General features: G+C 41.4%; 1 protein-coding gene and 2 long non-coding RNA genes across 5 annotated transcripts; 1 reads left to right on the forward strand and 2 right to left on the reverse strand.

The window, feature by feature from the left end:
• The first annotated feature begins 8,272 nt into the window (after window positions 1-8,272).
• LOC131507809 (uncharacterized) lies at window positions 8,273-73,438 on the forward strand. The gene is made up of 2 exons (XR_009259720.1): window positions 8,273-9,869; window positions 68,369-73,438. It is a non-coding gene; the product is annotated as an uncharacterized LOC131507809 (long non-coding RNA).
• On the reverse strand, window positions 26,530-44,116 carry LOC131507810 (uncharacterized). 3 transcript variants are annotated; one of them, XR_009259723.1, is made up of 3 exons: window positions 44,073-44,116; window positions 41,732-41,936; window positions 26,530-27,127 (listed from the first exon to the last, which is right to left on the reverse strand). It is a non-coding gene; the product is annotated as an uncharacterized LOC131507810 (long non-coding RNA). The 3 variants fall into 3 exon arrangements; XR_009259721.1 differs by lacking the exon at window positions 26,530-27,127 and adding an exon at window positions 34,159-34,369; XR_009259722.1 differs by lacking the exon at window positions 26,530-27,127 and adding an exon at window positions 41,492-41,569.
• A 44,653-nt stretch (window positions 73,439-118,091) lies between the features above and the next one.
• On the reverse strand, window positions 118,092-118,735 carry LOC131507811 (low molecular weight phosphotyrosine protein phosphatase). The gene has a single exon (XM_058723075.1). It carries the CDS (start codon window positions 118,706-118,708, stop codon window positions 118,232-118,234), a length of 477 nt encoding a protein of 158 aa, XP_058579058.1. The 5' UTR covers window positions 118,709-118,735; the 3' UTR covers window positions 118,092-118,231.
• Window positions 118,736-144,179: the final 25,444 nt, after the last annotated feature.

Below are 144,179 nucleotides of genomic sequence, written 5' to 3' on the forward strand. Positions count from 1 at the left end.
CATAGGGAGGATGAGTCAGAGGTGATGCCTTGTAGACAGCTCTGAGTTTGGCCACATACTTCCCTCTCCGTGGACATACCCCATAATGGACCCATTCTGCAGAACCAAGAATGGAATCCCCTTCTCTTTTCAATGCATTGCAACTGGGCTGTGTTTTCCTGGGGCAGGACTGCCTGTCCCTCTTTCCCTAGAAATCGAGATTGCCTCCACTCTATGGACCTGGCTCATTCACCAGGGTTCAAAGGGCTCGATACCATTATTACTCTCATCCCCAGGTTTTCTCATCGATTTCCTGATCAATTCTTTCCACAAATATTCCCTTAGTGCTTACTTTGCTTCAGACATTGTGCTGCAGAATATGAAATGGATTAAGATGACTTTCTGTGTTCCAGAAGCTCACAAACAATCCAATCTAAGGGTTCCACGTGGTTCTCTTTCCCAAAGCCGTCCCTGTCTACAGACCTCATGGTGAACCTTCTGCTCCTTCTCCCACCATTTGTGGTGTGGTAGACCAGGAAGAGATCACAGCTGAGGCAGAAGATGTAGGCTCTCTTCTGCTCCTTGCTGGTGACCTTGGGCAAGTCACAGCCTCTCTGAGCTATTTATGCTTCTGTAAAATGAGATCAACAATAGGGATATGAGATAAGATTCAGTGAGAATTTGCCATGAGCCAGACACTATTCTAAGTGTTTTACTTAGGAAAAGCATTAACAACTTTAGGAGGGAAATGTTACTTGTGTCGTCATTTTGCAGATGAGACAACTGAGGCACAGAGAAGTTCACTAATTTACGAGGTCCCAAAACTAATTATTTCCGGAACATGAGTCAAGTGCAGGCTCTCTGGTTCTGGAGCCCAGGTTCTTAGCCACTGGAGTGTCCTGACTCCTTACGTTGTCCATCATCAGAGTTGGCCTTAGAGGGTGTGTGAACAGAGGCTTGACACTCTGTGAAGCACTGAACAAATGAGTGCGGGATGATGATGAAGATGAAGAAGAAGGAGAAGAAGGAGGAGGAGGAGGAGGAGGAGGAGGAGGAGGAGGAAGAAGAAGAAGAAGAAGAAGAAGAAGAAGAAGAAGAAGAAGAAGAAGAAGAAGAAGAAGAAGAAAACAGATGTCATCTTTGATAAAGGAGTGAAATTTCTCATAGGGTCTTATCTATCCATAGATGGAGGGAGGGATGGAGGGAGGGAGAGAAGGGAGAAAAAGAAAACAGGAGAGAGGGAGAGAGAGAATTATATACGGTGTTGAATTGCTATATTGTATACCTGAAACTGATATTGCACTGGATGTTAACTAGAATTTAAATAAAATCTTTAGGGGCACTTGGGTGCCTCAGGTGGTTAAGCGTCCAACTTCGGCTCAGGTCATGATCTCATGGTTTGTAAGTTCGAGCCCTGCATCTGGCTCTGTGCTGACAGCTCAGAGCCTACAGTCTGCTTCCGATTCTGTGTCTCCTCTCTCTCTGCCTCTCCCCCACTCGTTCCCTCTCTCTCTCTCTCTCCTTCAAAAATAAATATATATTAAAAAAATTAAATAACAACTTTAAAAAAGGTGAGGAAATGGAGGCTCAGAGAGGTGCTGTGCCTTGCCCAAGGTCAGTCAGCTACAGAGCTTGGGTTTCGCCCAAGGGCTGTCTGATTCTGAAGCCAGTGCCCTTTGTACATGTCTCCGCTCCAGGGTAGACAAAAGGCAGCAATTCTGGTCTTCAGGTGAAATCCAGTCACCTCTCCTGTCCCCGCCTTCATTTATCAACAATTTGTGCAGCAATTTCTGTACTCATGGACAATTCAACAAGAACGATTCCACCATTCCTGCCTTCAGGGAGCCGTAGCTTTAAACTATTATAGAATCTTATGTCCTGTGAGAAAGGAGACTTTCCTAAGAAGTCCTTACTTCCCGTGAGAAGGAGGAAGCTGGTGGCCAAAGGAGAGACTTCTCCCCTCTTTGTCTCACTCTCCTGTTTGCTGGAATCTGGATTGAAGCATGGCTTCCAGTGCCAAAATGGACTTCATTTGGACAACCTAAAGGTCAGTTTAGCAAAGCCAGACCAGCTGTCTCCTTTTGACTTCAAGGTCAAAGAATAGGTAAGTTAAAAACAATGTTACTCCCAGTCTCTTTGTTGCTTAAACAGATTGACTTTTTCTCCTATTATGTCCTGGGCTGGTTCTAAGACATCACACATGACAAATCAGAACCAGTTAGGATGATGTGGGTGAAGTTAACAGTGGTGGGAAAAAATGCGCATAAAGTGGTACAAGAGAGAGCAAAATAAAAGGCAGATTTTTTTTTTGTTTTATTTATTTATTTTTCCCAAGGGAGACATGGACAGATCTAAACTCAGGTAAACATGTCCAGGGAAAACTTAGGTCTGAAAGCCTTAGGTCTTCCTTACAGGAAGACGGTATGTATTTCACCCATGTTGTGCAAGGCAGTGAGTTAGACCCTGTCACTGCATCATCCCATTTAATCCTCCTGGCAACTCTAAAATGAATATATTTTTTTTTCAACGTTTTTTATTTATTTTTGGGACAGAGAGAGACAGAGCATGAACGGGGGAGGGACAGAGAGAGAGGGAGACACAGAATCGGAAACAGGCTCCAGGCTCCGAGCCATCAGCCCAGAGCCTGACGCGGGGCTCGAACTCACGGACCGCGAGATCGTGACCTGGCTGAAGTCGGACGCTTAACCGACTGTGCCACCCAGGCGCCCCTAAAATGAATATATTATTATAAAATAGGGATGGGGACTATTATTATTTTTTAAATGTTTATTTATTTTGAGAGAGAGGGAGAGTGAACAGGGGAGGGTCAGAGAGAGAGGGAGACAGAGGATCTCACGTAGGCTCTGCACCGTCAGCTTCACGCGGGGTTCGAGCCCATGAACCATGAGATCATAACGTGAGCTGAAATCAAGAGTCAGACACTTAACCGATTGAGCCACCCAGGCGCCCTAGGATGGGGATTACTTGAGAGGATGTAAGTACCACACCAAGTCTGTTGCCTGTTCAATTATTACTGCTGCTTAAATCCATTTGACAGACAAGGAAGCTAAGCCTGGGAGAGATTCAGCAACCTGCCTGTAGAATTATGAGGCTAAGGAGTGGCAGACAGGGCAGGGGTCTGACACAGACCCATGTGGCCCCAGTGATCACTCAAGGCTCTTCCTACAGTGCGTGGTGCTATTAAGCTGCACTTGTCTGAAGGAAAGACAAAAAAAAAGACTTTTCATTTATTAATTTTTCTATAAAGTCCTACAGTTCTGGTTCCCCTGGGCCAGCCCTATTCCTGGCCTGTGTTTTTCTTTTCTCCTCTAATCATCTAGTCTCGGGAAGAAGCCACCGTATAGTTTCTTTCGTAGCCCCCATCTCAGCTCCGATCTTAAAGGAAACATGCAAGAAAGCAGAAGACCCTGTCACCGTCACCATCACCATCAACAGTGCCATCTGTTACAGGTCTCTCTCAAGCCCCAAGCAAAGCAAATCCTCCTCTCCAGTGTGACTCCTACCCCATCAGCTGCCCCTCCCATGAGTCAGTCTGGCTCTGACAGTCTCAAAAGAACTATAAATTTAAGTCCAATCCTTCAAGGTCAAGGAGCACCATAGTTCTTTAAGCCAGACCCTTGTGGTTGGCACACGCCTCCTCCTTCAGCCAAGGCGAACTCCATGCCTCTGTGGGTTTTTCCTTTTTAGCTAATTGCTCCCTCTTTGGTCCCACCCTGAGAGGATCGTCAGTCATGGGGACCCTCCTGGATCAGAGGTCAGGTCACAGATGATCCAGGGCTGAGATCTTGGGTGAATTCTAGGTTTTGCAAAAGAATTAGAGACTGGGGAAGCCAAGTCCTGAATCAAGTGCAGCTTATTAGTAGGACCAGCAAAAGCAGGGACCCCCTTAGTGCTGGTTCATCACAGGCCACTGGGCCTGTGGCTTTACAGGCAGGTTATAATTAGTAGACAGCTCATCCTGGAGGAAAGCAGAGAATGAGCCTCATAACCGGTCCTCCTGCCTCTGGTTTGGCATCCCTCCAGCCTGCCCCATTGTCATGTCACTCCCATGCTTAGGATCTTTAATGACTTCCCTTTAACCTCTGTTTAACAAGAGGAAGAATGTTTTTACGGTTTAAATGGAAATACACACACACACACACACACACACACACACACACAGAGTCTTTCCCCCTCTGCCTCCCTACTTCACCTGCCCCACTTCTCCTGGTCTCTGCTCTCACCTCTTCTGATTTGCCAGGCTGAGCTAGGCTCCTGCTCTGTACATTTGTTACACTTCTTGGGCATCCTTCTAGCCCAGCCCTCACTGCACTTCCTGGAACTCTGCTTTTCTATTTAATCATCTATCTTCTCAACATTGCAATAAGCTTTTCAAGGGACAAGACCCTGTTTGTACAAACCATGTAGTAGGTGTTAGAAATGATGGGTGACATAGCAGGATGACTGTGAAACTTACCTGGCTCTCTTTTTATGTCACTGTGGCTTCATTGGACTTGAAGGAAAAATATCTCTTTCTGTGTTATTGAAAATCTGAATCTTCTTTACCCTTAATGAAGGAAATTAATGGACTTGCTGGGGCTTCTGGGATAAAAAAAAAAAAAAAAGTCAGCCTACCCCGCCCCAAACTCAGTCCCATGATTTCTTTTTTAGGTGATAGAAATGGACATCAGAGAGAGGATACAAGGATCCTTATAGAGACAGAACTGCCAGGCCTTGAAGTGTGGATGGAGAAGGAAGCAGGACAGAGAACAAGGAGATGACTCGGGTTTCTGGTCTGCTTGATGATGCATTCCGGAAAAACCAGCAATTTCAGGAGCAGGGACAAGTTTGGGAGGAGTATAAATGGTTGGAGATGATAAACGTGATTTTAAGCACGTTGAGTTTGGACTGCTTATGGAACATGTTAAGTGGCCATCTGAAAGACAGGCTTGGCTCGGAGAAAAGACCAGATTAGGGAGAGGGATGAGTAGGAAAGGTTAACATATTAGAAGTAAAAATAATAAGGGTTCCTTCACTAAGGAGGAGAAGAGAAAAAAAGAAATAGCAAGAAGGGAGGAGAAAAGATGATTCTCTAAAAGCTCCCAACCATATAAATATTCTGGAGAATGTCACATGTATTTCTCCTACCGAGTGTCTTGACTTGGGTACATATGTGGTAGTCCAAGTGCCAGGAGCTATGATTTGTGCTGGGAGAGTACCTCTCCACTCTCAAGGAGCTCAAAACTTACGCGAGGCATGTGATTGGGTCTCCCACAGATGGGTCTTCCCCACAGCCAGCGAAAGTCTCATATCCAAGGTGAGCTAGAGGCCACCAGAGGGGTGTTTCCTTCTATGGGCTTGGAATGCCACCATTGCAAGCTCACAGTTTTTGAATAAGCTGTTTGCCTTTTCTTTTTAGGAAGCCACATGATATGGTGGAAAGAAGGCGGGCTTTGGAGGCAAGGAGTAGAATACGCTACCTAATAGTGATAGGCCCTGGACTGATAACTTGTAATCTCTAAGCTTTGCTTCTCTGTTGATTAAACAAGAACAAGAAGGCTAACGTTGGGGACCCTGAGGGTAACCTGCAATAAAGGGAAATTCTTGATATTAAATATGTAGTGTTCCTTGACAAGAATAATGGGAAGACACTGATGGTGGTAATGATGAAGGTGATGATGGGAGCAGACAGACAGTGCTACTATTTTGTGCCAAGGCGGTCTAAGCCATTTACAAATATCCTGTTGATCTCCTTAACAACCCTATGAGGTATAACTATTATTATTATTTATTTTCTTTTGACAAGTAAGAAAGTTGAGACAGAAGAGTCCTCAGGCTTGAAGATGTGATGATTCTGGATGGGCAACACTGGAACTAGCCCTCAACACCTCTCTGAGAACAACCAGCACTAGGGGATGTGGGATTCAGGGGGTCGGAAAGCACTCACTGTCCAATGGCAAGGAGCCTGGAAACAGAGAAAATGGTGTGGGGTGTTGAAGTATGTGGACGCTGTTGGGAAGAAGTGAGGGGTCAAATGTCACTACTCAATATTTTGTCAAAGACTGCACAGACACCAAATGGGTCATGCGTTCATTCAGCCATTCAGTGTCTTTTTATTGAACATAACTCTGTGGCAGACCAGGAGCTGGGCTCAAGGGCGCCCCCTTCCCCCCAGCTTCCAGAAGCTTCTGGTTGATTCCAGGAATGGCAGAGTGATGAGCAGGCAGAAATCTTTAAGAGAGTTCCTTTTCTCTCCATCTGCCCTATAATAGATGCATAGGTAGATTTTTTTTGATGGATGTCCAACATCCATTTTCTTTCTTTTGATCTTATCTTTTGGGAATTACTCCTTAGCCATGTGGTGTGACACTCATAGGGCTGGCTTTTTAAAAAAAAAAATTAATGTTTATTTATTTTTGAGACAGAGACAGAGTGTGAGAGGGGGAGGAGCAGAGAGAGGGGGAGGAGCAGAGAGAGAGGGAGGCACAGCATCCCGAAGCAGGCTCCAGGCTCTAGGCTCTGAGCTGTCAGCACAGCTGATGTAGGGCTCAAACTCACAAACCACGAGATCAGGACCTGAGCTGAAGTCGGAGGCTCAACCCACTGAGCCACCCAGGTGCCCCACAGTGGGTTGGCTTCTGATGCAAACCAGAGTGGCCAGGCAACTCTCTCTAGAATTTGCTTTCGAATGGAGGGACATGGTAGCGAGAAATGTCTGAACCTGCTTCATCTAGAGTCCCGCACTCTGAAGAGACTTTCCTTTGGTTCCTGGAACTTTAAGACCCTGGTGCTGCCCAGCTTCCTTTCTTCATTGTGTATTTACTCATATCATATCTATATATATATAGACATATACATCACACACACACACACACACACACACACACACACACACACACTTTCCCCCCTTGTATTGGCCAATTGCTTTCTGTTGCTTGCAACCAAAGACGTTTAACTAATACATACCCTTTTCTAGCATCTTTCTGCCTTGTTTTTCCTACCTGTAAAATAAGAATGGTAACACTTGCTACTTATCCTCGGGAGGTTGTATAGATTAAAGGTGTATGTCAATAAAATGCTTTTAGATGCTTGGATGAAAGTTGCTGTTGAACTACAAAGTCTCCTACTCAACTTTAGCTGCACTTCCAAAGAGGGACTTTCTTTATATACCATAAAACAGCTTTTATCCCGAGAGGATGTGTCCCTCATTTTACTGTCTCTGTCAACAGTTCAAGGATTGCTCCCTACTTGCTGTGTTTCCAAAGCGACCATTGGAGATGAAAGCCCAGCTTTATTTAGCGTGAGAGGTGGCTGTATGCTACAGGGAGGAAATGTGTTCATTGTTGCTATTATGAATTATTTAGTGATAAGGAAGGAAGGTGGCTCCAATTTTCAGGCTGTCACTTTGTTGGCTCTTTAGGATTAATATTCACATTCTTACAAGTTTAAAAAAAATGTAAAAACCCCACCAATTTTAGGACAGAAAGAGCTGCATCATCTTAGAGCATCTCACAATTGTGAAAATATGGACGATGATAAAAAAACCAGAATATCTTAGAGATTCTAAGATATTTTACGATTTTCAAAACACTTATACTTTCCCTTGGACTCATCTAGATTCTGGAGTATCTGGCATATGACAAACACACATAAGACTTCGGAGTTATTCGTTGCAAGTGAACAATTTTTATAATATGCCAACATGACAGTTGTTTATACTCAGAGAAAATTTGGAAATGCAGAAGGGTAGAAGGATAAAGCAAAATGTATCAATATTTCAGTGGGTTTACTGCCCTAAAGCAACCAGTCTTTAAATTTTCATGTGTCCTATTTTCCTTTTTTGTCACAATTATTTTGTAATTATTTCATATTAGTTGATACAATTTTGTATTCTGTGGCTTTCCCCCCTTTTCTATTACATTGTGACTCTATCAGTTATCTACTGCTATCCCAAGACTCAGCAGATTAAAATAAGACCCATTTATGACTGCTAATGAGTCCAGGGGTTTGCCGGAAGGTTCTTCCGTTCTGGTCTCCTCTGGGCTTGCTCATGGGTCTGCCATCAGGTGATAGTGGCAGGGTAATCTAACTTCTTTGGGGGTTCACAGCTACTCTACATTTGGTCTGTTATCCTCTAGGAGGCCATTTGGGGCTTGGATGTGTGGTGGTAGTAAGATTCTGAGAGAGAGAGAGAGAGAGAGAGAGAGAGAGAGAGAGGAAACGTGACAGTGCAGTGCTGCTATTAGCAGTTACTGCTAATATACAATCACAAGGGCTGTAGGGATAGCCCGCATGCCTCCATGGGATCCCTCCTCATCTGCAATGGTCAGAGATGGGGGGGGTGGTGAAGAACTGTCTAGAGTTTGCAGTCAGTCCCCCAGAATAACAGAAGCACACTTCTATATCACTTCATAGACTTTTTAATGACTTTATAGTGTTACCTTGAGTGGCACCATCACAGACAATTTAAACATTTCCATAGTTTAAGACATTTTGGATTCTCCATTTTGTTTTCTGGGATACAACACACAGTTTTGTGGGGAGAAAACCTTTCTATTTGAGCTTACTAATAAAATCTTAGTATAGAATCACAGAAATTAAAAGTTTATAAAAATTTTGAGGGGAGCCTGAGTGGCTCAGTCAGTTGAGTGTCCACCTCTCGATTTTGGTTCGGGTCATGATCCCAGCATTGTGGGATCGAGCCCCACCTTGAGCTCCATGCTGAGTGTGGAGCCTGCTCGGGGTTCTCTCTCTCTCCCTCTACCCCTCTCCCCCGGACTTGTACGCTCTCTCTCTGACATAAAAAAAATAAATAAGGGGCACCTGGGTGGCTCAGTCAGTTGAGCGTCCGACTTTGGCTCAGGTCATGATCTCACGGCTCATGAGTTCGAGCCCCGCATTGGGCTCTGAGCCTGGAGCCTGCTTCACATTTTGGGTCTCTCTCCCTCTCTGCCCCTCTCCTGCTCATGCTCTCTCTCTCTCTCTCTGTCTCTCAAAAATAAAAATAAACATTAAAAAATTTTTAAAAGTTTATAAATATTTTTGTTTTTCCTTCATTATGTCAAAGCATTTTGTGAGGTGCTCACGCCCATTTCAGCCCAGGTCAGTGGTACAAGTGTGCTCATTTCACTGCCCGGCAATACTGAATACTTAAAAAAAAAATCTCTGCTGAAACAAAATAAGGAAACTCTCCACCCCCAGCATTTCGTTGATATAATTGGCATTCATTTAATTGCTAGTAAAGGAAGAGAGGGAGAGACCTAGAGAGAGAGAGAAATAGAGATGTTTATATACTCACCCAAGTCTAGGAAACGCCCTGTCATGTTCCTATCTTCATTATTCACAGTGAGCACGCTCTGGCGATTCCCACAGGAAAGTAACATGTGCAATTTTCTTGTGGCGTCAGAGTGTTTTCCCGATTACTTGGATCACAGAACACACTCCTTTTTTTTGCATCGCATCAAGTTTTGCGTGGCATCAGCGCCTGGGAACTACCGTTTTGAGGGGTACATTCCTGGGGAAGTGTTGTCTTGATAAACTGCGGTAGTTTTTCTTCCTGGGGGGGGGATTTCAGAGACCACGGAAAGGCGGAGCTTCTGGTGGCTCCTGCAAACACACTCGACTCCATGAAAGAGGAACGAAACCCGTCAACGAAGATGTACTACTTCTCTTTCATCCAGCCTGTTCACTTTGCAGTGAGAACCTCAAGAGCTCTCCCAGGCTTCGTTTTAAGGGATGCATTCTTTGCTGCGAATAGCAGGCTGGCGATTCTCTCCTCTCCTCTTCGCGGCTCTACAGCCGGAGGTAGCTGACGGTGGTGCAGAGTCGAGGGGGCTGGCCGTGTGCTGGGACTTTGCTGCTGCAGGCGTGCTCTGCGGATGAACAGCTTGGTAAGGACGCAGGGTCTCGGGCCCCACTCGGCCCTCCTGAGTCAGAGCCTGTGTTTGAATTAGGTGTCCCAGGGATTGTGTGCAAACGAGAGAGCTAGATGCACTGAACCAGGAGGCACCCGGCTAATATAAAGAGACTCGGCCTCAGCCCAATTTACAGGGCAGTGACTGTATTGTGTGAGGTCCCTCACTCTAATCAGAGCATGACACAGGCACTGCATTCAGGAATCGTACGCATTTGCAACACAGGGTCATTTCTTTTTTTTAAAAAATTTTTTTTCCAACGTGTTTTATTTATTTTTGGGACAGAGAGAGACAGAGCATGAACGGGGGAGGGGCAGAGAGAGAGGGAGACAGAATCGGAAACAGGCTCCAGGCTCCGAGCCATCAGCCCAGAGCCTGACGCGGGGCTCGAACTCACTGACCGCGAGATCGTGACCTGGCTGAAGTCGGACGCTTAACCGACTGCGCCACCCAGGCGCCCCCACAGGGTCATTTCTTAACAGCTTCTGGGCTATTAGCCTGAGGATGGCAGGAGGTGGAAGCCGGTCAGGGTTATAAACTACCAACCAATGGCTTTAAATGGAATTCTCTTCCAGCGTCCTACCCAGAAGTAGTTAAAAGCACGGGTCAGAAGGAGACTTCCTTGTTCTGCCAGTAACTAGCTGTGTGACTTTGGACAAGTTACTACAACTTTCTGTGCCATAATTTACCATCCGTAAAGGGAGAATGAGGATAATTCCTGCTTCTTAGACCCAGGGTTGGCTGCAAAATTTGTAAGACCTAGCACTAATTGAAAATGTTGGGCCCCTTGTTCAAAAGTTATTGAGGATTTCAAGATGGCCCCTCTGGGCACAGGGACCTAGGCAATATGAGGCTGTCCTTCCTCAAGTTGTTAGCATAATTGCTGTGCCTAGGACATGGTAAGAATTCAGGGAATTCCAGTATTAATAAGGCTTTGAGAAACATACATTACTTATCTTATTTTATAAAGGAAAGGACTGAGACTCTGGAAAGTAAAACAACTTACCCAACAAGGTCAGACAGCCCGGTGGCTGAGCCAAGTTTCACCCTAGGTCTGCTTCCAGTGTGAATGGGGACGAATCCTTGGCAGGTGAGTAGGAAAGAACCTGTCCTTGCCCCGCCAGAGGGGAAGAGCGCCTGGGGTCCAGGAATCCACCCGCTGCCCTTCAGTGTCGAGAGGACAGCAGAGAGTTGCAGATCTTCCCTCTTTGGCAACTGGGGACAATTACTAAGTCAAAGGCAGGACTGAGAGCCTTTGATTCAACGTGGGCTGTTTATGAGATCCCAGCTGGACTTTAGCTTATGTTGATCAGAAACTGAAGGCTGAGCACCGTTTCTCTGACTCCATCCTAAGTGGAGAACCGTGTTCTTTCCCCCCGCCCCACCCATCAGGCGGGAATCTTTCCTTTCTTTGGGCTGCGATGTTTCCTGGCCTCCAAAAAGTGAAGAATAATCTGAAAAACTCTCTTCAGAAAACTGGCTGATTAGCCTGGTCAAGAAATAATTGCACGTCCAACCAGAAGCCCTAGAGAAGGCCATTTACAGTAAGACCACACGCAGGGCATGTCTAGCACAATTCCTTCTCACGTGGAGGGAGTGCACTCAACAAACACACCTCGATCCTTCGCTCTGGTCCCAAAAATGTGATAGGCAATTTCCATATGAGCTCTTTTAATTCTCCTGATAGGACTGAGGGGCAGGCACAACTATTCCCACTTTGCAGATGAGGAAACAGAGGTTAGAGAGTATGGGCACATGCCTTAGTCCCACAGGCTAGAAAGGGGGGAAGCCCAGTTTGCATGTGGGTATCTCTGGCCAGACCAAACCATACGATACCGTTCCATACCACACGTAAACTTTTAAGCACTGTGCAGTGAGCTTTTACAATTGGGATGGTTAATTTTATGTGTCCTCTTGACTGGACTATGGAGCCCAGTTTGATCAAACGTTGGTCTCGATGTTTCTGGGAGGGTGGATTGAATGCCACAAAACAAGACTTGTTATTTCTTCTGGAGAGTCCATTTTTCTGCACACTGTTAGTTCTGGAACTATTCTACAGCTGGAGACTGACCAGGGCTGGTTGCTGCTGTGGTAAAGGCTCTTGCTTGTGGGAGGTAGCTAGTGGTCCCTGCCTCCTTCTGTGGCTCCTAACTTCTCTCAAGGTCTCTGGTGTGGCAGACTCATAAATAAGTCATCTGGCAAAGGGGAACTGTGGTTTGCAGAGTCCTAGTCCTCACTTTCCCAAGAGGAGAATATAAAAGGGTCTGTTTGGAGCCTAGAAACAATGGCATAAACACAAGCAGATCCAGCCTTCTGATCTCTAGGAGGCACTTTTTCATAGGGGAGGTTAAGAGTTCTGGCCTTAAAATAATCCAAAGTTGCCAGGGTTCAAATCTTGACTTTTCCAGCTACTTCAAGATCTTTGACTTTGAGTAAGACCTTTAAACTCTCTGCTTCACTCCCCCCCTCTATGTAATGGGAATAATCATGATATCCAGTAGAAGGATACTGTGATAATAACTGTAAGATAAACATCCTCACTTTCTCCATAAAATCTTTGTTCAAGTGTCCTCTTCTCAGTGGGGACTTTCCTGATCACTATTTCAAATCGCACCCCCCCCCCCTCCTTTTACCCCTGGACTCACCACTCATTATTCCCCTCACATGATTTATCTTTCTCTAACTTCTATCTTCAAACTTAACGATGAATGTTTTTGTTTATTGTCTATCTCCCTAATTGGAATACGAGCTCCATGAGAGCTCAACATATTTTTAATGTTTTTTTATTTTTCGAGAGGCAGAGCATGAGCAGGGGAGGGGCAGAGACAGAGGGAGACACAGAATCTGAAGCGGGTTCCAGGCTCCGAGCTGTTAGCACAGAGCCCCAGGAGGGGCTCATACTCATGAACTGTGATTTCATGACCTGAACCAAAGTTGAACCCTTAACCAACTGAGCCACATAGGCACTTCAAGAGCTGAACATTTGTTCCGACTTGTTGTCTAGTACACAATTGCTATTCAGTAAATATTTATTGCATGAATGAAAAACCTTGTGTAGCAAATAGCATGCGTGAAGATATGTTAGCAACCACTAATAAGATGAAAATGAGTTTATTAGTGTTTTGGCCTTCCATAAACACACTGCCACACCTGGACCAAACTCGGTTCCATATAATGAGATGTTAACCCACTTTGAAAGTTTCTCAAGAGAACTAACTGAACAAATCCCAGGACCTCACTAATAGCTTGAGAATTTTAGTTTTGGGACATGTATTAGGACATCTCTCAAAACTGGCCAGTGGGTTTTTACTCCACGGATGTGACTGAGGTGAAACATCCTTCTTGGCCCACTTCTACTTTTAGTTATGATATAAAAAGAACCAGAACCAGAGCTTCCATGCCTGGAGCATGCCAGAAAGACACTAGGAATATGCTAACAATTCCAGAGGAAACTTCTCCATTTGCCTTCTCACAACGGTCAGGTAGCAGATTAAAATCTTAGCATTCCAGAGAGAAATTGAAGTAGCTTATTATGTGGTACGTTGAAGAAAAATGCTACCAACTGACAGTTCTGCCTACCTTGATGAACAAAAGTGATTTTTTATTAGCTTAAAGAGGAAACCAACCACTTCCCTACCTTGTATCGAGTGTGTGTATTTATTCTCTTGGTGTGGCCAGTATGGTACATGTAGGCTAGATGGTCAAGGTTAAATACACCCTGGTAGTAGGGAACATATTGGCATTCCCTAGTGCCAACCACCTGGGTTGGCTCTCTAGTGAGGAACTAAGAAAGGGGTGGGTGGCTTGCATGGACAGTGGGTTGGCTCTTGTTTTTCATTCTTAACTTGAAGCACTTGAAGCATCCAGGTAACTATGAGGTCGCTCTCAAGTAATGGGAGTTGAAGACAGGCTTTGTCACCTGGGGGCAGGTGGATGCTACTAGTAAATTGGTAGCTCATGCTGATTGAACACCCACTGTATGCCCGACACCCTGGTCAGTGAGTGGTGTCATCCACTTTCACAGCAACTCCCAAAGATCAGTAGGTGCTACATTCATCCTGATTTTGCAGATTAGAACATGGAGGCTCAGAAGAATTAAATGACTTTCCCAAGCTCACACATCTAGTAAGTAGATGTAATGGGATTTGAATCTTGTGATTTTTACCCCCAAACCATACTCTTAGCAGTTTCTAAACAACCCAGAGTCTGTCTGCCTGTCTGTCTGTCTGTACTTATTTATTTTTTATTTTAGGGACAGAGAGTGTGCACTAGTGACTAGTGGGGGGAGGGGCAGAGGGAGAGAAAGAGAGAGAGAGAGAATCCCAAGCAGGCTCTACACTCAGCGAGGAGCCCGACACAGGGCTCAATCCCATGACCCTGGGATCATGACCTGAGCAGAAATCAAGAGTCAGACACTTAGCTGACTGAGCCACCCAACTGGAGTATTTAGAATCTGTATCTTGCTGATGCTAGCTTTTTTTGGTAAAGGCTTTCAAAAGGAACACTGGAGTCCTGCCTCACATGTACAAACAGAGGAAATGGGTCCTTGGTCCTTCCCTGAGTCACAGCATGAAAGGAGAACAATACCCCTTGAAGTTGGTGCAGAGATGACAGGGTAACTGGTGATCTCTTCCTGAAGGAAGCAACCCATGGGAAAGTTACTTAAATTCTCAGTTCCCCTCTTTTCTCATCAGTGAAACATAATAATAGTACCCAACTCATGGGGATGTTGCAACACCTAAGTGAGATAATACATGTAAATAACTTAGCACAATGCCTAGATTTTGGTAAGTCCTTACTAAACTCTTACATGTTACCAGGGAAGTGAGGGGCATCTTCTTTTGCATAAGTTACTTCCCTTTCAGTGAGGCTTCAATCTTTAAGATGTCAAAAACATCTTAGACAACCTCCTACAATCACATTTCCCAAGATGTGTTTGTTCCTTATATTCTGGGGCCAAATGCTCAGCTTGGAACAAATTCTAGGATTCACTGTGTTTTGGAAATACATTTTATTTTATTTTATTTTATTTTATTTTGTTTTGTTTTGTTTTGTTTTGTTTTGTTTTATTTTATTTTATTTCATTTCATTTCATTTTTTATATTAAATATAATTTATTGTCAAATTTGTTTCCATACAACACCCAGTGCTCATCCCAATAGGTGCCCTCCTCAAGGTCCATCACCCACTCTCTTCCTTTTTGAAAATTAGATGCTCTGAGAGTTTTGCAATAAAAACTGTGTTAAACTTGGTTTCACACAGCATCTTCTGAATGCCTTTTTAAAATAAATAACTAAAAAGTATTAAGACTATTTTTTAGAGCAGTTTCAGGTTCACGGCACAATTAAGAAGGAGGCACAGAAATCTCTTATATAGCCCTGTATCACACGTGCATAACCTCCCCCATAATCAACAGCCCCTGTTAGAGTAGTGCATTTGTTATAGATGATGGATCTACATTAACACATTATAAATACCCTAAGTCCATTAGTTTACCTTTGGGTTCACTCTAGGTGTTGTATATTCTATGGGTGTGGAATAAATGTGTAATGACATGTATCCACCATTATAGTATAATAGCGGAGTATTTTTGCTCTTCTAAAAATCCTCTGTGCTCTACTATTCCTCCCTCTTCCCCACGCCCCTCCCCTACAATCACTGGAAACCAATGATTTTTTTTTTTTTTTTACTGTCTCCATAGTTTGCCTTTGTCAGAATGTCATATAGTGGAAATCATACAGTCTGTAGGGTGTTCAAATTGGCTTCTTTCCCTTAATAGCTTATTTATTTTTAGTGCTGAATAGCATTCCACTGTCTGGATGTACCAGAGTTTATTTATCCATTTGCCTACTGAAGGACATCCTGGTTCTTCCACATTTTGGTCATTATGACATCTGAGCGCAGGTTTTTGTTTGGACCTAAGTTTTCAACCCCTTTGGGTAAATACCAAGAACTGTCATTGCTTATGTCATTGTCTCATAAGAGTATGTTTTGTTTTATAAGAAAATACCAAACTCTGTTCCAAACTGACTCTTCCATCTTGCATTTCCAACAGCAACGAATGATATTTCCTGTTGTTCCACATCCTCACCAGCATTTGGTATTGTCACTGTTTGGGATTTTGGCTATATCTCATTGTTGTTTTAATTTTCACTTCCCTGGTGACATATGATGTGAATCATTTTTTCATATGCTTATTTGCCATCTGTATATCTTTTTTAATGGGGTGTCTAAGGTCTTTGTTCCATTTTCAGTTGGGTTGTTTGTTTTCTCATTGTTGAGTTTATGAGTTCTTGGTATATTTTGGATAATGGTCCTTTATCAGATGTGTCTTTTCCAAGTATTTTCTCCCACTCTGCAGCTTGTCTTCTCATCCTTTCGATATTGTCTTTCCCAGAGCAGAATTTTTCAATTATAATGAGGTTCAGCTTACGATGATTTCTTTCATGGATTATGCATTTGGTGTTGTATCTACAAAGGTCTCACCACACCCAATGTCATCTAGATTTTCTTCTATGTTGCCTTCTAGGAGTTTTAGAGTTTTGTGTTTTACATTTAGGTCTATGATCCATCTTGAGTTAATTATTGTGAAAGGTGTAAGATCTGTGGTTAATTTTATTTTTTACATGTGGTTGTCTTGGTATTCTAGCACCATTGTTGAAAATCCGATCTCTGTTTCACTGTATTGAATTCACTCTTTTGTCAAAAATCCATAGACTATATTTAGAGGGTCTATTTCTGGGCTTTCAAGTTTGTCCTATTGATCTATTATCATGCTGTCTGGATTACTATAGTTTTATATTAACTCCTCAAGTTCTGTGGTATTAGTCCCCCAACTTTGTTCTTCTGCTTCAATACTGTATCAGCTATTCTGAAGCTTTTCCTTCTCCATATAACTTAATTTTTTTTTTAACATTTTTATTTATTTTTGAGAGACAGAGACAGAGCATGAGTGTGGGAGGGGCAGAGAGAGAGGGAGACACAGAATCTGAAGCAGGCTCCAGGCTCCGAGCTGTCAGCACAGAGCCTGACGTGGGGCTTGAACCCACAAACTGTGAGACCATGACCTGAGCTGATGTTGGACACTCAATCTACTGAGCCACCCAGGCGCCCCCTCCCCCCATATAACTGTAGAATCAGTTTATTGATACCCACAAAATAACTTGCTGGAATTATAATTTCCAAATGCTTTTGATATAGAAGTTATTTTTTTCACTTAGTAGTTATGACACTCTTTGGAATACACTTTGGAAATGGCATTGTGTATAATTTTCTCACTCTTTGTGCATCTCATGTAATTTCCCAATTCTTTGTCTATGACCGTCTTCTGTTAATTTTCAAGTTTCTTGCTCATACTGTATATGACTCTTAATATCCACCATAGCACTGGACACATAATAAGTACTTAGCAAAACAAACATTGCTCAACCAATTCACTGGGTTCTGTATTCTATCTCACGGAAAGAGCCCTCAGCTCAGCCTTGTATGAAATGAGCTCACCTTCAGGCAAGCAATGTGATGTTATGAAGGCAACAGTGGATCAAAAATCTCTGTGGGTTACTTTCCTTGTATAACTTGGTGTCTCAAGTTAAAGAGCACCTGCATTATTTTCTACATTCTTTATAATAATGAATTAGGGGCATTAAAGTTGGTTACGTTTCATGATATAAATATGGCAAAATAGAAAGGAGAGGATATAACCTTGTTGAAATAAAAGAAGACTAACCATATGAGAAAAACAAAGGCTGTTTATTCAGAGCCTGCTATAGAATGGGAATCAGCCCATTGAGTTTGGCAGAGTCAAAAGCAGGCAAAGTGAAAAGCTTTAGTGTAGAAAACAGAGAAGGCTTCAGGTATGTCCTGATTGGAGGGTGTTGGTCGGCATGGGGAAACTGTAGAGGGGTAACTAGAAGTGGAATATCCTATGTGATTGGTTGGGGTACATATTTGACTTTTTCTGGTTGATCCTAAATTGGAAACAGGTGCAAAGATTACTTAATCTGTGAGTTATTTATCAAATACTGGCCACTTGGGGTTGATTGTTAATAGTTTGGCTTCCTAGAGTATTACTAGAGATAGTAGTCTGACTTCCTATAAGTGTGACTTACAGCAGGCTGCCCTCCTGGGCTGGTCACTGTAGATAAGAATTTAGTTTCCTGGGCTAGTCATGGCAGGTTTGGGGTCAGAGTTCTGTTTTTATGTATGGTCTGGCTATTGTCTGTTTATATATTTAGTCTTTTATCCTCATTAACTACTTGTGTAAAATTCTCAATTCAACTGCACTCAAAAGTTTTCCAAGTCAAGAGAGTATGCCCAGAATTATGATTTGTGTTTTTAATAAAGATAACAACAGATGGAACTATAGATATTTCCAGATTTATTTTCTGGTGGTTCATAAGTATTAGAAATCACTTGTGAGATGATAGCATTTTCTTTTCTTGTTTGTTTATTTTTTTAAAGTTTATTCTGAGAGAGAGAAAGAGAGAGAGAGAGAGAGAGAGAGAATCCTAAGCAGGCTCCAAAATGTCAGCTCAGAGCCCAATGCAGGACTTGATCTAATGAGCTATGACGTCATGACCTGAGCTGAAATCAAGAGTCAGATACTTGAGGCACCTGGGTGGCTCAGTTGGTTCAGCATCTGACTTTAGCTCAGGTCATGATCTCACAGTTGGTGAGTTTGAGCCCTGAGTCGGGGTCTGTGCTGACAGCTCAGAGCCTGGAGTCTGCTTTGGATTCTGTGTCTCCCTGTCTCTCTGCCCTTCTCCCACTCACACTCTATTTCTCTCACGCTCAAAAATAAATAAACATTTAAAAACATCTTTAAAAAAAAAAAGAAGAGTTGGACACTTAACTGACTGAGCCACCCATGTGCCCCAGCATTTTCTGGAAAAGGCATCGTTTAAACACTTATGAGTTGTGAGTTTCCAAATATGTAAAGAACATTTTGATGTCTGTGGTCTCAGAATTCTTTAGCACTCTCTATCACTCCTGTGGGAACTGGAGGCATGGTCACAGAGATTTAATTCCTTGTGCTGATTTTTCTCAGGATATCAGTTAAGATTGGATGAGGCTTGGTATAACATTTCTCAGAAATTTGGGAATAATTCTCAGGATCTCTGCTTGTTTTATTTTATTATTTTTTAATAAGAAAATAAAGAACTTCCTGTCCAGGGGTCCACGCACTCTAGCTTGCGCTAAGAAGGCTTTATACAGACTGAGCTAAGAAGCTTTTTTTATTTTTTCCCCCATTTTTAAGTGGTCATTAAAAAAACAAAAACAAACAAGAGTATGTGATAGGGACTGTCAGTGATTTGCAGAGTCTTAAATATTTACTCTCTGGGGGTACCTGGGTGGCTCAGTCAGTTAAGCTTTGGAGTCTTGATTTTGGTTCAGGGTATGATCTCAGGGTTCGTGAGTTCGAGCCCTGCATGGGTCTCTGGGCTGACAGCTTCAAGCCTGATTGGGATTCTCTCTTTCTCCCTCTCTGTTCCTTTCCCAGTATTGCAAATTCTCTCTCTCTCTCTCTCAAAATAAATAAAGACACTTAAAAAAACATTTAAAATATTTACTCTCTGGTCTTTTAGAGAAAATATTTGCCAACTCCTATCTTGGTTGATTAATAGAGAGCCTTCGTTGGAGTTTTGAAGTAGGGCCCTCTTCATTTTCAGTGCAGTGAGTGTGGTGAGGTTGGGGGTACTAATGGACATGTCCATACAGTGGCTGAAGAGGAAACACCAGTCTTACTTGTCAGGCTGGACAAGGACGGAGCAATTGGAGGTATTCTCAGAGGATCTGACATCAGCTGGCTCTCAGGAACTGTTGACTGTGTCTTATGTTTTAAACCATGTACCTCCTCCCATGTGACTGCTGCCGGGGCTGGCCCTGCAGCTTTTTCAGGTCTAGCCCTTGCCATGGCTGGAGAGGAGTCAGGATTTTTAAGGTTTCAAGGGAACCTCATCCCAGAGCCCACTGCTTCTGAATAAAACTTAAAACCTGCTTTCCCTTACCTTTTCCATTTCTGCTTGGTTCAGGGCACAGAAAAAAAAAAAAAGCTGAATTGCCTTTCAGAGAAAATGATACAGTGCAGTCATCAGACATGTGGGGACCATGTATAATAACATCCTCAAAAATGCTTCCAGCATTACAGTAAGTGAACAGGCTGGGCACAAATGTAGATAAACAGCATAGTCTTACCTGTTTAAAATAAACAACAGACAAACAACCAAATATGCATCAAAACAAGGCATCAGGAAGGAAATACTCCAAAGTTCATGGTGACTGCCACAAGGAATGGGATTTCTGTTACATTTTATTTTCTAAGTTTTCCTATACTTGCAAATTTTCCCACCAAAAACATTGCTGGTTTTAAAATCAGATTTATAAAAAAAAAACTGCCCCAACACTACTTTGGTGTATCCCAGTCAGAAGAAAACATACACGTTTATTCTCAAATGTCTTCCTGGGAGGAGATGAAAAGTGGATCCATAAAGATGTAATTTGAATCAAATTGTCATAGTTACAAAAAACTGGCAGAAAATGAAAAAAAAAGATATTAGGGATCTTTGAATTATCCTGGTAACCACTTCCATTTTAATTTTACTTTATAGGCAAAGGCCTTTTTCCTTGCTTTAAATATTTTAATGTCGGAGCTACTAAGAATTATAGTTGGCCTAATCCTTAATATATTTAATTTTCCAAACATGGAACTTCAAGTAGAAATAAAAGCCCTGAATGTATTTGAAACTCGCTGATGCCTTCCTTTTTTTCATAGGACAAATCCATTGCTTCTCGTATTTATTTTTATTGCATCTATAAATTGATTTGGAACAATAAAACCCAGAAGCCTGAAAATCAGGAAGGAAAGGAGACTTGGTCACAAGTTGTTGATAAGTCTTTGAAATACATATTTATTTTGAGCCACAAGAGTGCTGTGCATCAGCGTCCTTTTCTCCTTAATGATGGAGAGCAGTGGCTTCTCCAGTAGGCGGCCAATGAGTTGGCAATATGGCAGCCCTGCACCTTCTCAGGGCATTGCCACCACTTTATGTCCACAGTTGTTGTTTTTTGTTGTAGTTTACTCCTCTTTCCTCCTTGGGTCGTGTTTAGAAGTGGGAACAATCAAGACATATCATTCTCCATTTACTATCCTCAGTCTTATCTTTGGCTTCTCTCCACCACAGATGCTATACCCCTGACCTTTACCCGTCCACTCACTGGCCTATTGTACTCATTAGATTGTAAGCTTTTGGAGTGCAGGTACCATGCCTTATTCTTCTTTGTATTCTGAGCAGACGCCACGGAGCCTAGAATGTAGGTGCTGATATCTTTTCTTAAATGAATGAGTAGAGTGAAACCAAACCAAGTAATAAGACAGAGCACTTACTCCATTTCGAGCACAGTTTTAAATGCTTTGCCTATATTAATTCATGTAGCCCTCATAAAATATAATCTGATAGTTCTATTCTTATTCTACTTACATGTAAATGAGATGGAAATAAAGTCGTGATTATAGACCTTCTTTCTTTAGAGCAGAGGCTGTTGAAAGCTGTATTTCTCCCAGTACCTCCCTTCTAGATACACTGATGAGAATGGAGGAAATGATCCCGTGGCATGACCCTCACCTCAGCCCTGGATGAGGGAGGATTTGGGCACAGTCATGAGTCTAAATGGAGATCTTCTGTGTGCTCACTTTACCTAAACTACTCCTCATTTTTCAGCCTGTTAGTGTCTAAGGATGCCTGGTATCCATCCTGAGCCTTGTCAGTCAAACCAGGCTGGCCCCCCATATACCTTGTGAGCAGACCCATACAAACAGGCTGCTGGAGTTTGGGCTGTCTTTGGGCATTTGTCTTGAGTGCTATGGCTTCTCCATCCCAATCTGTCTCCCTCCTCTCTTCTAACCTCTAGCTGGCTGCCCTCTGGCCCTCTTGCTTTTGTTTTCAGCCCCAACAGTGGGCCCTTGGCTTCCCAGGCTGAACCTCACTGCGTGCAGCCAGCACTCGCCCATCCTGGGCTCTTCTGTTCCCGGCAGCTTCTGGCAAATGTCCTGCCTGACCAAATTCCAACTTGAGTCCCAACCCCCAGAGCTGGCCTGGTCTCTAAGGCAGGGATGGAATTCCCCCAGAGCTTTCCACATGACTAAACAGATAAATTGTGTGATGGGTTATCCGTGACTAGTTCCAGAGCGGGAATGGGAGAGGGGGCTCTAAAGCTTTCATGAGCAGATATGGGCTCATCACCCCATCCTAACCTGTAAGTGCTCTTGATGTTTCCCCCAAATTCTCATTCTTCCTGTCTCAGGGCCTTTGTGCACCCCACTGCCACTTTCCAGAAGACTTCTCATCCCCACCTCACCCCCCAACTCTACTCTGACTCATCTTTGGGCTTTCGTTTTAATGTCCCTTCCTTTGGGGAGCCTTCACTGCTTACCTCGCTCCACTCCTGTCCTGGATCGCATAGGTGCTTTTCTTTTTTCTCCTTTGTCATCTACGGCATCTCCATCTCCATCATCATCATCATCATCATCATCATCATCATCATAGCTTATGTTCACGGGGCTTCACCTAGGCACTCCTTGAAGAATTTTACAAGAGCTAACTCAGTTGATCTTCCTCCACAACCCTGACGCAGACACCGTTTTGATCTCTGTTTTACGGAGGAGGACTCTGCCTCAGAGAAGTTAAATAACTTGTCTGTGGCCATACGGGTAAGTAGGTGAGGTCAGGTTTTGAACCCATGTTGTCTGGCTCTGGAGACACTTGGTGCAGCAACTCTCAACCGCCTCTCGTGTGTGGCATTTGTCATACTACCTGGCGTTCCACCATCGCCCCTCTGTTTTATTCACAGTTGCATCCTAGCATGTAGTACGAATCCTGATAAAAATTAAGCTCGATAAATACTTTTTTGGTGGAATGAATGCCTGAATTCTGGTTTATAGATATTTTACGTCTCACAAATTCAAATGAAACAATCCTGATTCTTGATTTGGTGACATCAGTAGACAAGGCCAGCCACGCAAGTGGTGTAGCATCTTTGGATTCCTTAATGGCTTCTGTATTAATCAGTCTCATTCAGTAGGAACAATGTGAGCTCAAGGGAAATTGTTGTCTGTCCCAGCTCCCCCGCATTTTCCATAGTAGGAGACCAGGGCCAGAGTGTTTAAGTGACTCGTCCACGGTCACACATGAAGCCAGCGGCAAACAGGATGCCAGGTCTCCTGGTTTCCAGTCCTGTGTCCTTTCTCTGTGCCTGGTCAAACAGAAATTACTGTCACATGAGGGTGTACAGTTAAAACAAACATCAAGGCTGCAACCAATTTGATTACGACTCCAAACAACGTGAAGGGGCATGTGGCTCCAGGGCTCCTGGGGACTATGACCGGCTCAGAGTAAACACAGGACTTCTGATAGGGAGGCATGCTTGGCCCAGAAAGGACCCAGACTCTGCAAAGTTCTAAGAGTGTTCTAAGAGTTTATTTCGTGGCCTTTTTTTTTTTTCTGTGTGACCTTGGGTACATTGCTTTGCTTCTCTGGTCTCTAGTCTCCTTGGTGGTTTGACAGGGTATATGGACTGAATGTTTGTGCACCTCCACTCCCACCCAAATTCACATGTTGAAGCCTTGATCCAGAATGTGATGATACTTACAGGTGGGCTTTTGAGAGGTGATTGGGTTTAGGTGAGGTCTTGAGGGTGGAGCCCCTCCCTGTGGGAGGACACAGGGAGAGGGTCGGAAGCAAGCTCTCAGCAGGAACCGACTGCCTGCACCTTGATCTTGGACTTCCAGCCTGCAGAGCTGTGAGAAATAAATGTCTGTTACTTAAGCACCAGTGTTTATGGTATTTTGGTACAGCAGCCCAAGCTGATTCAGACACAGACTTTTATGAGCTTGACCTTGAGGGCTCCTTCTGGCTCTGCAATTCTCATGTTCCTTCTCCAGTTCTCCCGTTAGTGCTGTGCCCATTCCTGCCACTCTGCTGTCCCCCAAGCCATTCCTCCTCACTGGGTATGTTTTCTCCAACCCTTTGCCATTAATCAGAGTCTTTTGCTAACCTAGAGACTGAACATAAGTCTCAGCCCATGGGCGTGGAGGAAAAGCAAATGCCTTTGGGTCAAGTACAGATACTTCTCTTCATTTCTTTGTGCCTTAAGCAGTTGCTTGTTTAACTTCTCTATGCGTCTATCTGCAAAGTGGGGTTGTTGTCACTCTCACGTGGAATTAAACATGGAAAATTCCCAGGAAGATTGAGGATCAGAAGCATTTTTCTTTTCCTTTTTTCTTTTTAATGTTTTACTTATTTTTAAGACAGAGAGAGACAGAGCATGAGTGGAGATGGGGCAGAGAGAGAGGGAGACACAGCATCTGAAGCAGGCTCCAGGCTCTGAGCTGTCAGCACAGAGCCTGACACAGGCTTCGAACTCACAAACTGTGAGATCATGACCTGAGCCGAAGTCGGACGCTCAACTGACTGAGCCACCCGGGCGCCCCAGAATTTTTCTATTAAAGGCAAAACGGTAAATAATTCGGGCTTATAGTGTATATACAGTCTCTCAGCTTTGCCATTGTAGGGCAACAATGGCCATGCATGATATGTAAATAAATGGGTATGGCTGTATTCCAATAAAACTTTATTTATAAAAATAAGTGGCAGACTGGATTTGCACCCCACTCCCACCTGCGGCACTAAGCCTTGTGGTCCCTTGTAATAGATTATGATTCTCACTACTTTTTTATTTAAACAAACTTCAGGCTGTTCTGTTCTGCCTCTGTCTTTCTGTGAGGACCCTCCTTCCCTCCCTGCCTCACCCTTCCTTTCCTAGATAGTGGGTATTCTGAAGTCACTGTTTTCCTTGGCTTCTCTTCACCCAGAGCTCCAAACACAAGTCCTAGTAGATATGCTATAAGTGTTTGTTGCAATGAAATGACAAAGAGTCCCCCATCATTCCAGGCCAGGAGTCCAGTGTCTGAGGGCCCCCAGTGCAGTGGCGTGGGCCTGGCGCCATTGGAGAAGAAAGCCTTTCTGAGGTTTGAGGGGGGGCCTGCAGACTGGGCGGGGCACTGCTTTATAAAGAGGTGCTGTGCTTTGACATTAGTGAAAAGCCCCAGCTGGCACACTGGGGAGCTGGCCAGAGGCGGGAGCTGGCGTGTGGGTCTGCTGCGCAGGCTTCCTGGCCCGCCAGCGCGGCTCGGGCTCTGCCCATAGGGGGGCTGTTGTTCCTTGTCCATTGTGTGGCGGGCAGGGGGTTTGGGGCTACGGGCAGGGTTGGGAGCAGCCCCTCATCTCACAGAGCTCAGCTCAGTGAAAACAGAAAGATAAAGAGCCAGGAGAGGAGGAAGAAAGAGCCCACCGTGCTAATGTGCCAGCTCGGAAATTGAAGTGACCCACCCGGCGAGGTGAGCGTTCTTGGAGCAAGGATGACATTTGCCGCAAGTTGCTCTGGGCTTGGAATGGGAAATGGGCTTTTAGATATTGGTAATTGGAATGCACAGAAATTCAGGAACCCATCTGGCAGTTATTCTGCTAATCTCAGGATCCTGGCCAGGGGCCAGGCGGGAACAAAATCGTGTTCTCTTCTCTTAATCCCCAATGCGGTTCCCACTGGACTCGGCAGGCTCCCAGCCCTGGAGATTTCTCAGGGCTCCTCTTCCGGGCTCAACTGCTCAAAGAAACCCCTAGAAATGCCATTACATGATCTCAGAGCCTCAGACATGGCTAGACACCAGGAGGGGCCAGGAATGTGTGTGGAGGGATGGGAGACCCAGGTTCTCAGAATCATCTTGGCTTGAGTTGAATCATGACTCTATGAAGGCAAGGTAAAGGACTATGTCCCCCTTCGGTTGAGAAATGATCTGTCATTTCTCCAGCTTCCAGGATTCGCTTTTGAAATCTGTCACTCACAGACTCTGTTATACGAGCACACTACTTAATGTTCTGTGCCTCAGTGTCTTTATGTGGAAAGGGAACAATATTGTGCCTCTTCAAGGTGTTATGAGCATCCAATGAGCAAATGAGTACACACACACATACACACATACACACACACACGCACTAGAAGAGGACTTGCCCGTAGTGCACATTTGTATGGGTTTATGACTTTGGCCATTATTTCCTTACACAAAAACGGGGATAATGGCATCCACTTTCAGTTTCGTTGTAAGGATGTGATGAAATCGTGAATGTCAAACCCTCTTACCTGGGCCTGGTGCATTGTAGGTCTTCAGTGAATTCTGGTAATTTTGTGGGTCCCTTCATGACAGATTTGTGTGGCCATGAGGCTAATTGTCAAGAGTCCTGACAATTAGCCCTCTCTGGCTAATTGTCCCTCTCTGGCCTTAGATGTCCTTCCTCTAAGATCAGGACATCAGCGTGGGTTCTTTCTTTCTGCTTGGATGTTTTGACTTCCCAGAAGGTCAGGGAAACTTACCATGGATGACTGTCTTGTAGAGATTTGCCTTTTGCACTAGCTTGACTTTAAATAGTTGGGGTCCCAGGCCGGATATTCCAGTGTGTGAACACTAGTGAAACACGGTGAGGCAGCGGGCCCCTGTATAACCCACCAACCTTTCTTCCAAAGAAGGAGAATCAGGCTTCCTCAACCTTTAGTGGCCCCAAACCCACCATCATCATCACCATTGTCATCATAGAGATAGTCGACATTTATTAAATACTTTACACATGTTAATTCGTGCGACCCTCACAGGCACCCCATGAGGTGGATTATTATCCCCATGTTGCAGATGAGGAAACCAGACATAGAGAAAGTAACTTGGTGGGGGTGCGGGGTGATCACACACCTGCTCAGTGGAATGGGCTTTGATCACAATGGTTAGAATTCCAAGGTTACCTCTTCGCCATAGGCCCTCCCTGGCAGGCCAGTAAATCATCTGGCCACAGGCTGTAGGACATGCAGTGAAGAAGTGGGGCGGTCCAGGGGGTAGGCACCCTGGATTTGTCTGGGATCCATCTCACACCTGCTGGAGGCCAAGGACAGATGGTACATTTTCCTGGGTCACAGTGGCCCCAGCCTGGTTGGAGTTTGGTGGGTCAAGAAAGAGCACTGTCTGCAGGAGGCCTGGGAGAGGGGGAAGAGGAACTTAGTGCTGAAAGGGCACACCCAATTGTCACCAGTCTCCTTGCTGACATTCTCATGTAGGTCATGACATGTGTTGGTCAGGGTATAGGATGGTACTTGAGTATGAAGAGACCTCTTGTTTCCAGGTAGATACCTTGAGGCACCTTGAGTTCAAGAAGACATTGGACAGAGAATCAGAGACCCCATAGAGCTTTCACATTGCTTAGCTCTGTGTTCTAAGAAAAACTACATTTTAACATGACATGAGCCTTTGGGGGCTTTGGCTACTCATCCCCGTTGGATAGGTCCAAGGTTAACCTCTCTGGGCTCTCTGGAGAAGACAAGCAGAAGTATGTTCATGTGATGTCCAGAGAATACCCAGAATGTGGTCCCCTGCTTATATGTGTCCTCTAGACCCCTTAGAAGCACAATCATGTCTTCAGGTGTCTCTGAGCACCTAACTTTTTGCTCAATACAGAGTTCCCATTTTACAGGTGAGGAAGCTGAGGCCCAGTCATTAGTCAATTGGTCATGAGCACACAGGCTGTGGCACAGCTGTGATTTGAACCCTGGTATTTCTGGTCTCAAATTTCTGCTCCTTCCTCCTGGCTTATAGTGGAAAGTCTCTACCCCCTAGTTTAATACACAAGGCGTTTCATGTCTTGGCCTGTCACTCCTGCTCACTCATGCCACTGTGCAGCCACAAGAGGTTCTTGCTGTTCTGATGGTCTCTGTCCCTTATGCATTCCTGCCTTGCCTGGGCTGTGCGGCTGCCAGGATTTCCCTTCACAATTTTCTACTCATCTGTTGACACTCAGCTCATGTGTCACTGTCACAGGGAAGGTTTTAAATTATTTTTCATGGACTAGTGAACAGCTTCTAGTCTGTTCTTCCTGGATCCATTCACGCTGATCCAATCTTTTCTTCACATTTCTGCCCCAAAGAACTTTCTAGAATATCCATCTGATCCTACAGCAACCTGGCTCATCACCCTTTACCAGCTCCCTTTTGGTCTTGAGATGCCTTGCATAAAAGGCTAGCCCTGGCCCTTGCCTGCCCCTCTCTTGAATCCCACCCCACCAGCCCCTCCTACCCCCCCCCCCCACCATGCTAACCTTTCAATTCTCTAGCAGCAACTCTCTCTCTCTCTCTCTCTCACCTCCTTCCTTTCTGTCTCAGCCAGCTCGGGTACTGCAACAAAATGTCACAGACCAGGTGGCTTAAACAACAGAGATTGATCTTCTTTCAGTTCTGGAGGCTGGAAGTCTAAGATCAGGGTATCAGCATGGTTGGATGCTGGTGAGAGTCCTCTTCCTGGCTGTCAGATGGCCACCTTCTGACTGTGTCCTCACATGGTAGCAAGAGAAAGAGAGCTCTGGTCTCTTCCTCTTCTTATGCAGATCACGGAGGCCCCATACTCATGACCTCATCCAACTCTAATTACATCCCAAAGGTCCACCTGCAAATACCACCACGTTGGGGGTTAGGGCTTCAATATATGCATTTGGGGAGGATATAAGCATGCCATCTGTAGCACCTTCTCACATGCATCTCCTTCTTTAAAAAAAATTTTAATGTTTTTATTTATTTTTGAAGGAGAGAGAGAGAGAGAGCCTGAGCCGGGGAGGAGCAGAGAGAGAGGGAGACACAGAATCCGAAGCAGGCTCCAGGCTGCAAGCTGTCAGCACAGAGCCCAACGCGGAGCTCAAACTCATGAACTGTGAGATCATGACCTGAGCCGAAGTCAGATGCTCAACCAACTGAGCCACCCAGGAGCCACTCACATGCATTTCCTTCTTTCTGGAATCCTTTCTACCTCTATCTGCACTGACAAACGTCTCCTCATTCTTGTAGTCTCAGTTTAACCATCTCTTCCCCAGGGAGACCTCCGTGTCTTGTAAACCCCTGTATGTGCTCCTACAGCTCTCACAGTGAAACTCTCCACTCTCTACCACCGCTAAATCTTAATGTGTCTCTTCTCTGGAAGATGGCGAGCTTCACTGGGCAGGTAGCCAGGCCGCTATGTGCAGAGCTCTGGGTACATAGCAGCTGCTCAATGAATACTGTTAGATGGATGAATGAATGAGTGCATTGGCTTGCCAAGATCATGTTGAGAATTAAATCGGGAAGCTTGGGATTCTAAATTTGCCATTGCAAACCACTTCTCTGTTTCTGGACCCTGCCGGCTAGTCCATTTCCTATCCCAGACCATTTACCCTGGTTACTCCCAACTGTCCACAACATTAAAAACCATATGATTGTACACCTGAAACTAATAGAACGCTATGCTTATTGTGCTTGAATACAAAGCATGAAATGGTGCTCCTCTTGTTTGTGCCTTTCCAATATCTCTAGGCTCTTACACTCTTTATGTTTTGTCTGCTAGCCAAGTCATGCATTTTGGCTTCTTTTAATTTTTCTCTCTTAAATAAATCTCTTCATACTCACTTTGGACCCTCTCCAATTTTCATAGTTTTTGTTCTTTTCCCTCCTCCCATTTCCTTGTTGCTTAGAAAAATGCACTTACATTGAAAAGCACTGCCTTTAAAATATAGTTTGTTTGAAGTCCATGTACAATTTTTGAGCCTGGTGTTTATGACAGAGGGATGCAAGGCATGGTCCCGGTCTTCAGGGAGTATGTGCTCTCGCATCTCTGAACTCTGCATGCCTCTGGGCTGTAGGCAAAATGTGTTGGAAGCATTTCTTGGACATCAAGCAAATGAGAGCAGCTAGTCTCCAGCCCAGTGTGTTTGGGTGGTATCTCCTAGAATCATCCTGCGCTCTTCTTTCTGCACACTCAGAACTGCAACTCTACACCCCTCAGGGAATATTCAGGAGAGTCTGAGTTCCCTGGCCACCCACTTGTCACAGAGAATACCAGACTTTGGCTTTGAGTCAGAAGACCTGGTTTAGGGTTTAGGTGGAAAGACATTCAACTGAGTTTGGCAGTCCTGGATCGGGATCCTGGTCATGCTTATCTGTTTATCCTTGGGTAAGATTTATCAAGCTCCCATTTACTCACCTGTAAAATGGGGATAATGATGACTACCTCATAGCATCGTTATGAGGATAAGGTAATGTGATTAAGTGAAAAGTCTCTGGCACATGGTAGGCACTCAGCAAATGCTCCCAAACCAGTGTAGTGGCATTTTAGCTATGGCCTGTCTTTTGTGGCTGCGTTGTGACTTTGTTAGTGGACATGCATGTGAGCTGTCTTGTAAAGTCTGAATTATACCATGGCCTCTGTGATATTTGGACAGGTTAAGTCATTGGCTCTAAGATTCAAAACTAGTATGGGTACGGCCATAAACGAGGTGTATTGACAAGAGTTTTATATTTAACTACGTGGGAAAGATGCATCCAGATGTATAATAACTACTTCAGAAAATGCTTTGGTTATACTGGTCAGGATACAAACAAACAAACCAAAAAGTGCCATTTCCAGTGATACATCAGGTCTTCCTTCCACCTACACATTTAACCATTCAGCTAGGCTAAATGGAGCTCCTACGATGTGCCAAACATGGGGCAAGGGAACCATAGATATAATTCCTGCCACGTATGTGTGTGTGTGTGTGTGTGTGTGTGTGTGCGCATGTGTATGCGTGTGTGCTCTTAGTGTGTAGCCAGTACAGGTTGGCATAGACTGTGATGAAAATTAACAGAGGAGTTATGGCAGGGGACAGAGAGAGGGGCAGCTGATGCCATTTAGGGGGTCAGGAAGGTTCTCTGTAGAAGATGATCTGATAGACAATTTCCTATTTATGGTGATGCTGGACCAATCAGAGTAGGTTCTGGTCAAGATGCTGGAGAGTTTCCTAGAGATTAGTTTTGCCGTGTATTAACCTTTCCATTGCTGCTTCCAGGGGCCTTAGGGGATGAGACAGGAAAGCTCTACAGAGGCTTTCTGTATTTTATCATCCAGTCTTGCCACTTGCCTATTATTTCGCCTGTTTATGAAGTTTAGGACAAAGTTACCAGGTTTACAAAAATCCTAAATTTATCACCAGGATCTGAATCCAGCTTTGTTTTTCCCTCTCTTGCTTTTTAAAAATGGCGTTTTAAGGTTTTCTTTTCCATCAAATGTACAGATATTTTTTTACAGTTTCTTGTTAAACAGAATCCCCAAAATAGTTTTGAGCATTTCAGTCACTGTGTCATTTGCATTAGTGGGTGTGTTGGTTGTCCTCTCTCCCTCCATCACAGAATCCTGCCCAATACATGGTAAACCTCTCATCTTGTCTTTTTACCCTTATAGTCCATTATTTCAAGGCTCTGTGTATTTTATTATCTTCTGTGTTTATCATGAGTAATGCAGGAAGTGCCTGATGCCTTCCACCAATCTCCATGAAGATTTCTGGGCAGGAAGGAGACTGTCCATTTTGGAAGGTGAATGGTGTAGACTGTGACGTGTTTGAGTTGGGAGAAACTGAGGTTAAGCACAAAGCCTTTCCTGGTTGACCACCTGACTGTGGGCTAGTTAATTTCTCAGGACTTAATAAAAACTAGAGATAGAAATCATGAGACTTAAATGAGCCAACCCAGTTGGTTCAGGTCCTTCATGATGCAGACACCAGGACGAGATTAAACATGCAAAGATTTTATTGGGAGAAATTCCCGTGAGAAAGGAAATAGGGAGGGAGTTTGGGAAGGCTGGGAGAGCCTCAGATATAAAGGGGAGGGGGCGAGGAGGTTGTATGGAAGCATCCAAGACTACTGTTTAAGGGAGGGTTGACCAAGTTGCAGGGAAGTCCTGCACCTAAGCTGGTCAGGAAAGGAGTCTCAGAACCCATGTCTCCAGAAAGGGGTCAGGCATAGAGTCCACACAGGGCTCTGTCATAGTGGAAAGGCAGCCTGTGAGGGGTGTGTCTTCAGTGTCAATGAGGGGGACTTCGGGTGTAGCAGCTTTAGCTTCAGGAGGTATGTGAGTATGTCCTCATGGCACCATAGTGCCTTACACAGTTCCCAGCACAGAAGTGACTCTCCACCACGTGGATATGAGGTGATATACCATCCCCCAAACTTGGGAGGCAGGATCCCTCTACGCCAAATGGAAGCAACAAAGCCTTCACATTGGCTAAGTATAAGATGCTGAGTGTAGTGGCACAGAGGAAGACACTTAAGAAACATTTGAAGGGGCTCGAGTATGAAGGAAAGAGCATATCTGCCCTCAAATCCTGGTCATATGACATTCCTTTTGGCAAGTGTTCAAAAATATTTTTATCTACTAAGGGAACTGATAAGACATCAATGCCAGACATAGTGAGGGCTGAGCATGTGACGTCTCTTGGCTTTTCTTCTTTCTGTACCCTCCCCACTTTACTTCCAGTCATCGTCATTTGCTTAGGCAATGAATTTATCAAAGCACCTGTGCTGAGGTCCAGACTTAGGGTCTGTGCACCACATGCCTAATCTTGGGAGGAGTATTTATCCTTTCAGAGAATGTGCCTGCAAGGGTCAAGTTTACTTACGATGTAGAGATCTTGGGGTTTCAGAAGCCAAGGGTGGTAATTGAGCAGGGAAGGGGCCCCTGGCAAATAGTTACCCCCTTTCACAGGCTTCTTTAATTTGGTGGCCTTGCAGCCTCTTAATATTTTCCATCCATTTATCTATACAACAACATCCATCTATCTATACAACAACATTTTGAGAGCTCTATGCTGGCATGGAGTTGAGTGTTGAGATGGGGAAGTTATTTTAACAGAGGTCCTAGTTTGGGTTATTCCAAAAGCCAACCACAGCACAAGGATTTGGGCACAGCTTACTTGGGAGGTGAGCTCTGTAAGCAGTGCAGATAAGTGGGGAAGTGAGTCAGGGAAGGAAAGGAAACCAATGAATCTTAGCAGGGGTCAGCACACTTCTGTAAAGGAACCAGATAGTGTTTTAGGCTTTGTGGACCATACAATCTCTGTTGCAGCTCCTCAGCTCTGCTCTTGTAGCCTGAAGGCAGTCATAGATGACATATAGATAAAAGAACATACAGATACATGTGTTACAATAAAACTTTATTTATAAAAATAGGTACTGGTTGAATTGGGGCTATAAGCCATGGTTTGAGGACCCCTGGTCTAGAAGGTCCCTCCTCTGGACAACTGAAGCTCAGTCACATTGGAGAATCACTGGAAATACATGTTTTTCCATCTGTCCTACTGAGGAGCAAAAGAGCTGACCTGTTTATCTGACAAATCCCTTCCCTCAGTGTTTAGTGATTTGGTTCCCTCTGGTCAACCCTAAGCCCATCTAACCTGCCTCAGGAGTGTTGGGCATGCTCTGTGGCTAGAGAACACCCTCAGGCAAAGAGACATATGACCCCTCAGTGTGTGCTGAACTGTCTACAGGTGGCTTCGAGGGTGGGCCAAGGGGACCTGGGTGAGGCACTAGCAGCAAAGAGCTTCCTATCTAGTGATGGGATAAAACGTGACCCTTAGAAAGTGAAATCAGACTTCATGTGGTCCAGAGGCCCTGGCTAACTATTACAGAAATGCCACAAGGCATTGAGAGGTATTACCAGGCAACTATTGTATTGGAGATCTGGGATGTCACCAATACAATATTAGTTACCATTTATTAAACACTTATTATAGAACAAGTACTATGCTAAGCACTTCAGATATATTAACTCAATTAATCCTCACAACAACTCTGTGAGGTAGGTGCTATTTTATTCTCATTTTACAGGTAGTTAAACTGAGGCTTAGAGAACTTACACAATTTGTCCAAGGTTGCACAGCTCGTAAGAATGGGGGTGTCTTGTGAACCCCAACATTTTGTCTCCAGAACTCACTTTCAAAGATGAATTCAGGAATGCTGTTGAGTCAATGGCCATGTTGGCTCACTAGGGCTGCCCATAACAAAGTACCACACACCGGGTGGCTTAGGACAACAGAAATTTCTTTTTTTTATTTTAATTCTCTTAATTCTGAAAGTTAGGCATCCAAATCAAGGTGTCAACAGGACCATTCTCCCTCCAAATGCTCTAGGGAAGATTCCTTCCTGGCTTCATCCTGGCTTCTGGTGGTGGCCACCAGTCTTTGGTATTCTTTGGTTTCTAGATGGATCACTCCAATCTCCGTCTCCACCTTCACAAGAAGCCTGCTTCAGATTCTGTGTGTGTCTCTCTCTCTCTGTTCCTCCCCTGCTCATGTTCTGTGTGTCTCTCTCTCTCAAAAATAAATAAACATTAAAAAAAATTAAATGCAGGCAGTTCTAGAGTACTTTTATTTGCAAATGCATCTTCTTATAGAGGGTACTTTGGTTTCTCTAATTTTCATATTTAACTTTATTTTTTCCCATCATATATTGCTTCCTGAGGTTGGTTACACATTAGTGAGCAGCAGCTACAATTCAAATGGTGGCAATTGTCACTTTGAGGCAAGGATGACTCCTCTGGGCCTCAGTTTCTTCATCTGTGAAAGAGGCAGTAGGACATTGGCTTTTAACTCTAGCAACACACTAATCACCTCGGGAGATTTCAAAAACTGCTGGTGATGGCTGGGCCCACCCTCAGGGATGCTGATTCAGTTTTCTGAGTTGAGACCCAAACGCTAGTATTTTTTTTTAAAACCTTCATAGATTATTCTAATATGCAGCCAAACCAAAGTCTATATTGGTGCTCAAGGTTATTGGGGCTCACTCACCTGCTCTGCCAATCTTGGGTTCTAATCAGTTATACACTTTCCTTCCCAGGTTGAAGATGCTTCCTTGGCTTCTGCCAGAGTGAGTTTAGACAGGACTTCTGAGGGGTTGTCTTCCCTGCCTGTTAGCCCAGAGCTGATCTTTCCAGCAGACTATAGACCCGGAAAGGCCTCCAAAGAAGATATGTACAATAAAACGCTGAAGAACTGTCAGCAGGTCTGGAGAACAGATACAGAGATACCAGCAATTGTGAATTAGGTGTTAATTGCTTCCTGGAAAGCCAGCCTTTTGATGGGAGAAGGCTCAGGGACCATCCAGATTACTCAGGCCAGCATGCTTCCTCTTTTCCTGGGCTGTGGAATCCAGGTGGTAGAAAACCTTGGGGAAGAAAAAATCTGGTTGGTGGCCAGAAGTTGGAGTGCTAATTATAGACAGAAGGCCAGAAAAGGCATGGAAAGTTTGAAAGGTTTTTTAAAGTCTTTTTTTCCTTTGTCATATTTGTAAGCCAGGCTCTTCCTAAGTAAGAATGTCGTCCTCATTGTTTGATCCATCTGGGTTTAAAATCCCCCTTCACCTTCCTTCACCTGTGACCTTGGAGAAGTTGCTCAGCCTCTCTGGGTTTTAGTATAACAGGCTCATACCTTGTCGGATGGTTGTGCAACACATATAAGCTTACATACATGTGATGATTCATGTCAAGCATGTGGGGTGGTGCCTGTCACATAGAAACACATAATCAGTGTTTGCTGCTATTGAGTTATTTCTCTAAGTATTATCATCTCGTGAATCTTGTAGGGGATGAGAACAGAAGCTAAAGACATTGAGATACTGACACCAAATATGTGTCGGGTGCTGGGTTAAACAATTCCATATATAGAATTTCATTTACTATGTATTAGAAATGTGTGAATTGGATGTTATTATTTCTACTCTCCGGATGAGGAAACTGAGGCCCAGGGAGGTTAAAGATTAGACCGAGGGGTGTGGGTGGAGGCTCAATTCAGTAAGTCAGCGTGAGTGCAATCACATTTCTCCACAGCACACACGGCTGAGTGAAATTGGGTTAAAAGGAAACAGGGGGAACTTGTAATGGAAGAAAGATTCCATACAGGAACAGCCTGGGGTGTCTGAGCTTGTGTGTGCACGTGTGCTCACAGTGACCCCGAATCAGATTCTGGTGACAAACATGTCAGGGGAGATTTCAGGGTGGACAATGTGGGTGTTGGAGAGTGGGAAGGAGCAACACGGGTGGGGAGGGGTTGTGATGACAGCCTGAAATCTCTTCATCCGTCCGTCATTCCCTTGAGGCATTTGATGGGATGTGAGAGACACTTCTTTATCCAGCAGTAAGTCTATGCCCTTCTTTGTGGCAGGCAGGCACCTTCCCCAAATCACATTCAGAAACCCAACAGGGGTTTCTGGGAAGGAGGACCCAAACTGGCTTGATAGGGCTGGGGAGAGACTCTGAAGAAGCCTGGTTGGTCTCAGGAATTCAGCGATATCTTCTTAAGGGTAATCCTCCCCTCCTGTCTACAATGCCCATCCTATATGCCTTAGGTAGCCCTTCTCCCCCTCCCCCCCTTTTTTTCCTAATAAGTCAATCAGAACCATCTCCACGGTCCCTATCCTCAGACACAGCCTCAGCCGACAGAGAACCTGGAGGTAGTTGGTGTGGTCTGCACAGTAAGAACTCTGGGAGATGTCCACGCCAGAACCTGTGCATATGTTAGCTTGCAGGACAAAATACCATTAAGGCTGCAGGTAGAACCAAGCATGCTAATCGGGTGGGCTTTGAGAGAGAGAGAGTAGGCTGCATTAGCTACAGGTGCCCAAGATAATCACAAGGGTCCTTAAAAGTGGAGGAAACTGACCCTGTGAGAAGCACTCAACCTGATTTGCTGGCTTTGAAGATGGAGGAACCCCGAGGGGAGGCAGGGGGAGCTGACAGCGAGGAGGCAGATTCTCCCTTAGACCCTCCAGACAGAACTGCAGCCCTGTTGACTCCTTGATGTTACCCAATGAGACAGGTTCTGGGCCTCTAGCCTGCAGAACCTTGGATCATAAATGTGTGCTGCTTAAAGCCCCTAAGTTTGCGGTAATTTGTTATGGCAGCCATAGGAAACCAATATGCTTGGTAGTGCATGGGTGGGGGGAGGGGCAAGAACTGGGGGAGTGGAGCATGTAAAGGTGGCCCTGTCCCAGGGCCCCATCCAAGCACAGGAAAACACAGTCCAAACTGGGAAAATGGTAACAAATATCTTATAAAACAAGAGAGTGAAAATTCTATTGGTGCGGTTCCTTTGGGAAAGGGAAAGAGCATGGGTTTTGAACCAAGCCATGTGGTTTTGAAAGCTGACTCCATTATTTCAGCTCTGTGATCTGGGCGGGTTAGTTAATTAATTCCTCAGAGTCTCAGATTTCTCATCTATAAAATGCCATATCCAGGCTGTCTGATTAAGATGCTCATAATCCTGCTGGTTATCTTGGAGTTCATATGTTAGCTAATGACAGAGTTGTTCTGCGGATGTATGTCTAACTGAAGGGAAGTGTCCAGTGCTGGGAACTCAGTAAATGGTGACTAATATCTTTTCCAAAGGCACATGTACCCGGGCTGACTGAAGTTTTGTTTCTCCAAACCGAACCACCGAATGCTCTTTAGAAAGAAATACAATCAGTGTTAATGCAGTGCCCTACAGTAAAAGCTTCAACTTTTCAAGAGTGGAAATTTGATAGGAAGAGGCCAGGCCATGCTGAACCAAGAATCAGGATCCGGACTAAGGACTGAGATATTCTTTGTAGAAATGCAAAGTCTCTATCCCTTATGAATTTCAAGTTTACTTCTCAATTGACCAACAAAATCCCCATTAAAAAAAAAATTATACTCAGTAATGATCTTGACATCAGAATGGATGCTTACAATGTTGTGCATATCCACCTTTGCTTCCAAGTCAATATTCCTAGGCCTGAACTCCTTTCCTACTCACCACTGTCCCCAGATCTGCTTCTCCGGCGCGACTAATCTCAGTGAGGGCCACCACTTTTGTCCCATCACTGCAACCAGAAACCTGGGAGTCGCCGCTTCCTGCTGAGGACACCTCCTTAGCCATTTTGCAACTTAGCCTCCCCTCTCCATCCCTATGTCCTCCTCATTTTTTTTCCTAGAAGATGAGAAATAGCACCACAATTTCTCTCCCTGTCCCAAATCTTATCCTTGCTCTGATCCAGTTTCAACCCAGCGACCACTGCGACTTTTCTAAATTAATAGTTTGATCGTATTATTTTCACGCTTAAAATCTTTCAGTGGCTCTTTGCACATCAGGAGCACTGTGGATTGCATTGTGCCCCCCTCTCCCACCTACAACAGATGCATGTGTTGAAGCCCCAACCCCCAATGTGATTGTATTTGGAGGTAGGGCCTCTAAAGAGGTACTTAGGTCAGGGTGCCTGGGTGGCTCAGTCACTTAAGCATCGACTTTGGATCAGGTCATGATCTCAAGGTTCGTGAGTTTGAGCTCCGTGTCAGGCTCTGTGCTGACAGCTCAGAGCCTGGAGCCTGCTTTGGATTCCATGTCTTCTTCTCTCTCCGCCCCTCCCCCATTTATACTCTGTCTCTCTCTCAAAAATAAATAAACATTAAAAAAATAAAAATCAATGAAAAGAGGTACTTAGGTTAAATGAGGTCATATGGGTGGGGTCGTGTTCCAGTAGGATTATCAGCCTTCCAGGAAGACACCTTCTCTAAGAAGCCCCCTCTCTACAGTGTGAGGACACAGTGAGAAGACGGCTGTCTGTATGCCAGGAGAAGAGCTCTCACCAGACGTTAACCTGGGACTCATGGCCCCAGAACTGTAAGAAAATAAACTATTGTTTAAGCCACCGAGCCTGTGGTATTTTGTTGTAACAGCCCAAACAGGCTAATGTGAGGAGATAAAGTCTGGACACGTCAGAATGGCATGCCATGGCCTTTTCCTTCTTATTCCCATTCACCTGAAGGTCATCCATGGCTGTTTTCTGCACCTACTCATAACTGAGATTCCTGACCCACAGGGCTCTTTGGGGCATATACCCTTCCCTCTCCTGGGCACAGCCTGGTTGGTTCCCTGTCACCCTTCATGATTTCCTTTAGTGCATGTGGTTAAAATTCCATTTTGTGTTCTTGAGGTATTATGTAAAATACATAATAAAATGTATTTTAATCATTCCTTATCTATTTCCCCCAATTGACAAATTGTCTTACTCAGCTTTGTAATGTCCACAGCACAGATTCTGGCACCTTTCAGATTTTGCAAACATATCTATTGAGTGGATGAATCAGTGAATGAATTACACATGAAGCAAAACCTCTCGTTGCTTTTAGAATAAACCCCAAGCTCCCTCATATGGTCTCCATGCTTTTCTAGCCTCATTTAATTCTACCTCCACTGGGCACTGGCCACCAGAGCTGCCTGCCACTTCCACTCTCTGCTGTTCCCCAATCTCTGTGCCCCCCTGTCCCCTCTGCCTGGAATGTGCCCCCTGCTCTACTCAAACCATGGGTGGCCTCTCATCCTTCAACTTGTAAGCTAAATGGCTCCCGGGGATAGTCTTCTTGACATCTCGTGCCCCAGACATGGTGGTTTCACCTCTTCTTTGTTTTCTTCCCAAAACTTAGTCCAGCGTGCTGTAGCACGCTTATGTGATTGCAGAATTCAACTGGCCTCCTGACCCAACAGTAAGGTCCCTGAGAGCAGGGAGGTTTTGCTTGCTTGCTTGTGTGTTTTGTTTTCAGCTCTCTCTCCCCAGGTCGAAGAACAGTGCCCAGCACAGAGCCAGCACTCATACAAATGCCACAAAGTGGTAGAATATCGAGCACACAGTTAAGTTGCAAGATACAAACCAGACTGTACTTCCTTGCTATTTTTTTTCTCTATATCATTTCATTCTCCTGTTATCTAATAACAGATCAGAACAAATCAACCTTGTCTCTCGGCTTCACCCTTGTATCCCTGGCTTCATCCACACTTGAAGAAAGTCTACAGTGTTCGGGCTGTGAGGAATGGGCTTAAAGATGAAGGCTGTTCATGGGGCGCCAAAGTCCTGCAAGCCTAATGGAGACCCTCAGGAGCTGCTTTATTGGGAAGGCTTTTGGAGGCATGCGGGCTCATACCTTTCCTTGAAGGTGGGCAGAGTTGGACTGTAGAGAAGGGAAGGGTTAAGAAAGAGCAAATTTGCATGCCTAGTGGATCTTGAACCCACCACAGCTCAGCGGTTCGGAGTCTTGGTTGTAGAATCTGACTTCTCAGGTTCAAATCCTGGCTCTACCTCTTACTGTCAGAGTGACCCCAGGCAAGCTTATTAGCCTCTGCACCTCAGTTTTCTCATCTTTTGAGGTGGAGGTTAGAAATAATCCCTAACTGACAGGATTATTACGAGGATTAAGTGAGCTAAAATACGTAATGGGCTTAGAATAGTGCCTGTCACATAGGATACATCTAGGGTCAGTTATTAGATACAAGTGTTAGCTGTTCTTGGTGTTTTTAATTGATGTGGAGAAACATGGATTGCTGTATCACACCTGACCTTCTCCCCCAGAGCCGAGGAGTAACCCCTCATTGTAGTGTTTAGAGGGAGAATCTGGTTGTGCAGAGAAGCTTCTCTTCTTAGGGGCTTATTGGAGCACATGTGTGTGACTCAGCTCCTCCAGATTCAGGTTGGCTCTGGCCCAGAGATGCATGGATAATGCTGACTGGTTCTGGGACTCAGTGTTAGGGGGTTCAAATGACTGTGGATATAAGCCCAATTCTCTAATACTAACTTAATAGTGATCAAACCTTGGCCCCCTCTGCCTGCCTCCTTTGTTTTATTTATCCATTAATTTGGAACTTAAGGAAGAGGGTAGCTGTCTATTGAGTCCTCTTAAGAACCCCTGTAGGATCACATTTAAATTGAATAGAAAAGTACAGGTCAATGAATACCGGGAGTCCTAGTGTCTGAAGAACAGAAGATTCATGCTGAGAAATTAGGAAAGCAAAACAGAGTCAATGTGCTTTGGGATGATCAGTGGGAAAAAACAAACCAGCATAACCTGCACAATCATGAGTGTGAGTTCCTAAATGTCAGTCCCCAGAATAAGCTAATCCCCAGCTAAACAGCCAGGGGATGCAAGTGTTGAAACTCAAGAAAGTGTCATGCCATCTGTCTCTGTCTATAGAGGACTCGTCATGAGCTCAGACCTCCAGCAGTGAGTCGCTTCAACTTGTGTAGCGTGTGTGTGTCGAAGTCAAAGGTGTGGCATGCAGCACAGAGATAGCGCTTGGAACACGAAATGCTCAAATCAAAGAGACAAATGCATTCAGTGGGCTGCAAAACCATGCAAACGGAACCGCCATTCTCAGAGGTTTGTCCAACACTGCACAGACCACGTTATCTAACGCAGTTGTTTCTGATGACTCATAAACTAACATTGGAACTAAACTGGGAGGATGGGCCTTGAAACAAGGAAAGGACATCACAGGGTAGAGGGACATGGAAGCACAGAAGGGCACAGAACTTGGTCAGGGCAAAATGGGAGAATGATCCAGTCTGGGTCTGAACAGATACTCCTCTTTCTGCCACACCTGGCTAAATAATTTTATGAGTGGTAATCAGAAATGGATACAAACATATAGATTCGAAGGAGCATATGCACCCTGATGTTTGTAACAGCATTATCAACAATAGTCAAGCTATGGAAAGAGCCCAAATGTCTTTTGACTGATGAATGGTTAGAGAAGATGTGGTCTAACACTAAAAATAGTGGCAGCAGTGGGGTTTCTGGGAGTTCTGGAAGGAGAAAACATGCAGTTCATGAGAATGAGTGATCCTGCTTACTTCAGTTCTCCCTTCTCCCCTCCCCCCTGCTAAGGCATTGCAGGCTGGGCTCTCTGGGATGCTGACTCTGAAGGACAGTTCAATACACCGTGATTATTGAAGAGTTCTCCTGGGAGGAACACCTGGAGGAGAGCGAGGAAGGGAGCAGGACTGGGCATGGGGACAAGTTGACCTGTGCTATGTGACACCCTCATCCCACCCCTCAAAAGAGCTCTGGAGCTAGAATGACTCTTCAGAGTTGTTCTGAATTAGGCCAACATGGCTGGGAGGTTTCGTGATCTCACCTTAATCGGTCACTGAATGTGGGGCTCCCAGGAAGGGGTGCAGACTTGATTGAGGTGGTATCTCTGTAGCTGAGGCATCTCTGAAGGGTCTGAGGGATACAGGCATCTGCCCTCAGCACTTTCAGGCTGGGATAGCAAGACTTCCACCGCCCCGTTCCATCTGGGTAGTGTCCCCTTTGTAGGGAGACCGATCTAACATTGACATCTAAAAAAGACATAAGGCAGAGGAAGGAAAAAGTACTGGGAATCAAAGCTATTGTAAAAACCATAGGAATTACTAAAACAAAAATCTAGAAATAAGGGTAAGAGTAAAAAGGGAGGGAGAGTTGAGAAGGGTTTGCAATGATAATCAGGAGAATTAATCTCTCCAGCATGAATGCAGACACTGAAGTCACCATCTACTGGACCTCCTATGTTGTCTTCATTTTCTTGATGGGAAAATTCTCTCAGAACTGATACAACCGCAGGTACAACATACAGAATATATTTCCTTTTAATGTCTTGTTTTCTTCAATCATCTCTTGAGGCGCTTTGTATAATCGTAGAGTGGCAAGAATTGATTTCAAATGCAGGCTTTGATGAGTCTTTGATGTTTGACTCTGGTCAAGATTTTAACCTTTCCCAACTCCAGCTTCCTTATCTGTAAAGTGAGAACAATGCTATCTACCCTCCTCAAGGTTGTTACAAGGTTAAAAAGGCACTAACATACATGAAAAGCATTCGGCCCAGTGCCTAATACGTAATAGTTCTTTAACAAAGTCTGTTTTATTCCCACAAAAAAAGATTCTAAACTGCTCCATTGGACCCAATTTTGAGAGAGAATCTTGTAGAACAGTCTTTGCCCAGCTTTATGTACAAAACAATAATATATTTAAAAAAAGCTTCTGGTTTTAAAGTGAAATAAAGGTATGAAACATTCATCTTCCAGCTCAGACCTAGCATGTTGAAATCTGCCTGCAGCAAAATTTCATGGCTGAGCTACAGCCCCAGAAAATAACATTCCAAGTTTGAAGTTCTGTATCAACCTTCACATTCCAGCCCTATTGAAAGGAATATTTTAAGTCTACCATGAAGTGGCATTTGAGTTGAAGTTTTTGGTGAAGGAGAAAAAAAAGACACAGGTAGCAAGGTTTGCGATGCTTCCCATCTGGTGAAAACTAGAAAGGATCTCAAATGGAGAATGCGAGAGGAACATTCTGGGTGAATCTCAGTTCTGCAACAGTGTCCAGAGGCCTCCCACTCTGCGGAGGCCCCCTGAATCTACAGATGTTGCAAATATAACATAAAACCCTGTCCTGAGAGATTGACAGTCAAATGGAGAACCTCCACGAAAACGGACTTTCCTCCAACATACCAGGGGGAAAGGACTGTGGTCTGTCCCAGTCCATTCGTTGGATGCTTGGAGCAGGGAATCTTGGACCTGTGAGTTTTTCATGGACTTAAATACAAATATCTGATATTTGAGAAAAAACAAAACAAAACAGCTCCTAAGGGCAAAAAGAAAACTTCAAAAATTAAAAAAACAAATAAATGCTAAGTTAAATATTTATAAAACTTTACATTATGTCAGCTGACCTAGTGTGATTCAGCACACACATGAATATACACATATAAAATATTTATGCTTATAGATATAGTGTGTATACATATGTGTGTATACATATCTGGGTGTATATGCATGTATACATGCACTATATATATATATATATATATATATATATATAACTAAACAACAAGGAAAAAAGCCAATAATTTATACTAAAACAAATTCAGAAGTAGTTTTATAATCCTTAGTATTTTCTTAGATGAATCAATATAGCTATATTGTGGATATATTTTATTGTAATGAAGTATGCAGGGAGGCCTCTGAAAATAAGAGTGCCTAAGATCCTTTAAAGGTTAAGAAGTGGTGCATCTATAGGAGCCTCAGAAGGATAATGCTTCCCTCCCCTCCAGGGAGAAAGTCCAAAGAAGGTCAGGCTAGAATTGCATGTTGTTTCCAAAGCAGGCATTGTGACATGTCACAAATTTCACAACTAAGGAGAGTTCTGGACCCACATAGTCAAGTTTATCTGTGTATCTGGCAGGTACTTTTGACTTAATTCTTCATGTCTATGGCAACTCTTCATGTCCATGGCAACTCAGGCGGACTCTTGGATTGGTAATAAGAAGGACTAGGCAAGCATAAGGTCATTTAATTGCCTTCCAATCTTTTCATGTTTCTCATTTGTAAAGGACCTGATTCCCTCAGACTCAACTGAAGGCAAAAAGAGCAGGGACCAAGGGACAGGTCAACGGACAAGCTGGTAGCACAACATAAACGGAAGAAATACATGCTAACCTCCCAGAGATGCTGAGGGATGCTGCTTGGGGCAGGGCTCTTTCTTTAGTCTGCCTTGAACTTTCACCTGGTTCTGGTGGGAGAGAGAATCAGAATCTGGAACAGAGTCTGAATCAGAATCCGGAACAGAATGTCCCCAAAAGTGGGACAGTTGCTGTCCCACGTTTGGTTTTCCTCAAAGGTTGGAGAAATCTTGACATGTTAAGTTTGTCTGGTTGGGATTTTAGAAGAATTCTTTTTTGGTCTGAAAGCTCAGAGGCTTCATGGCTGCATCTGTGGGAGCAGTGGTTGTGCGCAAGGCAGCTGAGGCCATCCACTCTTCCTCTGGATCCATTCAATCCCTTTAAATGGCGGTGATCCTAAACAAACTGAAATTGGACCTGAGATTAGGGGAAAGAGGCCAAAAGTTGAACCTGTCTGTGGCCCAGTTATGAACGTGATATAACAGTAAACATCAAGATTATTATTGTTCCATGGGTGATCATTTACTCATCTGTTCTTTCTTTCATATAATAAAAGAAGCTAGGGGTGCCTGGGTGGCCCAATCTGTTAAGCAACTGACTCTTGGTTTCGGCTCATGTCATGATCTAATGGTTCATGAGTTTGAGCCCTGTGTTGGGCTCTGTGCTGACAGTGCAGAGCTTGCCTCAGATTCTATCTCTCTCTCTCTGCCCCTTCCCCCCTTGTGCTTGCTCGGGCTCTGTCTTTCAAATTAAATAAACTTCTAAGCAGCTTCTGTCACATTTCTGTCATTTAATCTCTGCCTCATTCCTGCAAAGTAGGTCTTATTGGCCCATTTTAGAGCCAAGGAAATTGAAGTGTAGAGAGGTTAAGAGAACAGCTGAGGTTACAGAATTGTATCAGAGCGAAGATTGAAAATCAGTTTAATGAATTCCAAAGCATTTACTCTTTTTCACAACATGGGCTATTTATTGCTTTTGAATATTCTTATTGTCTGGCCTGTGTTCCCTGACCTAAAAGTTAAAACAAATGGTGTTCTAAGAATGTGCCAATTTTAACTGCGAGCCCTGGGAATAAAGAAAAGACTGTCCCTTCAGATAGGGTTTTTGCATTCCGAGACTCTCCTGGGGATGTTTACATGGGAACAGCTGACTTTTTTTTTTAAATGTTTACTTATTTATTTTGAGAGAGAGACAGAGAGAGGGAGAGAGCACGCTAGCAGGAGAGGAGCAGGGAGAGATAGAGAATCGCAAACAGGCTTCTCGCCAACAGCACAGAGTCAGATCTGAGGCTTGATCTCACAAACCGGGAGATCATGACCTGAGCTGAAGCCGAGAGTTGGACGCTTAACTGACTGAACCACCCAGGTGCCCTGAGAACAGCTGACTTTAACGCCAGGTCAGGTGAGCTAAAGTGAGCTGCCCATCCCAGTGCCTGGGGGGACAGTGGAAGAAGTCACTGGTTTGTTCTTAGGGACTTGGGAGGACTTCCTGGTGGAAATGGTGTTTCAAGTTGTACCTTAAAGGAAAGACCAGGTCCTGCTGAAGGGCCTGCTGGGCAGATGGTTCAGGAGCAGAAGGGGCAGGGAGGAGGCCCATATAGCACAAATGGGGGTGTGGAGTTTTTCATGGCAAAGGGTTTTGTGAATGGACCTCCTGGCAGATGGGCTGCACGGAGGTTTGTAGGCGGGTGCTGATGTGTGGACTTCTTTCTGTGAGGACAGGGAGAGACAGAGGGATGTGCTTAAAACCTCTTAGCCTTATAAGACCTGTTCAAAATTTGGGTTACAATGGGGTCATAGGTGAGAACGTGGCTAGCCTTCCAGATTCCATCTCTAATGGAAAATAATTTAAAAAGTGTCCTTTAAGGACAACCAGAAAGGCCAACTTTGTCTGCATACCAAAGGCAGGTTTTGCTATGCAACCTCGCATAATTTACCCTGAACTTCGAACCTCAGCCTGCCCCTTGGTGCAGGATTCATAGTTCCTCATAATTCCTCAATAGCACCCACTATCTAGATCCTGGGAATGGGGTGGCTAAAAAACTTTCCTTTTATAGAGAGATCCCCACAATACAAAGATGAGCAAGCGAAGAAGAAATTGTGACTGGTAGAATGTGCTAGGAAGAAAATAAAACACAGGGCTATGACCGAGCATGATGGCGGGGGTGGGTGGGTGGGTGTTCAGAGATGGTCAAGAGAATTAATGTGTGCATTTAATTTGATTTGGAAACACAGGCCCTCCCCATAAACTGTAAAATACTCCAGAGTGTGTAAGCAATGCAAAAGAGGGTCTGTCTTTGACTCCTATTCCCCAGTCTCCTTTCCGGAGACAAAAACCAAAATTGGTTCCTTTGTGTATTTTTGCAGAGATATCTTCTGATCCTGTGCGTCTGTGTGTGAAAACACTGGCGATACTGGGGTGCGTGGCTGGCTCAGTCGATTAAGCGTCTGACTTCAGCTCAGGTCACTATCTCGCGGTTCATGAGTTCGAGCCCCGCGTTGGGCTCTGTGCTCACAGCTCAGAGCCTGGAGCGTGCTTCAGATTCTTTGTCTCTGTCTCTCTCTGCCCCTTCCCCAGCTTACACTGTCTCTGTCTCAAAAAGAAATGAACATTAAAACAACAACAACTACACTGGTGATACCATTCTGTCTATACTGCCTGACATATAACATTTTCTGCTTTACGATTTCTTGGAGAACTTTCTATATCAGTAATAGACTTGCCCTACTTATTTTTAGCTGGTTTTACAATACTCCAGCACAGGTATAGAACAATGACCTCTAATTCCCAAATCCCCAAAGCCCTGAAAACTTAGTTTCACCCCATATTTGACACCCAAACTTATCTAGCAGCAAAAGTAACTTGAGCTGATATGAAAATATTTATCATTTTGGTAATCCCACTTGGCTTCCTGGGGTATGCTTTGGGAGAATGAGTATATATTTTTTTTAATTTTTTTTTTTTTTTAATTTTTTAACGTTTATTTATTTTTGAGACAGAGAGAGCCAGAGCATGAACGGGGAAGGGTCAGAGAGAGAGGGAGACACAGAATCTGAAACAGGTTCCAGGCTCTGAGTGGTCAGCACAGAGCCTGACACGGGGATCGAACTCACGGACCACGAGATTATGACCTGAGCCGAAGTCAGACGCTTAGCCGACTGAGCCACCCAGGCGCCCCGAGAATGAGTATATTTAATAGCTGGGTGCTGCTAAGAGTCTGCTGGAAATGCGAGTATATAACATACCTGGGTTGTATAACTTTACTAAAATAAAAAAAGAATCTGTATTCTGAGTCAAAACTGACTCTGAGGGTTCTGGGTAAGAAACTGTGGACATTTATTATTTCATTTAAACTGCCCCTACTGATAGACATTTTCATTGTTTCCAATGTTTGTTCTCACAAGCAATGCTAATGTGTACGTGGTTCCATGCCCATGTGTGTTATCCATAAGGTAAATTCTTGAAAGAGGAATCTTATGGGTCAAAGTATTTGTATTTATAATTTTGCTCAGTTTGACCAAACTGTTCTTATGCTCCCACTAGCACTAAGAGTATCAGTTTTCTCTGTCTGTAGGCTTTTCATGTCTGCAGCGTGCAATCAGCTTTCAGTCATCTGGTACTTCGTTAACTTGAACTCTCCATCAGCCAGGGCCACATGCTCCTGAGCTCATGAGACTTGGTGACCGTGAGGTTTAATGACACAAGGGTTTAATGATGAGAAGAGTAACTGGTGCTGAGCCTTGTTTGACTATCAGGTGGAGCTGACTGCAGCCCCACTCTTGGAAAATAGGCAGCCAGGTATCCTAGATGAGGTTTAATGACAAAGTCATGTGACTGCTTTTTTAGCCAACAAGCCAGATGCTAGCCAGTGATAACACTGTGGGCCACAAGGCTTGTCTGAAGTGAAATGATTGTCATTTATTGTTTTAGCAACTGCAGGGTTACCCTTGGTCATTGAATCAGAACACAAGTCATTGCCTATCTAGTCAACAATGCATACTGTTGAAGGTACATAAAGTCAGGAAAGGATCTGGGTTCAAATCCTGCCTTTGTGTTAATTTGGGCAAGTCATGTGACTGTCTAGGGATTTGGTTTTCTCACTTGCTTAATTGGAATAATACATTATTATTATTATTATAAGGATTAAGTAAGATGAATATATCATAGATACTTGGCATGTAGTAGGTATTTATCAGTAAATGGCTGGTTTTAATTTTAAACTCCGGAGCTATAAGAGGCTTTAGATACATATTAATTTTTAAACTTTTTAAAATGTTTTTTTTTTATTTCTTTTTGACAGAGAGACAGAGTGTGAGCAGGGAGGGGCAGAGACAGAGGGAGACACAGAATCCAAAGCAAACTCCAGGCTTTGAGCCATCAGCACAGAGCCTGATGTGGGGCTCAAACCCACGACCTGAGCTGAAGTCGGATGCTTAACCAACTGAGCCACCCAGGCACCTCTAATTTTTAAAATCCTGTAATAAAACGACAGGCCCATGACATTAGATTGTTGTAAAAGGTTGATCTGAACCAGGTGTGGTGTAAATGAATGAGTCCTAGGGAGATAAAAACCCTGGGGGAGCAAGAGGACAAAGCATGGCTGACAACCGGTCCGATCATCTACGGTTCCCTTGTCTAAAAGTGATCAGGCCTGCTGTTGGGGTTTTCAGCATGGATGTGCTTAAGCACAGGACAAGCTTTGGGTGAGGCTCAAAGTATGTGGTCTCAGAGAGGAGCAGAGCCAGAGGGTGCTGTCAGGCAAGCCACTTCCGTTGGTCTCAGTTATCCTGGGATGTGGGGATAACTTTACTTGTCCTAATACTTATTATTTGTACCTATGACTTTTAAATAAAAGAGTGTAAAGCAGGGACTATTCTCAACTACCCCGTTTTTCATCATGTCGGGCTAAATAATTAAATGTATACTAAATGACTGGATACCCCACTCTCACCCCCCAGTCCTGAGTCATCAAGTTTGTGATTTTTCAAAAAACCAAACATTTCTTTTTTCTTGAGCACTTTTACAGGTTCTTTGCACTACAATGGAAGGCAAATGGCATTGTTAGATGTCGTCTTTCACCAAGCACTCAAGAGTATAGTGGCTAAATTATGGAAAGAGCCTAAATGTCCATCAACTGATGAATGGATAAAGAAATTGTGGTTTATATACACAGTGGAATACTACGTGGCAATGAGAAAGAATGAAATCTGGCCTTTTGTAGCAACGTGGATGGAACTGGAGAGTGTGATGCTAAGTGAAATAAGCCATATAGAGAAAGACAGATACCGTATGGTTTCACTCTTATGTGGATCCTGAGAAACTTAACAGAAACCCATGGGGGAGGGGAAGGAAAAAAAAAAAAAAAGAGGTTAGAGTGGGAGAGAGCCAAAGCATAAGAGACTGTTAAAAACTGAGAACAAACTGAGGGTTGATGGGGGTGGGAGGGAGGGGAGGGTGGGGGATGGGTATTGAGGAGGGCACCTTTTGGGATGAGCACTGGTGTTGTATGGAAACCAATTTGACAATAAATTTCATATATTAAAAAAAATAATAAAGTCATTGGAAAATCTCTGAAAAAAAAAAAAGAGTATAGTGGCTAAGTATGCGTTCTGTGGAGTCGCTCTGACAAGACCCAAATCCCACACCTGACACTTACTTGTGGGATGGCTTTGGGCAAGTCATGTAAACTCTCTGTTCCTGCCTCTACTGCTCTGTATAATGAGAATTCTAATACTAAAATCAGTCTCAAGGGGTTATTATGAGGATTAAGTGAAAACCAGAGCAAAGCAAAATATGTGAAGCACTCAGAACAGTGACTAGCACATGATAAGACTTCAGTAATTGTTAGATTCCCCAACTGAGTGGTTACTGTGTGCCCAGCATTGTGTTAGACAATGAGATACAGGGGGTAGGGGCAGTGTTGATGGTCTGTGATTCTGTCCAGAACCAGCACCCCTCTTTGCTGAGTTTTGAAACAGTTGAGAAAAAGGCAAAAGAATCAGCAGAGAGAGGGAGCCAAAATGTTAGATTTATTATTGATAGTCTGTGCAGAAGAACCTACATTAGAGGGAGGTTGAAAATGGTCTTGCTAACTCCCGACTCCTGTCTTGGGCTTGGGGTAGCACCCCCTGGTGACGTTTGAGTCTACAAGCTGGATCCCCTAATTTGAATTACTGTTCTCACTGGTTCAGATTGTGAAGGGAAGAGAGATGCCAAATCCCCAGGGCTTGAGGCTATTGTAGATCAGCTCCACCCAATAAACCAATGGACTACTGCCAGCAACTATGTGAGAGAAGGTGGAAAAGGAAACCAGAGTGTGGGGGTCTTTCTATCTGCTAAAGAAGGTGCACGGTCTCTGCTAGATCGTGTGAAATCAGGGAAAGGGAGTCTGGCATGTCCTCAGAAAATAACAGTCATGTCAAATGATAGCTCTTCTCTAAAGAATTTGCATCACCATCATCTGAAGTTTTCTTCACAATCATCCCATAAACCAAATGGACAAAAAGAGAACTATCATGGAGGGTCCATGACTTCTCAGGCACTCTCTCAGTTTGCCTCATCTGCTCAAGGTCAAAGAGGCAGGACTGGAATGTTCCACATGTGACTCCAGGCATGGGAGGAGAGAGTGGCAGGCTCATGGCAAAACCCCACACCATATGATTCTGCGTTTGTATCCATGTTCTCTCCAAGATAATTATCAAAATTCACATTGTTTTGGTGCTAAAAAATGAGAAAAGGAAGAGTTTCACACAGCTCCTTTAGATACATTAAATCCTTCTATCCTTAAGACAACCTTTTAAAGAGACTCAGTAATCTGACATGCATTTTTGAGTGCCCACTCCATGAAGGGCATAGGGCATGGGCCCTTATAATGACAAGCAAAAGCTGACATGATCCCCTTATCTTGGGGGATGTTTCAGTCTTCATGGATGAGAGATGCCATCAAGAAGCTCCTGTGATAAACGTAAAAGGACAACTTGTGTGGGTCTCCAAGGGTCAAGAGACATATCTAGGAAACCGTATGATAAGGGAAGTGTTGGGGAGAGTATTCCAGACCGAAAGAGTAGTGCCTGCCCAAGTTGTGTGGCTGAAGTCGGAAGGCATGCCTGAGCATGCTGGAAAGCCTGCATGGCTGAAGGGAAGAGGAAAGAAAGGCAGAAGATATGGTTATCATCTGTCTCCACTTTAGAGATGAAAAACAACCTCAGAGCAGGGCATGGCTTACCAATATCACCACAAGGGAGTGGAAGAACAGTACCTAGAAGGTTATAATTAAATCTCAAACTCTGTCACACTCATGTCTTCCTCCGTGCTAAACTTGTCTTAGCAAGAAGAAAAAGTTGGCTGGGATGCCACCTTAATCGCCAGCTTAATTTCAGTGGGAAGGAAGCTCACAGGTGGATTGACTATTTTGTAATATCAGCACCAAAAGTCACCAAAAGCGCGTACCAAGAGCCGAATAGTGTTTCCTTCAGCCTACTTGCCATACACAACTAATGCACAACGGTGCCTTCTGAAATTCACAGCAGCCATATTTCTGTTTGTAATTTCTTTTTCCCTTCTTTTTCCAGATAATTTTTCAGAACTTTTTGAACACCGTGAGGAAGACTAGAAAAAAACAGACTGTGTACTGGAAAAGCAAGGGTACACACACACACGCACACACACACGCACAGAGTGGTAATTTCATTTATCACTACTTTGTCCTGTGACTTGGAGAGATTCCCTAATTGCTGCTCCCACCAAATCCCACCAAACCAGTGTGCTTAACAGACTTTAATAGGCGGCTGTGAGAATCCGCTAAAGCTAAAGATTTGGTGCCTTTCCTCCTCTCCAGTCATGCACCCCGGCACACATCTTTGTGCACGCATTTCTTGGGGACTGCACATCCCAGCAAGCCTAGCCCTGAGTCCCTCCTCCATTCTCAGTGTCCTTTTAGACTCTCCCCCTTATCACTCCTTGATTTCTTTTGTGAATGTCAGCCCCTTCTCAGGGGCTTCAACAAGCTCAGTAACTACAAAAAGCAGTTGTCTGAGGATAGAAATGTTGCCTGCATCGTATGCTTTTGCCACTTATTAGCTCTGCAACCTTGACTAATTCACCTGTTCTTTCTGAGCATTAGTTTTATCTTTGAGATATCACCTATTGTTCAGATTTTTGTAGGGATTAAATGAATTCAAACACCACAGTGGATGGTGAGTGGATGATAGTTGCAACTATGAATGAATGCCTCCGAGTCTCATGTTCACCACCTGTAAATTGAAGGTGTTAGACCAAATGATCTTTGCATCTTTTTAGGTCACAAGGTCTCTGATTCTTGGCCACTCATCATGCCTTGCGTCCTCCTTTGAGTTACTCCCTCTCTAACTCCATCACAGTCCATTCCAAACACAACAGGCTGATCGCAAGGCACTGTGAAAACCGATTTGGTTTATTTTTTTAAAAAATTTTTTTTTCAACGTTTTTTATTTATTTTTGGGACAGAGAGAGACAGAGCATGAACGGGGGAGGGGCAGAGAGAGAGGGAGACACAGAATCAGAAACAGGCTCCAGGCTCCGAGCCATCGGCCCAGAGCCTGACGCGGGGCTCGAACTCACGGACCGCGAGATCGTGACCTGGCTGAAGTCGGACGCTTAACCGACTGCGCCACCCAGGCGCCCCAAACCGATTTGGTTTATAGATGACATGGGTGCTCGTAGTGTTTCTCAGCATTAAGACTGAAATGACCCATGCTGAGGAAGAACCAGGGTTTCTGAAATTGTAAGTGCTAAGTCCCCAAGGATGAACATGTCTTTCTAAATTATAGAGCTAGGGGCAAGAAGTGACCTTTGAGGAGTTGGATCAGAGGAGTGTAGACTGTAGGAGCATTTGAGAGTATTAAACACCCCTTTGGGATTTGCTCCCAAATCTCCTCACTGGCCTGCTGCACTATTTTCAACCTAGGACTCAGGTTTCATTAGCATCGCTGACGACTCCTTTGGGCCTGCTTATCACTGTGCAAAGAAATGAGCATCTCATACGAAGGCAGGGCACAGAAATAGGAAGTGAATCAGCTTCAGGGCCAGGGGAACCAGGACTCTTCCATCCCAGCTCTGCCATTTACCTGCTGTGTGGCCTTCGGCAGATGATTCAACCTTTGTATTCGACATTTTCCTAATTTATACATTTGAGAATAATATTAGATATGTCTTAGGGGCGCCTGGGTGGCGCAGTCGGTTAAGTGTCCGACTTTAGCCAGGTCACGATCTCACGGTCCGTGAGTTCGAGCCCCGCGTCAGGCTCTGGGCTGATGGCTCAGAGCCTGGAGCCTGTTTCCGATTCTGTGTCTCCCTCTCTCTCTGTCCCTCCCCCGTTCATGCTCTGTCTCTCTCTGTCCCAAAAATAAATAAACGTTGAAAAAAAAATATTAGATATGTCTTAAAGTTGCTTTCAAGATTACTTTGTACACTGGCACACAACAATCATGCAAGATAGAAAGATAGGCTTTGTATTACTTGGTATGGCTTTGGCTGCATCCAAACTTAAACACAGCAGACAAGAGAAAGCAGTATGATGGGATGTTTACATGATGACCATTGTCTTCATTCAAATCCAACTTCTGTCATTTATTAGCCATCGTCATAGGCCCGTTTCTTAACCTCTTTGTGTCTTGTTATTTTCATCTGTGAAACAGGTGTAATAATAGATGTAGTTGTGAGGGGTAAATAAGTTAATTGTTATGTACAGTACTAGCTGACATATGGAAAGTATGATAAGTGATACCTATTTTTTATAGGTCTAGGACAGCAAGAAGGTGAACATACCTAGATTCTGAATTTGAATTATCAGCTCCAACAATGTCAAGAGTATGGGCGCCTGAGTAGCTCAGTCGGTTGAGCCTCTGACGCTTGATTTTGGCTTAGGTCATGATCCCAGGGTTGTGGGATCAAGTCCCATGTTGGGTTTCATTCTGAGTATGAAGCCTGCTTAAAATTCTCTCTCTCCTTCTGCCCCTCTTCCCTGCTCGTGCATGTGAATTCTCTCTCTCTCTCAAAAAAAAAAAAAAAAAAAAAAAAAAAAAAAAAAAAAAAAAAAAAAAAAAAGTATGGGTCAGAATTGTTGAAATTCCTTGTCTTTTTTTTTTTTTTTTCATGGTTATAAAATAGCTGCTGCTTGAGCTCCAAGCTTCAAGGCTTCATACAACACAACCCAAAACAGGGAGGGGAGGGATGATGGTCCAGGTTATTTTCCTCAGTCAGCTGATTTTTGTTTTTTGTTTGTTTTTAAATCCCCAGAAATTCTAGACTTCCTCTTATTTCTCATTGGCCAGGATTGGGTAATTGGCAAATGTGAATGAGATTCTGTGACATAAACCAGTCAGGATTTACCCTCTGGGATTGGGAAAATTGCTTCTGAATCAAATGAAAATACTGTTAGCAAGTATAAGGGGGACGTTTGATACTCAACTAATAGTATTAGATCCATCCTTATTTTAGAAATAATGACACAGAATTCAGAGACGTAAAGTGACCTAGCTAAGGCCACCTGGTTTGTGGGTGCCGGGTTCTAGATTGGAGCATAGATTCTGTGACCACCAAATTGCTTTTCCTCATTGCCACTTACAAGTTCTTTGTTAACTGGAAAGAACAACTAGAAGATGTCATGTATTATTTGGGGATTAAAGCATTACAGACCACCATTTTAAATGATAAATGTGATCTTTTGGAAGTGAAATAAAAATTTGGAACTAGAATCTTCAAGTGTGGTATTGTTAGTTCATTCAAGCTGCAATTCCTGGGTAGGCACTATCTTCATCTATCCATTTGTCCACCCATTCACCCATCTTTTCCTTCTTCCTTTCATCCATTCATCATCCATTCTTCCATCTTTTTATCCATGTATCCTTCTGTACATCTACTCCATCTATTCTATCTATCTATCTATCTATCTATCTATCCATCCACCCATACATCCATTCATACGTCAAAGTGTGTATGTATGTATGTATGTATGTATGTATCATCTATCATCTATCTATCCATCCATACATGCATACATAATACATCCAAGTATGTATGTATGTATGTATGTATGTATCTATCTATCTATCTATTTATAACTGTTTTTCATCCCCCCCTTTCTTTTAATTACTCATCCACTCAGCCATCTATCCCTCACTTATTGACTACCTTATTTTGTTAAGTGTTGGAAAATGTAACAGTGAAAAGAGCCTATTAATTATTCTTAAGAAATGCACATTCTATTTGACAAGCAGGCAGTTCCATTGTATTATATCCAGTACTAACGGGGTCTCCAATCTGTGTATCCATTGCCCAGGTTTTAAGTGACCTTCTGGGTTAGGCAGACAAGGAGTGCCTAGTGTGGTTCTCCTGAGACCAGCTGGACTGTGCAGGTTGCTCGGTGCATAGGCTGTGGCCCAGGAGAGCCCTACTTCTGATGCAGCTGTCCTGACATCCAGAACAATGTCTTTGGAATGAGCAAAAACTCTTGCAGTTCTTCAGATGTTTTAAACACCAAGTACATTTTGCAAAGTGTTCTCCCTTGAATATTTAAAATCATGTTTTATTTAAGGGAAATGACTTTCATAAATTTCTGACCCATTTGAGCTTTATATCATTGTAATATTCTTTAAGAGCCAATTCGTGTCCAATAAGGCTTTTCACCTTGTTTAATGATTTTTTAAAATTCTCTTTTCTTGCAATCAAAACTGTATAAGCCAATTCGAATGCCAAAGAGTTCAAGTTCAGTTCAGAGTGCTCAAATCATGAATCCTGAGAGAATTTTAAGTTGGTGAAATGAGTTCTGCTCATCCGTATTCAACTCTGTATTTCCAGCGATTAGCTTCGTGTGGACTCAATCCGAGGTTGTAAGAGCTAGACTTTTCACCGAATATTTGAAAACAATGTAGGCATACCTTCCCTTATACATATCTAACATGTCCTAAGCAGAGAAACTGGCTTATGTTACTAATTCTGAGCAACCAAGAAGGAAGAAAGGAACATGCACTGTGCTAATCTTTATTATGCCATGTTTCAAGTTGCTCTTATTTGCTATCTAGAACAGTCCTGGGAGGTAGATATTTTCTCCATTTTACTAATGAGGAAACTCAGGCTCAGAGATGTTAAGGAAATTGACCAAAGTCCCACAGCCAAGAAATGGCAGAAAATATTCTCAGGTCTTCTGAACCCAAGCTTTGAGGCTTCCTGAGTTTCGTCTCCTTCTGTGCCCCGCTGGCTCCATAAATTTCCACTAAGGTATGGCAGAGGTCTCCCTCCTAAGCAGTGTATCAGGTACTTAACATGAACACATTACCTTGCTTAATCTTTGCTGTAGCTCCCTTCTACAGTTTAGGAAATGAGGTCTCTGAAATGTAAATCCCAAGTTATCGAGCAGGGCCAGGCAGACTTGTGTCTGAGTCCTGGCTTCGACACTGTATTAGTTTCCTGAATCTGCTATAACAAATGACTGTAAGCTTGGTGACTTCAAACAACAGAATTGTATTCTCTCACAGTTCTTGAAGCCAGAAGTCTGAAGTCAAGGAGCCAGTAGGTCTACACTCTCTCGGGAGGCTCTAGAGGAGGAGTCCTCCCTTGCCTCTCCCTGCCTCTGGCTGCTGTTGGCATTCCTTGGCTTGTGGCCACTTCTCTGATCAATCATCACATTGCTTTCTCCCCTGTGTCTCTTCTCTGTTTCTCTTATATGGACACTTGTCACTTGATTTCGGGCCCACCCAAATAGTTCCAGAGACCCCCTCATCTCAAGATCCTTGACTTAAATCACATTTGCAAAGACACTTTTTCCAAGTGAGGTCACTTTCACAGGCTCTGGAGGTAAGGTCATGGACCTGTCTTTGTTTGGGAGCCACTTATAGCTGATAACTATGGGGCCTAGACCCTTCAACTGCCTCCCCAGAATGACAATGCCAACAGTACCTATCTCGGTGATAGAGAGGTGGTAGGTACTCATCCTTCACATTGTTTCAGCACTGACTTCTCTCAGTTCACAAAATCCTCATCAAACGTCTCGTGAAAAGCCACAGTGACAGGCGATTATAGCTTCAAAGCACACAGGCAGGTAGAAGATGTCATCCACAACGCAAATGAAGTGAACTCATACTTTATAGGTAACAATGTACTCCCCAACTTTGACTCCGAGAGTGCTCCTGTCTTGTATTCCTCCCCAGCCCCTCCACCTGTGATGTTAGGGAAGCCAATCCTAAAAGCTTGTTTGCTGTTCAGAAGGTGGTTTTGCTCTGAAACAATCTTTTGCCTGATGGCTTGAAAGATGGCAGATGCTTTCCAGAACTGATCTGAGGCTAATAAATGTTCTTGACTTACATCACCACCTGCAAGCCCACAATACAACCTCACTTCAGTGGAGAAGTATATGGGTTCAGCCCAAACAACCAGGAAAATTGTGTTTTCACAAACTTTTGGAGACAAAATCTAAGAAGGGAGAATCTTTGTATCGGGGGTTAGTGTGAACCAACTCTGTAGCCTTAGAAACCCAGATCCACAGCAGCATAAGGTGACCCAACCTGTCTCTCCTTCCTCTCTTTTCTTCCTTCCTTTGCTTCCTGTTTTATCTTTCATCAAACCCCTAGAATCCCTTCATCATATGCCAAGACATGGGTTCAGCCCAGGAGGTATGTGACATGGGCTCAGAATCTAGAGCAGAGAGAGGGACACGGGTAAGTGGTCACCCTCTGAAACTATAATAGAGGATGTAGGGAGTTTTGGGGCAGTGCAACACTGGTCATGTCTGGGGGCAGAGCAGGGACATTGGGACTGGCTTACAGTGTTTGAGTTTGATCTCGAGAGATTAAGAGTGCAAGCCAGGCAGAGGGAATGGTGCATGCAAGGGCCCAAAGGCAAAAGGTAAATGCCAATCTCAGGGAAGGTGGGCCCTTTGATAAAATCAGAGGATAAAACCATAGCAGGAATAGGACCTGATGAAAAGACCAAGCATGCTGATTTATAGGTTAGAAAGCTTAAACCTTATGATCTGACTTGGTTATTGCAATGATCTCGTGAAGCAGATGAGGAGACTGAGGCTCTAAGAAATGGCATGATGGGCCCAAAGCCAGAATTTAAAGTCTAGCTCGAGCATTCCATTTTCAGGGGGTATGGGACACCATGTTATAGCTGCCTTTATTATCTTTGGGGAGAGCCATTTTTATGGTGGAGAGTGAAAATCAGGAGATAAAGCTTTTAAACTCTGTTTTAAGCCAGCAAATGTGTGGAGAACTTCTGTACAGACAGCCCACCAGAATGTCAGATATGAGGAGACCAGGAACTCTCGCAGGTGTCTTTGCTCCTCCAGACCATGTCCATCTTTCTTTCTCCCCTGTGCCTCAGAAGACTGACCTGTTTGGACCACGTTGATGGGTTCCCTCACCTTCTGAGTTCTGAGTGGGTTTCTCCAACAAGGAGTCCTGGCAGGTGGTAGGTGGTAGGTGAATGATGATGGGGTATTTATTCTCCCAGTCTCTTTCCTTAAGGTTACTCAGTGTGGGCTGCATCTCTGAGGACACCGTTGAGAGGTTGTCTCCACGCAGTTACTGACCTTTAATGGGGCTCAGTTGCCTGTCTTTCTGGAACTAGTGTTGGTGGCAACTGTCTGCTATGCAAAACCTGGCTGCTCTACCAGCACCTTTTATGCTTTATCCTCACCCAGCTCTCCCCAACTGAATCCTTCTGCTATGACCCATTGTGAAGGAATCCTTTGTTTCCTGCCATGACCCTACCTGATGCAGTGGTGGGGTTGGGGGACACCTTCATTTTCCAGAAGGAAAGCTGAGTCTCTGAGAAGCAAGTGACCCATCTATTGTCCCATGGATGGTTAGCGATTCTAGAGCCAAGTCTAAAATCCAATCCCATGATAATGTTTCCTTACCAACTGGTTTTCTCTTTACCTTATTTTCCCCTTCACTCTCTTTGCACAGGTCTATTGCAAAATTAAGTCGATAATCCTAAATCTGTATTCTATTTCTCACAGAGGTTTCCTGAGTTGCATAAGTCTCAAGCCCTACACAGCCCAAAGCCTTCTCTCTGCATTGGGAAAGAAGTGTAGACATGTATTTGAATGAACTATGAATCTTAGCTTTAAGCTAAGGGAGAAGGCCAAGGCTTAGTTCAGGGGCTCCAGCACTGGAAAACCCACTGTGACTCTTATGAACTTATCCTTTGGCTTCTACGAGCAGCCTGCCTGCTCCTACCTGTTGCTTCCCCTCCTTCATGCCTCAGGTGGTACTCTATGTTCCGGCTGCTGTGGATGATGCGATGGCTGCTCCTTCTATTATCATGTTGCTAAAGAAGCACAAGCATTCTTCTGATTTTTTACTGTTAGATTTAAGATAAAAGAATAATAACATCAAAGTCTCGGATCTTCAGGGTATGAGCTAATTTAAGAGCATCTACTGCATAATCCTGGCCCTTGCTGATTTGGAAATGGGGTGAGATGTCCTCTTTCCAGGGTCTTTTTTTAATCCCTCATTGGCCCATCTCTTAGATGTTCTTCTGGGAATTGGCTCCAGAGTTACCACAACCTCTGCCAACTTCCTCCTACCTTCTCTCCTTCCAAAAGATGCCCTGGACAAAACAATGGTGACCAGGGTGGCTAGGGCAGCTACCTAATATCATGACCACAAGGTGGCCTTAAGAATGAAGGTCATCCACAGTGTGGCCACATAATTGCAAGGTTAACTGACCTTCACCAAACATCCATGGAGATTCATTCTCCTTTCATTTCCTACTGTTTCTCAAACACTCTATGTCCCTATATGGGCGGCTCTGCCTGGAGCACCTTCCTCTCCACTTTCCTGACCACCAAATAAATAAAAATGCTGCAACATCCACAAAAGTTGGCCCAAGCAGAAGTAAATTTTCCTCACTTCTGAGAACACACTTAAATAAAATAACATCCCCAATGCCTTATATAAAAAAGTGCTAATATCTATTTGTAGTGTTCATCTGTATATTGCTTTCACATATATTAAAGCCCTGGATTTTTACTTTAGTAGATAGGTATTATTATATCAATTTTACAGATGAGGAAACTCAAAAGAGCAATGCATTTTTGTGATTTTCTCCAAAATTGTTCAGCTAGTAAATGGTTTCACCAGCATAAAGCAATAATCCTTAAACATTATCTTTGCTGTATGGCAGTGGAAGGAAGAGGTACAGAGTCTTGGATGGGGCATTTATGGAACTACACTACACTAATATCCTCATTAATGACATGATCCAGGGTCTTGATTCCCCTAGAATAATAGAATTTGACAATATAATTTAGTATAAAGAGTGGGATGTAGAAACTCGCGCAATCTTGGGCTCAAATACGGGTTAGCTATTTACCAATTCAGCAAGTGACACCATCTCTGAGGGTCTTTCCTTCTCTGTATAAAGGGGTTTTAATGACAATGGCATAGACTGCTAGTTTTTCTCCAATATCCATTCTCCCCTTCCTCCTTAGAAATAATCATCACCCAGACTGCAGACTATATTTTCCATATGTTCCAGCAAGTCTCACAGCTCTTGACTAAGTATTGTCCAGTGATATACAGTATATGGTAATATGTCACTAGTCTCTACTTGGATTTAAAAAAAAAAAAAAAACAGCGAGGTGTATACTTTTTGCCCTTACTTTTTCCCTTTCTCCCCATTGCTGGGTAGAATGCAGGCATAATGACTGGAGCTAAGGCAGTCATTTTGGACCATGAGGAGACTTTGAGAATGGAGGCCACACCCAGAGGAGCCTGGGTTCCTAAGAAATTTTTGGAGCTAAGTCAACATAGCTTGCCACTTTCTGTCTTAAACTTTATGATGAAAGAAGAATAAACTTTGTCTTAAGGCACTCTTAGTTTCTGGTCTCCCTTACTTTTAGCCAAACCTCACCCTAACTATACAACACTTTTCTTTTAGGATCATTGTAAGAACTAGAATACCTATATCTAAATATGTATCTATATATTTCATGTGTGTGATACATGGTAGACACCAAGTAAGTACTAGTTATTAGTACTGTTATAACACCTACTTTTGCACATATTACATATTCAGTAAATTATTGACACTTGTGTTAAATGCAACTTATGTTCCAGCGTAACATCCAGCCATGGATGACTGAGGCTGGGCCTGTGATAGATCAAATTCTAGGACCTGGTCTGCATGATAGGTGACTTTGACCTCTCTCTCTATCCTGAATGGCTGGATATAGAAACAGAAGGCTGGGATTCAGAATCCCATGTTTCCCATTATTCTCTGGCTTCAAGGTTGTACAGGTAATTCTGGCTAAGCTGACCACCCAGATCAACTTAGAAGAGAAAAACTGAAGAATAAGAAGTCACAGGTGGGGATGAATGGGTTGAAAGGTAGGGGTGGTATTTTTAGGAGCCCAGTTTTTTGAAGTCTCAACTTGGGTCACTTTCTTCTTCACTATCTCTAGTTGGTGCACAGTCGTGCTATGTCAGAAAGAAGATATGCAACATTCATTACTCAAACACTTCACTCTGATTTTTGCTACTAGTATTTAATTTTGGGAGGCTGCTGGTTTGATGGAATGTGGACCAAACATTTGTTGAAAGCCCAGCTTATATCAGGCCCTTTCTGGCATTTCCTTAATATGGTCCTTATAGCATCACTATAAATTAAGTATTGTTGTCCCCATATTAGAGCTGGGAAGAATGGAAACCAGGAGTGGTAAGCAATTTGTCCAAGGTCACAGAGTGAATAAACAGCAGAACTGGGATTCATACCAAATTCTAATTTTAAATTCTGTGCTCTTGAAAAATAAATTCTCTATAAAACCTTGGAAATGAGACAAAACTTTAAGAGCAATTTTCTCTCCCTCCTTGAATAAGCTGGAATTTCTACTCTTGCTATGACTGATCCCCTCCCATCCCTGAAGGCACTGGCTCTAGCCTTTCTTGTAGCCCCAACAAGTTCTAGGTCCTGGGCAAAGCTACCCACCCTGAACTGGATGGCCTGTGACAAGGTTGGAATTCAGGAGCTGCATCCTGTCCATTATCCTCTCCTAGCTCTGGTAAGAGCTGCACAATGACAGTGTATCTGTCCTACCACAGGCATGGGAAAGTGCCATCAGATGGTAAACTATTTTACTGACAGCATGTGAGTAAAGCCAGGTTAATTCTCCCAAGGACGTATGATGCAAACCACTTGCCTGACAAGTTTTTTTTCAAAAGGAAATCTTGTAACTGATCAATTCTGAAAGGCTGTTTCTGAACCTATGCCTGAAGATAGAGCTTATGAATTCTCATGATAAACTTGTTGTAAAATGTCCACTATAATTTATTTTGGGGAAATGAGGTAGATTGTAAAAATGGGCATGCTTTCCCCTTTCTTGGCATGTAATTTTACAACTCCTTCCATTAAAAGGTACACTCTTTCCCCCAGTCTTTGGATCTGGGCTGGCCTGGTGATGTGCTTTGGCCAATGAATGTGGCAGAAGTTATGAAGTGCCAATTCCAAGCTTTTACTCACTCTCTTTTGGGACCTTGCCCAGCCCCTGTGTAAACAAGCTGAGGCTAGCCTGCCAGGGGATGAGAAACCATGTTTAGTGGAGACAAACCATTGCAACTGAGGCCGTCCTAGATCAGGAGAACTGCCAACTTGCAGGTGAAGTGTAGAATCATGAGCCACGCTTAACTGTTGTTTTAAGCCTAGGCTCAAACATTGATAAAGTGTTTATAGTGAAACACTGTAAAACTAATAAAAAGAGTAATAAAATCAATCACTGAGCTCTGGGTGATTGATTATGAAGCAACGGTTGATACACTCCAATGACAACAGCTTTTTTTTTTTTTTAATAGATGATGCTGGCTAAGCGTGCTGTGCAATGCCATGTACCAGAATCTTGCACACTTTTTCTTCTTCATCTCCCCTTCCACAAAACCTACCATTTTATTGAACATTTACTCAGCCATGTTTTATATGTCATAAAATCTAATCCTTATCCCTACCACATGAGATACATCTTATCATTTCCATTTGATGGATAAAGAAGCTGATTCTCAGAGGGATTGGGTGAATTAACCAAGCCTAAGATACCATCTGAAAAGTGGCAGAGCTGAGATTTGACCCCAGGTTTGATCTGCATCCTATACCTGCATTTTCCATTCCCAGGGCTTCTATTTTCCTGGCCAGCTTTCAAGAGAGGTACTTTCATTCCTTATTTTTGGAGAAGGACTTGGTGTTTCAGAGAGGTTAAATAGCTTGTCCAATTAATAAATGGGAGAGTTGGTTTTGAGCCTAGGATTCACTGCCTTTAAAACATGCATTCAGTGAGGTTCGTTATTAAGAAATATGTCCTAAATGGAGAAGAACATGTTTACATTCATGCTAGGACCATGTTATTTCTTTGTTTTAGAAACTTGTTCTGCTCTGTTTGAATGTGTTTTAAAAGTCATGTTTTGCAAACCCCAAATTGTAACAGAAAGCAGGTTGTAAAGGAACTGGTGAGAGTTATTGCCCAGAAAAACCAGCTGGGAAGCATTTCAGTGTCAATCTTATTATTGCTTTTAAATTAGCAGTGACTTCAAAAGCCTTTGAAGTAGCTGGCAGGGAATGCTTGGATTGGAGAAAACAATCACTAGAGGGTATTCTCAGCAGGCATGTGCTTTATAAATGTTCCTCCTCTTTATGCCTTGGCACCGAGGAAGGTTGGAAAAGAGGTAGAGGGATCTTAGCAGGAAGCTTCTAGCTGACGTGAATTGCCAGGAAGACCCAATTAGCCTGTCCCTCTCAGTAGCAAAAGCCCAAACAGAAGGAATAAATTATTTGTGGCAGTGGCCAAAGCTGCTGACAACTTCAGAGACCACCCATGAGGTCTTTCCATGTCAAGCTGACTAGAAGGACCTGAGAGGCTCTAACCCCAGGGACTTGAGGGATTCCAACCTGTGAGCAGAGCTCAGTTAAGTTAAATGGTAGCTCATAATACTTGGAGAAAAAGTCAAGATATGCTTGTTTGCCACCCTGAATCTCTGTCTGAGGACTTCCACTGGCCATCCTCCAAGGTTGGGCTCAGAGTTTTCTTCTTTCAAGCCTCTGGCATGTCCTGGTACTTCTCTCTATCCAAACAGAACTCACCCATTTCCCCATCCACCCATCCACCCATCCATACAGTATTTGATGATTTCCTACTTTGTGCGTGATGTTACCGAATCTTGAGGATACCATTGATTTTAAACTGGTTACTAAGGTCCCTCTCTTCCTCGTGATGCTTACTTAAGTCTTGGGAAGAGCATAGAGACTGCCCAGTGAGCTGACAAAGTATGTGCCTGGGAACCAACAAAGAAGGAATACCAAGAAATTGTTAGGACATAATTTGATACTTTTACATATACACAACTATGTTATCAGCATGGGAAAATATCATAACGGTCTTGAACTTTCCTACATGTATTAATGCATAGGAGTGATTTTATGTTGAGTTAGATATTAGAAGAAAAGGGACTATGATTTTTTCCAAGCTTGGGGGTCTCAAATGCCCTTTGTTGTTGCAAAAAGCGAAAAAGGAATAGTTGTGTTAAATTTTCTAGTAAGGAATGCTTGTGAGCTGTGAAAGAAACCAGGAAAGGTGTTTAATCAGCCTTGAAGTTGGTGTGTGAGTGTGTGTGTGTGTGAGAGAGAGAGAGAGAGAGAGAGAGAGAAAGTGAGTGATGGAGGGTAATCAGGGAAACCCATTGGAGAAGAAGTTATGGTTCCCTCCTGTCTGCTATTATAGTCCCTTGGTCATGCTTCTATTTGAGCTCCTGATTTCATCAATCATCTACATGTCCATTTGTAGCAGATGCCATAGGACCCCACCTATATATAACCTGTTGGCACCCACTATTCTAGTGCATGCCCATATCATAGTGCAATGGGAACCTGCAACTTTCTGCCTGAGTAGCTTTTCTGCATCTGCAGGCAGAGAAATCCAGAAGTTCAAGAGGGTTACAGTCCCTGAGAGTACCTCACCTCAACCGAAGTTGGATGAGATTAAGGTGATAAATAGCCCAACTTTACCACCCCTTGGTAGGATCACTTGAAGGCAAGTTCTGTAACACGTGCCCGAGTTCTCAGGTGGGGCTGAGCCTAGCATTTACCAGCATAGTAACATGGCCTATATTACCTTCCTTCTCTGGCCAGTCTCACTCCATTACTCCTCTACCAGTTGTCCTGGGATCACCTCCAAATAAACCTCTTGCATACCCATCCTGGGCCTCAGAGTTCTGGGAGAATCAAAGCTAGGAAAATGACTCTCCTCTCCTCTCAGTGCAGGGCTGGGTCCACACAGATCACATAGGTGGACTTAATAAATCTTGAACAAATGAATTAATGAATAAATAAATGAATGATGAAGTATGAATGTTGATAGCACACTTCCAGCCTGTGTTATTTTGTGAAACTTGGATGAATCTCATTATAATGGTATTTGGGAGGAGAAAAATATAATCTGTTTGGGAGGTAACGGACAGGTGATTTGGCTTCTGAGAAATGGGAGACACAAAGGCTGGGCCTGGAGGGAAAGATAAAGCTGTGTTGATGGCCTCCCTTCTCTCTCCTACACTGGATCACCCTCCCCTACTGTACCTACAGAGACACCAATAACAGCCTGCCTTCCCTTCATAGAAATTTTGATGAAATTCAGATTCAAAGATTTCTTGGAAAATGCATTCTCGAGCGAAAGACTAAGGAGACCTAACAAATCCAATGTAATCCTCACAAAAGTGGTGGCATCCATTTATTCACTTACTCAGTTCATTCGTCTGTAAATTGATTCTTTCAGTAATTTACTTATTCATTAATTTGGTCATTCATTAATTGATTCACCTCCTCCCATCTTGCTGACTTGAAAACTTTGGTTCGGAGGAACTGGTAATGAAGCACATGGTCCCTAGAGACTGAATGCTTTGATTGGCGTCCTGCTATGTGACCTTGGGCAAGTTATTTAACTTATCCATGCTTTAATTTCTTCGTTTGTAAAATGGGGATGCCTGGTGTCCCTTGTTGAGAAGGGTAAGTGACTAGTGGTGTATGTGAAGTGCTTAGAACAGTGCTCACACATAATCAGAGTCATAGTCACGATCATCATCATCCTGCTTTTCGAATTGTCAGGCTGTGCTGAGGATTGCTCTCTCCTTCTATACTTTCACCTTCAGGTTCCCATTTCTGGTTTTCCTCTCCACAACAGACTGATGGCCTCAACCTGGAGGAACATAGTTTCCCGACTTCCAAATCAGTCCTGAAATTTTAACCTGACCCCTTACTTTCCTGACTGTTGTTAAGGATCAAAAATACCACACAGTGGGCAGGGTGCGTCCATTTAACCTTTTCCACTCCCTTTGGAAGCTGCTCACCCAGGGCCTTTGAGTTAGTTGTCCCAAGCTTCTGTCTCTTCCTCTGATCTCCAATAATTCCTGCTTTACTTCAGCTGCTTCTGCAATGCAGCCCTTTTAGCCGTGTGCAAGGGGATTCACCAAGAAGAACAGTTGACACAAAAGTGTAAATAAGGTGGCAGCTTCCAAGGAGGAGTTCCTCTCAGAGCCTCTACTGTTTGGACTGTGTGTCCCCCTTCTTCTCTTAAAACAACACTAACATGGCCTCCACCCTGACACCTAATTAGATTAGTAGCAATTTAACAGCCACTCCTTGTCTTTTCCTGCCTCTGGTTTTCTAATAGCCAAAGGTCAGGGTCAGGGTGGGGAAAGGAGAGGTCAGCTCTATGCAGCCAGCTCTGGACTGGTCAAAAGGAAAGATGAGTACCTGTTTTACCAGGAGTAGGAAACAGAATGTGTGCAGAAAGGTGTCGTCCACCATAGCAGGAAACACATTCCTACAATTAGTATTTTGTTAACCCTTTATAGTACATTCAGCTAGTTCAAAGAGCCCCTGACTGCACATTAATGTCACTATAGTTCATAGAAAAAGTGTAGGATGGATCTATGGGCATGTAGGTTGTGAAAACAGTGACAGCTCAATTTGATTAGGAGGCATTGCGGGGGGCAATGCTGAAGAGCATGCATTCTGCTGCCTAAATACCTGGATTGAATCTCTACTCTGTTATTTACTGGCTCGCTGGGGTTAATGTGCCTCAGAATTCACACATGGAAAGTGAAGATCGGATCAAGCCCATGTGCTCTAGCGTTGTTGGGATGGCCAAATGGGTCCACCAATGTGTGGCATTAGAGTGGTAATGACATCTCATAGGTATTAGCACTTGCTGTGTGCCAGGCCCTGTTCTAAGAGCTTCTCTGTTCATAGAAATGGCCATGACCTGGACACTTGCTTCAGTTCGGCACCATGTGGCAGTAAACAGCAAAAATACCAGCGGCTTAGATAAGGTAGAAGTTACCTTGTCTGTGGTCATCAGAGACTTAGGCTCCCTCAGTGTCAAGTGCTTCATTATTCAAGTACTAGTTTCTGTACTCCAGGTCACCTCGTGTTCCACGATGCTCTAGCAATCAGATTCCTTTCTCAGGCATCAGGAGGAAGACAGGGTGTTGGGGAAAACGTGAGTCAGTTCTCCTTAAGGAGTTTTCCCAGAGGCTCTCCACACCATTTCAACTTCTATCTCATTGAAAAGAACTTAGTCACCTTGTTTTACCTAGCCGCAAGGAGGGCGGGGACATGTAATGGATCTCAACTGAGCCTTTCAATGAGACTAAAGTCCCAGATGATACCTTGAATGCAATCCTAAAAGAATCCTTGATCAAAAGGGACCAAGTTCAACTGGGCTTGGGTTCCTAACTCACAAAAAATATGAGATAATAAACATTTGCTGTTTTAAACTGTTAAAATTTGCAGGTAATTGTTATGCAGCAATGTGGAATTAGTACACTAATATTCTGGAATTTTCCTTTTTTTCTATTTTAAATGTTACAGCCTCAGTGAGTGTATGGTCTGTGTTCCAACTACCAGTAGGCAATAAGTTGGCCAAATGTTTTGCCACCACATGGCATGGGGTGCCAGATTTCTTGGCTGCAATATCCTTTGATAAATGAGTTCAGTAAAGTTGCAGGATACAAAATAAACATACAGAAATCCGTTGCATTTCTATACACCAATAGTGAAGCAGCAGAAAAAGAATTGCAATATGCTTACTGTTTGCTTCTGGTGTGTTGTCTAATGCCATATTTTAGATTCTGTTTCTTATAGTACCTCTCTCGCAAGAACTAAATTCTGCATCGTTTAAGATTAGGTCCTGCTACCTATAACAGAAATTCTAAAATCACAGTGGCATACTCAAGAAAGAAGTCTATTTTAGTTTCATATAAAAGAAGTCTAGCAGTAGCTAGCCTAAGACCACTTTTGTGGTTCTGTATTCGTCAGTGTCCCAAGCATCTTTCTGCTCCAAGACCTTGGCATCCATCTTCAAGACCACCTCATGATCCAAAATGGCTACTTTAGCTCTGTGCATCATATCCTTATTCCAAGCCACAGACGGATAAAACAGGTAAGTCATCTTAGTTGAGTCAGCTCCCCTTGAAGAGTCTTTCAAGCAATGTTTTCTATAAGATATTTGTGTAGTAGACAATAGGGTATTTAAAAAGTAGGAAAACTTGTAGGTCATTTACTCTATTGTTTCCCAACCTTTATACATTTTGATTTCTCTTTCATGATTTTTACTATACTTCAATGTCATCCATCCAAGCAATTACTTCATAGTCAATCATGTAGTGAAAAAGTTATTTCCCTACATTTCATACCATCTATATGATTTTTACATAATGTGTTCTTAAATCAACTTACTTTTTAAAACTTAAATATGTATATTTAGAAATAAAAATTTCAGGGGTGCCAGGGTGGCTTAGTCGGTTGAGGGTACGACTCTTGACTTCAGCTCAGGTCATGATCCTGGGGTTGTAGGATTGAGCTCTGTGCTGAGTGTGGATCCTGCTTAAGATTCTCTCCCTCTCTCTCTGCCTCTCTCCCTTGCCCTCTTTCTCTCTAAAAAAATAAAATTAAAAAATGAAGATTAGCAAACCACAGATTATGGATATCTCCTGAATGAAACAGAAGGATTGCAAAGAGAGTAGCTTTCCCTTACACTATTCAATATAATTTAATGTCCTGTGTACCACCTAACTCATCTCAATTTACTAGAAGTCTGTGATATACATTTTGGGACACACTGGTGCATTCTGTTGACCAGTGAGAAAGCCAATTTCCCAGAGGCCCAGTGTGATTCTCTGTTTGCCTCTTGGGATTCTCATATGCTTATAAAGACTTTATTGCCTGACACCACATTCAGCTGGTTTAGGGTCTCTATCTGCCTGCTAGACTGTGAGCTCTGAGAAGGCCAAAACAGATGGGTCTGTGATCCCTGGGGCAAAGCCCAGGGTCTGCCCAGAGTCAGTGCACTTAGTGGGCTGGAGCAAATGGAATTGTCCAAGAACATGCAGCTCGTGTGCAAGGATGAAACCAGGGTCCATATCTTCTGGGAGCTCAACAAACAGTGCTTTCAAGTCAGGTTTCTAGAGAGAAGGATCAATTTGGTTCCAGGGAAAGAGATCAGAAAGATTTAAAATAGAGTGCTGCTTTTTATTTTTAAAAATCAAGGTTACTCTTGCTTTTTTTCCCATGATATATTCCTGTGTGTATAATAGTAGGTTAAAAACCCATAGTGACTCAAGGTAGAAATCTCAAAGAAAGGTCATTCAATAAAGTGGTTGTTGGTGGTGATGGCAGTAATAGGAAGAATAGCTTCCATTTATTGAGCATTTTCTAGATACCAAACACAATCCTAAGCGCTTGAATTTTCTCACCGGTCAGATAATTATTATTCCCATTTCATCAGAGAAAACTGAAGTATAGAGTGGTCTTTAGTGAGCACATGAGATACAACAGCCAGTAAGTGATGAGAAAGTCTTCATTAGATGTGTGTACTTCTTCAGATCCTCTAGGCCTCACCTGAGTTTTGGTCCAGGGGTTACTATAGTAACCAGCTCAGCACCAGTTCCACCAACTTCCGGCAGGTGGGATCTGCCAGTACCTCACCCTGGGCACCCTCTGTAGTGTGCTTGTTGTCTCCTGTCCTGGGACCGCTCTGTGGCTTTGAATCCACGGTACCCCTAGTCACCTGGGCATACATAGCTCAGAACTGGGGAATTAACGCCGCATAGGGCAAACGTTCGACTTGTGCGAGAGGGAAACAGACGGATTGATGTTCCTCCACCTCTTTTACTCCCTGGGATAGGCTGTGCGGTGCTCATATTTTATATTTTCTTGGAGGACAGTCTCTCAGTGTCAGACAACCAGTTGTACCTGTGGCAGCCAACTTGAGAAAGTATTTTTAATTGGCCCACCCTCCTATTTTCTCCCTTTTCTTTCACTCTGCTCTCTTAGATCATAATAAAGAAATGTCGCGTAGACCCTTACTTTTGGCTCTTCTTTCTATGGAACACAGTTTGAATCAACCCAGATCTGTCTGATTCTGAAGCCCATGCCCAGGACACTGAGTTATATTGGTTCTATGTATGAATTTTCAAGATAGGCTAACTTCCTGGTGAGAAGCCCATGCTTTTGGTATCTTGATGATCTGGTACTTCCTTCTCCCCACTCTCTGTCTCAAATATTGAGTGTATTATGAGTTCTTGAGTGTATCTTGAGTTCTTTGTATTATGTTCTGTTGTTTTCAGCCCTTTGCACTTGCTTTCTCATTGGCGCATGCTATCCTTCTCCTTTCTTCTGTATTCCTTTCTGCTTCCTTTTCTGGCTAACACTCATTTTTAGAATTCAGTCTCAATGGCTTTTTCTGATTCCCCTGGTCCCCTCAGTCTTCCCTCAGTGTGGATTAGCTCTTTGTTTCCTATACTTTACTTTTATATGCCTACCTTCATGTCATTATCTGTTCTTCCAGGAGTCCCCAGCTCTTTGAAGATCAGGGTGGTGTCCCATTGACTTTTCTGTCTGTCATGAGCATGGAACCTTCCACAGGGTCTCAGCTAAGTGAAGGTGATGGTGGAATGATCAAGGGCACAGGAGTGTTGTCAGGTGGACCTGGGGCTTCAGTCCTGCTCTGACACTTATAGCCATGGACTTCCAAGCACATTGCCTGACAATTGTGACATTCAGCTTCCTAATCTGTAAAAAGGGGGGAAGAAAAACATAGCAGCTATGATGTTGGGTTCTTATAAGGATTAAATGACATAAAACATATTGAATTTAGTAAGACAAAAATAAATGTAAGTTATTTTATCAACAATAAGGTAATTCATTATTCCTTCCAAAAAGGTGAGAAAGTAGAGAAGTTAGATTAATTGTCACCCACATCTAAACACAGCTTTAGTGAGTGCCCTCGAGTCTTTAGGAGACTCTGAGTCTTGGCTCAGGCCACAAAAGCTTACAAGCTAAGTTTGGTCTAGTTTTACTAGGTACCCACCTTGTGCTAGGCACTGTCTGCAGGGCTGGGGCATTAGAAATGGTAATACTTGGGGACTATCCTCAGCAAGTTCAAAGTCTAGCAAGGTTATGACCTCAAAGTCTGTGATCTTCTATTATGACCACATTATCTCCCATCTTGAGCATAAATGCATTCATTCCTTCAACAAAGTATTGTGCATGTACTATGTACCCAGCCCTAGCTAGGTGGCAGGGACAGAGCAGTGAATTTATACTTTTATTTTTTGAAGTTTATCTACACTGGGAAAGATAGACAAACAGCACACAAAGAAAAGAAAATAACCAGGAGAAAAAAAGCAGATGTTAAACCAGTGGACAAGAGAATTCCAGAAAGAGACATCAGATTGTGCCAAAGGATGGAAATGTGGATAGCATGGCATGATCTGAGACCAGGAGTCTGCTGGTGATATCACGGGGTAGGGAGATGGGTGAGGCTGGAGAGACAAGCTGGGACAGAGTGCCAAGGGCTGTCCTGCTAGTCAGGATTCTTTTTCATCACAGAAACCCAACCAGAGGAGTAAAATGGGGGTGGGTTTATGTGGCATAGCTTGTGCGTGGGCAAGAAAGGGCTTGGCCCCAGAGAAACTGGACCCGAGGTTAAAGGCATCTTATTGCCAAGACGGAATTTCCTCATGTGATAAGGAACATGGTCATATATAAGTTTAGGTTTATTTCTTTGCTACCTAATGGCTTTAAGTAAAAGGAACTCCTCTGTTAAAAAAGAATAAGTCCCAGGGAACACCAGTTGGCTTTGTTTGAGTCATGTGACCTTCCTGGATCACTAGTCACAGTGACCAGGACATGAGAACATCTGGTTGGCTCTACTTGCCAGCCTTATGTTTGGTGGGGTCAGGGTCTGTTTACAAAAGGAGAAGAAGGTATCCTACCCATACCCAAACCAAATAATACCCCAAAGCCTTGAATTCGACACCAGGGAGTTTGGGTTGCATCTGAGGGTGGCAGAAATCGTTTTCAGGTTTTAAGTTAGAAGATGAAACGGTCAGATGTATGTTTAGAAAGAGCAGCCCAGGCATAGGGTAGAAAGATGGTTGAGTAGGTGGAGCAGATGGAAGCCCGGAAGACCTATTGTGATACTGATGTCATAATGCCACAGTCCAAGTAAGGCCCTAGAACAGGGGCTGTGCACAAGGTTGTTGGGAGTGTGGGTGGATGAAGGAGAGAACACAGGGGATGGATATTCCATTCCAGGTTCCAGCTGGAGACAGATGAGAAAGCACTGGCCACTGCTGTGTGAATTGTTGTCAAGGCGAATTGCTGATAAGGTCTTTCTAGAAGAAGTTATTCTGGCTTAGCAGCTGGCCAGTATCCTAGACTTACTTATTCTTTTACCAAAGCTAAATTGGAGCAAGGTGCAGAAAACCTGCTTTTCTGACTGGGATGATAGGATTTCAATTTAACAAATACTGAGCACCCACCATGTGCCATGCCTAAGGCTTATTTATTTTTTGAGGTGAATAAGACAAGTCTCTACCAGAAAAGTACAACATGGTAATCCTATAATCTTTACCATAGGACTATGGGGTAGCATGGAAAATATCCTGACCTCCATTACACACTTCCTTGGAGAAGTGAACTGACTTTCTCAGTTCCCATAGGAGACTTCTCCTCACTTTGGTACACTTTAATGTGAAACCCATGAGTTCTGGCTCTTTTCTATACCACAGGAACTAAGGGACTCCCTCAGGCAGCTGTGGGCTGATAAAGGTTGAACAACAGACTCTCTAAGCAGTGTTTGCTGGTCATCAGTGTGAATACTCTCACCATAGCTGGTTTCGTCAGTCTTGTCTGAATGTCGACATGGAAAGAGATGCACACAAGGAGTCTCTTGAATCTGAGGATTCAGTGGTCTCATCAGCCAGACTGCAGCCTGCACCCTGGAGGGGAAGGTAGAAACTCCATCTTCTTGGAGTTTGGTTTGCGTGGTCTGTCTGGGTTGAATTGTGTCCCCCACAAAAGACACGTTAATTTCCTAACCTCTAGGATCTCAGAATGTTATCTTATTTGGAAATGGGGTCATTGTAGAGGTGAATAGTTAAGATGAGATCATACTAGAGTAGGGGGGGCCTCGAATCCAATATGAGTGGTGTCCTTACAAAGAAGACAGTCATGTAAAGACACAGGGACACAGGGAGAAGATTATGTGAAGATAGACGCAGACATTGGAGTGATGCATTTATTGGCTGAGGAACTCCTGAGGTTACTAGAAACTGGAAGAATCAAGGATGGATTGTCTTCTAGGGGTTTCAGAGGGAACATGGCCCTGCCAACACCTTGATTTTAGGCTTCCAACCTCCAGAACTGTGAGACAAAACATTTCTGTTGTTTTAACTCTCCCAGTCTGTGGCACTTTGTTATGGTTGCCTTAGGAAACTAATGACTCCTGTGTTTTCTTGTACCCTGCACCACCTGGTTCGAAGTATGACTGCCCTTGGGCAAAATCTCATTGTGTTTGTGTTTTATAGTTCCAGTCCTCTTTCATTCCACTCTTCCATTTGGGTCAGATTACAGGAGTCTAGTGCAATGAACTAAAATGGGAGAGCCCATTGGCTTATAAAGGTAAGAAAGTCATGATATCAACCATAATTAGTTGAATATGTACTAGGTATCAGGTGCTATACCACGTGCCTTTCATGTATTGCCACATTTAATTTATTCTTCACAATAACCCTATGACTAGGCATAATTGTACTTATTTTACAAATGGGGAAATAAACACTCAGTGATATTAGATCACTTGCCTAAGGTCACAGAGCTAGTTAAGGACTGCAGGATTGTCAACTCAGGTGTGGTTAGACTCAGACTCTGCAAAACATCTTAGCACTCCACCCTGTGGCCAATTTATGGAAGTCTCAATGGGATACAACTGCACAAACGCCTCCGGGATTACCCCATCTGGACCCAGAGATAAGATGGGATCTGAGGGTAAGGGAGGAAGATGAAGGATGGTTAGAGAAATCAGGTCAATGAAAAAAGTTATCTTGGGTCCCCTTGGTGACCTTACCCACGCCTGGTGGTTGCCATTTCCATGTGGCAGTAGTAATGACAGGCCCACAATGATATTGTAATTATCTTAATCCCTTATGTATACATAACACTGAATAGCTGTGATGGACTTTTTCTCCAGTGGCTTTCTCAAGTTCTCGGGCTCTGGAGACAGACGGAGCTGGGTTTACATTCTAGGGCTGAAGTTTACCAGTGGTCTCATCTTGAAAGTTGCTTAATCATTTATGAGTGTCAATTTACTTCCCTGACTTCCAGCCTCTTAGGGGTGTTGGAGGGATTAAATACGGTGGTGTGGAGGGGAACAGTATATAGTAGACATGAGGGGAGCGAGTTTACTCCTCCCGTACTTCTGGTCTCCTGATCCATTGTTACCGCCCCCATGAAGTGCGTTTGGTTGCTGATTCATGTTTCCTGATTGAGAGAAGCAAGTCTACCAAAAGTTCCAAGCATGTGCCTTAGCTCTCTGTCTGTTTACCCCAGCACAATGCTGTGCTACTCTGTATTTGCCATGTCTACGTCCCTCTTATGGGTCCAAGTGTGTTCCCCCCAAAATATGTTGAATTCTTGACCCCTAGCCCTGATGAATGTTACCTTATTTGAAAATAGGGTCTTTGCACATGTCATCAAATTTAGATGAACTTGTTGGGATGGGCCTTAATCCAGTTGTGACTCGTATTCTTATATATAAAAAAAAAAAAAAAAAAAAGGAACACCATGTGAAGAGAGAGCCACGCAGGAGAGAGGGAATGCTGTGTGACCATGGAGACAGAGACCGAGATGCTGACATTTCAAGCCAAGGAGTACCTAGTGCTATTGAAAAAAAAAAAAGGAGGTTTTCTATTACCGTCTCTATTCTGAGGTGAATAAGAGACAGGGTTTTGAAGCAGGAAGAGCTAAGACAGAGGAAGGAACCAGTATGCACCGAGGACCACTGCAAACACCTCACTTAGTTCTGACACCATGTATGGTGAGTATTCCTTTTCTCACTTTCCAGACGAAGAAAGTTTAGTCAAAGATAACAGATACCCAGCTCAAGGTCCCATGGTGAGCAAGGGGCCGAGAGAATTCCAAACAGAGGCCTGATTCCACAGCCTGTGATCTTTCTACGTTATGCAAAAGTGATCAAGGCAATAGGTGAAATCTCAGTCGGTGCCCATTGTACTTGCTCTGAGACGAGGAGGAAGGGGAGCCTCGATGAAGCCATGTAGTTAAGTTATAGAGAAGTAATAGAGCCTCATGGTCAGGGTGACCATCCTGCTGGAGTTCCAGTGTCACCTACCTTCACGCACTGACTAGCGGTGTGGCCTTTGCCACGTGGCTCTGTCTCTCTTGGCCTCAGCCTCCTGCCTGACATTTGGCGTTAATGGGGACAGGGATTATGGAGCTATTGTGAGATTAAATGAGCATCACCCAAAAGCACTTAGAACAGAGCCTGTCACACAGGCAGCACAACATAAGTGCTTGTCGCTGTTGTTATTTTTTATTATTCAATATACGACCTGTGGCAAGGTCTCCGCTTCCACCGGAAAAGGCATAATGAACCTCCAGGGTGCCTGTGTCCTGTGTGTGGTTCCCGGGACATGCTGCTTGCTGGTGTGCTCCCTCCCACTGTGATTTCCAAAATCTTAGCCGAGCGGGGATGTTATGTTTCTAATTGGACAACTGTCTGCTGGGTGGGCTAATAGCATCTTTCACAAGGCCTGTTGGTGATGCAGGGCGACTGCTGTAATGTTTCGTACCCATTCGTAACAGCACGATTGAGAAGGAGAGGGCTAACGTGTAAATTGCAGTCATGACTTTCGGCACCAGCTCAGACAATGTCTCTGTGGTTCTGGTGCTTGAATCTCTGTCTGCTGGTTCTCTGAAGGCTGTTGAACGCCAGCCCCTTGTCCAGCTGCTCTGTCTTCCCATCAGGACTGCCAGCCTCTGGGGAGCTCCCTAACTTCTGAAACAAATGGTCTGCGGTGTCCCGTGTAAATGGTGTGAACTGTGAACTGATAGTTGAACCTGGGAGGCTGAGCTGATGTGGAGGAAGAACAAACCGAGTGTGATATTCTTTTTGGACATTTCGGATGCTTAATTTTTTTTTTTTTTTCTGAATTCTGGTGAGTATTTTTCTAGGACTGCAGTGACCTGCTCGCACCTGATGGCCAACCATATTTTCTTCGTCTCCTGCGGTGTGCTTATCAGAAAAATGGGCCAGACCCAATAGACAGAGCCAATGTGACTTTGGGGATTTTGCTCATTGAGTATTGTGCACAAGGGTTGGCTTAGAGTACACGGATTAGAGTTCTCTAGGCCATCTTGATGTTTCCCTCTGTCAGAGCATCCAGTCCTTGGACTTAATAATTCCAAATACAAGGTCTTTCATTTAAATGAAAAAAAAAAAACAAAAACAAAACCAAAAAACAACCAAATCACAAATTGAACACCACTTTCTGGATTGTTCAAGAAACATTAGGATGTGTAGTATGTTTCAGAGCTGGATTATGATGTGAGGGTATAAAAAATATGGAACAAGAGTTGAAAAAATAAAAAAAGAAGATGCTCTAGAGAAAGCAAAATAGTCTACAAGTATGTAATGATCCCAAAGCAAAGTAATCGGGTAAAAGTCTGTAGATTTCAAGACATGGATTTCACACAATTGATAGAAAGTAAACAAAATGAAATAGAAAGTATTATGCATGATTCCTATGCAAATAAATTAGAATGCAGACACACTCACAACCCTATCTTCCCATATGATACATTCACACAGATGAAAGGGCTCTATAAACACTGTTCTGTGCCTCCCATTTCTTTTATCTTAATATATATTGTGGAAGTTTTCATACTGGTACATACTATTCTTTTTATGTCATTCTAGCACATTATTTTTCATGGCTCAAGGCATTTCATTGTATAAATGCATCTTAATCTATATCCATAATCACCTATTAATGAACAGGTAGATTGTTTCCAGCATTTAATTTTTTTTATTTCTTTTCCAAGCAATACTGCGATGAATATCCCTAGCCATAAATCACTGAATGCATATGTGGGTATGTCTATAGGAAAAAAAAAAAATCGTTGGAGGGGACTTTCTGAGCTAAAGTATATTGTAATAGATATTGACCTTTTGCCAAATTGACCTTCAAAGAGGTTATGCCAATATATACTCCCATTACCACCATGTGAATATCTGTTTCTGCAAAATCTTGCCCACACCATGTTTTGTAATCCTTTTAATTGTTGCCAATCTGTTAAGTAAAAATAAATACAATATCCTGTTGTTTTAATTTGCATTTACTAAATCACTATGTGAGGTTAAGCTTCTGTTCATATCATTCTGAGGGATTTGTTTTTCTTTTTCTGAACTAAGCACATAATAGGTGTATAATAAATATTTGTTGAACAATTAAATAAACTTGTGCAATTGTTTCTTTTATTATTAGTCTGAATGGACTCTTTAGAGAGTAAAAAAAAATAATAACACCCTTTGATATAGTTGTGCTGCATGTATTTATTTTCCTGTTTGTTATTTGTGTCTTAATTTTGTGGATTTTTAGTGGGAGGTATTTAAAAATTTGGTTTTTATTTTTTTATTATGGTCACATTTATTTTTTTTAATGTTTATTTATTTTCGAAAGAGAGAGAGAGAGAGAGAACACAAACTGGGGAGGTGCAGAAAGAGAGGGAGACAGAGACTCTGAAGCAGGCTCCAGGCTCTGAGCTGTCAGCACAGAGCCTGACATGGGACTTGAACTCACGAACCATGATATCATGACCTGAGCCGACGTCGGACGCTTAACCGACTGAGCCACCCAGGTGACCCACATTTATTATTATTTTAAAAATACTTTATAGTTTTAAATCTGGCTAAGGATTTTCTTATTTCTCTGAACAAACACAATGCCCTTATTACACCTCCTTTCTGTTGCTGATATTTCTTGTGTGATCTTGAAATTGTACTGTGATCCCCAGACTGTACTGTTCCTTTGCCTACCAAACTCCCTTCCCTTCTTTGCCCATATAATGGTTACTACTTGGAGAATCAGGGGAATTTCTACTTGCTTGGGGAAGCTTGCATTTGATGAGTGCTCCCAGGCTTGGCCCCTCTCATTTTGTGTTAAGGGCAGAGATGATCCCAGGTTCAAGGTATTATGGAAGCCCAGAATAAAGCCAAGGGCACATTCTGCAAAATATCCTGGGTTTAGAAAGTTGCTGTCAGAGAAGGTCTTCAAAGCCAGACTAAAAAAGCTGATCTTTCTCCCGTAGGAACTACAGCAGGGCTCCCTGGGCTTCCTGCTTTCTGCAGGTGATAGGTTTAGATGGTAGAACAGGGACAGTAAAGGGCCTTGATCTTGTTCAGTAGGCTCTCTTTTAGGAATTCCTTCTAGATATATTTCTCTTTGGGTCATTCTTCATCTGAGACTTATTGTCTGTGGTTTGGGTGCATGAGACTCAGCGCCTATTGAGTTTATGAGGCAACGTGGTCTGAGAAGCAGGCTGCAGTAGACCTACCTTGGAACCAGACTCAGTGAGTCCTCTGCACTGCATGGGAGCTGCTTCCTCTCCCTGCTCAGTGTTCTTCAATCTCTTCCTTCTTCTGAAAACAGCACTTCTTCATCTTAAGAGTGCTTTTCCCCACCTCATACCCCCCAGCCCCAAGTTATTCATTACCCAGGAAGGCAGATGACTCCATCTAGGTTAGGAATAGGAATCTTGACCACACACCCCCAGGCACCCAGGACTCTTGGATCATCCACTATGAGGATGCTCTAATCAGAACTCTCTCGTTGCTTCGGGCCCTAATATGTTCCCTGTTCCAGTCTTCCTAAGGCCTGAGATTATTCGGGCTTCCCACGGTGTCCATCCAAGAAGTATCTCTCTCCCTTTAAAGGAGTCAGATTCTGTTGCTCATACTCCAAGAACCCTAGTGGAAAGAAGAGCTCACCAGTGTCAGCGGGTCCCATGAAAGCGTGGGGCCAAAGCCCTGGCTTTGCTCAGTGCGCAATCCTTTGGGGATCTCTTTATTTCAACTGGAAGCCTTGGCTCTTCTTTTTTGGATTTTCAATTGTCAGGTTGGGAAGACTGGGTCTCCTTACCATATAGGAAAATTGAGTCCCCTGGAGGGTCAGGGACTTGATAGAACTGAGGAATCAAGGAAATTGTTTCAAAATTTTTGTTAAGATAAACCCTGGTGATTTTATCCAGCCTGATGGTGAGCTGGTGTTCAAGACCCTTGGTAGTTCCCTGGAGTCAGAGCCAGGAAGCTCTGTCATCTGTTTGTGATTACAAGGCTCAGCATGCCCCACCAAAGGCCCTCTGGCGCCTTTCCTCTCTGCAAACGCATTCAGCACATTTTTAGAAACCGCACTGAGAAGCCCTTCCTGAGAAAGTGACTAAACACTGCTTAATATTCTGAAAACATAAACAGCCGCTGAGAAGCCAGTCATAAGCTGTTTAGGGAAAGCTGACTTGGCTCTGGGGGGAAGCCAGCTGTTGGTGGCATTCGATTGGCGGAGGTTGTAAAATTCCTTGGAATGTCAGTATTGTCAATGAAGATATATTAAGTTCATTCTCCACCTTACACGCTGGAGCATTCGGGTTGGATTTGTGTCCTTCTGGACATTTTAGAGAGGTGAACTACTCCAAGATGGATGCTCCCTTTCCACGCTTCTCTCCCAATACCTACATTATGGGCTGAATTATGACTCCTCAAAAGATATTTGAGGTCCTAAACCCCCAGTGCTTCAGAATGTGCCTTATTTGGAAACCAGGTCTTTGCAGATGTAATTAGTTCAGTTAAGGCCATGCTGGAGTAGGAGGGGCCCTTAATCCAGTATGACTGCTGTGCTTATATTAAAAGGACAGAGAGGCCCATGGTGAGAATACCATGCTATGTGATGACAAAAGCAGAGATTGGTGTGATCCAGTGGCAAGCACAGAAGGGCCAGGGATTGACAGCCACTCCTGGAATCTAGGAAGAGGCAATACAAGATTCTCCCCTGTACAGGTTTCAGAAAAAACATGGCCCTGCTGACACCATGATTTTGGACTTCTAGCCTCCAGAACTGGGACACAATGTTCACTCTTTGAAGCTGCCCTGTCTGTGTGGGGCTTTGTTCCAGTGGCAGTAGGAAACTGATACATCGTAGTTGTACTTCCTCCCTACCTGTGCAGACTATACCTCCCACCCCCTTTCTTTCACTTGCTTGCTCATTAAGCGTTTATTAATCACCAACCATGTTCTAAAATTTTTTTTCCATTTATTTATTTTTGAGAGACAGAGTGAGACAGAGCACAAGCAGGGGAGGAGCAGAGAGACAAGGAGATACAGAATCTGAAGCAGGCTCCAGGCTCCGAGCAAGCATTTAGCACAGAGCCCAAGGTGGGGCTTGAATCCACCAGCAGTGAGATCATGACCTGAGCTGAAGTCGGTCACTTAACCGACTGAGCCACTCAGGCGCTGCTCACCAACCATGTTCTAGATCTAGTATTAGGTGTTGGAAATACAGTGGTCACAGGACACAGTTCCTACCCTCTAGAGCTTAGAACTGGGAGTAGGGTACACTCGGACCTGCCAGCAGATAAATCCTACTCTGCCTTAGGTACTTAGCATTTACTCTCCTTTACTGAACTATAACATTACTGTAACTGTGTGTGCATGTATGTGCATGCACGCTCTTTAATCACATTGTTGGAAACTTCTCAAAAACCATATTTTCCTCAACTCTTTTTCGATGTACAGAAGTGTTGAAAAAACAGTGATCACCCATAAACCCACTGCCTAGATTCAACGATTGTTAACATTTTGCCAGAGTTGCTCCTAAGGACTATATTTTTGTTTCTTCATATATAGAGGTTACATAATGTGTTCCATAAAAGCAGGAGCTCTGGAACTAGTCTCCTTGAATTCAAATCCTGGATTTACCATCTAGCTTTGTGTCCTTAGACATGTTCCGACCTTTTCTGTGCCTCAGTTCCCTCATCTGTAAAATAAGGATAGTAACAGGACCCAGCTCATGCGGATGTTACGAGGAATAAATACATTCACATGGGAAAAATACTTGAAACAATGACTTTCAAGATGTAAATATTTGATTAGCATTAGTTCCTTTAATAGTTATTTCCCACAGTTCTTGGAAAACAGTGGGTAGCTTATTCTTAGAAGTGAGGCTAGGTGGTTCTTATGCAAGTGAGTTATAGGGGATCTTGCCCTCCTTTGATACATTGTCCAGCTTGTTCTCTGTTAGGGCATGTGCACTTGTCTCTGTTAGGAATGTGCTTCTCTTCCTGGAATTTAGGCAACTTTGTGCAGGGATCTTGTTTGCTCTGTTTACACTTAACTGCCAGTGCTCTAAGCTAATCCAGTCTTATGAGTTTATATATTTAAAAAAATGTTGAAAACAAAAGCAGATGCCAATCCACAACATTTCCCCCTGCGATAAAAATTTCTCTTTGCTTGGACAGGACACCAGAGGGAAAAAGATGGGCCCTTTCAAAGTCTATGTAATTCTGTTTTGCTCTGGAAGGTATGATTTCCTTGGATTTTGTTTTGGGGGCAGGAGTATAAGTTGCGTGTCTTCATTCTGGTGTTATGAAAAGACTTGCCTGTCAAAAGGCAACATAAAAGAAGTTGAAGTGCCAATAATTTAGTATCAAGTGTGTCCTTCTCCCTTTTTCCTTTTAACCAAGATGGCTGTTGTAAATCCCAGCTATACATTGGGCTGTGGTGAGAATATATGAGATATGGATTCAGATTAAATGTATTTCTGTTCTGGAATGGCCATTTGAAAGCTATATGGCCTTGGGCAACTTGCTTAAAATTTCTGAGTTTAAGTTTTCAAAGCTACAAAATGGGAGGAAATATAATAATCATTTGCTCATCCATTGATTCATCTATTTCCTAAGTACTGAACATGTAATATATGCAGTTATCTCTGTGGATATAGCAGTGGTATATCCGTCTTTTTAAATGTTTGTTTATTTATTTATTTTATGAGAGAGAGAGGAGAGGCAGAGAGAGAGAGAGAGAGAGAATCCCAAGCAGGCTCCACGCTCAGCACAGAGCCCAACACAGGGCTCAATCTCATGACTATGAGATCATAACCTGAGCCAAAATCAAGAGTCAGACCCTTAACTGACTAAGCCACCCAGGTACCCCTGTGCTATATCCTTCTAAGCACTGTGGGTATAGCAGTGGGTAAGACAGGATTGTTCCTGTCTTCTCAAACCTTACATTTTACTGGCAGGGACAAACAACAGATAAGTAAACACATAAATACAACTCAGAATGTGATATGTACTGTGAAGAAAATAAGACAGGGTAAGAAGGATGGAATATCACTGGGGGACAAAGACCTAAATGATGAGGTCAACCATGCAGAAATAGAGGGGAAGAGTGTTTCACACAGCGAAATAAGAAAATGTAAAGTTCCTGATGCTGGAACTAATTTGGTGTGTTAAAAGAACAGCAAGAATCCCAGTGTGGGTAGAATGTAGTAATAAAGGGGGTACAGGATGGGTGCTAAGATGAAAGGGAGGCAGTGTCTAGATCACACAACCCATGGCAAGGGTTTGGAATTTATTCTGAGTGCATTAGAAAAACATGGAATGAATTAATGCATTAATTAATTAATTAATTAATTATCTTTCTGGCTCCTGTGTGTGGGCAAGTGTGGAAGCATGACTACTAGTTAGGAAGCAACTCCAATATCCAGCATCTAATATCCAGTGGAGAAATGGGCATGACTTATACTTGGGTCTAGAAGTAGAGATTTTATGTGTTTATATTTGAAATATGGTTGAAGAATGAGAAGACTAAGACTGAGTAGGAAAACAGAGGAATAGGGTTTAAAAACTCAAGTTCCGGACTTGGCGACTCTTCCGTGCTGGATTTTATTTCCACAAAATGTTGAGGTCCTAACCCCAGCACCTCAGAAAGTAACTGTATTTTGAGACACGGTCTTTACAGATGTGATTAAGTTAAAATGAAGTCTTCAGGGTGGACTTTAATCCAACATCACTGGCACCCTCATAGGAAGGGGAGATTTGGGCACCCATAAATATATCAAACATGTGCATGAACAGGGAGACAAACACGTGAAGATACAAATGAGAATGTGGTTATCTGTGAGGCAAGAATAGAAACCTTAAACGGAACCAAATCTGCTGACACCTTGAACCCAAACATCTGGCCTCCAGAACTATGAGAAATACATTTCTGTTGTAAGCCATCCAGTCTGTGATGCTTTGTTATGGTAGGTCTAGCAATCTATTAAAACAATTGGGTGGGTAGTAGTGTCACTTATTAAAGGAAGACTGGGACTAAGGCAGATGTGTGTGTTGGGTTGTAGGGATGGTGGTAGTGGTGGGAAATCGGGAGTTCTGTTATGACTTTGTTTGGGCTGAGATGCCTATTAGACATACAGTTGGAGACCCCTAATAAGCAACTAAGCGACTAAATAATTGTGGTGTTTGGGAACACTTGTGGTAGTGTATAGGTGGTATCTGGGGCAGGATGGGACCACCAAGGGGGCCAGTGGAGAGAGAGGAGGCCTGAGGTACTTCAAGGTAGGTCCTGAAAAAGAGACTGAGAAGGTGTCATCATCTCAAGGTAGGAGGAAAAAGTAGGAAAGGGTGGTGCTCTGAAGACCAAAGGAAGGAAGTGTTTTAAAGAGGGAAGGAAAACCAACTGTGTCAAATGCTGTGGATATTGAGGAACATCAGGCAGAAAACTGGCCATTGAATTAGGCAAGATGGATATTGTTAATAATGATTTTCAAGAGTGGTTTCTATGGTTTGGTGGGGAAGTTTCTAACAAAATGTGTTGAAGGGAGAACGACAGTAAGAAACTGGAATCACTCAAAGCAAACTCTCAAGGAGCTGTATTTTAAAGAGAAGCAAAGAAATAGGGAAGTGGGTAGATGGAAATGTAGGGTAAGTGGGACTCCCCTCAAAATCAACAGAACAGGCCAACACCACAATGTATCATAGTGAAACTTGCAAAATACAAAGGGAAAGAGAATTTGAAAGCAACTAGGGACAAAAGGTCCTTAACTTACAAGGGTAGACACATCAGGTTATCAGCATACCCTACCACTGAAGCTTGGCATGCCAGAAGGGAATTTCAGGAAATAGTCAATGTGCTGATGGGAAAAAATATGCAGCCAAGAATTTATCCATCAAGGCTACCATTCAGAATAGAAGGGGAGATAAAAGTTTCCCAGACAAGCAAAAACTAGAGGAGTCTGTGACCACGAAACCAGCCCTGCAAGAAACTTTGAGGGGGACTCTTTGAGCGGAGGGGGAAAAAAAAACAAAGCAGCAAAGACTACAAAGGACATCACCAGAAACACCAACTCTACAGGTAACATCATGGCTGTAAATTTATATCTTTCAATAATCACTCTGAATGTAAATGGACTAAATGCTTCAATCAGAAGACATAGGGTATCAGAACGGATAAAAACACAAGATCCATCTATATGCTGCCAACAAAAGACTCATTTTAGACCTGAAAACACAAGGATATTGAAAGCGTGGGGATAGGAAACAATCTATCATGCTAATGGAGGCCAAAAGAAAGCCAGAGTAGAAATATTTATATCAGACAAACTAGATATCAAAACAAAGACTGTAATAAGAGATGAAAAAGGGCATTATATCACAATTAAGGGGTCTATCCATCAAGAAGATCTAACAACTGTAAATATTTATGCCACCAACTTGAAGCACCCAAATATATAAATCAATTAATAACACATATAAAGAAACCCATTGATAATAATACAATAATAGTAAGGGACTTTAACATCCCACTTATAGAAATGGAAAGGTCATCTAAGCAGAATATCAATAAGGAAACAATGGTTTTTAATGACAGACTGGACCAGATGGAGTTAACAGATATATTCAGAACATTTCATCCTAAAGCAGGAGAATACACATTCTACTTGAGTGCACATGGAACATTCCCCAGAATAGATCACATATTGGGTCACAAATAAGCCCTCAACATATTTTCAGATCACACTATGAAACTTGAAGTCAACCACAAGAAAAAATTTGGAAAGTCCTTAAATAAATGGAAGGTAAAGAACATCCTATTGAAGAATGAATGTGTTAACCATGAAATTAAAAAGGAAATTAAAAAAAAATACATGGAAGCAAATGAAAAAGAAAACACGACAGTCCAAACCCTTTGGGATACAGCAAAGGCAGTCCTAAGAGGAAAGTATGCTGTGATTCAGGCCTATTTCAAGAAGTAAGAAAGGTCCCAAATACACAATCTTGCACCTAAAGGAGTTAGAAAAGGAAGAGAAAATAAAGCCTAATGTTAACAAAAGAAGGGAAATAATAAAGATTAGAGCAGAAATAAATAATATAGAAACAAACAAACAAACAAACAAACAAAAATCTCAGTGGAACAGATCAATGAAACCAAGAGCTGGTTCTTTGAAAGAATGAACACAATTGATTACCCCCTAGCTGGACTTATGATAAAGAAAAGAGAAAGGACCCAAATAGATAAAATTACGAATGAAAGAGGAGAGATTCCAACCCACACCACAGAAATGAAAACGATTATAAAAGAATACTATAGAAAATTATATGCCAACCTACTGGGCACTCTGGAAGAAATGGACAAATTCCTAGAAACTCACAAACTACCAAAATTGAAACAAGAAGAAATAGAAAACAGACCCATAACCAGCAACAAAATTGAATTAGTAATAAAAAATCTCCCAGCAAACAAGAGTCCTGGGTCAGATGGCTTCCCAGGGGAATTCTACTGGACATTTAAAGAAGAGTTAATACCTATTCTTCTCAAACTGTTTCAAAAAATAGAAATGGAAGGAAAGCTTCCAAACTGATTCTATGAAGCCAGCATTACCTTGATTCTAAAACCAGACAAGGACCCCACCCAATAAAAAGGGGAATTACAGGCCAGTATCTTTGAAGAAACTGGATGCAAAAATTCTCAACAAGATACTAGCAAATTGAAGTCAACAGTACATTAAAATAATTATTCACCATGATCAAGTGGGCTGCAGGACTGATTCAATATTTGCAAATCAATCAATGTGATACCCTACGTTAATAAAAGAAATGATAAAAACTATGTTGTCAATAGATGCAAAAAAAGCATTTGAAAAAATACAACATCCATTCTTGATAAAAACCCTCAACAGAGTAGGGATAGGTGGAATGTACCTCAACATCATAAAGGCCATGGATGAAAGACCCACAGTTAATATCATCCTCAACAGGGAAAAACTGAGTGCCTTTCCCCTATGGTCAGGAACAAGACAAGGATGCACACTGTCACCATTACAGGGTAAGTAGGGATTTTTTAAAGTTTATTTATTTATTTTAAGAGAGAGAGAGAGAGAGAGAGAGAGAGAGAGAGAGAGAGAGAATATGAGCAAGAGAGGGCAGAGAGAGAGGGGAGAGAGAGAGAATCCCAAGCAGGCTCTGCACTGCCAGCACAGAGCCTGACACAAGGCTTGAATTCATGAACCACAAGATTATGACCTGAGCTGAAACCAAGAGTTTGGATGCTTAACTGACTGAGCCACCCAGGTGTCCCATAGTGGGCACTTTTTTAGGATGACTTTTATTATGGTATGCTCCCATGCTATTGGGAATAGTCTGGTAGATGAGGGAATAACAATTCAGATGGGAAAAACACAATTATGAGAATAAAATTCCTTACCAGATGAGAAGAGAAAGAATACAGCTTAGAGAACTGGTTTCCAGAAGGAACAGGGATGTTCATCTTCTTTAACTGGAGACAAGTAAAAATAGGTACAGATATGAGCAGGGTGATAGATTTAAGGTTACAGAGATGAGGAAGTTCACATCTGTTTCTGTTTTGTAAGAAACCTGACCATCAACTGAGAAGAGGGGAAAGGAATAATTAACACTTGAAACCATCTGAGAAGTTATAAAATGGTCATCCCAAAGAGTGAGCAAGCCAAGTCATCAAGGACATAAATTAGGGTTTCAAGCAAGGCTGAGTGGATATTGAATATTTGTGATCGTCAGTTGTGACTTTTTCACCAGCGATATTCAGGGGTAGTAAAAGAGTAGTGGGGAATTGGGATTTAACAGGACCAGGGCTTTGCAATGTGGAGTGTAATGGCAGGAGGAGGAGGAGGAGAAAGTGAACTTCATGAGCAAACAATGGGTGGCGCCATTAACGTTCTGTACAGAAATGGGCCAAGGCATCTAAGGTGTTTCATATATATGAAAATAAGGGCACATATTAGAAGAATATAGAACATAGAATATACGTATTAGAAGTATGGAGGAAAGTGTAGTATTTGTACTCATGTGCATGTATGCATATATCTGTATATATCTCCTAAGTAGAAGGCATGCTCAATGTAGGCTGGGATTTTTACCTTTTCTTTTTTTTTTTTTTTCCCAATGCTCTATCCCCAATAGTTAGAACTGTCCCTGACACAAAATGGGCCCTCTATAAATATTTGTTGAGTAGAATATGTATGGCGAAAGGAATACTGGTAAGGAGGACAGGGATGCAGGTGCTAACACCTCTGGTGGAATAGGAGCAGTGATACAGAGGGCGTTAGTGAGAGCAATGTGGATATGTTGCAGAAACCAGGGTTGTTGGGAAGATTTTACTTCAGGAGGAACTGGAGTTTCTGGGGGCCAAGTGAGGACAAATGGTCTGGAAAGAGCAATGGGATGAACAGAATTTTCTACCTCTCCCTTTCGTCCTATAGTATACTTTGGTGGAACAAGGTGACCGGCATGTAGAAGAGGTTGAGGATGTGGGGAAGGATTTGGTGATGGATGAAAGGCCCAGAGGGAGAGCACTAGCAAGAATGTGAAACTGAATAACCACTTTGACAAACACCTGGGCAATTTCTTGGGTAGTTAAATATACTCTAATTATGCAACCAACACTTTCACTCCTAGGTGCCTACCCGAGAAATGAAAACATGTGTTCATACAAATATTTGTCTGTTCATTTTAGCTTTATTCATAACTTAAAAACTGGACACAACCCAAGTGTCCAGTAACTAGCGAATGGAGAAACGGATTATGGTGCATTTACTCAATGGGGTAAGACTCAGCAATGAAAAGGAAGATATTAGTGATAAACGCAACAGCGTGAGAAGCCTCAAGACATTATGCTAAACAAAAGAAGCTAGACACAAAAGCCTATACATTGTACTATTTTGTTTAAATGAAGTAACAAAGCAAAAAAAAAGAGCAAAACTATAGTGACAGAAATTCGGTTACTGGTTGCTAGGAGCCGTGGGGGTAAAGTAGGTAATTGACTCAAAAGAGACACGAGGTTGCTTTCTGGAACAATGGAAATGTTCTAAATCATGAGGGTCATGGTAGTCACATGACTATATTTATTTGCCTAAACCTATTTAATTTTAAATTTAATATTGGTATATTTTTGTTGTGTTTAAATTATACTTAACTGATGGAAATAATTAACAAATGTATATTTTGGTTTATGTGTGTCTCTCCCACTAGAATATAGGTGAGCTTCTTGAGGGTAATGTTAAGAACCAATATGCTTGGCACAGTATCTATTATTAATATTCATTGGAAGAATGTATGTTCCATGCTTCTGACAATAGCTTATAACTCAAATATTTCTATGATTGCCTCTTACATTCATCATGTCCATTTACCAACTTGGACAATATCTTTAATGTCTCTAAATCTTGGTGTTCTCATCTATAATGCTGGGATTAAAAATTGAATTTATTTCATAGAATTATTATGAAAATAAAATAATGCCCTGGCGTAATATGCTTATAGCACTATCTGGCATGTGGTGAGCACACATTAATTCAAACAAATTTGGTGTTACTTTCCATGACTGTTCTATCTCATTTGCCTATGACTGTTATATGCCTATTATTTTGTTCATCAATCAGAGACTTTGTATTTATTTTTTGCCTTCTTCTTTTTGCCTGAAAGTCCTAGCCCACAATAAGTGCTCACTAAATGTTTGTTGAATATGGCCTGATTTTTTAAGTGTTCAAGAAACATCCTTTCTTATGCCAGGGGGTTATGAATACATACGATTATCCTTTCTTTCTTTCTTTTTTTTTTTTTTTATGATTATCCTTTCCTAGGAATGTTAGCCTCCTTCTGTCATATCAACCTACACCCAGGCATGCACATACAAATGATGTTTGTACTTACTGAGGTTCAAGCAATACTTTCACAGAAACAAATGTCCCTGACCTCAGAGAAGAGACTAGATTACCTTGTTACATGCTTTCATAGTACTCAATACTTTTCTTTTACAGCACTTATCAACATGGGCAATGATACACTTGTATGATTATTTGGGTCATGTAATCTCTAGTCAGGCTAGGCCCACAGCTGGGTCCATTGTATCTCTAGCACCTAGTAGTCCATGAACTTACTTATTTACTTACTCACTTACATTTATTTATTTATTTATTTATTTATTTATTTATTTAAATTTAAATTCAAGTTAGTTAACATACCGTGCAGGCTTGGCTTCAGGAGTGGAACCTTGTGATTCATCTCTTACGTATGACCCCCAGTGCTCATTCGAAAAAGTGCCCTCTTTAATGTCCATCACCCATTTAACCCGTCCCCCCATTCACCCCCCTTCCAGTAGCCCTCAGTTTGTTCTCTGTATTTAAGAGTCTCTTATGGTTTGCCTCCCTCTCTCTTTTTATCTTATTTTCCTTTCCTTCCCCTATGTTCATCTGTTGAGTTTCTTAAATTCCACACATGAGTGAAATCATATTATATTTGTCTTTCTCTGACTGACTTATTTCACTTAGCATAATACCCTCTAGTTCCATCTATGTTGGTGCAAATGGCAAGATTTCATTCTTTTTCATTGTCAAGTAGTATTTCGTTGTGTATATATACCACATCTTCTTTATCCATTCATCAGTCGATGGACGTTTGGGGTCTTTGCTTAATTTGGCTATTGATGAGAGCGCTGCTATAAACGATGGGGTGCATGTGTCCCTTTGAATCAGCACACCTGTATCCCTCAGATAAATACCTAGTAGTGCAATTGCTGGGTCGTAGGGTAGTTCTATTTTTAATTTTTTGAAGAACCTCCATAATGTTTTCCAGAGTGGTTGCACCAGTTTGCATTCCCACCAGCAGTGCCAAAGTGTTCCCCTTTCTCTGCATCCTCGCCAATATCTGTTGTTTCCCGAGTTGTTAATTTTAGCCATTCTGACAGAAGGAAGTAGGGAGAGATGATGGCAGAAGTCTATGGTTATCACGTAGGGAAAGGTTTCTTTTTTTGTGGAGTGGATGGTTTATTTGAATTATTTTTAGTTCTAATATATTTTTTAAGTTTATTTAGAGAGAGAGAGTGAGAGAGAGAGAGAGAGTCAGATTGGGAGGGACAAAAAGAGAGGGAGAGAGAATATCCCAAGTAGGCTCTACATTCAGTGTGGAGCCCAATACATGGCTCGATCTCATGACCTCGATATCATGACATGAGCTGACATCAAAGTTGGATGCTTAATTGACTACGCTTAACAGGTACCCCCAGTTCTAATTCACTTTTTATTTAAGTATTAGGCCTTGACTGAATTCCAGGTGGCTAACAGTAACCATCAAATGGGATGAAAATGTAGGTCAGCTTATCTACTAAAAGAAAGAGAAATCAAAGAGACACTCCCAGTGAATCAACGGCTCCCAAGTCATGAAAGTGAGCTGTCGTAAGCAATGGTTGCTCCTGAGAGGGGTTGCCTGGTGAGGGCCTGGGAAGTGTGTTTTCACAACCCACTGAGTCTCTTGCTCAGCAATTTGCCATCATAGGAATTTTAGTGCTTTTCTTTTATGTTATCTTCAGGCAATACTATTATAAACATGTTAGACAATGTGTAAGGTCCTGAGGGGACAATGGTGACAAAAATACAGCTATTTTATAGTTGCTTAGAGCACTATTAGTCCAGTTGAGGAGATGACCTGATAAACAGTAGACTACAACATGACATGACTAGCCTTATACTAAGGGAAGCTCAGTGTCCAGAGGCAACACTTAAGAGGACAGATGGAGGGTCCGCGAAGGCCTCCAGAGAGAGGTATTGCTCATCTTTCCTGATTCTGTTGCCTTTCTTGAAGGCAACTAGCTTGTTCCAGTGGCAAATTGCAGTAGAGCTTTTCCATAGGACACAGAGACTAAGCATTAGCACACGCCAAGCTCTGTGCAGAGGTGTCTTTCATCAGTATAACAGTTCTTCGGGGTAGAGGATATCATGCTCAGGAGAAAATAGAGGCTACAAGAGATTACTTAACTTTGCTGGAGACACACAGCTGGTGAGTGCGGGCCTCATTCTGTCTGGCTCCCAATACAGTGTTCTTTCCTGTCAAAGGCAAAATGAAACAAACCCTGAATTCCTGCTTATGGCAAATGAAAACACTATAAAAAATTGGCCTCCAATAATCATCTTAAAAAATCCAGTAGCGTAATGGTGGTGATGACAAGCACTTTTTCCTCATTAGGACATCTGCTCTCAACCGTGATGGGGAGCTTCCCTCGATGACCCCATTCGTGCTGCCCATTTTGCTAAGGAGTTTATTCAAGGTAACAAAATAACCCAGGAGGAAAGCTTTGGTGAAAATGGAGGCCTTTGATCCCTGGCTTAATGCTTATTCTTCTAACAGGCAGGGCCTCTAAAGTTCAGCACCTGATATTGTAATTACTGTGTATCACTCTTTTTCCCATTTGTACGATAAAGCTATATTTTAATTGTGTGGTGAGTGTAGACAGATTAGCACAACAAAAAGCACCAATCTTTACTTGGCTTGCTGGGAACATTATGCAGAAGGATACTGGTTAAACACACACACAATATTTAGAAGGCTTGAAAAATACATGTGGATAATATGTTAGGCTTTTTTTTTTTTTACATGAACCTGAATTGGTATACAGCCACTGATTAATAACCTTAGGAATGAAAATGTCAGGTGTATTGCATAAATATTAGCCAGCAGACCTCAATTTGTTTTGGATAAGGATCAACAGTCTCGCATAAGGCACAAGAAAGACACCTCTGACATTGAAAATCCCCTCTAAATATCAAGGTCTTTTTCAACAAGACATTCGGAAATACAAGCAGTCTAATTAATAATCCATTATATAAGTAACATTTGCTTATTTTAATTACTGTGAACTTCAATTAGGTCTCTTCCATGGTGATGAACACAAACCTGTTTCTCAGGTAATGGTTTGTGGTTGATGTTCTTAGAAATCCTAGTACCTGGTGATGAGTCAGTGCTCAGGTATAGGGCAACAAGGCAGAGAACAGGGCTTGGCATGACACCCACCAGCAGAGGAGGAGCAGGTGTTGTCTTAGCAAGCTCTAGTGCCAAAATGAAATCTTGAAATCCAAACTCCACTCTCCTCTGCTTAAAAGCCTTTCACTCTTATGCTTTGGCTTTCACAGAAGTATTCAGCCTTATTAGTAGTCACTGGGTTAGTCATGAGAGGAGCTTTTCTCACTTCTCCTGACACATCTGTTGTCATTGCTTCTGCCTCCCTGTACGTTGGCTGCGTGAAAGTCCCTGATTCTCAGCATGTGTCATGCTCTCACTTGCCTTCAGGATTTTGCCCATGCAAGATTCTATATGAAATTCTCTTCTTTCTTCCATGCCTACAAACTACTCACTATTTAGGGATGGACCACTACCGCCTGCCTGGGAATCCTTCTCTAACCTTCTACTCCAATTTCTGCCACACCCAGCTGTCACTCCTGAACTGTGCCAGTGGCCTCCCCTCCAAGTTGTCAAAGCACTCAGGGTTTACCCCTGTCATCTGTATTTAGAAGAACAACTCCTTCCTGGGAAAATAGTTTTTCTCTCTATCTTGGACAACAGATTCTTTCCCCTCTTTTTCCTCCCTCCCTCCCTCCCTCCCTCCCTCCCTCCCTCCCTCCCTCCCTTCTTTTCTTTCTTTCTTTCTTTCTTTCTTTCTTTCTTTCTTTCTTTCAGAGATAAAGAAAGCATGAGTAGGGTAGGGGCAGAGAGAGAGAGAATCCCAAGCAGTCTCCACACTGTCAGCATGAAACCCATTGTGGGGCTCGAACCCACAAACTGTGAAATTATGACCTGAGTTGGAGTTAGATGCTTAACCAACTGAGCCACCCAGGCACCCCATCCTCCTTCTTCTTTTTCATAATATATGTTTTTAATGAACATTGGGCTAAATATTTTTAAAATATCATGAAAACAATATAATTTTAAGTCAAATATAGAAAAAATGGGATGAGCACTGGGTGTTATATGTAAGCGATGAATCACAGAAATCTACACCCAAAACCAAGAGCGCACTGTGTACTCTGTATGTTAGCCAACTTGACAATAAATCATCTTTTAAAAAGTAATTAATTAAATAATTAATTAATAATAAATAAATAAATAAATAAATAAAGTGGTTTTCTTGTAGGTGGCATTAAAAAAAAAAAAGAAAAATGGTTCAAACAAAATAGGGTCAATAGCCCAGCCCCCTTCCACCAACTTCTGCAGATATACAGATTCTTACATAAGAATCTTACATGTCTCTGTGTTCTGAGACAACAGGAAAACAGTCTACCAAAGAAATGTTCTGGATCAAGGAGCAAGAAATAAAAAAAAAAAATTAAAATAGCTTCAAAAATTCTACTTGCTTATTGGTAATTAAGAGGTGGTCAAGGGGAACAGATGGTTCTATATGGAGGCTTATTCTCATAAATCACAAAGGACCCAGGACATTGTCTGAAGGCAAGTGGCCATTGCTCTTCATAATATTGGAAGGTGCTCTAACTAATGGGCAATACCAATTATGCAGATGTCACTCCTGTTAGGAAAATGTCCCCCTTACTTAAGATGAATTCAGATAGCATTATGTTTGGAAATTAATGCTTATCCCTAGAAAATGTGTATTTATTTCCTTGGTCTAATTAGTGTCTTTCATTTGATGATTATGAAGAATGAGGGGGACTTTTCTGTACCTCACTCAGGAAAAGAGAATTTGAGGGGGCTGAACTATTATGATAAATGTTGAAGGCCAGAGCTCATCTTGGAGTATCTTGCTGCAACTTTGGACACAAGAATTCAGACTTTGGAAAATGTACTGCTGTGTGATGCTTGTGTGTCCTAGAGCTCCTGGGGGTAGAGTAAAAGATCAGGCACTTAGCAGGGCATAAATTCTATGTACAGACCAACCCTTGTGGGTAAGGGTCAGGAATTGGCACTGAAGGCTTAAAGAATATGGTATTCTGAACCACAATTTGGTGAGTAGTCTGAGAAATATTAACACTGCAACTTTGCTTATAGTTTTCCTTTGCATTATAAGGATATTCACTTATTTTTAAAATGTATTCATTTATTTTGAGAGAGAAGAGGAGGAGGGAGAGAAAGAGAGAGAGAGAGAGAGACCCCAGGGTGACTGCACTGTCATAACAGAGCCTGATGTGGAGCTTGAACTCAGATTTCATGACCTGATCTGAAACTAAGAATCAGACACTCAGCCAACAGGGCCACTCAGTGTCCCAAGGATATTCACTTATTAACTGAGTCACTGATTTTTGTTAGGTATTCTGTGCTAGAGATACAGAGAATGTAGGCAGCAGAATGCATTTCCTGATAGACTTAGAAACATGGTGGGGCAAGACATACCATATAGTAAATACAAAAAAAAAAAAAGAAATATGCAAGATGCATTCAGGTCTTAATGACAGCTATGAAAGAAATATAAGTGGATACTGTTATGGAGCACCCCATGGGGTGCAGGATAATAAGCTGAGCATCTTCAAGCAATAGGGAACAACGTGTGGCTTGGATCTAAAGAGTAAAGGATGGGGAGAAGTCAGGGAGAGATTGGAAGAGGACAGCAGGAGCCAGATCTTGAAGACCACAGTGAAGATTGTGACCCTTAAGTGTCATAGAAATATTGGCAAGTTTATGCAATACATAATTTATTGTTCTAATTTACATTTTTAAAAGTTGTTCTGACCGTTAAGGGGGAATAGATTTTGGGGGCAGGAAGACAAAGAGTAGAATCTGAGAAATCAGGAGTCTATTGAATTAGTCAAATTAAAAGCAATTGTGAATTGCTGGGATTAGGGCGATTTCATTGGCAGTGAGGAGAAGAGGTTGGTTTCGGGGTGTTTTGGGGGTGGACATGGCTGGATTTGCTGCTTTTAGTATCAAGTTTTGTATTTTTATTTCCATGCATGCTACCCTTCAGTGACATTAGATAGGTGCATATGGCTTTGTGCAGTGGTACTGTAGGGAATATGGTGTTGAGGCAAAAGCTGACCTGCCCTTCATTCACCCAGTGCCTGAACCCATCAACAGTACAGACAGCCATGGATGGACCTAGAGCCTGAGATGTAACTAGCCACAGCGTGAGAATTGGGGAGAAAATATCAGGTGGGAAACAGTTGCCAAGGGTACCCCTTTGAGGAAGACAGGAGACAAACTACTTCTTTCCAAGACATTGTAGAAGAAGATGCCACTAGGAGTGAGATGACCCAAGGGAAGGCATGGAAGAGAACCTATGCACTAAGCGCTTCCCTCTAAGCTGTCTTTGTTTATTTGTCAAGTCCTTTACTAAAATATGATCGCTGTGAAGCCTGGAGCTGGCTCATATTCACTTTCACATCCTAGTAAGTGGCATAGCATCTGCCACTTACTGACTGGTAACACGGAAATGAATGAATTTCATGCACACGAGTGAATGTGTGATTGCTTATTGAAAAGGTATTGGTTTGAAGAGTTGGTGTTTTTCTGCTGTATTAAGCAATGTGGCAGGGACACAATTTGGAATCAGGCTTCGTGCCTTTTTTCCACATTTATATCTTGGCGATCGTGTTGCTGCCCCATATTCATCACTGTAGGATGGTTGAACCTTCTCCAACAGAGGCCTCCTTTTGTGCCTGACCTTGCACGATGCACTTTGTATTGGCCAGAGGGAAGGCATACACATTGGCATGAAATGTGAATATGCCTATTAACATTTCTCTCAGAGAATGTGGTGAGCCTTAGGAATCAGCTCAGAGGTTCAGCGGGGGCCCCTGGTCAGCACATTCTTCAAGCTCCCAGAAAAGGGCAAGCAAAGAATATTTACAGCCATGGAGAAATGGCCTCATAAAAATGCATAAGGGTGTGTGCACAGAGTGATGACTTAGATGAAAAAAGCCGTGTTTACATACTGTTACACTAAAAATATTCACACCTCATCAAATTGTCAGTCTTGTTTGCTGGCAACAATGGGATTTTTCCCTCTGTAAGGCAGTAAAGCTCCCGGCAGAGCACTGAGCATTATGTCTCATTAATCCTTCCCAGATCCCAGCGAGGTGGGTGGTGAGGGTTAGGTTTCCTGCTGTATCAGAAGAGAATAGATTGGGATTCATTTTCTCGCCTCTCTGCCATCTCATGTTTGAAACTTTATTAGTCCACTGAGGCTCTTGGGGATTGATCTTCCTAATGTCATCTGGTCTACCACCTAAGGCTGATGACGAATCCCTAGAGGAGGGGAATGAATTCATCAAGCCCTCTCAGCTATTTGGTGGAAAATCCAAGCCCAGTTGACCAATTTCCTACCCAGAGAACAGCAGAATGAGTAAGAGCATAAACCCCTATAAACGTCTACTAGATGTCAAACATTTTATATGTAATAGTTTTTGTAATCACTATGACAATTTTGTAAGGTTATTGTTATTATTATTATAACTGTTAATTATTACAATTTTCCAGATGAGAATTATAAAGATAGTGGTTCATGTAAATTCTGTATTCAAACCAGAATATATCATTTGACACCAAAGCTGATGGCATGGGATGTCCCGGGATAATCCACTTTGTACCCATTGGACACTGACACATAGCAGTGGCTTGATAGTGTTTCCTTCTTTTTTGTTAATTAAAAAAAATTGTAACGTTTATTTTTTTGGGAGAGAGAGCCACAGAGCGCAAGCAGGGGAGGGGCAGAGAGAGAGGGAGACACAGAATCTGAAGCAGGCTCCAGGCTCTGAGCTGTCAGCACAGGGCCCGATGCAGGCCTCAGGCTCATGAACCATGAGATCATGACCTGAGCCAAAGTCAAACACTTAACCAGGCTCCCATCCTTCTATATATTTTTTAAGAGAGAGAGAGAGAGAGAGAGAGAGAGAGTACATCTGCATGCACAAGTAGGGGAGGGGCAGAGAGAGAAGGAGAGAGAGAATCTTAAGCAGGCTCTGTGTTCAGTGCAGAGCTTGACACAGGCTTGATCTCATGACCCTGATATCAACCTGAGTCGAAATCAAGAGTCAGACACTTAACTGACTGAGCCACCCAGATGCCCCAAGTATTTCCTTCTTGATATGATCTTGCAGAGGAAAGATGCTGTGGAGACAGACAGGCCTGAATTCTAATGCACATCTCTTCATTGCTAAGGGGGCACCCTATGGGTGAGGAAGAAAGTATGCCTAAGTGTCAGTTTTCTCATCTATAAAAGAAAATAAAATACTCCCATGGCAGAATGGATGTGGAAATAAAACGAGGGAGCTCAAAGAAACAGAATATCACCTGGAAGGACTACTCCATACTTGGGGGTTCCCTCTGATTCTTCCTTTGATCAGCAGGCTTGGGTGTTTTTTCAAGAATCCTATTAGAAAACAAACCCATGCATTTCTGTATTGTTTTGGATTCACTCTATGAATTGACTTATTTATAGTGTCCAAGATGGTTGACATCTTTCCTATTGAATTTCACTAGTTATCAGTCTCTACTTGGAGGAGTCATACTCTTAAAGGTCATTTCAGAAGATCATTGGGTCAGACTACCCAACTTTCTTAGCAATAGGAACCATACTGCTAGTCCATTGACTACTGAATATGTATGCAGCAGCTAGAAATTGCATAGGATACTGAAAACTAGCGCATGGTGAACTCAAAGAAGCCAACATGGGCCACTTCAGTATTTATGAAACCTTGGGACTATACTTAACCCCTTTGTGCTTTAGTCTACTTATCTACATTACTGACCTAAAGATTAAAAGGTCTGAGAAAATTAAGTGACATAATAAATATAAAGTAGTTATTCAGTGCCTCACATGTAGTAAGGGTTTATTAAGTATTAGTTATGAATATCATTAGCTACAATACTTCATAAAAGGAAAAATAAGTGAATGATTTCCAATGCAAGATGGTATACAATTAAGTCATTTGCACATTCAATTTCTTTTTAATGTTTATATTAAATTTGAATAAATTAATTTTAAAAATACACACATTATATAAAATAACAAGAAAGATGCCTACATACCATCACCTAATGCTTTTGAAACCCACCATATGTATCCCCTCATCACATACCTGTTCTCCTTTCAGAGGAAACTGCAAACCTGAATTTTGTGTAGAACCTACCCTTTCTGTCTTTACCATTATACCATTTGTGTTTGTCTTTTTTAACAATAGAATTTTTTCTTGGATTGCATACAACTTATTCTGCAAGGGTTCTGCAAGATGAGCAAACATTTCTCCTAAATTTTAACTTGATAAACGAGCAATGTCCTTCAATACAAGTAGTACATAATGCCAAATGTCACATGATCACAACTGAGCTCTTTTCTCTCTCTGCCTCCTTACCTCTCTCTCTGTCTTTCTCTCTCTCTCTCTCTCTGCCTCTCGCTGCTGGATTACGGGTTATCATCTCCTCTTTGGATGCTCAGTCTCAGGCCATGGTGTTTGGCACAAATCAGTAATTTTTCAGAACATTGGAGGGAGCCCACAACTGGCACTGATGTTTTTTTTTGTTTTTTTTGTTTTTTTTGGTCACTTCAAAGCACCTATTGACAGTCCTTTGCTTTTCCATATAAGAGTAAGCTTAGGGATGCTTTGATTCATTCTAGGTCAATGGATAGACTCCTTTTTAAAGTTGCACGAAAAGAAAAAGATTCCATTAGCCACTAGACAGCAGTGATTCCATTAGTGATAGTGAAAGTCGTCCTGCACAATAACCCTCTTCTCTCTTGTCTCCCTCACACCAGCCACAAAGGTTTTCAAAGGTAAGTGCAGGTTTGTTTATTTTCCTTTTTTTTAAATTTTATTTTTTATTTTTAAAAATTTACATCCCAATTAGTTAGCATATAGCGCAACAATGATTTCAGGAGTAGATTCCTTAATGCCCCTTACCCATTTAGCCAATCCCCCCTCCCACAATGCCACCAGTAACCCTCTGTTTGTTCTCCATATTTATGAGTCTCTCCTGTTTTGTCCCCCTCCCTGTTTTTATATTATTTTTGTTTTGCTTCCCTTATGTTCATCTGTTTTGTCTCTTAAAGTCATCATATGAGTGAAGTCATATGATTTTTGTCTTTCTGTGACTAATTTCACTTTGCATAATACCCTCCAGTTCCATCCACATAGTTGCAAATGGCAAGATTTCATTATTTTTGATTGCCAAGTAATACTCCGTTGTGTGTGTGTATATATATGTATATATGTATATATATATATATATATATATATATATATATATATATATATATATACATACCACATCTTCTTTATCCATTCATCCATCGATGCACATTTGGGCTCTTTCCATATTTTGGCTATTGTTGATAGTGCTGCTGTAAACATGGGGGTGCATGCATCCCTTCGAAACAGAGCACCTGCATCCTGTGGATAAATGCCTAGTAGTGCAATTGCTGGGTCGTAGGGTAGTTCTATTTTTAGTTTTTTGAGGAACCTCCATACTGTTTTCCAGAGTGGCTGCACCAGCTTGCATTCCCACCAACAATGCAAAAGAGATCCTCTTTCTCCACTTCCTTGCCAACATCTGTTTTTGCTTGAGTTGTTAATGTTAGCCATTCTGACAGGTGTAAGGTGGTAGCTCATTGCGTTTTGATTTGTATTTCCCTAATGATGAGAGATGTTGAGCATTTTTTCATGTGTCGGTTGGCCATCCGGATGTCTTCCTTGGAGAAGTGTCTATTTATGACTTTTGACCATTTCCTCACTGGATTATTTGTTTACTGGGTGTTTGATAAGTTTGATAAGTTCTTTATAGATTTTGGATACTAACACTTTATCTGATATGTCATTTGCAAATATCTTTTCCCATTCTGTCTGTTGCCTTTTAGTTTTGCTGGTTGTTTCCTTTGCTGTGCTGTAGCTTTTTATCTTGATGAGGTCCCAGGAGTTCATTTTTGATTTGTTTCCCTTGCCTTCGGAGATGTGTTGGGTAGGAAGTGGCTGCGGGCAAGATCAAAGAGGTTTTTGCCTGCTTTTTCCTCGAGGATTGTGATCGCTTCCTGTCTTACATTGAAGTCTTTCATCCATTTTGAGTTTATTTTTGTGTCTGGTGTAAGAAAGTGGTCCATGTTCATTCTCCTGCATGTCGCCGTCCAGTTTTCCCAGCACCACTTGCTGAAGAGACTGTCTTTATTCCATTGGATATTCTTTCCTGCTTTGTCAAAGATTAGTTGGCCATACATTTGTGGGTCCATTTCTGGGTTCTCTATTCTATTCCAATGATCTGAGTGTCTGTTTTTGTGCCACTTCCATACTGTCTTGATGATTACAACTTTGTAGTATAGCTTGAAGTCTGAGATTGTGATGTCTCCTGCTTTGGTCTTCTTTTTCAAGATTGCTTTGGCTATTTGGGGTCTTTTCTGGTTCCATACAAATTTTAGGATTATTTGGTCTAGCTCTGTGAAGAATGCTGGTGCTATTTTGATAGGGATTGCATTGACTATGTAGATTACTTTGGGTAGTATTGACATTTTAACAATATTTGTTATTCCTATCCAGGAGCATGGAATCTTTTTCCATTTTTTTGTGTCTTCTTCAATTTCTTTCATAAGCTTTCTATAGCTTGCAGTGTATAGATTTTTTACCTCTTTGGTTAGATTTATTCCTAGGTATTTTATGGTTTTTTGTGCAACTGTAAATGGGATCGATTCCTTGATTTCTCTTTCTGTCGCTTCATTGTTGGTGTATAGGAATGCAACCGATTTCTGTGCATTGATTTTACATCCTGCAACTTTGCTGAATTCATGAATCAATTCCTGCAGTTTTTTGGTGGAATCTTTTGGGTTTTCCATGTAGAGTATCATGTCATCTGCAAAGAGTGAAAGTTTGACCTCCTCCTGGCTGATGTGGATGCCTTTTATTTCTTTGTGTTGTCTGAGTGCAGAGGCTAAGACTTTCAATACTATGTTGAATAACAGTGGTGAGAGTCGACATCCCTGTCTTGTTCCTGACCTTAGGGGGAAAGCTCTCAGTTTTTCCCCATTGAGGATGATATTAACATTGGGTCTTTCATACATGGCTTTTATGATCTCGAGGTATGATCCTTCTACCCCTACTTTCTTGAGGGTTTTTATCAAGAAAGGATACTGTATTTTGTCAAATGCTTTCTCTGCATCTATTGAGAGGATCATATGGTTCTTGTCCTTTCTTTTATTGGTGTGATGAATCACATTAATTGTTTTGTGGCTATTGAACCAGCCCTGCATCCCAGCTATAAATCCCACTTGGTCGTGGTGAATAATTTTTTTAATGTATTGCTAAATCCAGTTGGCTAATATCTTGTTGAGGATTTTTGCATCCATGTTCATCAGAGAAATTGGTCTATAGTTCTCCTTTTTAGTGGGGTCTCTGTCTGGTTTTGCAATCAAGGTAATGCTGGCTTCACAGAAAGACTTTGGAAGTTTTCCTTCCATTTCTATTTTTTGGAACAGTTTCAAGAGAAAAGGTGTTAACTCTTCCTTAAATGTTTGGTAGAATTCCCCTGGAAAGCCATCTGGCCCTGGACTCTTGTTTTGTGGCAGAGTTTTGATTATTAGTTCGATTTCCTTACTGGCTATGGGTCTGTTCAAATTTTCTATCTCTTCCTGTTTCAGTTTTGGTAGTGTATATGTTTCTAGGAATTTGTCCATTTCTTCCAGATTACCCATTTTATTGGATATAATTGCTCATAAAATTCTCTTATTATTGTTTTTATTTCTGTTGTGTTGGTTAGTTGTGATCTCTCCTCTTTCAATCTTGATTTTATTTATTTGGGTCCTTTCCTTTTTCTTCTTGATCAAACTGGCTAGTGGTTTATCAATATTGTTAATTCTTTCAAGGAACCAGCTTCTGGTTTCATTGATCTGTTCTGTTCTTTTGGTTTCAATAGCATTAATTTCTGCTCTAATCTTTATTATTTCCTGTCTTCTGCTGGTTTTGGGTTTTATTTGCTGTTATTATTCCAGATCCTGAAGGCATAAGGTTAGGTTGTGTATCTGAGATCTTTCTTCCTTCTTTAGCAAGGCCTGGATTGCTATATACTTTCCTCTTATGACTGCCTTTGCTGCATCTCTGAGGTTTTGGGCTGTGGTGTTATCATGAAAATTGGCTTCCATGTACTTTTCAGTTTCCTCTTTAACTTCTTGTTTAGCCCATTCATTCTTCAGCAGGATGTTTTTTAGTCTCCAAATATTTGTTATCTTTCCAAATTTTTTCTTGTGGTTGATTTCGAGTTTCATAGCATTGTGGTCTAAAACTATGCACGGTATGATCTTGATCTTTTTGTGCTTGTTGAAGGCTGATTTGTGTCCCAGAATGTGACCTGTTCTGGAGAACGTTCCAAGTGCACTGGAGAAGAATGTGAATTCTGCTGCTTTAGGATGAAGTGTTCTCAATGTATCTGTTAAGTCCATGTGGTCCAATGTGTCATTCAAAGCCATCGATTCCTTGATTTTCTTTTTAGATGATCTGTCCATTGCTGTGAGTGGGGGTGTTGAAGCCTCCTACTATTATGGTATTACTATCAATGAGTTTCTTTATGTTTGTGATTAATTGATTTATATATTTGGATGCTTTCACACTTGGCACATAACTGTTTACAATTGTTAGGTCTTCTTGGTCTATAGACCCCTTGATTATGATATAATGCCCTTCTGCATCCCTTGATACAGTCTTTAAAGTCTAGATTGTCTGATATAAGTATGGCTACGCTGGCTTGCTTTTGTTGACCATTAGCATGATAGATGGTTCTTCATCCCCTTTTTTTCAATCTGAAGGTGTCTTTAGGTCTAAAGTTGGTCTCTTGTAAACAGAGTATAAATGGATCTTGTTTTCTTATCCATTCTGTTACCCTATGTCTTTTGATTGGAGCATTGATTCCATTGATGTTTAGAGTGAGTACTGAAAGATATGAATTTATTGCAATTATGATGCTTGTAGAGTTGGAGTTTCTGGTGATGTTCTCTGGTCCTTTCTAATCTTTTGTTGCTTTTGGTATTTGTTTAATTTTGTATATATATTTTTGTCTTTTCTCCCCTCAGAAAGTCCCCCTTAAAATTTCTTTTAGGGCTGGTTTAGTGGTCACAAACCCCTTTAATTTTTGTTTGTCTGGGAGACTTTTTATCTCCCCTTCTATTTTGAATGACATCCTTGATGGATAAGGAATTCTTGGCTGCATATTTTTCTGATTCAGCACACTGAATATATCCTGCCACTCCCTTCTGGCCTGCCAAGTTTCTGTGGATAGGTCTACTGCAAACCTGATCTGTCTTCCCTTGTATGTTAGGGAGTTTTTTTTTTCCCTTGCTGCTTTCATGAGTCTCTCCTTGCGTGAGTATTTTGTGAATTCGATTATGATATGCCTTGTTGATGGTCAGTTTTTGTTGAATCTGATGGGGGTCCTCTGTGCTTTCTAGATTTTGATGTCTGTGTCTTTCCCCAGATTAGCAAAGTTTTCTGCTATGATTTGGTCACATAACCCTTCTACCCCTATTTCTCTCTCTTCCTCCTCTGGGACCCCTATGATTCTGATGTTGCTCCTTTTTAATGAGTCACTGATTTCTCTAAATCTTATACTGTGTGCTCTTTTGCCTTAATCTCCCTCTTTTTTTTTGGCTTCTTTATTCTCTGTAAGTTTGTCCACTATATCGCTGATTCTCTGTTCTGCCTCTTCCATCCTTGCCGCTGCTGCATCCATCCATGATTGGAGCTCAGTTATAGTATTTTTAATTTCATTCTGGCTATTTTTTACTTCTTTTATCTCTGCAGAAAGGGATTCTAATCTATTTTTGACTCCAGCTAGTATTCTTATTATCGTGATTCTAAATTCTGGTTCATACATCTTGCTAGTATCTGTGTTGGTTAAATCACTGGCTGTCATTTCTTCATTCTCTTTCTTTTGGGGTGAAAACCTTCATTTTTTTCATTTTGAAGGGAGAAAGGGAATTAATGAAGTAGAAAAATTGAAATTAAAAAAATTAAAATAAAAAAATGTTAAAATTAAAAATTAAAAACACACACACACACCAAAATCGAATAGATGATGCTAGACCCTAGGTGTGTTTTGGTCTGGGTGTTGAACGTGGTTTGACAGATTAGAGAAAAAAAGGAGGGGGAGAAAAAAAGGAAAGCGTTTGAGAATTTGAAAAAATGAACACATGGAAGTAGACTAAAATGAGATGATGGGAGTAAAATAGAATTTGAAAAATATTTAAAAAGTAAAGAATATAGTAGAAAAAAATTAAAGAAAAATATTTTTAATAATAATCAAAAGTAAATATAAAATTTTTCATTTTATGTATTTAAGAAAAAAGAAAGGAAATGAAAAAGAGAAAAAAAGATTAAAAAAAGAAAAAAAAAAGAAAAAAGCATTTGAAAATTTGGTAGTAGACCAAAATAAAATAATGGAAGTAAAATAGAATTTGAAGAAATTTTCATAACAGAAAAAATATAGTAATGAAAATTAAATAAAAATACTTTTAATATAAATTGAAAGTAGAAATGATGTTTTTTTCTCTTTTTGCATTTAAGAAAAAGAAACAAAAAGGAGAAAAAAGAAAGAAAAAAAGGAAATTTTTTGAAAATTTGAAAAGTACACTGAAGTAGACTGAAATAAAATGACAGAAATAGGATTTGAAAAAAAAATTACACAAAAGTAAAAAATATAGTAATAAAAGAATATTTTTAATAAAAATTGAAAATAAAAATGAATTTTTTCTTTCTGTATTCAAGAAAAAGAAAAGAATTGTAAAAGAGAAAAAGGAAAAAGAAAAAGAAAAAGAAAGAAAGAAAATTGAATAGATGAACCTGCTAAGCCCGCAGTGAGACTTGTGTTCTTGAGGAGAGAAGCTGGCCCAGTTTGGGGGGGGGGGGGGGGGCTCAGTGTAATGGCTCCACTGTCCAGTAGATGGCGCTGCTAGCCTACTGGGGTGGAGTGTTGCGGCGCTTGTAGGTGTGTATGCGCATGCGCAGTAAAAATGGCGCCACCCAGCCACCTAGTCTGTTCTCCCAGATCACCAATCGAGCACCAGTCCTCTGTTTTCAGCTCTCGTCCACTCCCCGCTTTTCCATTCTCCGTGACCAGGCCCCAGGCAGTACCTCTCTCCCGAGTTTTGTCTCAGATGTGGCTGTTTTCCCCGGCCCCTTACTTCTGGAGAACGGCGGCTTTGACCCGCTCCGCCCCTCTGCCGGAGGGTCTCCCCGAGCAGTGGCCGAATGAGCAGTGGCCGAATATTGGCTGCACCCAGGCATGCCCGCTGGACCTTGCTGCTGTCGGTGCCCCTAGACTGTGGCCAGGTGCCAGCCCGCCCCAGAAAATATTCGCGAGACAGTGTAGCAGCAGTGTTTCAGGGGTTATGGAAAATCACAACTCACATCTGGCACCAAGCTTCACCCTTAATGACCTTGTTCCAGCATCAGAGAAAGTGGCCGTTTTCTGGGGTCTGCTGGGACCAGGTGGTTTCAACAGTCTCTACCAAATGTCCTTCCAGCAGTGGAACCGCTTTTCCCCGTGTGGCCCAAGAACCTCCCGGACCCCACTCTGCTCCTGGGGATTCGCCCTTCCCCCCAGAGCACCGCCAGGTATGGAGCTGCAGAGTTGCAGCCTCTGCGCGTCCCTCGTTTACAGTCTTAATGGAATTTAAACCCTCTCCTTTCTCCCTTTTTAGTTTAGTCCCTACGGCTGTTTCCAATTTTCCACTTTCTCTCCAGCTGCTTTTGGGGAGGGGTGCTTTTCCCGTATTCTCCCCTCCTCCCCAGTCTCCGTCCTCTCTCCGCCAGCAAAAGCGGTTCCTTACCTTTCGCGGCTTCTTGCTCCCCAAGTTCAGCTCTCTGCACCGTGTACCTGCTGAATTCTGTGGTTCAGGTTGTGCATCTTGTTGTGTTAATCCTCCAATCAGTTTTCTAGGTTTGTAGGATGGTTTAGTGTTGGTCTGGCTCTATTTCATGGACGCGACACACACAAAAAACTTCCATGCTGTTCTGCCATCTTGGCTCCTCCCTCTGTTTATTTTTCTTTATTTCTTGTATTTTCTTTATTATTTTGTATTATATTACAATATTGTAGTCATTTTTATATGAATATTTTTGGGTTGTGGAACAAATCATCTGAGTTTCCTTCCATTATTTCTTACGGGGAAACTCGTTTAAATATACAAGTGCTTTGGATTACAAGCATGTGTCTGGAATGAATTGACGGATTATGCTCACAAACCAAGGTTTTACTATACATTTACTATGTATATGGAATAACATTGCCATTGATCCTGTTATTTGCTTTTGTTTGCTTAGCAAGGGAAGGAAAAATAAGATAAAAACAGAGGGAGGCAAACCATAAGAGACTCTTACATACAGAGAACAAACTGAGGGTTGCTGGAAGGGAGGTGGGTCGGGGGATGGACTGAATGGGTGATGGACATTAAGGAACGTTCTTGTTGGGATGAGCACTGGGTGTTACATGGAAGTGATGAATTACTGGGTTCTACTCCTCAAGCCAAGACCACATTGTATGTTAACTAACTTGAATTCTAATAAGTAAGCAAAGTAAATTAAAATTAAAAAAAAAAAATAAAACATTGTATTCTGAGATGTATCCATGTTGTTCATGTAGTTTTAATTTATTCCCATCAGTACTGTAGAGTATACTAGTGTATGGATATGACAGAATTCACTTATCCATTTTACTCCTAATGGGCATTACAGTTGCTTCCTTTTAAGCTTTTTTATTATATCATGCCTCTATCAACATTATTATATAAATTCTTGGTGTGTGTGGGCAGGATTATCTAAAGGAAAGATATTTGGGAATGAGACATGGGTTATAGGACTGGAGCACGTTTGACATTACTATATGATACTATTGTCTTGTTTTATAAAGTAACTATAACCATTTACAATCCTACCTACAGTATATAAGGGTTAATAGTTGCCTCCAATCCTTGCCAATCCTTTATATTGTTATTCTTTAATTTTTACCAATCTATTGGATGAAAAATGGTAAATTCTTGGGGTTTTAGTTTGCATTTCTTTGATTGCTAGTAAATTGAGAACATTTGAAAATGTTTACTGGTCATTGGAGTTTCTGCTTTCATAAAGTGCTTATTGGAGTCTTTGTACATTTTTTGCCTATTGAGTTGTTTGTCTTTAATTTATTGATTATGTAAATTATGTTTACTGTCTGAATACTAATTTTGTCATTACATATGCCCAAACATCTTCTTTTACTTTGTGGTTTGTCATTTCAGTTTTCATATTATGCCTTTGGATGGGCAGCTGTTCTTAATATTGCTGAGTACATCATCATTTGTTCAGGATTTGTCCTTTCTATTTCTTGTTTAGAAATCCTGCTCTATCCAAAAGTCATAAAGATATGTTCTCCTAAAAGTTTTATAGTTTTATTTTTAACATTTATATATTTAATCCACCTGGAATTGATTTTATATATGGTGTGAAATAGGAGTCAAATTTCATTCTTGTCCATAACCAGTTGTTCCAGGATCATTTATTGACTAGTTCATCTTGTGCCATTGATATCTCATGCTGGCCCTGTCATAAATCAGATTTCTGTACATGCGGGGGCCCGCTTCTAGGCTTTTCTTTTCTTCTCATGTACTTACTTATCCATGTGCACACCAACCCCAGGCTGCTTTAATTACCATCAGATAATACTGATGCTTGGTATTTTGAAAGCCAAATCCCATGATTTCTTTTCCTCAGGACAGTTCCTTGGCCCTTGTTGCACCATATAACATGATTGAGTCAATTTGTCAAGTTTCTTAAAAAATAACCTGTTGGCATTTTCTTAGAATTACATTGACTTTATGTATTTATAGATCAGTTAAGAAATGACATTCAGTCTTACTGTCCATGAACATGATGTAAGCATGTCTTTAATTTTATTCGTTAACGTTTTTCAATAAAATTTTGTAAGATTTTCCATAAAGCTCTTTCCTCTCTCTGTTATATTTATACCTATGTGCTTGATAATTTATGCCATTATAAATTATTTCCTTTAAAAAATATATATGTAAAAATATATATTAAAAACATGTTAATATATATATTAAATATATATACACACACGTGTATATATATTTACGTGTGTGTGTGTGTATATATATATATGTATATGTATATATGTATATGTATATGTATATATATATATATATAAGCATTATATATATATATAATGCTTATTTATTTTGAGAGGGGCAGGGAAGGGGCAGAAAGAGAGGGAGAGAGAGAATCCCAATCAGGTTCTGTGCTGTCAGCGCAGAGCCCCACATGTGTTTAGATCTCACGAACTGTGAGATCATGACCTGAGTCATAATGAAGAGTCAGAGGCTTAATCGAGGCAGCAAGACATCCAAAAATATATTCATTCTTTGCTATTAATTTGTATCAAGATTCCCTGATAGGGGTGCCTGGATAGCTCAGTCGGTTAAGCGTCCAACTTTGACTCAGGTCATGATTTCATGGTTCGTGAGTTTGAGCCCCACATCGGGCTCTGTGCTGACAGCTCGGAGCCTGGAGCCTGCTTCAGATTCTGTGTCTTCCTCTCTCTCTCTGCCCCTCCCCTGCTCATACTCTGTCTCTCTCAGGCTCAAAAATAAATAAACATTTAAAAAATTAAAAAAAAGAATACCTGATAATATATCTGTGGTGTTAAATAACCTGTCAGTTTCAGTTTTTCTGTGCAGTGAATCATTTCATCCACAAATCATGAGTTTTGTTATTTTATTTTTATAAGCTCATGACATATGTTTATTTTTCTTGTTTCTGTTCTGCTAAGATTTCTGACAAACAATGATTGAAAGAGGTGATAGTAAGCTTTGATTTCTTATTTCTGATCTGAAGAATTATTTGAGGGCTGATTTGAAGCTGGATTCCCCCAGGCAAGATTTGTTCTGCTGCTCTGGGAATACTTTAAACCAAATTTTCAGTTAGCGGTGTTCAGGCCACATAGTTACTGAGATTTGAGGTTGCAAATATGATTAGGGACCAACTTGTGGTAAAGAACTTTCAAGGACAGGGTGCTTGGGTGGCTCAGTTGGTTGAGCATCCAACTCTTGATTTCAGCTTGGGTGATGATCCCAAGGGTTGTGGGACTGAGCCCCATGTCATGCTCTATGCTGGGCATGGGGGTTGCTTAAGATTCTCTCTCTCTCCTGTTTGTCTCTCCCCCTCTGCCCCTCTCCCCCGCTCATGCTCTTTCTCTCTAAAAAAAAGGAAAGCAAGAAAAGAAAGAAAGAAAGAGAAAGAAGGGAAAGAAAGAAAGAAAGAAAGAGAAGGAAAGAAAGAAAGAGAAAGAAAGAAAGAAAGAAAGAAAGAGAAGGAAAGAAGGAAAGAAAGAGAAAGAAAGAAAGAAAGAAAGAAAGAAAGAAAGAAAGAAAGAAAGAAAGAAAGAAAGAAAGAAAGAAAGAAAGAAAGAAAGAAAAATGTTCCTTTCAAGGAACAGTTCAAAGAATGTTTTCCCCTTTCCCTAGTGTTATACTAGAGAGGTTGGTACTGGAGAGAGGTTGGGGGGTGGAATTATTTTGTGTTCATCCTTAAATTAAGGTTAGAGCCCAACTTTATAAATGAGGGGACTCTCCTATCAGACTCCCTACTTTGGGTGGACCTTGAAGCTTGTCTTCTTGCTAACAAGGGTTCAAGGCCACTGGCGTTAAGCAAACATTCTTGACAGAGATCCACTGATATGCTCATGAGAGGCCATCGGTAGCACTGAAAATCTGGTCTTTTGAGCAGAAGAGTCTACTGTTCTTTCCACTGTGAATATGACTGGGCCTGAAAGATAAGACACTGAATCCTTCTGATATATTCTTAGAGCTCCTGGTGCGCTGATCTAGCTTCAGAAGGTATATGATCACTGCTCATCTTTAATCCGAAAGCTGCTATATTTGGAGAATTTATTTGTAAAGTAATATTACTTTGTTGTTTTTCTCTATATGAAAACTGCTTGGAGAAGGAGGGTGCTCTAGAAAGGCAGGCTGTATCACAGCTGCCAGGGAGCCTTAAGTTGGGCTGCTGGTAATAAAGAGGGGGAGGCTTCTGGGGGCGGCTTCTGCAGCAAAGAACTCCATCCTCTGCCTCTGCAGGCGCTGAGCTCCAGCCTATCTTTGATTAATAATATCTCTTAACCTTTCTGAGTCTCAGTTTCTTCATCTCAAAAGTGTGACTAATAATACTATACAAAATGTGGAATTTTGGAAAGGTAAAATTAAACAAGTAATATGTGTAAAGCTTCGAGGTAACATCTGGGCATAAAATAATTGCTCCTAAGTTATTATTATTATGTCTAAGACCCAGCGCATAGCCTCCGTGGTTCTAGACAAAGGTAACCATGAAAAGGTCCCTGCCTTCAAGAAGCATGAGAAATGTTGAGAACTTTAAAAGCTAACAATTTCATATTTGGCTCTTCTGACCTCCTCCATGGTGTCATTTAGCAACCAATGGGAAAAAAAGTAATATGCATTTTTCTTGTACTCCTCAGATGCTAATGGCAATAAGCGAGGTCCTCAGCACAGGCAAAAATTAGTCTTGGTAACCCACCTTCCCTGTCACTCTTTCTTCCAATGTCCTTTTTCCCTGTTTCATCTAAGACCCTATACGATTCTTCCGCCTGTATCTACTCTTCGTTTTGTAATCACAAACCGCCAAATTAAAATCTCTCATTGGTTTTTTTGTTTTTCTGTTTTGGTTTTGGTTTTGGTTTTGGTTTTTTGGTTTTTTCTGAGAACCAGAGAGGTAAGCTTTATTCTCACCTATATTACTTGTCACCGAACTCCATGGGGCTTTTCTGAGCTCCCATCTTCTCAGCCTATTTTGAAGAGTTATTGTGAGGGTTAAGGGCATGCTAATTTAGTAGGAATTTACTGAATCTTACATGCTGTTGAAACTTTTTCTTTTTAGTTTTTATTATTTTTATGTATAGTTGACAGTGTTATATTAGTTTCAGGTGTACAAAATGATGATTCAACAATGTTATACATTACACAGTGCTCATCACAGGAAGTGTACTCTTAATCCCCTTCCCCTATTTCACCTACCCCCTCCCCACCTCCCCTCTAACAACCACCAGTTTTTTTTTTCTCTGTATTTAAGTCTTTTTTTCCCTTTGTCTCTTTTTCCTTTGTTCATTTGTTTTGTTTCTTAAATTCCACATATGAGTGAAATCTTTTTGTATTGTTTTTACTTTGACTGACTTATTTCACCGGTGAAATACACTATAAGTCAGTCAAAGGAAAAACAATATATACATTATATATATTCCATTATATGTGTGTGTGTGTGTGTGTGTGTGTGTGTCTGTGTGTGTGTGTATACGTATATATATGTGTATATATATGTATATATATATATAGTTTTTTTCAAGTATAATTGACATACAGTGTGTATATATATATATACATTATACACACACACACACATAATGGAATATTACTCAGCTATAAAAAGAATAAAATCTTGCCATTTGCAACACCATGGATGGATGTAGAGGGTATAAGGCTAGGTGAAATAAGTCACTCAAAGTAAAACAAATACAAAACAAATACATGTACATGTATATCACTTCTTTATCCATTCATCTAATGATGGACACTTGGGTTGCATCCATATCTTAACTATTGTAAATAATGCTGCAATAAATACACATAGGGGTGCATATATCTTTCAGAATGAGTGTTTTCATTTCCTCTGGGTAATATTCAGTGGTGGAATAACTGGATCATTTGGTAGTCCTATTTTTACATTTTTTGAGGAAACTCCCTAATATTTTCCACAATGGCTGCACAAGTTTGCATTCCCACTCACAGTGCACAAGCATTCTTTTTCTCCACATTCTCACCCACACTATTTCTTGTGTTTTTGATTTTAGCCATTTTGATAGGTGTGAGGTGATATCTCATTGTTTTGATTTGTGTTTCCCTAATGATTAGTGATGTTGAGCATCTTTTCATGTGCCTGCTGGCCATCTGTATCTCTTCTTTGGAAAAACGTCTATTTATGTCCTCTTCCCATTTTTAATTGGATGATTTGTTTTGTTTTGGTGTTGAGTAATATGAGTTCTTTATATATTTTGGATATCAGTCTCTTATTGAATATATCATTTGCAAATATCTTCTCTCCTTCAGTAGGTTGCCTTTTTGTTTTGTTGATGGTGTCCTTCACTGTACAAAAGCTTTTTATTTTGTGTAGTCCCAATAGGTTAATTTTGGTTCTGTTTCCTTTGCCAGAGGAGACATATATAGAAAATTATTTTTGTGGCTGATGTCGAAGAAATTGCTGCTTATGTTTTCTTCTAGCAATTTTATGACTTCAGGTCTCACATTTAGTTCTTTAACCCATTTGAGTTTATTTTTGGGTGTGATGTGAGAAAGTGGTCTAGTTTCATTCTTTTACATGTAGCTGTCCAGTTTTCCCAACACTATTTGTGCTGAGAGACTGAGAGACTGTCTTTTTCGCATTTTATATTCTTGGTTCCTTTGTTGCAGATTAATTGACCGGAAAAGTGCTGGTTTATTTCTAGTCTCTCTGTTTTGTTTCATTGATATATGTGTCTATTTTTGTACCAGTGCTATACTGTTTTGATTAATACAGCTTTGTAGTGTATCTTGAAATTTGGGATTGTGATATCTCCAGTTTTTTTTTTTTCTTTTGGTTTTAGCTATTCAGGATATGTTGTGGTTCCATAAAAACTTCAGAATTATTTTTCTAGTTCTGTGAAAATGCCTTTTGTATTTTGATAGGGATTATATTAAATCGGTAGATTGCTTTTGGTGGTATGGAGATGATAACAATATTGGCTCTCCCAGTTCATGAGCATGGAATATCTTTTAATTTGTGTTATTTTCAATTTTCTTTACCAATGTTTTCTAGGTTATGGAGTACAGGTCTTTCAACCCCTTAGTTAAGTTTATTCCTAGTACTTAATTTTTTTTTTTGATTCAAAAAGAAATGGGATTGTTTTTTTCAAAAACATTAAAACAGAATTACACCAAAGAAAAACTAAGTTCAGTCAAAAAAATCTTTCATAAGTCAGAAGTTATTCTGATAGATCCAACTCACTTAGCTAAACGCTCAAATCTTTTTTTTTTTTAATTTGTGTATAGTTAACACAGAGTGTTACATAAGTTTCAATGTACCACTTAATGATTTGATAAGATTATACATTATGCTATGTTCACCACAAACATAGCTACCATCTGTTCCATTACGTTGTTATTACAATATCATTGACTATTGCTATGCTTCAGTTTTTATTCCCATGACTTGCTAGTTCCATAACTGGAAATCTGTGTCTCTCTCTCCCCTTCACCCCTTTTGCCCAATATCTCACTCCCTTCTGTGGAAACCATCAGTTTATTCTCTATTTATAGTTCCAATTTTGCTTTTTGTTTGTTTATTAATTTCTAGAGTCTGTTTATGACTGTAATTATATGATATTTGTATTTCTCAGTCTGACTTATTTCACATAGCAAAGTACCCTCTAGGTCCATTTATCCTGCCTCAAATGGTATGATCTTACCCTTTTTATGGCTGTGTAATATTTCATTATATATATCTTCTCAAGTTAGTGTTTTTGTTTCCCCAGGGTAAATATCCAATAGTGGATTTATTGGATTACATGGTATTTCTATTTTTAATTTTTAGAAGGGTATTGTTTTCTTAATTTCTCCTTCTGATACTTCATTATTAGTGTACAGAAATGCAGCAGATTTTTATATATTAATTTTGTAATCTGTGACTTTAAATTCATTTATCAATTCTAGTATATTTTCATTGAAGTCTTTAATTGAAGAATTATGTTGAAAATATAACATTTTGTAAATTCTAGACTAATATTGTACTTAAGCGTAGCCTCACACTTGCATAATTGGGGCAACACAGAATCCTTGATCCAGGGCTAGAGAAGAACTTTCTATGCTGTAAAGGGAAGAAAGATCTAACACTGAGCACACATTAGGCTACTTATGTGCTATATATTATGTTATTACCATTTTTTAAGTCAGTAGAATATGGTTTGGAAATGTCAATTAACTTGAGAAATGTCACACACCAAAGAATTCTTTTATGGCTTTTTTCTTCCTTTGTGTCCTTATTTCACTCATTCAAAAAACTACCCTTTTGGTCATACAAATGGCATCATCGTTTTTACTAAACAAGAGATAAAGATAATTCATGAAAATAGTGAAAAGCAATAAAAAATAGCAATTTTAAGCAGCATTCAAGTCTCTTGTTTAACAAGATGGCAGATATGTTAGCCAGAGGAGTGTCATGATGGTTGGAATGTATCATCTCCATTATGTTTTTCGCAATATTCAAATTAGTCTAAGGCTTTCCTAATGCAGTCTTTTTGAACTTGCAGTGTCCATAGGATCTCAAGAGGGTAACACCTGATATGGTCTAATCAACTCACATAATACATTCAACAACTGCCACAAATATGTTTTGAATTCTTATGTATTGGATTAAATTCCGGACCAGGAAAATCTAGCTGCATCTATGTGGAGTTTGCACTTAAGCAGGGAAGACAGTGAACAAAATTAATAAGTAAATTATTCAGTATATTTGAAATGAAAAGTACTAGGGGGAAAATAAAGTGAGGAAGAAAGATAGGGAGGGCTGGTGTGTATGTTTGTGATTTTAAACAGAGTGAGTAAACTGAGCAAAAAAAGAAGTGGAAGAATTTGCTAGCAGTCATGCCTTTAAAAGGTGGCAGGCAGACAAGGAACCTGTCCTCTCTGCCCTAACTCATGATCTCACACTCTTGCTTTGATTAGTTCAGCCCTCTGAAGTTTTGCATTGAAGCCAAACCCGGGATAAATCACCAGCATGACTTTTTTCACTGGTGCATTCTCGAAAATTATTTTGGTTTCAAGAGAAAGGTCTTTGATTTGCTTAAGCAAAAATAGATGAGCTTAATTAGTGGGAGGATACAAAGGTGTTTCATGCTGTGTATAAGGGCATGGGGGCAATCTGGGAATGTGAACGCTGCCGAGACTTTCCATCGCTCTTTCTCAGATGGACCTCCTCTACATGATTAGACATCTGACTAATAAAATGTATTGTCTCTATGCCCAGGCAAGAAGGGCCCCTGTTCTGCCCTGAGCGTTACAGGTTGTTGAACTTTTGGAGCCCTTGTCTCCAGGTCCAGTCATGCTGTCTGGTTGCAATGTACCCCCCTGATTCTTTGAACCGTATGCGGAGTGAATTAGACTTGGACACACAGGGCTGAGCTGGGACCCAGAGCCTGCAAAGTTTCCAAGAGAGAGCCTGGCAAGCAGACCACTCCAAGTGGCTGGCACAGCATTAAGTTTGAAGGATTGTGGGAGTTTGGGCCACTGAAAGGGAGCCGACATTCTGGTTTTGGATGATTCTCTCTCAGGTCAGAAAGAGAACGAGTTTAGGACAAGTCTGGACTACAAAGATTCACTGTCAGCATTGCATTCCATTCAAGGTTAGGGTCCATGAATCAGCATTCCTAGGCTATGTCCTGATAGTGCTACTATTTCCAGTTTGCAGCGTCTAATGAGTAGGAGTAGCAGTGGAGCTGGAATTCTGCTGAATCAGTTGGGATCAAGATTTTACTCTCTACTAACTGTGATTTTAAGCACATTATTTGACACTTTTAAGCCTCATTTTATCTTATTTCCAAAATGGGGAGATGAAAACATTTTTAAGTGAGATTATTCAAAAGTACTTAGAACAGTGCCTGGCACAGAGTAATCATTTAAGACTTATTTATTATTATTGTTATTATTACTATTATTATTTTGGAGAGACTTAGATTAAAACATCTTACCACATGTCCCACAGACAGTTTCTATGGACCCAATGTTCTTTTGATTATTCCACACTGCCTTCTCAGATTAAAAAGGACAAGGAGTCTAAGAGGAAACCCAACGTTATGATAGAAATCACTTGACAATTAAGGCTCATATTCTAGAAACACTCTGGGTTTGGTAATGCTGACACACACATTTCTTAAAATAAAACTCAAGTCCAAAGTGTTTGACAGAAGCAAAACAAGAGAACATTTACAATTGTGTTGAATGTTGCTTTTATTAGAAAAAAAACACACACATAAAGTTAATTTGTACTTTGAATTGCAAAATATGGACAGTTAAGTCAATTTAACTCACAAAACAGAAATTATATCAAAGCGGAAAATGCTGGGGGGAAAGTAATCATCCCTGGTATTGCTCACAATAGTAAATTAAATTCAAATAGTTATTCCTAAGCATTCAAGCTGTGATTTTAATTATCCTCAAATCTTGGGGCTCTGTGTTAAAGTTTTCACAGTCACTGTAATTTTTGTCCCATTAACCATGTAACAGAATCAGTTTTATGTTAGAGTTTTCCAGATTATAAATGGTGTGATGCTGTTGGGTCGGGGTGGTAATGACAAATAGAGTTTCAAAGCTGCTCTTTTGGTGTTGAAATGTTCAGCTGTGACTTTTCTTAAGGGATTCAAAAAATCTTGCTTCCGTTTTGAATTTGTCCACTACATCAGTTAGCCAAGAAGTACTTATTGGGTGTTTATCATATGCCAATCTCGGTGGTACATACTTAGAAGGAAGAAAGGAAAGAATAGAGGAGGAGAGGAAGGAAAAAATCATGTAAGATGTATATTTTATTTATTTATTTTTTTTTTATTATTTTTTTTTGTATTTTTATAATCTCCCCAGTTTATTTTGAAAACAATCTTTTCTGCCACAAATCCATATGAATTTTAGATTAGTTACCTCAAAGTGCACAGAAGTTACCTGTATTTGTCTATAAATCAAACAACAAAGAAAGAATACTTAATGTATCAATATTTAAGCATTCCAACATAAAAGAACTTTTCCCAACTTTTTAATAATTTTTTCCCCACCTAAGCTCATCTACATTTGACATTTGGGTCACATAGCATTTAAAAGGAAAACCAGCATACAGTGTCTTTCCTTCTGGATGGAATTAAATTTCCAGAGGCAAAATGGTTCAAATGGAAAGAAGCTGACTTCCCTGTGAAATAAACTGGACAGACAGACAGACAGACAAAAACTAGCAAGCATTAAAGGTTCTAAAGATGGACACCTAACTCTCTTTCCCACTTTCTACGTCAACGGTGTGCACTGTGAGCTGGGGTGAGCTCCCATGGATGGCCCGCTGTGCTGGTTGGGGGCCCTGGCGAGAAGGGGTCATGAGACAGCGGAGGGCATCGTCCCCGTCGGTGGTCCACAAACTCAGGGAGGAAGAGGCGGAGCTCGTGTGCCCACACGGCCTGAAGGGGATGCTGGAGGTCTCTGTGCTCTGGGGGTCATGTCCCACGATTTTTGTAACCGGGGCAAAGTGGGAGTTCAACTCGTCAGGAACGCTTCGTGTACCCCACAAACTGGATGAAACATTTCTATTTATTTGCCAAATACAGTAACTGATTTCCATCTACAAGCATTTAAGAAACAGGGTCAACCGAAGAAGCAGCTGCAGCCTCACTGTGGCTCCTGTGGGGCTCGCCAGGGGCACGGGTGCGACATCAGCAGGCCTTCTCCAGGAAAGCTCTGCAGCACCTCACACACTGCTGGTAGACGGTCTCAAAGTCGGACTCGTTCCCATAATAGGGGTCTTCAATAATAAGCTGTTTCTGTGGATCATAGCTCCCAAGGAGTTCAATTTTAGCTTTGCAGTTTTTAATTTGATTACTCTTTCTATTCAAGTCTCTTAGATTGCTTTCATCCATACAAAGTATATAATCAAACGTGGCAAAGTCTTCCTTGGTAACCTGTCGTGCTTTATGGGCTGTGCTAATGCCATGATTTCTGAGGCAGCTCACAGCTCTTGGATCTGGTGACCGGCCCACGTTCCAGTCAGAAACAGCGCCGCTGTCAATGACCCAGTCATCTGAAAGATTTTGCTCAGTTACAAGCTTTCTGAAAACTGCTTCTGCAATGGGTGATCGGCAGATGTTACCCAGACACACGAACAGCACAGACTTGGACACCGGCTCGGCCATCTTCCCGCGCTCACACCCAGGCGCCCCGTAAGATGTATATTTTATAAGAATTCACAAGAGCCCATATAAATTAGTAATAGAATGTGTATGTGTGTGTACACACGTGTGTGTAATGAACATCACCACGGAGGAATGTGCTTTGATGAGAAAGTGACACTAAAATGAGAACTGGCTTCACTATTAATCAAATATGGCAGTTGTGGAGAAAATCTGTCATTTCTAGTGGCAGATGTCAGGGAATGGCCTTTGATGTTTTAAGTAAATAGGTAACATCACAAGGGAGATCCAAACTTCCATCATCTTATTTCAGCAAGATGTCGGCTGCTCATGAAAAGAATGTAGGGGCCCACCAAGTTCAAAGGTCTACAGAATTAGCAGAAAAATGCATTTTATTATCTTAATAAATGCAAAATGTAATCATAAGCTTAGCCTAATGACTTAGGTAAAGTAGATCGGAGAGTGGCATTGTGTCGAGGACAAGGACCTTGAGACTGGCCCTTCTCTAAGTTATGAAGCTCCCATTGTACACCGTGTATGAGACTGAGAACATCTCAGTTTACAAATCGAAAGTGCTGGGGCACCTGGGTGGCTCACTCGGTTAAGCGTCGAACTCTTGATTTCGGGTCAGGTCATGGTCTCATGGTGATGAGATTGAGCCCCACATTGAGCTCTGGGTTAGGCATGGACCCTGTTTAAGATTCTCTCTCTCTCTCTTTCTCTCTCTCTCTCCCCAAAAACAAAAATACAAACAAATAAGAAAATAAAATTATAGAAGTTCTGAGGAAAATTGAGTTTCTTATTTGTGTGTGTGTGTTAAGAGCTCTAAGCATATTTAGTATTTTAAATACATATAATGTTTAAGAGAATTTAGTGTGAGACTACATTTCAAATAATTAAGGACATTCTCCTCACTAAGACATGTTTTAGTAAGGGAGAGAACTTTGAGAAGCTGAACATTGTCTGATCTCTTTAGGCCACTGTTGAACACAAGAGATATTGTCACAGGCCTGGGTTCTCTAGTATCAAATAAAATGATGGGTTTCTGGAATAGCAAAGGCAAGGTGGCAGCACTTAACTACTGAAGCAAGGTGGACATCATGACCATATGCGCATCAAAGTCAGAGTGGCACTCAGAATATCTTGCCCCACAGGACAATGTGCAACAGACTCAATGGTTAAATGATTGTGTTGTTGCAAGAGGCCACATGGATGAATAATTACTCCCTTCCTTCTTTCTTTCCATCCTTCCTTCCTTTCTTCCTTTTCTTCCTTCCTTCCATCCCTCTGTCCCTCCTTCCCTCCCTCCCTCTTTTCTTCCTTTCCTTCTTTCCTTCCTTCCTTCCCTCCTTCCTTTCCTCCCTTCCTTCCTCCCTCCTTTCCTTCCTTCCTTCCTTCCTTCCTTCCTTCCTTCCTTCCTTCCTTCCCTCCCTCCTTCCTTCCTTCCTTCCTTCCTTCCCTCCTTCCTTCCCTCCTTCCTTCCCTCCTTCACTCTGTTCCTCCATCCCTCCCTCTTTCCTTCCTTCTTTCCTTCCTTCCTTCCCTCCCTCCCTCCTTCCTTCCTTTCCTCCCTTCCTTCCTTTCCTCCTCCCTCCCTTCCTCATTCCTTCCTCTTCCTTCCTTTCCTCCCTTCCTTCCTTTCCTCCTCCCTCCCTTCCTCATTCCTTCCTCTTCCTTCCTTCCTTCCTTCCTTCCTTCCTTCCTTCCTTCCTTCCTTCCTTCCTTCCTTCCTACAATAGAAAATTGTGGTATCTCATTCAGTTTAAAAATGTAAGTTATTTCAAAGACTGAGGGTCCATTAATTGAACTGAGTTGCAATTTCATGAGAAAATTAGAATGGGTTATGGATGAAGGTGACAATAAATCTCAATTATTGCCTTTAGACTTCAACAGTGGGAACTATAGCATGTTCTTTCTTATATTAAGTTTTTACAGGCAGAATTATAAGCTACCACTTGGAAGGGGCTCTGTGCTTGTCTGCTCCCAATGGAGAAGTGCATGGTCTAGTATGTAGACATTGCCACATGTGGCTGTTGAACACTTGAAATAGAGCTAGTCCCTTTTGAGATGCACTGTAAGTAAGTTTTGAAGACTTAGTATGAGTGGAGCAATGTAAAATCTCCCATGAATATTATACTCATTACATTTTCAAATTATAACAGCTTAGTTATATTAGGTCAAACAAAGTATACTATTTATATTGATTTTGCCTGTTTTTACTCTTTCTGATGTGGTTCCTGGAAAATTTTAAACCACATATATGGTTTGCATTGTGGTTCTGTCTGGACTCTAACAAAGGGAAAGCATGGAGAGAACGATGGGATGTCAAAGCCCTGCCCTGTACAGGGCAACCGGACCATTCATTCCTCAAACCAGGATATTTGGGGAGAAGAAGTGGGCACTGTAGATTATAAGGCCAGAGCAAAGGGCATGAGCCAGGACTAGGGCAACCGAATGTGTGAGGTCACCCTGTGAAGAATAAGGTGAGTATAAACGCCACACGGAAAGGGCAGCTGAGGGCTTCAAAAGCAGGACTTATTCTAGGGGATTTTTTTTTCTTGCATCAAACAAAAAACTGAAGTTTTGTGTGCCTGTTTACACGCTCTTTCTACTCTTGGAAAAACCTGAAGTTTCTTGTTTCTAAGGGGAAAACTTGACTGAAACTCCAAGCTCTAAGAACTTGGATGGCAGAAATTATTATGGAGCATTTGGGCGTTTTCAACCTAAGTACATCAGAAATATGTGGATTACATTTCCTTTATAACACACACAAGCTTAAAACTTCATGGGAAAAGTGTTAGGCAGGGGCTGTCTTGGCTTTTCCAAATCCCACATGTTTTTATACATTTACACTCACGCACGCACTTCAGAGAATGTTATTCAGGCTGAAACCCAACCCAGCATCTTTTGCCCAGAGAACTCGGCTGTCTCTCTTAATGTCCATCCTGGGTCCCCCACTTAGGGATAGGCTCCCAAAGAACCCAAAGAAATAAGCACTTCCTCCGATCTGAAATTGGGGGAAAGAGCCCAAAAGAAGGCAAAAGAATCTAAAACATGAAGGGAAGTATGGACTTTTGTAGTATATCCACTCAAAAGAGTCACAGAAGCTGGAGACATTGGTGTGGGGGTCATGGAGGCAGAGAAAAGGAACATTCTCAACAGCCAACCTCTGCCTTTCTGAAAGTCGGGGGAGGGAAAAATCTGTCCCTTCTAATCCCATTCCTGGGCCCTGAACTGCCCTCTAAGTATTTGTGTTTTAATCCAAGACTCTCAGCCACACAGTATGAGCTTGGGCCTATGTGATGTGAGAGACACAATTATTGTCACACCTGTCCTTTTTGATTTTGAACTTGGGGATTCTTATGACTGAAATATTCTATCTTTCCTTTTCCCAGTGGGGTACTCTTACCACCTTGGAGATTCAGCTCTGATATTTCTCTCCCTCAGGAAGCCTCTCTTGATCTCCTCAGAGGGGATGGATCCTTCCCCCATGAGTCCTCATAAAGCCTTTATGGGAACACTTCATTGCAGTGAGCTGTGGTCACTGATTTCTTGGAGTATCTCCTTATTCCACGAAAGCTCCTTTGGGGAAGGAAGGGCCATGTCCCCTTATCTTAGCATCTCCAGAGTATGTCATGTTGTAGCTGATCACCAACCTATCTTATTCACATGGTCCTTTTTATCCCTGGAAAATCAGTTTGCCATACAAGATATGTGACCTAGTAAATATCAGAGGAGGTTGGCAGGTGACTAGTAAATCTCCATTTGATTCATAGTGACTTTCCCAGGGTCACCCAGTGTGGCCTGCTGGAACCAAAAGCAGAGTCCAGCATTTACTCCAAGGACCGAGTTTTTGTATTTTTCACTAAATTCATCTGCTTGTTGAATTAAGCACAGACATATCAGTCCACAGACAAGCATATTTTGATTTTGGATCTGATCTTACAAAAAAAAAAAAAAAGGGTCTGACTTTAGGGAAGTCTGCCAGGAAGAAGCATGTGAAAAGCAGTAAGACTCTAAGCAAAAAAAAAAAAAAAAAAAAAAAAAATCTCAAAGTTTTAAGGCAGGAGGGCAAGGTCTGTGGGTGGGACACATGAAATCCTTGAATCCCCTGAGGTTTTTGGCAAAATCTCCGAGATGTAAGTATTTCTCGGGGAGGAGGATGGGAAGCTTTATCACATTCTCAAAGGGTGAATTTACCTAAGGCCTCAGTCCACCCCTGGGCAGAGGGACCATTTTGCACTTCCTTGGGGATCTAACTATTGCCTTGTGGGCCAATTTCCTCCGCAGGCCCCCTCCCAGGGCGGGTGGATGCCAAGGCCATGTGGAGGGGTCTGTGGGGCCTGCTGGCATCCTGTGTATTAACACTTCTGCATTGCAGGCGAGCTAATCCGTCTCTTAAGCTGCTTGACTGAGCTCCTTTGCCAGATCTGATAGAAGGATTTAACCTTTCCTTTTTCCCTCTTGGCACACACTCAATGGAATCCAAATAAAGAATTAAAGGGACTTGAAAGGGACTTTCCATTACCAAACAATTCAGTTTAAATTTCCGACCTTTCCTCTACCTTTTTCTTTGTTTTTCCATTCCCTCCTTTCTTCCTGTTCAACGTTGGAGATTCAAGGCTGGCATAAAAGCCCCTGGGGACGTGTGGAGAGCCAGAGACCGGGAACGTGAGTGGAATTTTCCGAATTAAGGCAGCTTATTGGCCTTAGTTGCCAAGCGAACTGGGGAGGCCTGGCTTTCGGGTTATGCCTGGGGGCAGGAGTGCTCTGACATCTGGGGGAGAGTTTTGGCTTCCCTGGCTAGAGCAATGTGAGCTCTGGCCTCACGGAACTTTGTGCAGTTTTCACAAGCCACCCCACACTTTTCTTGCTGAGTCTTTCTTCTGCTGCTCATAGAACATAAATTCAGCAAGTCCCAACTGAACAGCCACAGGATCAGAAATTGTCCTGAGGGGCGATGGCGTGGCTCAGTCCAGTAAGTGTCTGCCTCGTGATCTAGGCTCAGGTCACCATCTCACAGTTCGTGAGTTTCAGCCCTGTGTCAGGCTCCGTGCTGATGGTGTGGAGGCTGCTTGGGATTCTTTCTCCCTCTCTCTCTGCCTCTCCCCTGCTCCTTTGCTCATTCTGTCTCTCTCAAAATAAATAAAGTAAAATAAATAAAGAAATAAAAATTGTCCTGAGATCTCAGAATGATAATAGCAGCTAGAATTTATTGGGAACTTATATATGCAAAGTGTTATTCTGGTCCAACAACACTAAGGGGTGAGCCAAACATTCTCCCCCAGTTGATTGATGGAAATACTGAGGCACAGAGAGTTAAGTACATTTCCAAGTTCCCATAGAGAGAAGGTAGAAGAACCAGAGCACAAACCCAGGTAGTCTGGCTCAAGAGCCAGAAAAAAGTAACCAGAGTGAAAAGGGAGGGTGGTTAGCAAGGGCCTGGAACATACAAAAGAATCAGCAAATCTGAACTATGATGCCAAAGAGGAGAAGGTGTCAGGATAAGAGAACCGATGCATGTTTTAAATCATAGTTTTAGAAATAACATATCTAAAATAACATTTCTAACATTTCTTCTTACCGTAATAATAAAACAATAATCCATGTTCATGGTAACAACTTTAGAATTACTCCCCCAAAAGGTATGGAGGGTTTTATAAGATAGTTTTTTTTTTAAATGTACTAGGGAAAGCTAAATCACGTGCTATATAGAAGGATTTAGAGTTCAGATGGAAATATTTAATGTTCTTTTTAATAAAAATAACTAACACTTCTTGAGTGCTAACCAAATGTCAATTACTGTTTTATGCTCTTTACTTATGTTAGCTCTTATTATCCTTCCAATAGTCCTATGAAATACTTACTGTTATTATTATTATTCTCCTTTACAGATAAAGCTAGGTAACTGACAGGTGAAATAGCTCACCTAGGACTGTGCACAGCTATTGAGCAGCACCCGTTTCAAATCCATGTAATCTGGCTACAGAGTGGATCCTCCTAGTCACCTGTCTATACAGCCCTCCTTACATGCCATGGGTTCAGGAATCCCTACTTTTGTGCTTCTTCTTCAAGCCTATTCAGCTGGCCAGTGTAATCATGCATGCTAATCTCTGTACAAAATCTGTACAAAATAGCAGAATGGTTTTGTTAGGGTACTGCAGCAGAAGCTAGACACAATTCATAGCAAAGACTGAGGGCAAGAGGTGAGAGATGCAAGGGGAAATAATTAAGATTATCCTTTTTTAGTGGAAATGAATTCCATCCTGACTCTGCCACCGTATAAGATGTGCTCTATAATCATTTGTTAAATGAATGCATAAATAATTTATGTAGCTGGTTACAAACACTGAGAGTAGGATATGGTAAAGACCTTTAAATAAGTGGTGTGGGATTTTTGTTGCTACCGTTCATCCCAATAGCCTTCTAAGGTTTATTTGGGGGCACCTGGGTGGCTCAGTCAGTTGAGCGTCCGACTTCGGCTCAAGTCACAATCTCACGGTTCCTGAGGTCAAGCCCCACATCAGGCTCTCTGCTGTCTGTTCAGAGTCTGCTTCAGATCCTCTGTTCCCTCCTTTTTCTGCTCCCCCCCCCCAACTTTCACTCTCAAAAACAAATAAAAAGAAGGTATATTTGGAAAGCGTACCTCAGAGCACAGGTTATAATAGATTGATATAATTACAAACAAAAGTTCCAACATGATTGACTCGTCAGGCTGAACATTGTGACAGTAAAGGGTCTGGTGCCTTCCTGCTACACTGTCTGGGGACATTAACCTCTGTATCTCCCCAGTGATGATTACAGTCCTAGGCCAAACCCTTCAGAACAACAAGGCATCATTTGTCTTGTGGAGCTAACTCATATTGAATCTCGCTTCCTTTAAAGTTGTATCTTACATCACTATGACAGAAACAAGTAAGTGTTGCTGTGTCCTAAGGGCATGTCCAGAGTAGCCCAACAGAGCTGAGCCATGATTCCAAATCTTAACCCTTCTGCTTTCCAAGCATGTATCCTCAGTTGAATTTCTCAACTTCTTTAGATTTCTCTGTTTATTTTTTTCTGGCTTATTGGAGGTACTCAATGTATTTGTTGAAAAAATAGATGGTAGTTCATTAAAAAATAGTTTCTGCTCCTTGGGGTTGATATAATGAGAAAAAAAAAACAAAGGCAAATCTGGCTATGGGAAGGCTATGTAAATAGAGTTCTTACTCAGTGTTGTATTCAAGGAGAGCTCTGTGCATGGAAAGACACAATTCCTTTTAGTTTGCCATTCAGTGCTTCTTTTTGTTGTTGTTGTTTATTTATTTATTTATTTTGAGAGAGACAAAGAATGAGTGGAGGAGGGGCAGAGAGAGGGGGAGAAAGAGAATCCCAAGCAGACTCCGAGCTATTAGCACAGAGCCTGACACAGGGCTCGAACCCAAGAACTGTAAGATCATGACCTGAGTGGAAGCCAAGACACTCAACCGACTGAGCCACCCAGGTGCCCCTGCCATTCAGGGCTTCTGTTGATGGGCTCAGCATCATGACATTAGCTTTTCTGATGACATTTGGGGTCTAAGGGAGAAGCCCCCAAACATTGACAGCGTTAGAGAAGGAGTAGTCTTCACTCTGAAAGTATTCTATTTTGACTCATTAAATAATTTCTAGATAAATCCAGCCTCATCCTTTAACAGCTAATGAACCAGGTTATAAAAGATGTGTTTATGAATTCATCTCAGGCTGACTTCCAACCGGCTGTAAGATTGACTTTTAAAAGCATGTGCACATTGTATCATGGCTGTTAAACTGAATGTTTGCTACTATTACCCAATCTGCCAAAAATTGTCATTTAATTTAATAATATGATGAAAAGCTAAAAAGAAGTGACATGGCTTATTATATAAAGTCTGTTCTCACCCACTCACTCCACAGAGTCCTTCTTTTTTTGGAGGCCCTTAATATTTCAGGTGTAGTTGAATCTTATACACCCACAGCCTCTCTGAGACCTGGTTACAGGATAGCTGCAAAGGGCTTGAAGAATGATTCTTTAACTTTATACCTTATCCAGGAGAAGTTAACTACTAAAATTCTAAAAATACTTTTTTCCTTAACTGTATAGAAGGCACAAAGCCAATAACTACACTCAGATCATTTTGCAGGGATATATTATGCATAAATAAAAATCTTTATAAACATTTGTTTATTGATTGATATATAGAGAAGATAACAGCTAACACAAACAGGGCTCTGTGTCAAATGCTTTATATGCATGCATTAATTGTTTATTGTTGCATAAAAAATCACCACAACTTATCAGCTTAAAGCAACACATTTATTATCTGTTAGTTTCTATGCTTCAGGAGTCTGAGTAGGTCAGGGACTCACAGGACTGCAGGCAAGGTGTCAGGTGGGCTGTGTTCTCAACTGGAGGCTCAGTTGGGGAAGAATCTGCTCGCAAGCTCATTCGGATGATTTCACTGTGGCTTTATGACTGAAGGTCACAATTATTACTGGCTGTGGGCTGAAGGCCATGTTCAGAATCTAGATGCCACCCATAGTTCCCTCATATGTACCCCCCACAAACCTTCTCCCCAGGTAGTTCACAACAGGGCTGTTTGTTTCTGTGCTAAAACAAAGTCTTATGTAGTAGAACTTTATCATGGGAGTGACAGTCTCTCACTTTTGACATATTCTATTGGGCAGAAGCAAGTGAGAGGTCCCACCCACGCTCAAGGGGAAGGGATTGTACAGGATATGACACCAGAGGGGAGAGATCATGAGGCCCTGGTAGAGTTCTACCTACCAAATACGCAGCCCCAGTTGACTCTCCCAGTAGCTCTGGGAGGTACATTCTATTGCTGGTATTAACAGGTAGAGACAAGGAAGCAGGAGCAACTTACAGAGTGAAGACAACCCACACAGCTGAAAATGCCATCTTCAAGCACGTATTTAAACACTTGTATTTGTCTATAAAACCTGGGATTTTAGCCACCTGCATCCAAACCGCATCTGTTCCTCTGCTTTCAGTAACAGACTCAAGACCTGTTATTTGTTGTATGCTGGACTCTTTTCTATATACATTTTTTCTTTTCATTTTGCCATCAACCTCAAGAGGGGGCTGTTATAAACCCTGGTTTATAGAGGAGGACATTTATGCTGAGAAAGCTTCCTGTTTTGTGACTTTGGACAAGTTATTTACCTCTCTGAGCATTATTCTACTCATCTGTAAAAGGGGAAATCAGAGTAATTATTTCATAGGGTTGCTGTGAGGATTAAATGAGGCAGTATATGGGGCCCCTGGGTGGCTCAGTCGGTTAAGTGTCCAACTCTTGATTGAGGCTCAGGTCATGATCTCACGGTTGGTGAGTTTGAGCCCGGCATTGGGATTCACACTGACAGCAGAGCCCTCTTGGGATTGTCTCTTTCTCCCCCTCTCTCTCTGCCCCTCCCCCACTCTCTAAATAAATGAATAAATAAATAAATAAATAAATAAAGCAGGGTAGGAAGATATCTAACTCAATGCCTGCCCCAGATTATTAACTCAGCAAATTCTGGTGTGTGTGCATAAATATTTATATTTATATTTACATATGTATAAATATTTACATATATTTACATATGTATAAATATGAATATGTTTATATATATATAAATTCAAGTATAGTTGACACATGTTACATTAGTTTCAGGTGTAGAACATAGTAATTGGGCAAGTTTGTATACTATGCCGTGCTCACACAAGTGTAGCTGCCATCTGTCACCATACAATGCTATGACATCATTGACTGCATTCCTTACACTGTACCTCTTATTCTCATGACTTATTCATTTCATGCCTGAAAGCCTGTTTCTTTCACCCTCCTTCACCCATTTTTACCAATCTCCCCACCGCCCTCACCTCTGGCACTTTTGCCTATCTCTATCTCTAAAGATATAAAATTTCACAGTGTGAGAGTAGAACAAGTTATTTTTTTTTTATTTTTTATTTTTTTTAATTTCTTTTTCAACGTTTTTTATTTATTTTTGGGACAGAGAGAGACAGAGCATGAACGGGGGAGGGGCAGAGAGAGAGGGAGACACAGAATCAGAAACAGGCTCCAGGCTCCGAGCCATCAGCCCAGAGCCTGACGCGGGGCTCGAACCCACAGACCGCGAGATCGTGACCTGGCTGAAGTCGGACGCTTAACCGACTGCGCCACCCAGGCGCCCCACAAGTTATTTTTAAGAACCTGTGTTTCCTCTGCCTCTAACTGTTTCTCCTACTGATATCCAGGGATATTCTGCACCAGCTACTCTGCTCCTGATGACTTTTTGTTTTAGGCCGGCTCTTCTCATCCTGGTCCCATAAAGTCTTCTCCAAGGTCAACCAAAGCCTGAGTGGGGTTCATGGGCACCATATGTCATGACTGGGGACACATGGGTTCTCTGCCCCCCCCCCCCATTCTCCATCCCTTCCTCTTCCCCTTTCCCCTTTGCTTTCTCCACTGGGGCTCAGGACTAGACTATAGTTCTGCATCTCTGTTTCCTGGTTCCCTTCCAATAAGACTCAATGAATGTATGTTAAATAGAGAACTCAGTTGCTCAGTCAGAGGTGTGCCAATGGATGCCAGACCTTTTGTCGGCTCTGCAGAGTAGACAGTAATGAGAATGGGTCTCTGTCCTTCAAGCCAACAGGAAATGAAAGTAGGAAGCCTTTCCCTTTCATTGCAGATTCTCCAGGAGGGCTTGTGAGGTTAACAAGGAGACAAAGAGTAGGGACCTATGAGAGTGAGGACTTTTAGAAAAGGAATAAGTTTTGGTGCCAGGCCACCTTGGACTCCAATCCAAGCTCTGCTTCTTGCTAGCTGTATGACCTCGGTCCAGAAATTGCTCAATTTCTAGGCCTCAGTTTCCTCACCCATAAGAAAGGAATAATAGTAATTTCTTCCTCAGATATTATAAAACCCAAATGATGAAATCACAGTAGGAGTGCACTGTGAACTGAAAAACATCCTGCATATGGGATTTAAGATACAGGACTGGGATAAATTGCAGGAAAAACAATTGAGAAAATCTTAACCTTAGAAAAAGACATGGCATTTACATTTTATCCCCAAGCAATTGTCACCTCATCATCTTTTCCAGTGCAAATCTTTTAAAAATTATTATCATATCATGTTCATATGATTTCCAAGCATGGAAAAGCTTACTTTGAAACCATGAACCATCTTAGTAGTTTTTAGATTAAGAAGTAGGAGAATGTTGGTGTGTGATGAGAAACGCTCCCCATATCTGGAGATATAATTTATACTTCTCATTTATGGCTTCACTTGTGGTTATTCAAATCTGAGTCTATGTTAGAAGAGTCATCAGAACTCAAACAACAAAAATAACAACACAACAAAACCTAAAAACAAAACATTTTATGTGTCTACCATTTAACCAACTGTAAGTACCCATTATAGAATGTTCATCCTCAAAAGGACACTTTTGAGTAATTAGTTAAAATAAGGGAAAATAGTAATGCAATTTGTGGAAAGAATCTAGAGTGGCAAACTCTTACTTGATTTTGGAGACAAAATTAGATTGCTTTTGTCCAATGTGTGATTGTGTCACCAAATTGAATTTGAGTAAGCCCCGCACTATTTCCAATGACCAGGAACAGATGGGCCAAATGCATATTTTGCTTTGTTTTGCTTCAGTTTTGTTAAACAAAAAAAAAAGAAAGAAAAAAAAAGAAAAAAAATATTTTTTTCTGATCAGATTCTATAGTTGGATCTGGTTTCACAGAGCTTTTCATCACATATTCTCATTGTTTATTTTAATGACAAATGTAATTTTTGTCCATTTTTGACACAAATGCCAAAAGTCATTTTATCTAAATTGCCCATTTGCTCCACTCTCAGCCCTCTCATGAAGAAAATAAAATGATTCAAATTCAAGTAGAGAAAGGGAAGAGTCATACTGCTCACCAATGGAGAAAACACAGAAATGTTGATGGTAGTACCCTTCTAAACTGAAGACTGTTTTACGTTCATGAAGGAAATAAGTCTCTTCTGTTTTGTTCTACTTTGTGTTTAACTCATGTGTTGTTTGATGAATTCAGGTGGTTTAATATGAGCTTGATTTGGAGGTGAGAAGAAGTCACATGGGAAAAGCAGGGAATGACTGAAACTTTTGGACCGGCTGGGGACAAGGATGGTGATTTCTTGGGCCTTGGGTGTAAACACAGTTCAGAGTTAGTCAAAAGAATCTGGACTAACTTTGTCTAATGAGAAGGGTTGGGGTAAGTTGGGACTTTCAAATGTATAGGCAGAGAACAAGAATGAACAAGAAACTCAGTTCTAAAAATTTCCCATGCAAATTGTCTTCTACAAAAGTGTCCTAACCTGTCACCTTCTGAATTTTTGAGAAAATATGGGAAGGGCCTGCTGAAGGTAGGGGGACTGAGAGAGACACAGTGATGATGGCTATCATGCATTGGATACTTACTATGTGCCAAATGTGTTTGTAATACACTTTACAAGCAGATTTTACTTACTTCTCAAAATTATCTTATTTGACTTATACTGGGAGGAAGGTAGTCTTATGTCTTCATTTTAATGATTAGAAAATGCAAGCCAGGGGAGTCCAGCACATTCTGCAAGTCACAGAGGTAGTCAGTCTCAGCATTTAACACTTGAGTTTTCTGGCTCCAGAGGCCAGGCTCTTAACTGACAGTCTTTATGTCCTGCTAGTGAGTTAAGCCTGCTTTGCCTCACTGGGGAAAGAATAAGATTCTTTCTACTCTCTTTTATGTAAATTAGTTTTTTATGTACACACATAGCTTATGTCATATGAACATTTTAATTTGCCTAAATCTGGTATCTTCCACTTGGGTCTCTTTCTACTGGCTACCAAAGCCATTCCAAAGATATAAAATTAATTTTTCTTTCCAGATCTCCCATTTGCATTTTGCTTATCCAGCTGCTCTTCTACAAGATCTTGGTATTATTAAAGAATATTTTGTTCTTTTCTATATAACCCTTGACAAGGGTCAAAGTTTTTAGAAAGCAAGATTACTGTATTTATCTCATATTAAGCTATCATTTCTTAGTATCCCAACACCAAATCCATCTTTCTGTACATTTCCTTTTAATTTTGGAGCTGGGAACCTACAAACTATGTTTCTGCTTTGTTACCTAAGCACTTATTTCACTAATTCCTACTGCCTTTTTTTTTTTTTTTTTCCTGGTGAAATACCTAGTGTGGCTTCTGTTTTCCTGATTGGGGCTGATACCTCCCTGAGATTTATTTCTCCCATTGTCCTTTTCAGGGCCTATAATAGATTACAGAATCTTCAATTCTGGAATGATCTTAGAGGGTGTCAAACCCCAATTCTGACACAGTGGAGAGGTGATCTATGAGGACTAGATGTCCACTCATGGGCAATTCCCAGAAGAGAGTTTCCAGAGCACTGTGCTTTGGAGAAGTATGAGGATATATAGGATTTGGGGTGAGAAAAGTTTGTGTTTACTCAGGAGTATCTGCCAGTGGTGTTGTCAGGCCAAAACCGTACATCTCAGTCTGGAACACAGATTCCTTATATGAATTTAGAAGAATAGATTCTTTCTCTCATTTTGATTCGTGTTGTTGGATCACTTGTACATGTAATAAGATCTTTGAAGTTTAATTTACCAACCAATGAGATGAGACCAGGAATATTTACCCTCATCCGCACCGCAATTTAGAGGGATTTCCAAGAAATAGATCCATTCATTTTATCTGTTTTTTTATTTGTCTATTGTTTTTCTGCCCACCCATCTTTCCATGCATCCACCCATCCATTCATTCTTTTATTTACGTCATTTATTCATTTTTCTGAGATTCTCATCTCTTATGCTAGATTGAGAGATAAATAAGAAAGAAAATGGGTTTCCATTCCATGTGTTCTATAGCAAAGTGGGGAAGTTTCAGTTGAATTAAGTCTGGAAGCTAAAATGTGGAGATCTGAGTATGTACAAGGTCTTTTGAAGGGAGAAAACTCAGGGAAAAATGTAAAGTTTCTGATAGATGAAAGGCTGTGGAAGGATCAAGAACAAAAAATAGTTTGCTTCAAGCTGGGGGGTACAGGGAAATGAGAAGGTGAGGGTGAAGCAGACAGATGGCTATGGGCCCTTTTGAAGGAAAAGGAGAAATACATCAATATATTTGTGTATGAGTATGTGTGTGTTATTTTTAAAGTCTATTGAGGATTCCATGATGAAAATGGGGATTATTAACATTCAACAATAGGCACTCTATAGCAAAGATATTAGCAAGTATGACCCACATCCAATACTAAATATAAATCTGGGTAAAATTGCTACTTTCCTGGTCAAGAACCCCCAACCCCCACTCATTCCCACTAACCACGTGTAATTATGGTTATAGACTTTTTCCAAAGAGTAACTGGAAGTCCCTGGATGATGTAAGTAACAGAGACCCGATAAGATTTGTAAATCTAGTTGCATTATAGACAATTAGTCAGAGGGAACACTGTGAAAGCAAGTGGGCCTGTGAGGAGCTGTTTTGGAAGTGACCTTATCCGGGGTCACTTCACTGGAAAGGAAAGAAGTACAACGATTTCACAGATGTGCTCCTATGGCGATATCTTGGGCTGAAGATATAGGTGTATACAGATAGATATATGGATTGCTAAATGATCAGTAAAGTAAGACAGAAAATATCTTCTCGGTGGAAGTGGACAAGTATTTCACGACTTTGGATATGAAGATGTAGAGAGAATGGTACCTGGAAGAGGATAAAGAACAATGGACAGCTTGTAATTCAATTGGGCAAACTTGAAATGTTTCCCTCTCAATGGGGGGTGGGGCATAAGTAGAAGAGGAGATTGGAAAGTATGTTAGAGAAAAGGAGGAATAATTGATGATCTCAACCCCTAAGAAGGTTGAATGTAATGATATTGGACTTCAGATGGAAGAAGAGGCACCAATTCCACTGTTAGAGAAAGGGAGAAGAGTGGGCAGATGAAAAGAGTTAGTTTCTAGGTTTTTGTTTGTTGATTTGTTTTTGTTACTTACATCGTCTTCACGAGATAGGATGTGAGGTCATCTGCTTGGCAACGGGAAGGGGTTCGAGGGCTAGTCAGTTGAAAATGGTGGGCCAAAAACAAGTAAGGTTGACCCTCATAAAATGTGCATGTGTACTTGAAAGAGAAAAGGTGAAGACTCTAAAGGAAGCATCAATAAAGGCATATTTCTGAGCTCAGGGATTTTTCCTTACTAAGCATTTACTAAGCCTTCCTTCTTTCTTTGTTCTCTGCCTTCCTTCCTTCCCACTAGCAATATTAAAACCCTCATCACTTAAGAAAAAGTTAAATACATTTTTAGAGTTTTAAATAGACTGTATTCCCCTCTAGTGAACACAATATTAACAGATGTATTATGTCAGAGAATTGGGAAATCAATTCTATGCCTTTTTATTACTATTGGTAACTGCTGAGAGAAAGCTAAATTTGCCCCATTTATAGAACTGGAAAGATATCAAGGTGACTATTTTTACTCTATTGCTGGGACTTGTTCTTTGCTTTACATAAAAAAACAAAAACAAAAACAAATAAGCCAGGGAATAAACACTCACTCACTCACTCACTCACTCACCCAAGAAAGCCTGATTTTATGTATCTTTATTGATATATCCATTTACCCCTTCATCCATCATTTAATAAGCATCTCTGTGTAAGAGACTCTGTCCCAGAAACTAAGAAGAAAGCACATATAAGCCATAGTCCGTGTTTCAAGAGCTGTCAGTCTAGGTGGGAAAACAGACCAAGTGTAGAAACATTACAACCAATTATAACACAATGTGCCATGTGCTGCATATATGGCAACCCTACTTACAGTGTTTTTTGGGCAAAGAGTTTGCAGTGCCTCCCTGGGAGCATTGCAGAATACTCCATTGGGTCTGGTGTGGTGAGGAAATAGGCCTTCCCTGGCTCCAACTCTGCTTCATTCCCTTATAACACAGCAAACACACGTAAAGCTGTGTTCAGCACATAAGACGTCCCCTACAGGGACCCAGTATCTCAGTAGACAACAGTAACAAGCTAGGTTGGAAGCTAGAAGATTGACAGATGGGAATTTCAAGATGTTCAAGAGTAATCTGAAAGGACAAAGCAGTCACCATTTATTGAGAACTAACCCTATGACAAATAGCATGAAGAGCTACTTTTGGTGCATTATTATTGTTTTTCACAACAATAATCTCAAGAGGGAGAAACTTAGCATTAGCACTGTTCAGATGAAAAAACATGCATGCATATATGCATTTATCATACACTTTCCAAAGTTGATAGGGAAACAACATGTTGTGTCTGTTTAAAACTTAGGGATCTGACCACAGCACCTGTTGGCTTCTCCATGAGGCTGTGCATGCCTTCATGTTTTGTTTTTTTGTTTTTTTGTTTCTCTTTTGTATAGGTAACAGATGACAAGTTTATTAAAAGCAAAATGAGTATCATTACAGTTTGGTCAACATGAAGATTTGGTTGAAATTAAAACCCCAGTCTTTTACTTTCCAAGTGCTATATTGGTAATTTTCATGTTCTATGGAATATGTTAACAATATTAATGCTTTCCTAATAAATTTGTCCTTTTCTTCCCCTAGAATTTTGAGTATTTTTCTACTCTATTTCTTTTTCAATTCTAAAATATTTTTAGCCAGTGATTGATTCTATATTCATTAAAAATAATAAAGTGAAAGAATTTAATGCCCAATAGCAAGAGATTAGTTGAAACACCCCAAATAACCTGCAATAGAATTATTTTAATACTCTTATTATTGCATCTTTTATTACATTTCTCTTATTTTTTCTTATTAAAAAGTAATGAAACTCCTTAAAGTAAAATCAAAAAGAACATTCATAATCTCCCCCACTTCAACACCTACTGTTAAAACTGCCATGTGCAACTAAGATCTTCCCAGATATTTCTCTCTATATTATTTTACTATAACAATAATATTTAATATACATACTCTCATGTTATCTTCCACAATTTGTCAGTCCTCTAAATAACTCCTTGACATTTAAGTTATTTCCATAAATTACACAGAACAGAACAACTTGGCAAAACCTCATTTAGAAATGGAGAAGTAGAGGGGCGCCTGGGTGGCTCAGTTGGTTAAGCATCTGACTCTTGATTTCAGTTCAGGTCATAATCTCACAGTTCATGAGATTCAGCCCCACATCAGGTTCTGTGCTGGGCATGGAGCCTACTTGGGGTTCTCTCTCTCTCTCTCTCTCTCTCTCTCTCTCTCTCTCACACACACACACACACACACTAAATAAATAAAATTCAAAAAAAAAAAAAGAAATGGACTAGCAGAAAAGTAAAACTCACTTGGAGCATTCTAAGAAAGGCACATTTTTAATTACCAATAACCTTACAATGTTCCAATATGACCAATTATGTATCAGAAAAGCCAGTTACTAAGGATATTTTCAAAATGACCTTCCTTTCCATTAAATGACTGCAGCAGGGGTGTGGCATGGACCATCTTCAGCGACCCACCTCCTTCTTCCAGGTAAGATGAAGGCCATGGCCATGGTCCACTTCAAATTTCCAACAATCCTAGTATAAACAAAGATGCTTTGGGGAGGTGTTTGTATCACAGTGGCCATCCTCATTCCCCCACCCTACATCTACCCTATTATCAAATCTTTTCTGCTCTATGTTCAACTTGTCCATGGCTTGATCACTTCTCAACACATGCACACATACAACTCTAGTGCAAGCCATTATCATCGGTCTTAGTCTCCTCATATCCAGCTTCCTCCCTTCCTCCCTTCCTCATACACAGACCAAAGGGATCCTATTAAAGTCTAGGTTAGATATCTCACTCCTTTACTCAAATGGTCTTTCATCCCATTGAGAGCTAACAACAAAGTACTTACATGCCACGCAGTGCCCCACAGTTTCTGCCCTTGACCCTGTGCCCTCTCTGCCCTCATCTCCTAATATTATCCTCTACACCACTGGGCTCCTGGCTCTTCCTCAAACACATGAGACATTCTACTACCTCAGATCCTTTGTGTTGGCTTTAATACACTCCTGGAATGCTCCCCTATATGTCTACATTACTTGGCCCTTCACAGCCTTCAAGTTATTGCTTAAATGTCACCTCCACACTGAAGGCCTCCCCCAGTGACTCAGTTCACTTGCAACCTTTCCCAGCTCCTTTTCCGTGTCTCATTTTTCTCATAGCACTTACCAGCTAGCATCTTTCACGTTGTATGTTCAGTTGATTCATTGCTTGTTTGGCCAGTCTTCCCTAAGCAGAGTGCAAGCTTTATGAGGACAAGGATTTCTATTCTAGTTCACTGTTATAATTCCATTCACACAGAGTAAGGTCAACACATCTTTGTTGAAGAAGTAGCCTCCTTTCCTTACCTCAAGCTGTAGAATGCCTCTTATGCTGTTACAACCTATCTTATTCTCTGTTGAGGACAAAGGGAGTGGTGATAAAAAGAAATGGTTTGAGTTACTGGGGCCTGGTAGGAAGGAGGATGGGGATGAATCCCTTGTGAAGACTTCTAGCCAATCTACTTTCCCTGGGGAGATCAACATTTTTGTCACCGAGATTTAAAACTTGTCTCAGAAACAATGACCCATGTATTGTTATGTCCTTTACAAAAAGGGGGAAAAGATTATTGCATGTTATCAATTGAATATAATATTCTTGTTAAAAATGTTTACAAGAAAGAAGCAACCCATAGACACAGGGTTACAAAATTTAAAAATATAAATAAACAATAGTTAAGAACTCTTATTCTGGGTCATGCAATAGGGCTTGAATCCTTTTAGCTGTCTGAACTGCAGTATGTTTCTTAACTTCATTTAGGCCTACAAATGCTGAACATAATAACACTTGCCCAATAGAAAGGACTGAGCAATAAATTGAGATATGCCTAGAAAGTGCATAATACACAATGCTCAACGTTCAATAATTACAACTATTGTCATTATCACTCTAACTGTGCTAAGTGAAAAAAGCAGGACACCAAATTGTATGTAAATATCATGAAGTGACTACATAGAGTCTACATTAGCGCAGGATGTTGAACTCTGCTTCCGAGTTGGGAGACTGTCACCCACTCACTGCTTCACACCCCACCTCAACCAGCCAGTTGCATGTTTTAGCATCTGCCACTTGTACACACCAACCAATTCTAGTATCATTCAGTTTTCTTTCAATTGTGAGTGAAGGACACTCAAACTTAATCAGAAAGAGCATTTATTGGTTCATGAAAAACTAGGAAATCTACTGGGCAGAGCTATTGTTAAGAAAATTTAGGCTGAGGCACCCACATGGAATGATGCTTTCAGGTTTCTGTCTCTATCACTCTCTCTTTTTTTCTCCATTTCCTTCCCTCTCTTAGCTCTGTTTGTTTAGCTTCATTTTATTTTGGGGTAGACTTTCCCCCACACGAAAACAAGAGTCCGTGGCCAACCTGATACAGAGACCTCATGTTTCAGAGTAGAGACACCCTTGCTGGAAACTTTAGAAAAAGTCCCAGAGAGGACTTCTCTTGGCTAGCCTTCATTAACATGGCGATGCTTGAACATATCACTGTGGCCTGGGAAAGATCATTTGGAGACTAGTGGAACAATGAGGTCTACTGGACAACAGTGATATTTTATTTTTATTTTATTGTTATTGTTTTTACATTTTTTAAATTTTATTTTTTTAAATTTACATCCAAATTAGTTAGCATAGAGTGCGACAATGATTTCAGGAGTAGATTCCTTAATGCCTTTTACCCATTTAGCTCATCCCTCCTCCCACAACCCCTCCAGTAACCCTCTGTTTGTTCTCCATATTTAAGAGTCTCTTGTGTTTTGTCCCCCTCTCTTTTTATATTATTTTTGCTTCCCTTCCCTCACGTTCATGTGTTCTGTGTCCTAAAGTCCTCATATGAGTGAAGTCGTATGATATTTGTCTTTCTCTGACTAATTTTGCTTAGCATAATACCCACTATTTCCATCCACATAGTTGCAAATGGCAAGATTTCATTCTTTTTGATAGCTGAGTAATACTCCATTGTATATATATACCACATCTTCTTTATCCATTCATACATCGATGGACATTTGGGCTCTTTCCATACTTACTATTGTTGAAAATGCATGTGTCCCTTTGAAACTGCACACCTGTATCCCTTGGATAAATACCTAGTAGTGCAATTGCTGGGTCATAGGGTAGTCCTATTTTTAATTTTTTTGAAAAACTCCATACTGTTTTCCAGAGTGGCTGCATTACCTTGCATTCCCACCAGCAATGCAAAAGAGATCCTCTTTCTCCACATCCTTGCCAACATCTGTTATTGCCTGAATTGTTAATGTTAGCTATTCTGACAGGTGTAAGGTGGTATCTCTTGGTAGTTTTGCCTTGTATTTCCCTGATGAGTGATGTTGAGCATTTATTCATGTGTCAATTGGCCATCTGGATGTCTTCTTTGGAGAAGTGTCTATTCATGACTTTTGACCATTTCTTCACTGGATTATTTGTTTTTTGGGTGTTGAATTTGATAAGTTCTTTATAGATTTTCAATACTAACCCTTTACTTGATATGTCATTTGCAAATACCTTCTCCCATTCTATCGGTTGCCTTTTAGTTTTGCTGATTGTTTCCTTTGCTGTGCAGAAGCTTTTTATTTTGATGAAGTCCCAATAGTTCATTTTTGATTTGTTTCCCTTGCCTCGGGAGACATGTTGAGTAAGAAGTTGCTGTGGGCAAGATCAAAGAGGATTTTGATTGCTTTTTCCTCGAGGATTTTGATGCCTTCCTGTCTTACATTGAAGTCTTTCATCCATTTTGAGTTTATTTTTGTGTCTGGTGTAAGAAAGTGGTCCAGGTTCATTCTTCTGCATGTCGCCGTCCAGTTTTCCCAGCACCACTTGCTGAAGAGACTGTCTTTATTCCATTGGATATTCTTTCCTGCTTTGTCAAAGATTAGTTGGCCATATGTTTGTGGATCCATTTATGGGTTCTCTATTCTATTCCAATGATCTGAGTGTCTGTTTTTGTGCCAGTACCATACTGTCTTGATGATTACAGCTTTGTAGTACAGCTTGAAGTCTGGGATTGTGATGCCTCCTGCTTTGGTTTTCTTTTTCAAGGTTGCTTTGGCTATTTGGGGTCTTTTCTGGTTCCATACAAATTTTAGGATTATTTGGTCTAGCTCTGTGAAGAATGCTGGTGTTATTTTGATAGGGATTGCATTGACTATGTAGATTGTTTGGGTAGTACTGACATTTTAATGATATTTGTTCTTCCTATCCAGGAGTATGGAATCTTTTTCCATTTTTTTGTGTCTTCTTCAATTTCTTTAATAAGATTTTATAGTTTCCAAAGATTTTTCATCTCTTTGGTTAGATTTATTCTTAGGTATTTTATGTTTTTTGGTGCAATTGTAAATGGGATTGATTCCTTGATTTTCCTGTCACTTCATTTTTGGTGTATAGGAATGCAACCAATTTCTGTGCATTGATTTTATATTCTGCAACTTTGCTGAATTCATGAATCAGTTCTGGCAGTTTTTTGGTGGAATATTTTGGGTTTTCTATATAATGTATCATGTCATCTGCAAAGAATGAAAGTTTGACCTCCTCCTGGCTGATGTGGATGCCTTTTATTTCTTTGTGTTGTCTGACTGCAGAGGCTAAGACTTCCAATACTATATTGAATAACAGTGGTGGGAGTAGACATCCTTGTCTTGTTCCTGACCTTAGAGGGAAACCTGTCAGTTTTACCCATTGAGGATGATGTTAGCATTGGGTCTTTCATATATGGCTTTTATGATCTTGAGGTATGATCCTTCTACCCCTACTTTCTTGAAGGTTTTTACCAAGAAAAGATGCTGTATTTTGTCAAATGCTTTCTCTGTATCTATTGAGAGGATCATATGGTTCTTGTCCTTTCTTTTATTGGTGTGATGAATCACGTTAATTGTTTTGTGGATATTGAACCAGCCCTGCATCTCAGCTATAAATCCCACTTGGTCGTGGTGAATAATTTTTTTAATGTATTGCTAGATCCAGTTGGCTAATATCTTGTTGAGGATTTTTGCATCCATGCTCATCAGGGAAATTGGTCTATAGTTCTCCTTTTTAGTGGGGTCTCTGTCTGGTTTTGCAATCAAGGTAATGCTGGCTTCATAGAAAGACTTTGGAAGTTTTCCTTCCATTTCTATTTTTTGGAACAGTTTCAAGAGAAAAGGTGTTAACTCTTCCTTAAATGTTTGGTAGAATTCCCCTGGAAAGCCATCTGGCCCTGGACTCTTGTTTTGTGGCAGAGTTTTGATTACTAGTTCGATTTCCTTACTGGTTATGGGTCTGTTCAAATTTTCTATCTCTTCCTGTTTCAGTTTTGGTAGTGTATATGTTTCTAGGAACTTGTCCGTTTCTTCCAGATTACCCATTTTATTGGCATGTAATTGCTCATAAAATTATCTTATTATTGTTTTTATTTCTGTTGTGTTGGTTGGTTGTGATCTCTCCTCTTTCAATCTTGATTTTATTTATTTGGGTCCTTTCCTTTTTCTTCTTGATCAAACTGGCTAGTGGTTTATCAATATTGTTAATTCTTTCAAGGAACCAGCTTCTGGTTTCATTGATGTGTTCTACTGTTCTTTTGGTTTTAATAGCATTAATTTCTGCTCTAATCTTTATTATTGTCTGTCTTCTGCTGGTTTGGGGTTTTATTTGCTGTTCTTTTTCCAGATCCTTAAGGCATAAGGTTAGGTTGTGTATCTGAGGTCTTTCTTCCTTCTTTAGGAAGGCCTGGATTGCTATATACTTTCCTCTTATGACTGCCTTTGCTGCGTCTCTGAGGTTTTGGGCTGTGGTGTTATCATTTTCATTGGCTTCCATGTACTTTTCAGTTTCCTCTTTAACTTCTTGTTTAGCCCATTCATTCTTCAGTAGGATGTTTTTTAGTCTCCAAATATTTGTTATCTTTCCAAATTTTTTCTTGTGGTTGATTTCGAGTTTCATAGCATTGTGGTCTAAAACTATGCATGGTATGATCTTGATCTTTTTGTGCTTGTTGAAGGCTGATTTGTGTCCCAGAATGTGACCTGTTCTGGAGAACGTTCCAAGTGCACTGGAGAAGAATGTGAATTCTGCTGCTTTAGGATGAAGTGTTCTCAATGTATCTGTTAAGTCCATGTGGTCCAGTGTGTCATTCAAAGCCATTGATTCCTTGTTGATTTTCTTTTTAGATGATCTGTCCATTGCCGTGAGTGGGGATGTTGAAGTCCCCTACTATTATGGTATTACTATCAATGAGTTTCTTTATGTTTGTGATTAATTGATTTACATATTTGGGTGCTTTCACATTTGGCACATAAATGTTTACAATTGTTAGGTCTTCTTGGTCTATAGACCCCTTGATTATGATATAATGCCCTTCTGCATCCCTTGATACAGTCTTTAAAGTCTAGATTGTCTGATATAAGTATGGCTGCTCTGGCTTGCTTTTGTTGACCATTAGCATGATGGTTCTCCATCCCCTTATTTTCAATCTCAAGGTGTCTTTAGGTCTAAAGTGGGTCTCTTGTAAACAGCATATAGATGGATCTTGTTTTCTTATCCATCCTGTTACCCTATGTCTTTTGATTAGGGCATTGAGTCCATTGATGTTTAGATTCAGTACTGAAAGCTATGAATGTTTTGCCATTATGTTGCTTGTAGAATTGGAGTTTCTGGTGGTATTCTCTGGTCCATTCTAGTTGCTTTTGGTCTTTATTTATCTGTTTTTTTTTTTCATCTTTTCTCCCCTCAGAAAATCTGCCTTAAATTTTCTTTTAACGCTGGTTTAGTGGTCACAAACTCCTTTAATTTTTGTTTGTCTGGGAATTTTTTTTATCTCTCCTTCTATTTTGAATGACAGCCTTGCTGGATAAATAATTTTTGGCTGCATAGTTTTCTGATTTAGCACATTGAATATATTCTGCTACTCCTTTCTATCCTGCCAAGTTTCTGTGGATATGTCTACTGCAAACTTGATCTGTCTTCCCTTGTAGGTTAAGGACTTTTTTTTTCCCCTTGCTGCTTTCATGATTCTCTCCTTGCCCGAGTGTTTTGTGAATTTGAACATGATATGCCTTGTTGATGGTTGGTTTTTGTTGAATGTAATGGGAGTCCTCTGTGCTTCCTGGATTTTGATGCCTGTGTCTTTCTCCAGATTAGGAAAGTTTTCTGCTATGATTTGCTCACATAACACTTCTACCCCTATTTTTCTCTCTTCCTCTTCTGGGATCCTTATGATTCTGATGTTGTTCCTTTTTAATGAATCACTGATTTCTCTAATTCTTAAATCATGCTCTTTTACCTTAATCTCCCTTTTTTTTCTGTTTATTTATTCTCCATAAATTTGTCCTGTATATCACTGATTCTCTGTTCTGCCTCATCCATTCTTGCCACCATGACATCCATTCGAGATTGCAGCTCCATTATAGAATATTTTTTATTATATCCTGAGCAGCTTTTACTTCTTTTATCTCCACAGAAAGGGATTCTAATCTATTTTCAACTCCAGCTAGTATTCTTATTATCATGGTTCTAAATTCTGGTTCAGACATCTTGTTTGTATCTGTGTTGGTTAAATCCCTGGCTGTTGTTTCTTCCTGTTGTTTCTTTTGGGGTGAATTCCTTTGTTTCATCATTTTGAATTGACAAAAGGAATTAATGAGGTTAACAAATTAAAATTAAAAAGTATTAAAATTAAAAACAAACACATATGCACAAAAAAATTGAATAATTGATGCTAGATCCTAGGTGTGTTTTGGTCTGGTTGTTGAAAGGAGCTTGAAATATTAGAGAAAAAAGGGGAAAGAAAAAAAGGAAAATGTTTGAAAATTTGAAAAAAATGAATACACTGACAGACTAAAATCAATGATAGAAGTGAAATATAATGTGAAAAAATTTACACAAAAGTAAAATATATAGTAGAAAGAAATTAAAGAAAAATATTTTGAATAAAAATTGGAAATAAAAATGATTTTTTTCTTTCTGTAATCAAAAAGAAAAGAAATGAAAAAGAAAAAAAAATAAAGAATGAAAGAAAATTGAATAGATGAACCAGTGAACAGATTGAAATAGGACTGAAATTACTTCGTTTTCCCCTAGAAGTCAAACTATGAAGCACTTTATAGTCCATAAACTAAGCAGGCCGAGAGACTTGTGTTCCTGAATATCGTGGTTGGCCCAGTTGGGCGGGGCTTAGTGTAAGGGCTCTGTTCTTCACTAGATGGCGCTGCTAGCCTACTAGGGTGGAGTGTTGTGGTGCTTGTAGGTGTGGACGCGCATGCACAGGAGTGGTGCAAATGGCGTCACCCAGCTACCCATTCTCTAGGATCCGAACTCTGATCTTCTGATCAGCAATCATGCACCCGTCCTTTGTCTTTAGCTCCCATCCACTTCCTGCTTTTACACAGTCTGTGACCGAGCCCCAGGCAGCACCTCCCTC

Source organism: Neofelis nebulosa, chromosome 3 (genome assembly GCF_028018385.1).
Source record: "Neofelis nebulosa isolate mNeoNeb1 chromosome 3, mNeoNeb1.pri, whole genome shotgun sequence".
Classification (NCBI taxonomy): Eukaryota; Metazoa; Chordata; class Mammalia; order Carnivora; family Felidae; genus Neofelis; species Neofelis nebulosa.

Bases quoted from the DNA above. Each gene is read 5' to 3' on its own strand.
- LOC131507811 (XM_058723075.1), bottom strand. From the start codon at position 118,708: ATGGCCGAGCCGGTGTCCAAGTCTGTGCTGTTCGTGTGTCTGGGTAAC.